This window comes from Phyllobates terribilis, unplaced genomic scaffold (assembly GCF_046119375.1).
Source record: "Phyllobates terribilis strain yellow unplaced genomic scaffold, ASM4611937v1 Scaffold_11__3_contigs__length_659146591, whole genome shotgun sequence".
Lineage (NCBI taxonomy): Eukaryota > Metazoa > Chordata > Amphibia > Anura > Dendrobatidae > Phyllobates > Phyllobates terribilis.
The window spans coordinates 361272658-361416836 of record NW_027362771.1 but is presented as its reverse complement, the minus strand read 5'-3'; positions in this window follow the sequence as shown (position 1 = coordinate 361416836).

Here is a 144179-nt window from a genome sequence, read left to right as displayed (position 1 = left end):
GGATGTATTGGTTCCAGCTGGCTTTGACCTTGGCTTTTCTCGGGCCCTACTGGTTGCCTCGGGCCCTGCTGGCTTTGGCCTTCACCTGTTTCGGGCCCTTCTGGCTTTGGCTGTCTCGGGCCCTACTGGTTGTCTCGGGCCCTGCTGGCTTTTCCCATGGCCAGCCTTGGGCAGTTCTGATTGTCTCGGGTCTTTGGCCTCGGCCTTGTTTTTGGCCCTACTGGTTGTCTCGGGCCCTGCTGGCTTTGATCTTGGCCTGTCTTGTGCCCTTCTGGCATTGGACTTGTTGTGTCTCGGGCAACAATGGTCATCACAGGCCCTGCTGGCTTTGACCTTGGCTTGTCTAGGGCCCTACTGGTTGTCTCGCGCCCTGCTGGCTTTCGCCTTGGCCTTTCTCGGGCCTTACTGGTTGAGTAGGCCATTTTTACCTTGGCCTGTTTTTGGCCCTACTGGTTGTCTCAGGCCCCGCTAGCTGTGGCTTCGGATTGTCTCAGGTCCTACTGGTAGTCTCGGGCCATGCTGGCTTTGCCCTTGGCCTATCTTGTGCCCTTCTGGCTTTGGCCTTGGCTTGTCTTGGGCACTACTGGTTGTCTCATGCCCTGCTGGCTTTGGCCTTCGCCTGAAACATGCCCTGCTAGCTTTGGCCTTGGCCTGTCATGGGCCCTGCTGGCTTTTCCCATGGCCTATCTCAGGCCCTTCTGGTTGTCTCGGGCCTTTGGACTTGTCCTGTTTATGGCCCTACTGATTGTCTCGGGCCCTGTTGGCTTTGGCCTTGGGCTGTCTCGTGCCCTACTGCCTGTGGCCTTGGCTTGTCTCGGGTCCTACTGGTTGTCTCTGGTCCTGCTGCCTTTGGTCTTGGCATGACTCGGGCCCTACTGGCTCTTGCCTTGGCTTCTCTTGGGCCCTGCTGATTTGCCGTTGGCTTGTCTCAGGCAGTACATGAAGTCTCTGGCCCGGCTGGCTTTGACCTTGGCTTGTGTCTGGCCCTACTGGTTGTCTCAGGACCTGCTGGCTTTGATCTTGGCTTGTCTCAGGCCCTTCTGGCTTTGGCCTTGGCCTGATTCTGGCCCAACTGGTTGTCTTGGGCCCTGCTGACTCTAGCTTTGGCCTGTCTCAGGTGCTACTGGCTGTTTCGGGCCCTGCTGGCTTTGGCCTGTCTCAGGCCCTACTCGTTGTTTCGGGCCTTTGGCCTTGGCCTGTTTTGGGCCCTACTGGTTGTCTCGAGCCCTGTTGACTGTGGCCTTGGCTTGTCTCGGGTCCTACTGGTTGTGGCGGGCCCTGCTGGCTTTAGCTTTAGCCAGTCTCGTGCCCTGCTGGCATTAGTCTTAGCCTGTCTCAGGCCCTACTACTTGTCTCAGGCACTGTTGGCTTTAGCCTTGGCCTGTATCGGGCCCTATTGGTTGTCTCGGGCACTGTTGGCTTTGGCTTGTCTCAAGCGCTACTGATTGTCTGGGGCCCTGCTGGCTTTGGCTTGTCTACGGCCCTACTGGTTGTCTTGGGCCTTGCTGGCTTGGACTAGACCTGTCTCGGGCCCTTCTGGTTGTCTCGGGCCCTGCTGACTTTGGCCTTGGTTTGTCTCAGGCCCTACTCATTGTCTTGAGCACTGCTGGCTTAGACGTTGGATTTTCTTGGGCCCAACTGATTGTCTCGGGCCCTCCTGTCTTTGGCCTGTCTCGGGCCCTGCTAGATTTGGCTTTGGCTTGTCTCAGGCCCTACTGGTTGTCTCGGGCTCTTCTGGCATTGGCCTTGGCTCGTCTCTGGTCCTATTGGTTGTCTCGGGCTCTACTGGCTTTAACCTTGGCTTGTCTCAGGTCCTACTGGTTGTCTCGGGCCCTTCTGGCTTTGGCCTTGGCTTTTATTGGGCCCTACTTGTTGTCTCGGGTCCTGCTGGCTCTGGCCTTGGCATGTCTCAAGCCCTATTGGTTGTCTCGGGCCCTGCTGGCTTTAGCCTTGGCTTGTCTCGAACCCTGCTGGCTTTGGCCTTGGCCTGTCTGTGGCCATACTGACTTTGACCTTGGCCTGTCTCGTGCCCTACTGGTCTCATCAGGCCCTGCTAGCTTTGGCCTGTTTTGGGCCCCATTGGGTGTCTCGAGGCCCTGCTGGCTTTGGCCTGTCTGTGGCCCTACTGGCATTGACCTTGGCTTGTCTCCGGACCTACTAGTTGTCTTGGGCACTGCTGACTTTGACCTTGACGTGTCTCGGGCCTTACTGGATGTCCCTGTCCTGCTGGCTTTGGCCTTGGTTTTTCTCGGGCCCTACTTGTTGTCTCGGGAGCTGCTGGCTTTGGCCTTGGCTTGTCTCGAGCCCTACCGGTTGGCTCGGGCCCCGCTGGCTTTGGACTTGGCCTTTCTTGGGTCCTACTGGTTGTCTCGGGCCCTGCTGGCTTTAGCCTTGGCTTGTCTCGTACTCTGCTGGCTTTGGCCTTGGCCTGTCTGTGGCCATACTGACTTTGATCTTGGCCTGCCTCAGGCCCTACTGGTTGCATCGGTCCCTGCTGGTTTTGGCCTGTTTTGGGACCCATTGGTTGTCAGAGGCCCTGCTGGCTTTGGCCTGTCTGTGGCCCTACTGGCATTAACCTTGGCTTGTCTCGGGACCTACTAGTTGTCTCGGGCCCTGCTGACTTTGACCTTGGCTTGTCTCGGGCCCTACTGGATGTCCCTGCCCTGCTGTCTTAGGCCTTGGCTTTTCTCGGGTCCTACTTTTTGTCTTGGGTCCTGCTGGCTTTGGCCTTGGCTTATCTCGAGCCCTACTGGTTGTCTCGGGCCCTTCTGGCATTGGCTTCGGCTTGTCTTGGGTCCTACTGGTTGTCTCGGACCCTGCTGGCTTTAACCTTGGCTAGTCTCAGGCCCTACTGGTAGTCTCGGGCCCTTCTGGCTTTGGCCTTGGCTTGTCTCGGGTCCTACTGGTTGTCTCAGGTCCTGCTAGCTTTGGCCTTGGCCTGTTTTGGGCCCTACTGGTTGTCTCGGGCCCTCCTGATTGTGGCCTTGGCTTGTTTCGGGTCCTACTGGTTGTCGCGGGCCCTGCCGGCTTTAGCTTTAGCCAGTCTCCTGCCCTGTTGGCATTGACCTTTGCCTATCTCAAGCCCTACTACTTGTCTTGGGCCCTGTTGGCTTTAGCCTTGGCCTGTCTCGGGCCCTATTGGTTGTCTCGGGCACTGTAGGCTTTGGCCTTCGCTTGTCTAGGGCCCTCCTGGTTGTCTTGGGCCTAGCTGGCTTTGACTAGACCTGTCTCGGACCCTACTGGTTGTCTCGGGCCTTGCTGGCTTGGCCTAGACCTCTCTCGAGCCGTACTGGTTGTCTCGGGCTTTGCTGACTTTTGCCTTGTCCTGTCTCGTTCCTTACTGGTTGTCTCGGGCCCTGCTTGCTTTGGCCTTGGCCTGTCTCGGGCTCTACTGGTTGTCTCGGACTCTGCTGGCTTTGGCCTTCTTCTATCTTGGGCCCTACTGGTTGTCACGGGCCCTGCTGGATTTTGGCATGGCTTGTCTCGCACCCTACTGGTTGCATTGGGCCCTACTGGCTTTGGCCTTGGCTTTTCTCGGGCCCTACTTGTTGTCTCGGGCCGGGCTGGCTTTGGCCTTGGCTTGTCTCGGGTCCTACTAGTTGTCTCGGACCCTGCTGGCTTTGACCTTGGCTTGTCTCAGGCCCTACTCGTTGTCTCGAGCCCTTCTGGCTTTGGCCTTGGCTTATCTCGGGCCCTACTGGATGTATTGGTTCCAGCTGGCTTTGACCTTGGCTTTTCTCGGGCCCTACTGATTGCCTCGGGCCCTGCTGGCTTTGGCCTTCGCCTGTTTTGGGCCCTTCTGGCTTTGGCTGTTTCGGGCCCTTATGGTTGTCTCGGGCCCTGCTGGCTTTTCCCATGGCCTGCCTTGGGCAGTTCTGGTTGTCTCGGGTCTTTGGCCTCGGCCTTGTTTTTGGCCCTACTGGTTGTCTCGGGCCCTGCTGGCTTTGATCTTGGCCTGTCTTGTGCCCTTCTGGCATTGGACTTGTCGTGTCTCGGGCAACAATGGTCATCACAGGCCCTGTTGGCTTTGACCTTGGCTTTTCTAGGGCCCTACTGGTTGTCTCGCGCCCTGCTGGCTTTCGCCTTGGCCTTTCTCGGGCCTTACTGGTCCTTGGCCTGTTTTTGGCCCTACTGGTTGTCTCAGGCCCCGCTAGCTGTGGCTTCGGATTGTCTCAGGTCCTACTGGTAGTCTCGGGGCATGCTGGCTTTGCCCTTGGCCTATCTCGTTCCCTTCTGGCTTTGGCCTTGGCTTGTCTTGGGCCCTACTGGTTGTCTCATGCCCTGCTGGCTTTGGCCTTGGCCTGAAACATGCCCTGCTAGCTTTGGCCTTGGCCTGTCATGGGCCCTGCTGGCTTTTCCCATGGCCTATCTCAGGCCCTTCTGGTTGTCTCGGGCCTTTGTACTTGTCCTGTTTTTGGCCCTACTGATTGTCTCGGGCCCTGTTGGCTGTGGCCTTGGCCTGACTCTGGCCCAACTGGTTGTCTTGGGCCCTGCTGACTCTAGTTTTGGCCTGTCTCAGGTGCTACTGGTTGTCTCGGGCCCTGCAGGCTATGGCCTTGGCCTATCTCGGGCCCTACTGGTTGTCTCAGGCCATGTTGGCTTTGGCCTTGGCTTCTCTCAGGTCTAACTGGTTGTCTCGGGCCCGGCTGGTTTTGGTATTGGATATTCTCTTACCCTACTGGTTGTATCGGTCCTGCTTGCTTTGGCCTTGGCCTGTCTCGGTTCCTACTGGTTGTCTCTGGCCCTGCTGCCTTTGGTCTTAGCTTGTCTCGGGGCCCTACTGGCTCTGGCCTTGTCTAAGGCACTGCTGGTTGTCTTGGGCCCTGCTAGTTTTGACCTTGGCTTGTCTCAAGACCTTGTCCTGACTTTGGCCCAACTGTTTGTCTCGGGCTCTGCTGGCTTTATCGTTGGCCTGTCTTTGGCCCAACTGACTTTAGCCTCGGATTTTCTCGGGCTCTACTAGTTCTCACCTGCCCCACTTGCTTTGGCCTTGGCCTGTCTCCAGCCCAACTGGTTGTCTCCGGCCCTGCTGGCTTTGGCCTTGGCTTGTCTCAGGACCCACTGGTAGTCTCAGGCGCTGCTGGCTTTGGCCTTGGCCTGTCTCAGGCCCTGCTGACTTTGGCCTGACTATGGCCCTAATGGTTTTGACCTTTGCCTGTTTCGGGCCCTACAAGTTGTCTCGGGCCCTGCTGGCTTTGGCCTTGACTTGTCTCGGGCCCTACTGGTTGTCTCGGGCCCTACTGACATTGACCATGGCTTAGCTTGGGCCTTACTGGATGTCTCGGGCCCTACTGGATTTTGGCATGGCTTGTCTCGCACCCTACTGGTTGCCTCGGGCCCTGCTGGATTTGGCCTTGGCTTGTCTCGAGCCCTACCGGTTGGCTCAGGCCCTTCTGGCATTGGCTTTGGCTTGTCTCGGGTCCTACTGGTTGTCTCGGACCCTGCTGGCTTTGACCTTGGCTTGTCTCGGGCCCTACTGGTTGTCTCGGGCCCTTCTGGTTTTGGTCTTGGCTTGTCTCGGGCCCTACTGGTTGTCTTGGGTCCAGCTGGCTTTGACCTTGGCTTTTCTCGGGCCCTACTGGTTGTCTTGGGTCCAGCTGGCTTTGACCTTGGCTTTTCTCAGGCCCTACTGGTTGTCTTGGGTCCAGCTGGCTTTGACCTTGGCTTTTCTCGGGCCCTACTGGTTATCTTGGGTCCAGCTGGCTTTGACCTTGACTTTTCTCGGGCCCTGCTGGCTTTGGCCTTCGCCTGTTTCGGACCCTACCGGTTGTGTCGGGCCTTTGGCCTAGGCCTGTTTTGGGCCCCACTGGTTGTTTCGGGTCCTACTGGTTGCCTTGGGCTCTGTTGGCTTTTGTCTTGGCCTGTCTCCTGCCCTGCTGGCTTTGGCCTGTCTCGGGCGCTACTGGTTGTCTCGGGCCCTGTTGTCTTTAGCCTTGGCCTGTGTCAGTTGTTTTGGGCCTTGCTGGCATGGGCTTTGGCTTGTCCCGGGCCTTGCTAGCTTTGGCCTTGGCATGTCTCGTGTCATGCAGACTTTGGCCTTGGTCTGTCCCGGGCCCTGCTGGCTTTGGCCTTCGCCTGTGTCGGGCCCTTTTGGCTTTGGCTGTCTCGGGCCCTACTGGTTTTCTTGGGCCCTGCTAGCTTTGGCCTTCTTCTGTCTCGGGCCCTACTGGTTGTCACGGGCCCTGATGGCTTTTGGCATGGCTTGTCTTGCACCCTAATGGTTGTCTCGGGCCCTGTTGGCTTTGGACTTGGCTTGTCCCGAGCCCTTCTGGCATTGGCTTTGGCTTGTCTTGGGTCCTACTGGTTGTCTCGGACCCTGCTGGATTTAACCTTGGCTTGTCTCAGGCCCTACTGGTTGTCTCGGGCACTTCTGGCTTTGGCCTTGGCTTGTCTCGGGTCCTACTGGTTGTCGCGGGCCCTGCTGGCTTTAGCTTTAGCCAGTCTCGTGATCTGCTGGCATTGGACTTGGCCTGTCTCAGGTCCTAATACTTGTCTCGGGCACTGCTGGCTTTAGCCTTGGCCTGTCTCGGGCCATATTGTTTGTCTCGGGGACTGTTGGCTTTATCTTGTCTCAAACCGTACTGATTGTCTGGGGACCTGCTGGCTTTGGACTTGGCTTGTCTAGGGCCCTACTGGTTGTCTTGGGCCTTGCTGGCTTGGACTAGACTTGTCTCGGGCCCTACTGGTTGTCTCGGGCATTGCTGGCTTGGCCTAGACTTGTCTCGAGCCCTACTGGTTGTCTCGGGCTTTCCTGACTTTTGCCTTATTCTGTCTCGGGCCCTGCTGGCTTTGGCCTTGGCCTGTTTCAGGCTCTACTGGTTGTCTCGGGCCCTGCTGACTTTGGCCTTGGCCTTTCTTGGACCCTATCTACTGGTTGTCTCGGGCCCAGCTGACTTTAGCCGTGGCGTGTTTCAGGCCCTACTGGTTGTCTCAGGCCCTGCTGGCTTTGGCCTTGCCCTGTGTCGGGCCCTTCGGGTTGTCTCGGGCCCTGCTGGCTTTGGCTGTGCCCTGTCTCGGGCCCTACAGGTAGCCTTGGGCCCTGTTGGTCTTGTCCTGTCTCGGGCCCTATTGGTTGTCTCGGGTGCTGTTGGCTTTGGCCTTAGCCTGTCTTGCGCCCTGCTGGTTTTGGTCTTGGCCCCTGCTAGTTGTCTCGGGCCCCGCTGGCTTTGGCCTTTTTTGGCCCTACTGGTTGTCTCAGGCCCTGCCGGCTTTAGCCTTGGCTTGTCTCTGGCCCTACTGGTTGACTCCGGCTCAGCTGGCTTTAGCCTTGGCCTGTCCAGGCCCTGATGGCTTTAGCCTTGGCCTGTCTCAGGCCCTGCTGGTTTGGCCTTGGCCTGTCTGTGGCCCTACTGGCTTTGACCTTGGCCTGTCTCGGGCCCTACTGGTTGTCTCTGGCCCTACTGGTTGTTTCGGTCCCTGCTGGCATTGACCTTGGCTTGTCTCGGGCCATGCTGGCTTTGGCCCTGGCCTGTCTCGGGCCCTACTGGTTGTTTCAGGCCCTGCTGGCTTTGGCATTTCTCGGGCCAGACTGGTTGCCTCAAGCCTTGCTGGCTTTGGTCTAGGCTAGTCTTGGGCCCTACAGATTGTTTCAAGCCCTGATGGCTTTGATTTTGGCCTGTCTTGGGTCTGACTGGTTGTCTAGGGCCTTGCTGGCTTTATCCTTGGCCAGTCTCGGGCCCTACTGGTTGTATCGGGTCCTGCTGGCTTTAGCATTGGCCTAGCTCGGGCCCTGCTGGCTTTGGCCTTCGCCTGTCTGTGCCCCTACTGGTTGTCTCGGTCCATACTGGTTTTGGCCTTCAACTGTTTCGGGCCCTAGTGTTTGTCTTGGGACCTGCTGGCTTTGTCTGGCCTGTCTCGGGCCCTACTGGTTGTTTTGGGCCCTGCTGGCTTTGGCCTTTTGGCCTTACCCTGTCTCGGGCCCCACTGATTGTCTTGGGCGCTGTCGGCTATGACCTTGGACTGACTCGGGCCCTACTGGTTGTCTAAGGCGCTGTTGGCTTTGGCTTTTCTTAGGCCCTACTAGTTGTCTCGGGCCCTGCTGCCATTACCCTTGACTTGTCTCCCGCCCCTATTGGTTGTCTTGGGCCCTGCTGGCTTTGGCCTATCTTGGTCAACACTGGTTGTCTGTGGCCCTGCTGGCTTTGGCCTTGGCCTGTCATAGGCCCTCCTGGCTTTGGCCTCTCTGTGGCCCTACTGGTAATGACCTTTGCCTGTCTCGTGCACTGCTGGCTTCAACCTTGGCTTGTCTCGGGCCATGGTGGCTTTGGCCGTGGCCTGTCTTGGGTCCTACTGGTTGTGTCGGGCTCTGCTGGCTTTGGCCTTAGCCTTTCTTGGGCCCTACTGGTTGTCTCGGGCCATGCTGGCTTTAGCCTTGGCTTGTCTCGGGCCCCACTGGATGTATCAGGCTCTGCTGGCTTAAAACTTGGCTTATCTCGGGCCCTGCTGGCTTTGGCAGTGGCCTGTCTTGGGTCCTACTGGTTGTCTTGGGCTCTGCTGGCTTTGGCCTTTCTTGGGCCCTATTGGTTGTCTCGGGCCATGCTGGCTTTAGCCTTGGCTTGTCTCGGGCCCTATTGGTTGTCTCGGGCTCTGCTGGCTTTGGCCTTGGTGAGTCTCGGGCCCTCCAGGCTTTGGCCTTGGCCTGTCTTGGGCCCTACTGGTAGTCTCGGGCGCTGCTGGCTTTGGGCTTTGCTTGTCTCACGTCCTACTGGTTGTTTTGGGCCCTGCTGGCTTTGGCCTTGCCCTGTCTCGGGCCCTACTGGTTGTCTTGGGCCCTGCTGGTTTTGGCCGCGCCCTGTCTCGGACCCTACAGGTTGTCTTGGGCCCTGTTGGCCTTGTCCTGTCTCGGGCCTTACTGGTTGTTTGGGTCCCTGCTAGCTTTGACCTTGGCCTGTTCCGGGCCCTACAGTTTGTCTTGGACGCTGTTGGCTTTGGCATTGGCCTGTCTCAGGCCCTTCTGGCTATCTCAGGCACTGTTGGCTTTGGCCTTGGCCTGTCTCGGGCCCTATTGGTTGTCTTGGGCCCTGTTGGCTTTGGCCTGTCTCGGGCCCTACTGGTTGTCTCGAGCCCTGCTGGCTTTAGTCTTGGCTTGTTTCGGGCCCCACTGGATGTATCAGGCTCTGCTGGCTTAAACCTTGGCTTATCTCGGGCCCTGCTGGCTTTGGCCTTGGCCTGTCTCGGGCCCTACTGGTTGTCTCGGGCACTCCTAGCTTTGGCCTTGGCATTTCTTGGGCCCTACTGGTTGTCTCGGGCCCCGTTGGCTTAAGTCTTGGCTTGTCTCGGGCCCCACTGGATGTCTCAGGCTCTGCTGGCTTTAACCTTGGCTAATCTCGGGCCCTGCTGGCTTTTGCCTTGGCTTGTCTTGGGCCCTACAGATTGTTTCAGGCCCTGCTGGCTTTGATCTTGGCCTGTCTCGGGTCTTACTGGTTGTCTGGGGCCTTGCTGACTTTACCGTTGGTCTGTCTAAGGCCCTACTGGTTGTCTCGGGTCCTGCTGGCTTTAGCATTGGCCTACCTCGGGCCCTGCTGGCTTTGGCCTTTCTTGGGCCCTACTGGTTGTCTGGGGCCTACTGGCTGATGCCTTGGTTTGTCTCGGGTCCTACTGGTTTTCTCGGTCTCTGCTGGCTTTGGCCAGTCTCGGGCCCTCCTGGCTTTGGCCTTGGCCTGTCTCTGGCCCTACTGGTAGTCTCAGGCGCTGCTGGCTTTGGCCTTTGCTTGTCTCATGCCCTACTGGTTGTTTTGGCCCCTGCTGGCTTTGGCCCTGCCGTGTCTCAGGCCTTACTGGTTGTCTCGAGCCCTGCTGGCTTTGGCTTTGTTGTGTCTCAGACACTACTGGTTGTTTCGGTCCCTGCAAGCTTTGACCTTGGCCTGTTTAGGCCCTTACTGGTTGTCTCGGGCACTATTGGCTTTGGGTTTGGCCTGTCTCGGGCCCTACTGGTTTGTCTCGGGCCCTGCTGGCTTTGGCTTTTCTTGGGCCCTACTGGTTGTCTCGGGCCCTGCTGGCTTTACCCTTGGCTTGTCTCCGGCCCTATGGTCTCGGGCCCTGCTGGCTTTGCCGTTGGCCTTTCTCAGGCATCACTAGTTGTCTCTGGCCCTGCAGGCTTTGGCCTCTCTGTGGCCCTACTGGCTTTGACCTTGGCCTGTCTCGGGCCCTGCTCGCTTTCGCATTGGCTTGTCTTGGGCCCTACTGGTTGTCTCGGGCCCAGCTGGCTTTAACCTTGGCTTGTATCGGACCCTGCTGGCTTTGGCCGTGGCCTGTCTCGGGCCTTACTGGTTGTCTCGGGCCCTGATGGCTTTATGCTTGTCTTGTCTCGGGCCCTACTTGTTGTCTCAGGCCCTGCTGGCTTTGACCTTGGCATGTCTCGGGCCCTACTGGTTGTCTAAGGCCCTGCTGGCTTTCGTCTTTCTCGGACCGTATGTGTTTTTTCGGGCCGTGTTGGCCTTGGACTGTCTGAGGCCCTGCTGGCTTTGACCTTGGCCTGTCTCGGGCCCTATTGGCTTTGGCCTTGGCTTGTCTCGGGCCCTAATGATTGTCTCAGGTCCTGCTGGCTTTAACCTTGGCATGTCTCGGGCCCTACTAGTTGTCTAAGGCCCTGCTGGCTTTCGTCTTTCTCGGACCGTATGTGTTTTTTCGGGCCATGCTGGCCTTGGACTGTCTGAGGCCATGCTGGCTTTTGCCTTGGCCTGTCTCGGGCCCTAAAGGTTGTCTCAGGCCCTGCTGGCTTTGGTATTTCTCGGGCAGTACTGTTTATCTCGGGCCTTACAGGTTGTCTAGGGCCTTGCTGGCTTTGGCTTTCCTTAGGCCCTACTGGTTGTCTCGGGCCCTGCTGGCTTTAGGCTTGGCCTGTCTCGGGCATCACTGGTTGTCTCTAGCCCTGCTGGCTTTAGCCTTGGCCTGTCTCAGGCCCTGCTGTCCTTGGCCTTAGCCTGTCTCGAGCCCTACTGGTTATCTCTGGCCCTGCTGGCTTCGGCCTTGGCTTGTCTCGTGCCCTACTGGTTGTCTCGGTCCCTGCTGGCTTTAACCCTGGCTTGTCTCGGGCCCTGCTGGCTTTGGCCGTGGCCTGTCTCGGGCTCTGCTGGTTGTCTCGGGCTCTGCTGGCTTTGGCCTTTCTTGGGCCCTACTGGTTGTCTCAGGCCCTGCTGTCTTTAGCCTTGGCCTGTCTCGGGCCATACTGGTTGCCTCGGGCGCTGTTGGCTTTGGGCTTGGCCTGTCTCGGGCCCTACTGGTTGTCTCGGGCGCTGCTGGCTTTGGCCTGTTTCGGGCCCTACTGGTTGTAATGGGTCCTCCTGGCTTTGGCCTTGGCTTTTCTTGGGCCCTACTGGTTGTCTCGGGCTCTGCTAGCTTTACCCTTGGTTTGTCTCGGGCCTTGCTGGCTTTGGTGTTAGCCTGTCTCGGGCCCCACTGGATGTCTCAGGCTCTGCTGGCTTTAACCTTGGCTTGTCTCAGGCACTGCTGGCTGTGGACGTGGCCTGTCTTGGGCCCTACTGGTTGTCTCGGGTCCTGCTGGCTTTATCATTGGCCTACCTCGGACCCTGCTGGCTTTGGCCTTTCTTGGGCCCTACTGGTTGTCTCGGGCCCTGCTGGCTGTTGCCTTGGATTGTCTCGGGCACTACTGGTTGTCTCGGGCTCTGCTGGCATTGGCCTGACTCAGGCCCTCCTGGCTTTGGCCTGTCTCAGACCCTGCTGGTGTTGTCCTTGCCTGTCTCGGGCCCTACTGGTCGTCTAGGGCCTTGCTGGCTCTGGCCTCCGCCTCTCTCAGGTGTTAGTGGTCATCTCGAGCCCTCCTGGCTTTGGCCTCGGCCTCTCTCGGGCCCTACTGGTCGTCTCGGGCCCTGCTGTTGTTGGCCTTGGCCTTTCTCGGGCCCTTCTGGTTGTCTCGGGCTCTGCTGGCTGTTGCGTTGGCTTGGCTCGGGCCCTACTGGATGTCTCGGGCCCTGCTAGTTTTGGCCTGTCTCGGGCTGTACGTGTTTTTTCGGGCCATGCTGTCTTTGGCCTTGGCCTGTCTCGGGCCCTACTGGTTGTCTCAGGCCCTTCTGGCTTAGGCCTTTCTCAGGCCGTTCTGTTTGTCTCGGGCCCTGCTGGCTTTGACCTTGTCCTGTCTCGGGTCTTACTGGTTGTCTAGGGCTTGCTGGCTTTGGCCTTTCTCGGGCCGTACTGGTTGTCTCGAGCCCTGCTGGCTTTGGCCTTGGCTTGTCTCAGGCCCTGCAGATTGTTTCAGGCCCTGCTGGCGGTGGTCGTAGCCTGTCTTGGGCCCTACTGGTTGTCTCAGGCCCAGCTGGCTTTAGCATTGGCCTACCTCGGACCCTGCTGGATTTGGCCTTTCTTGGGCCCTAGTGGTTGTCTCGAGCCCTGCTGGCTGTTGGCCTTGCCAGTCTCGGGCCCTACTGGTCATCTCGGGCCCTGCTGGCTTTGACCTTGGCCTGTCTTGGGTCTTACTGGTTGTGTAGGGCTTGCTGGCTTTGGCTTTTCTTGGGCCCTACTGGTTGTCTCGGGCCCTGCTGGCTTTAGCTTTGGCTTGTCTTCGGCCTTACTGGTTGTCTCGGGCCCTGCTAGCTTTGGCGTTGGCCTGTCTCGGGCATCACTGGTTGTCTCTAGCCCTGCTGGCTTTAGCCTTGGCCTGTCTGTGGCCCTACTGGCTTTGACCTTGGCCTGTCTCGGGACCTACTGGTTGTCTCGGGCCCTGCTGGCTTTAATCTTGGCTTGTCTTGGGCCCTGCTGGCTTTGGCCGTGGCCTGTCTTGGGCCCTACTTGTTGTCTCAGGCTCTGCTGGCTTTGGCCTTTCTCGGGTCGTACTGGTTGTCTCGAGCCCTGCTGGCTTTGGCCTTGGCTTGTCTCAGGCCCTGCAGATTGTTTCAGGCCCTGCTGGCTGTGGTCGTAGCCTGTCTTGGGCCCTACTGGTTGTCTCAGGCCCTGCTGGCTTTAGCATTGGCCTACCTCGGACCCTGCTGGATTTGGCCTTTCTTGGGCCCTACTGGTTGTCTCGGGCCCTGCTGGCTGTTTCCTTGGTTTGTCTCGGGTCCTACTGGTTGTCTCGGGCTCTGCTGGCTTCGGCCTTGGTCTGTCTCGGGCCCTACTTGTTATCTCAGGCGCTGTTGGATTTGGCCTTGGCCTGTCTCGGGCCCTATTGGTTATCTTGGGCCATGCTGGCTTTGGCATTGGCCTGTTTCGGGCCCTACTGGTTGTCTCGGGCACTGCTGGCTTTGGCCTGTTTTGGGCCCTACTGGTTGTCTCGGGCCCTGCTGGCTTTGGCTTTTCTTGGTCCCTACTGGTTGTCTCGGGCCCTGCTGGCTTTAGCCTTGGCTTGTCTCGGGCCCTACTGGTTGCCTCGGGCTCTGCTGGCTTTGGCTTGTCTCGGGCCCTGCAGATTGTTTTAGGCCCTGCTGGCTTTGACCTTTCTTGGGCCCTACTGGTTGTCTCGGGCCCTGCTGGCTGTTGCTTTGGTTTGTCTCGGGTCCTACTGGTTGTCTCGGGCTCTGCAGGATTTGGCCTTGCCCGTCTCGGGCCCTACTGGTCGTCTTGGGCCTTTCTGATTTTGACCTCGACCTCTCTTTGGTCCTACGGGTCATCTTGGGCCATGCTGGTTTTGGTCTCGGCCTCTCTCAGGCCCTACTGGTCATCTCGAGCCCTGCTGGTTTTGGCCTCCGCCTCTCATGCCCTAGTGGTCATCTCGGACCCTGCTGTTGTTGGCCTTGGCCTTTATCGGACCTTTCTGGTTGTCTCGGGCCCTGATGGCTGTTTCCTTGGCTTGTCTCGGGCCCTACTGGCATCACGGGGCCCTGCTGGTCTTGGCCTCGGCCTCTCTTGGGCCCTACTGCTCATCTTGGGCCCTGCTGGTTTTTTCTTGGTTTTTGTCTCGGGTCCTACTACTTATCTTGGGTCCTGCTGGTTTTGGCCTTGGCATGTGTCGATCCCTGCTGGTTCTGGCTTTTCCTGTGTCAGGCCCTACTGGTCTTCTCGGGCCCTGCTGGTTTTGGCCTCAGCCTCTCTCTGGCACTACTAGTCATCTCAGGCCCTGCTGGCTTTGGCCTCGGCCTCTCTATGACGTTTACAGCTATTTTGACCTCGTCCTCTCTCGGCCCTACTGGTCGTCTCGGGTCCTGCTGATTTTGGCCTAGGCCTCTCTCGAGTTCTGCTAGTTTTGGCCTCGGCCTCTATCGGGTGCTGCTGGCCATCTCAGGCCCTGTGGTTTTGGCCTCGGCCTCTCTCAGACCCTACTGGTTGCCTCAGGCGCTGCTGGTTTTGGCCTCGGCCTCTCTCAGGCCCAGCATGTTTTGGCCTCGGCTTCTCTCGGGCTCTACTGGTCGTTTCCGGTCCTGCTGGTTTTGGCCTTGGCCTCTCTCGGGCCCTACTGGTTGCCTCGGGCCCTGCTGGCTTTGATCTTGGCTTGTCTCGGGCCCTACTGGTTGTCTCAGGCCCTGCTGGCTTTGGCCTTGGCTTGTCTCGGGCCCTGCTAACTTTGACATTGGAGTGTCTCAGGCCCTACTGGTTGTCTCGAGCCCTGCTAGCTTTGGCCTTGACCTTTCTCGGGTCCTATTGGTTGTCTCGGGACCTGTCGCTTTGGTCTTGGCCTGTCTCAGGCCATACTGGTTGCCCTGCTGGCTTTAACCTTGGCTTCACTCGGGCTCTACTGTTTGTCTCCACCCAATCCAGATGGTTTGGGGTGAGCTGGACCGCAGAGTGAAGGCAAAAGGGCCAACAAGTGCCAAGTAGTGTTGAGCGAGTATGTTCTATTAACCCTTTCGCCGAGTATGCTCGGGCTGAGCTCCGAGTATTTACAGCTGCTCGGTGATATGTTTGAATCGCTCCCGTCTGCATGATTTGCGACTGTTTGACAGTTTTAACACATGGGAGGAATGTCTATTTCTTACACATTCCTCACATGTAATAAGGCTGTCAAACAGTTGCAAATCATGCACACGGGAGCGATTCAACCATATCACCAAGCAGCTGTAAATACTCGTAGCTCGGCCCGAGCATACTCGGAACAGAACATTTTTGCTCAACACTAGTGCTAAGCATCTCTGGGAAAGCCTTCAAGATTGTTGGAAAACCATTTCCGGTGACTACCTCTTGAAGCTCATCAAGAGAATGCCAAGAGTGCAAAGCAGTCATCAAAGCAAAAGGTGGCTACTTTGAACAACCTAGAATATAAGACATATTTTCAGTTGTTTCACACTTTTTTGTTAAGTATATAATTCCACATGTGTTAATTCATAGTTTTGATGCCTTCAGTGTGAATGTACAATTTTCATAGTCATGAAAATACAGAAAAATCTTTAAATGAGGTGCGTCCAAACGTTTGGTCTGTACTAATATATATATATATATATATACACACACACACACATATATATATTTACATATATACACTGCATATGTTTACATACAGTTCAAAAACTCACCATACACACTCATGCACTATTAACATATATGCAGCCATTTCACACATGTATACACACAATTACACAATTATACATACACTAACCATATGAAATAAATAACGCCCCTCTTTCCTGGCACATACTTGTAGCTTATTCAGCGTTTAGTTTCTCTGTCATGTTGTGGTGACATGGGGGAGGGGCACAATCACTACTCCAGCAGGCATCAGCGCTTAATAGTGTGAGCAAGGGAAACGGGGAGGAGGAGGAGGAGGATGTGAAGGAGGAAGCACAGGAGAAGCCTCCAGCTCACTGACTTATGGAGCACAGTCAGCACATACCCAGAGCCGCACGCTGGACTGAACACATCCAGTCCAGTCACAGTGCCTGGGCTCAGACCGGCAGACTGCCGTTCACTTTCCTTGATGCACTGCATCATGGGAGAGTGACGTCAGCACAGCAGAGAAGCCGGGGAATCCCCATCCCTGCCTGGAGGAGACTTCAGCTGAAGTCGCTCAGTTGGATCAGAGGCTCGTGCAAGAAAGGGAGTTTTTCTCCTACCTACTTAATTTAAATACCCCCCCCCCCTCCACTGCCCTTCCCGCACGTCACCGCGCCCTGTGACGTGCAGTCTAGGTCTGGAGATCCAGCGCATGTGCAATGCGCCTATAACGTAAGGAGCATTTTTTTCTCTCTGGCATATTTTACACTGCTGGGCTCTGGTGCGCAGGCGCCGGGGAGTCACTGCGACCTCCGGCGTGCTCAACAATAAGGTTTGGTCCCCGCTTCCTCCCGACATCCTGATAGTTAGGAACTATGTTGTATATACTCGTGTATAAATATATACAATATAGTTCCTAACTATCAGGATGTCAGGAGGAAGCGGGCACCAAACCTTATTGTTGAGCACGCCGGAGGTCACTGGAGTGGAAGTCGCGGTGACTCCCCGGCGCCTGCGCACTAGAGCCCAGCAGTGTAAAACCGGGCAGGGAGAAAAAAGAACGCGCCTTGCGTTATAGGCGCATTGCGCATGCGCGGGTTCTGCAGACATGGCAGGGGAAGGAGGGAATATTTAAATTAAGTAGGTAGGCAGGAATTTCTTGGCGTCACCCAGACCCCAAGAATAGGGATTTTATAAAAAGATATTTCAAAGCAAGCAGACCTCTACTGTGGGCCATACAGGTAAGTATAGATTTACATGTCTATCACCTGTATGCCCATAGTAGAGGTCTGATAAGTCCTAGGGGGTGACACATTCCCTTTAAAGCTTGTGTCCTGGTTGGCCCCTGGCCCAGTGTCTCCTGGGTTGGATTTGCCCACCCCGGGTCCTCCTGAAGGAGGGAGTAGGAGTGGTCTTTATATTTTGTGCTTTTGGCTTCTTGTCCAGTGATAGGGGCAGATCTCATTCTCTCAGGCGCTTCCAAAGTTTCAGGAAAATCATATTACTGGTACGTTATTAGCATTTTTTTGCATAAAAGAAAAAAACATTTCCATATTGATGGTAGAAATAGAGACATGGACCAGGTTGAAAATTGCTCTGTCTGATTTTTTTCTTGGACACAAAAGCGCAAACCTGGTTGTCTGAATGAGGTCCAAGAGACATTTTCTTGGAAATGTATTTCTGTAAAGGGATCACTGTGCAAAGGCAAGTGATGTAATGGACTGTTGATGATGTCACGTGCCCTGTGATGTCATCATTACTATCACTGTTTTTTATGGATCCATATTTCAAGATTAACAAGAAATTAATTTAATAAAAAGACAAAAAACCCTGTCCCCTTCTATAATTATAATACACATTTAAAGAGGCCTTTTTATTTTATGTATATTACCTACTGCTCTATGTACTAAAAGAAAACACAGGACTTCTTACTGCCATTCTGACCGCATTAACCTTTTAAAGACTATGGGATTTTTTTTGACATTTGTTTTTTATCCCCCCCTTCTTCCCAGAGCCATAACTTTTTTGATTTTTCCATCAATATGGCCATGTCAGGCCTTGTTTTTTGTGGGACGAGTTGTACTTTTGAACTACACCATTGCTTTTACCATATTTTGTACTGGAAAACAGGAAAAAAATTCCAAATGCGGTGAAATTGCAAAAAAAGTGCAATTCCACAATTTTTTTTTTTTTTACCATATGCATTAATTGCTGAAACTGACCTGCCATTATGATTCCCAGGTCATTCTGAGTTCTTAGATAGCAAACATGTATAGGTTATTATTAAAGTATGTAAAAAAAAATGGCGCCATTTTCCGAGATCCGTAGCTTCTCCATTTTTTGTGATCTGGTGTTTGGGGAGAGTTTATTTTTTGCGCGCAAAGCTGACGTTTTTATTGATACCAATTTAGGGTAGATACAATGTTTTGATCGCCCGTTATTATATTTTATTGCAATGTTGCGAAGACCAAAGAAACGTAATTCTGACGTGTTGACTTTTTCCCCCGTTATGCTGTTTACAGACCGGATTAATTCTTTTTATATTTTGTTAGATCGGGTGATTCTAAACACGGCGATACCAAATATGTGTATTTATTTTTTTAAATTGTATTTATTTTGAATAGGGCAAAAAGGGGTGATTTGAAATTTTTATATTTTTAAACATATTTTTTTTTTTTACTTTTTACCTCCTCCAATAGTCTTCATGGGAGACTAGAAGCTGCGATCTTCTGATCGCTTGTGTTACCATTTGTGTAACAAAAATGCTCCTCTGCTATGAGCACCAACCACCGGGCAGTTTGGCAATGAGAACCATAGGGGTCATGCCAACCCATCAGTGCCCCGTGATCATGTGACAGGGACGCACATCCAGTTTGCTCAAGTTAAATGCCGCTGTCAGAGATTGACAGCGGCATTTAACTAGCTAACAGCTGCGGTTGGATCGCGAATCCAACCGTGGCTGTTAGAGGCCCATGACAGCTGATCAGATTAGTGATCAGCTGTAATGTGCCGGAAGAGGTGCGGGTTCATCGACGGAGCCCGCACCAAAGAGAGGGAGGCGACCTATGACATGTATACGCGTCACTGGTCGTTAAGGGGTTAAACTACAACTCCAATGTCAGCCCCTAATTCAATAGGAACAAAAGAGCTGAAAACAGAGAATGATAATAATATAATTTGTCCACGTAAATGGCAAAACTACCCAAAAATGGAGCCACATAAAGATGTCCCAACTTGATCACCCCCTTTCTACATGCCTTACTAGAGCATAGGGATTGCATAGAGGGTGAGCTACATTGAAGACTTCCATAGTGGGGAGCCAGTGCACAGAGCTGAAAGACTCCTTACAAACATGTTTTATTACATTGTCATCCTCCTACTATAGGTGTCCTGTAGGGGTTGTTACTTCCTCAGCAATATAGCAGCTAATTGCTAGGGGATTTAGCTGCCATACCTTTTAATATCAACTGATCATCAGCAACTCCTCATTTAGGCAAGGAGTTATTCTGAAAATGTGTTATGACAGTGTTCCCGGCAATCCATGATAAATCCGGTGGATACGCTATAAGTATACCAAAACTTAAAAGTAAAGAGCGGCCTACCTGGAATTGTCCCCTTCCAACTGTCAGGTTCTAGTGACACAAGATGGCTCCCGTGCAGAACTTTATACAACTTACTCCAATTGTGATGTCTACGATGTCCTGCTCCTTTTGTCTAAAGACACAAAATAATTCAGGTTTATAAATTTGTACATTCTATTCCTGTAATGTCATAGAATGTCAATGATGTTACATGACCTGTGATAGTGCAAAAAAACACTGCACTACTGGACCAAGGTGCACGAGTAGGGTCCAATACCGTGATTGTATAGAGAAAATCTCGGCATTCAAAGGCTTATGTTCATCAGAAAATATAATTTAATAGCAGTCCACAGCAAAGAAAAGTGTTTCGGTCAACATGACCGTCATCAGTGACTGCAATATGAGAAAAAACAAAACAAAACATGACAAAAAGAAAGAAAAACAAAAAAAGAAAACAATTTATCGGAGGAAATGCAGAGTGATAAAGTAAACCCTACACTAAATATCACCCACCTAACCCAGGAGGAAGTTCAGAAACGCCTAAATAATATAAAAATAGACAAGTCACCAGGGCCAGATGGCATACACCCCCGGGTACTAAAAGAATTAACTAATGTGATAGACCGCTGTATCTTATATTCAAGCACTCTTTATGGACAGGGACTGTCCCACTAGACTGGCGCCAAGCAAATGTGGTACCAATATTCAAAAAGGGGTCTAAAAGTGACCCTGGGAACTATAGACCAGTAAGCTTAACGTCTGTTGTGGGTAAATTGTTTGAAGGATTTCTTAGAGATGCTATTGTAGAATATCTTAATGATAATAACTGTCTAACTCCATATCAACATGGATTCATGAGGGATCGCTCCTGCCAAACAAACCTGATCGCCTTCTACGAGGAGGCGAGCTCACAGCTGGACCGGGGAGAGTCAGTGGATGTTGTATACCTTGACTTCTCCAAAGCGTTTGATACCATGCCACACAAAGGTTGGTATGTAAAATGAGAATGCTTGGTCTGGGGGATAATGTGTGCAAGTGGGTAAATAGCTGGCTGAGTGATAGCAGAGGGTGGTTATCAATGGAGTAAGCTCAGGGTGTGTCAGGGTTACTAGCGGGGTGCCTCAACGGTCTGTCTTGGGCCATATATTATTTAATATATTTATTAATGATCTAGTGGAAGGGTTGCATAGTAAAATAGCAATATTTGCAGATGATACTAAACTTTGTAAAGTAGTTAATACAGATGAGGATAGGGCACAGCTACAGGAGGATTTAGATAAATTGGGGAGTTGAGCCAAAAAATGGCAAATGCGGTTCAATGCCGATAAATGTAAGGTCATGCACATGGGAAAGAAAAACAGCAGTCACCCATACATATTAAATGGGAAACCGTTGGGGAAATCTGACATGGAGAAGGACCTGGGCATCTTGGTTAACAGCAAATTAAATTGGAGTGCCCAGTGTCAGGCAGCAGCTGCGAAGGCAAATAGAGTCATGGCATGCATCAGAAGAGGAATAGGGGCATATGATGAGAACATTGTTCTTCCTCTGTATAAAGCGCTGGTAAGGCGGCACTTAGAATATTGTGCACAGTTCTGGGCTCCGGTGCTCAGGAAAGACATATTGGAGCTAGAGAGGGTACAAAGGAGGGCAAATAAGGTAATAAAGGGAATGGAGGGACTAGAATACCCAGAGAGGTTGTCAAAATTAGGCCTATTTACGCTGGAAAAGAGAAGGCTTAGGGGAGACCTCATAAACATGTATAAATACATCAGGGGGCAGTACAGAGATCTCTCCCATGACCTGTTTATACCAAGGATGGTGACAAAGACGAGGGGGCACACTATGCGTCTGGAGGAAAGGAGGTTCCTGCACCAGCATAGAAGGGGATTCTTTACAGTCAGAGCCATGAGACTCTGGAACTCTCTGGGAGAGGAAGTGGTGATGTCCAACTCACTTAATGAGTTCAAGAGAGGCCTGGACGCCTTTCTTGAGAACAATAAAATTACATCTTATGCTTAGTGATAGTTAATTAATCCAGGGATTTAATCTGACTGCCAGATTGGAGTCGGGAAGTGAATTTTTCCTCAATGATGTAAATTGGCCTATACCGCATGTTTTTTTTTTGCCTTCCCCTGGATCAACGCTGCGGAATAGCTGCAGTGCACAAGAAATAGGCTGAACTGGATGGACGCTTGTCTTTTTTCGGCCTTATAAACTATGTAACTATATAGATAAATAAAAATTGGTCACAGTATCGAGTTCACGGGTAAAAAAACCATATGCAGGCAAAGATAATAGGATGTACAGAAGTAACACCTACCCAATACCTGGGAGTAGTATGGGCGAGACATTGCGTCCTCACTCTCTTTTGCCCATACTACTCCCAGCTATCGGGTAGGTGCTATTTCTGTACATCCTATTATCTTTGCCTACATATGTTTTTTTGACCCGTGAACTTGACATTGTGACCAATTTTTATTTAGCTATTATGTATATTGCGAATTGTTTGTGTCATGTTTTGTTCTTTCTCATATTACAGTCACTGATGAAGGTCTACTGTGGACTACTATTAAATTATATTTTCTAATGAACATAAGCCTTTGAGTCCCGAGGTTTTCTCTATACATGTCCTGTGATATCATCAAAACGGTCACTGTTTTTTTTTATGGATCCAATTTTCAACATTAACAAGAAATGAATAAAAAGACAAAACCCCCTACCTCGTTTTATAATTGTAAGACACACATTTAAAGAAACTCTTTTATTTTATCTATATTATCTACTGCTCTATGTACTAAAAGAAAATACAGGTCTCCTTACTGCCATTCCTGATCGTAGTGAACTACAACTCCAATGTCAGCCCATAATTCAATAGGAACCAAAGATCTGACAACAGAGAATGAAAATAAAAAAATTGTCCACATAAATGGCAAAACTACCCAAAAATGGAGCCACATAACGATGCCCCAACTTGACCACCCCCACCCACCTAATATCAACTGATCGTCAGCAATTTCTCATTTAGGCAAGGGGTTGTCCTGAAAATGTCTTATTACAGAGTGTTCCCGGCAATCCATGATAAATCCGGTGGATGCGCTATAAGTATACCAAAGCTGAAAAGTAAAGAGCTACTTAGCTGGACTCGTCCCCTTCCAGCTGTCAGGTCCTAGTGACACAAGATGGCTCCCGTGCAGAACGTTCTACATTCTATGTTCTATCTGATGTCATCATAGCTATCACTGTCATTTCAAATTTACAACTGCAAGAAAAAGTTGATTTCATTGTTTAACAAAAACCCCTGGTGGGTAATTGCAGCCTGTGATTATTTTACATACTGTTATTAATATTTATTGTGTCCTTCACTGCCGCCTCCTGCACTGCGCTTTATATACTGTTTATTTTAATAATGGACAATTCACAAGCCCTGCATGTAGAATATATAGTTAATGGCCTCTGATGAATGACTAGATGCCTATTAGAGCAATAAGATATATTTTAGCAACACCATCTCTATTTCTACAATCTTTTGGTTGAGTCTAAGGCTGTGTGCCCACTATGCGTTTTTCAAGTGTTTTTGATGCGGAATTTCCGCAGCAGAAACGTTTTAAAAACGCTTGGTAATCCGTGCCCCATGATCCCCAATGAAAATCTGCATGTTCTGTGCCCATGCTGTGGAATTTTCCGCAGCGGATTTTCCTTGCGGAAAAATCCGCAGCATGTCCATTATTTGTGCGTTTCTGCATGCGGATTTGAGGTCCCAATGCATTTGAAAAAAGCAAGTCAAATCCTCATGTAAAAATGCTGCAAAAACGCCTCAAAAACACGTGTAAAATCCGCAAGCGTTTTTGACTGCCAGGAACATGCAGAAACGCTGCAGAAATTTTCTGCTTCATTTCTGCACCGTGGGCATATACCCTAAGGGCTCATACTCATCTGTGTTTGAATCACACGAGTGCAATCCGATAAAAAAAAAAATCAGATTGCACCTTGACTCTTGTTATTGAATGATTGTGTTCATCTGTGATTTTTTTTTTTCCCAGCTCGGATCGGACTGAGGAAAAAAAAAATCGCAGCATGCTGTAAGTGGCCGCATATATCAGACGAGACTCACCAATGCAAGTCAATATGTGCGAGAAAAAAAACGCACAGCTCACGGACCATGCTTATGCCATCCGTATAGCGTCTGTATAATACGCATCTATGTAACACCTTTCAGTGGCTGTGGCAGCATCTCGGCACACAAATCCTGTGTCTCAGATCTTTGTCTGGCCTTGTCTTCTGTGTTTTGGCCATCATGCCAACAAGACAAGGGTGATTGAGGCAAGAGACATGCTGGTGAGAAGGTTGTTGGCTGCCATGATGCTGGCACTGGAGGTGGCTGCCGTGATGGTGTCACTGTAGGTGGTGGTGGCTGCTGTGATGCTGTGACTGGAGGTAGTGGTGATGACTGCTGTGATGCTGGTACTGGAGGTGGTGGTGACTGCCGTGATGGTGTCACTGTAGGTGGTGGTGGCTGCTGTGATGCTGTGACTGGAGGTAGTGGTGATGACTGCTGTGATGCTGATACTGGAGGTGGTGGTGGTGACTGCTGTGATGCTGGTACTGGAAGTGGTGGTGGTGACTGCCGTGATGGTGGGTCTGCTGAGTGCCCTTCTTGGGGATCTAATGACCGTTTTTTGTTGTCCTCAGAAAGCTGCTACCTTTCGAGGAATTAAAAAACGGCCATTGGTGAATTTGGTGGCATGGCTTAAGACAAAACAATTTGGAGGGCAGCCCTGGTCTGCAGCCTCAATGAAAAGGAACATGCCTGAAATAACGGGCCAAGCTCAGACAAAAACTCTCCTCATCATCATCACTCACAGGCATTCCCATGTCACGTACGCCAGTGATGGTGGGGTAAACCTCCTTCGGCGGTAGCAATGCTGGCTTATTAGTGCATGAGGGGAGGTGTCGAGGGGCTGTGGTATACTGGTGCTCTCCGCAGGCTCTTCTTCTTTCTGGCCCCCAGCTCCGGCCTCCACTTCAGATTCCTCTCTGGCCTCCAGCACCTCCGAGCTAGAGGTATTTCCCTTTTTGGCCCAGTCAGATCTGTAAGGTCAGCGATGACAGAGAAAAAAGCACTTTTAGTATGCAAAATCCTAATAAAACCATTACAACAAATAAAACTGAAAAGGATAGCAACTTGCGGGTGAAAATCTAGGACTAGGGTCAAAAACTGGAGCCGGTCATAATATAGGTATGGCCTTTCTTTTTAAGAGCGACATCATCACTCTTCCTACCCTGTTGTCGCTCGCGGCGGCACTGGTCCCGGCAACTGCTCCATAATCTTGTCACTACACCCACTGGAAAGAAAAGTGGAAGAGATTATATAAAATTTTTATAGGTAAAGGATGCTATATGTAATAACATGTATAGTGTGTATTCTAATATCACTGCTAGCAGGGGCTAGCTGGCAAATTTTAGCCTTGGGGGCAAGCACACAGCAGCGGTCCATGAGTAGCGGCCCATCCTTAAAGGGGTTTTCCCACGAACAAAAGTATATTTTAATCAATAGATCTTGGAGTAATAATAATTTCCACAATTGGATGTGATATAATAATGTTCCTGTGCTGAGATAATCTATAAATGTGCTCCTACTGTGTACTGTGTAGTGGCTGTGTCTGACCATGCTATGCTGGAACAGGGTCTGATCATACCACATCTCCTGGGCAGGGCGGGAGAAAAAGAGAGGATACAGGCAAGACAGTAGGGGATTATAGCTGATTCTTTTTGTGAGTAAAACATTTCACTGCCTGTTTTTAAACAATATTTTAGCTCAAAGAAAGACTCAGCTGTGATCCCCTGATGTAATATCTATATACTCTCTTTATATATAGAAGATTAGCGTGCACACAGTCTATAGGTCAAGGTGCAAGTACACGGGATGTGGAATCCCCAGAATCGGCGTAGATTAAATCACTGCACATTCTAGTTTCAAGATGCAAACTAAGGTCTATTTGAAGACGTGCAATAAGACACATTTAGGGTGCAGGGAATAATGCAACAGTAAATGAACGTTTCGACCCTTCGTTTGCATCTTGAAACTAGAGTGTGCAGTGATTTAATCTACGCTATATACTCTTTTACTTCCTCTCCTGCCCAGGAGCTGTGGTATGATCAGACCATGTCCCTGTATGGTAAGACACAATCATTACACAGTACACAGCAGGGACACATTTATAAGATTATCTCAGTACAGGGACATTTTATTTAAACACATCCAATTGTGGAACGTATTATTATTCCAAGATCTATTGATTAAAATATACTTTTGTTCTCGGAAAACCTCTTTAACAAGTTTATTACCAGCTGCTTCATAGGCTGGGTGGCACGGTGGCGCAGTGGTTAGCACTGCAGCCTTGCAGCGCTGGGGTCCTGGGTTCAAATCCCACCAAGGACAACATCTGCAAGGAGTTTGTATGTTCTCCACGTGTTTGTGTGGGTTTCCTCCGGGTTCTCCGGTTTCCTCTCACACTCCAAAGACATACTGATAGGGAATCTAGATTGTGATCCCCGATGGGGACAGCGACGATAATGTATGTAAAGCGCTGCGAAATATGTTAGCGCTATATAAAAAAAAAAAATAAAGAATATTATTATTATTCTTATAGGCTATATTCACAAAAACGTATTGTCTAAGTGCTGCCCGTGGAAAAAAATGACAGCACTTGGTCCAGTTCAGGTGAGTATTTAAAAATGGTAATACATAAGCATAATATGTACAATGTCTGACCACTACAAAGCAGATTTAGGTTGTTAGAGGTGTAATGCAAGTAATCCAAGGTACGCTGTGCTTTTCTACACTCCTAAACACAGAGTAAAGGTGGCCACTAGTGTTGAGCGAGCATGCTCGACACTGCTCGGTACTCGCCCGAGCATCACGCTACTCGGGATGTTCGGCGAGCACTGAGCATTTCCAGGTTACTCGGGCGGGAGCTCGGGTCTCCGCCCTGCATGTTTGGCGCTCTTTACAGAGCCAATGAACATGCAGGGATTGCCAGCCAGTCACTGTAATGCCGCAGCCATGTTGTTTGTGGGCATTACAGTGAATGGCTGGACGCACAGCGTCACCTCGAGTATTTAAAACCGGGCGCCGCCATCTTGGACACAGTCGCTCCGGATCAGACAGTGTATGGACAGCGCTGCTGATTTAGGGAGAGATATATCCTGCGAAATAGTTAGTGTAGGGTCTGTAAAGGCTGCCAGATCAAACAAACAGTCCTTCTCAGGACTAATATCCATCCCAGATATCAGGCAGGCAGGCTGTATAGGAGACGCAGTGGTTATACCAGCAAACCCTGCATTACAGTACTGTGTGCTCCTGTTGCTGAAATTGCTGGACTTAGCTCCAGGTCTCGAGGGCCAGGAAAAATCCTTTTTTTTCTTCATCTAAATCCTCTTTTTTTTTTTTTCCTCCTTCACACTGTACAAATACTCGTCTTATTAACCTTTTGGTGTCCCCCCCCCAAAAAGAAAAGTGTGTCTCTGATTTTTCAGACACAAATATATCTGTTGAAAATAGTCTGGTGTAGGCTAGAGAAATAGAAGTGTGGTTTTGCAGTTCCACGGTTCAAACTTCTGTATTATCCAGTTTTGGGCCATTTGTATCTAAAAAAAACAGTTTGAGTGTGTCGCTCACTGTTCAGCCGCAAATATATATATTTGAAAAAGTCTGGTATACACCAGTAAATTATAACTGTGGTTTTGCTGTTCCATGGTAAAAAATCTCTATTATCCTGCTTTTGGCATTTTTTGCCGTAAAAAAAAAACTAATAGTGTCTCCCTGATTTTTCAGACACAAATATATCTGTTGAAAATAGTCTGGTGTAGGCCCGAGAAATACAAGTGTGATTTTGCAGTTCCATGGGTCAAATCTCTGTATTATCCACTTTTGGGCCATTTTTACCTAAAAAAAAACAGTTTGAGTGTGTCGCTCACTGTTCAGCCGCAAATATATCTATTTAAAATTTTCTGGTATACCCCAGTAAACAATAACTGTGGTTTTGCCATTCCACTGTAAAAAATTTCTATTATTCAGCTTTTGGTATTTTTTCCATAAAGAAAAACAGTAATAGTTTCTCCCTGATTGTTCAGATTGTTTAAAAGAGTCGGGTGTAGGCCAGAGAAATAGAACTGTGGTTTTCCTCTTCCACGGTTCTAATCTACTTTTTATTACCCCTTTTCCATTGATAGTGCGAGTGTAAGCTATTTTACTTCCTTTACAATGGGCAAGGGACGTGGAACTGGACGTTCTGGTGATGGTGCGTGCAGTGGACGGGGCCGTGGCCAAGGTGAAAATGTGCCACAACCAACAGCCACATCTTCTCGCTTCCACTTCTTGACCGAATTACTAGGGAAGCACAGAACAACACCAGTATTGCGAACTGATCAGTGTGAACAGGTTATTAATTGGATAGCAGATAATACTTCCAGTTACCTGGGCACCACCACCTCCGTTCAGTCTTCCACACGGTCAACTCTTAGTAGCCGTGAGTCTCGACCGCATACTCCTCCTCACCCTGATGCTCCTTCCTCCCACCATGCCGAGTGTCGTCAGACAGCAACTGATCCCACACTTGGACACTCTGAAGAGCTGTTCACTGGTCCATTTCCAGATTCGTGCCCCTCGCCTGCTCCTCTTGAAGTGGTGGAAGAGGAGATCCCATGTAGCGATGCCCAAATATTTGAACAGCCACGGCCACAAGAAGTCGGCACTGGCAATTTGTCACAAGAGGTGGACGATGACGAGACACAATTGCCAGGAAGTGAGGAGGAGGATCGTGGTGCGCAAGTGGAAGAGGAGGAGGTGGTGGATGATCTAGTAACTGACCCAACGTGGCAGGAGGACATGCAGAGCGAGGCCAGCAGCACACAGGGTGAGGGAGGCCGAGTACCCCAACAGGCAGGAAGAAGCAGTGTGGTGGCTGCACACAGAAGGCGGGCAACAGTTCCCCGTAACACCAACACGAGGGACGTTGCCAGTACAACCTGTAGGTCTTCCAGAGTCTGGAATTTTTTTAAAGACTCTGCTGATAACCCCAAAAAGGCCATTTGTACCATCTGCCATGCCAACATCAGCAGTGGTGACAAAACTACCAGCCTGACCACCATCAGCATGATCAGGCACATGGCAGCAAAGCACCCGACTTTGTGGGGCGAACCCCAGGGTCCACGACCAGTGTCAGCGGGTGTCACTACTGCTTTTTCCGCTGTTGTGCGTGCAATAGAACCCCCTGTTGTGTGTGCAAGGCAATCCCCTGTCCATACTGCATGCAAAGATGCCCCCTCCTCTCAGTCTTCACTTGTTATGGCAGTTTCTCAAGAAACAGCATCAACGTCCACGTCCCACCGCAGCGTTCAATTGTCCATATACCAGACCTTTGAATGAGAGCGGAAATTCGCAGCTAACGCCCCACAGGCCACAGTCCTAAATTCGCACATTTCATGACTGCTTGCGTTGGAAATGCTGCCTTTTAGGCTGGTGGAGACGGAATCCGTCCACAACCTTATGGCGGTGGCCGTCCCTCGGTACTCGGTCCCCAGCCGACACTATTTTGCCCGGTGTGCCATCCCCGCACTACACAAGCACGTGTCCCAAAGCATCTGCCGTGCCCTCAACAACGCAGTTACTGGGAGAGTCCACCTGACAACAAACACGTGGACAAGTGCTTGTGGCCAGGGACGGTACATTTCCCTGGCGGCACACTGGGTAAACATAGTGGAAGCCGGGACCCAGTCGGACCTTGGGACGGAACACATCCTCCCCACACCGAGGATTGCGGGCCCTATGTCAGTCAGAGTGCATCATCCTCCTCCTCATGTTCAGCCTCCATCTCAGATATCACCACATCAGTTACAAGCTGGAAGCACTGCAGTACTGCCTCCGCCAAGCGGCAACAGGCTGTGCTGAAACTCATAAGCTTAGGGGAGAGACCTCACACTGCTTGTGAGTTGTGGACAGCTGTGAAAGAGCAGGCAGATCTGTGGCTGAGACCGCTGAACCTACATCCAGGCATGGTCGTGTGTGACAATGGCCGTAACCTGGTGGCGGCTCTGAGGCGAGGCGAGATCACACACGTACCATGCCTGGCTCATGTGCTTAACCTCGTGGTTCAGCGGTTTCTTAAATCGTACCCCGAGTTGCCAGATCTGCTCGTCAAAGTACGCCGCCTGTCAGCTCATTTTCGCAAGTCGGCTACAGCTTCCACCGCCCTTGCTGTGTTGCAGCAGCGTTTGCAGCTTCCGTCACACCGACATGTTGCAAAGGATTTGTGAGCAGAAGAGAGCAGTTGTGGAGTACCAGCTGCAACAAGGCCGTCGATATTCAGGTCAGACTCCACACATAAGACCTCAGGAGTGGACCTGGATGTCTGACATATGTACCATCTTGACAAACTATGAGGAGTCCACCAAGATGGTGAGTGGCGATGACGCCATCATTAGCGTCAGCATTCCACTTGACTGTCTTTTGCAACGCTCTCTGCAGAGAATTAAAGAGGAGGCATTGCAGCCAGAATATGATGAGATGGATCAAGAAGCTGTAGCGGTCGATTACACACAGCCCAGCCTCATCTCATCCCAACGTGCATTGGGGGACAATGAGGGAGAGGAGGAAGAGGAAGAACAGGAGCTTGTATCATGCGCTGTAGACGGTAGTACCTGTACAACTGTCATACCGTCGGTTCAGCATGGGTGGCCTGAGGACAAGGGGGAGGAGGAGGAGACCATGGTCAGTCGTCATCTTGGTGAGGACACGGAAGTCTTGCCCGTTACCAGTCTGGCACGCATGGCTGACTTTATGTTACGCTGCCTTAACCGTGACCCTCGCGTTGTCAAAGTGTTGGGTGACAGTCATTACTGGTTGGTGACACTTTTAGACCCCCACTACAAGGAGAACTTTCACTCTCTTATTCCTGAGGTGGAGAGGTCTACAAAAATGGGGCAGTACCAGAAGGCCCTTGCTGCAGAACTGTTAAAAAAATTCCCATCTGAACACTCTAGCGGCAGAGGTCACAGTTCATTGACCAACCAAGGCGTACAAGCGAGAGAGAGGCAACTCTAATCCAGCAGAGGCAGGGGAACACTGTCAACGTTCTGGGACAGTTTTCTCAGACCCTCCCTTCGGACAGACCCTGAGGTGCGAGGTACTCTCACAATGAGTGGAAAGTTTCAAAAGATGATGAGGGATTTACCTTGCCGACTGTACCAGTGTCCTCTGTGATTCCTCTGTGCCTTTTAATTATTGGGTATCCAAGCTGGACACTTGGAATGAACTCTCGCTGTACGCCTTGGAGGTCTTGGCCTGCCCTGCCGCTAGCGTGTTATCAGAGCGTGTTTTTAGTGCTGCTGGGGGAATTATAACTGATAAGCGCACTCGCCTGTCAACTGACAATGCTGACAAGCTGACCCTTATCAAAATGAACAAGGGCTGGACTGGGCCAGACTTCTCATCACCACCAAATGACAGGAGAGTAACATAAATTCAAATCAACTGTGTTATTTCGGGAGGTATATTCACATGCACCGCTTCACACCCACACATGGGTATACACTTCCTCATTTCGGTTGTTTTATGTTTTTCTCCTTATCCTCAGCCTCCACCTCCACTATACCACCAGGGTGACCGTGGTCCGTGTTGCCATTTTTGAAAGTTCCTCTGTCCTTATTTTTGTCAGCTTTTGCTTGGAAGGCTTAAGCAAAGACTATAGGAGACCCACTCCCCAATAATGGGAATAATATTTTTAAGATGCTGTACTGTATGGCTCTCGGAAGGGGCATTAAAAGCGTCTTGTTAAGCTACTGCGACCTCCACCACTTTTCCGAGGGGCATTCAAACCATCTTGTTAAGCTACTGCGACCTCCACCACTTTTCCAAGGGGCATTAAAAGCGTCTTGTTAAACCACTCTGAACTCCACAGCTCTTCCAAGGGGCATTGAAATGTTGTTTTTAATTAACTCTAACCTCCACGACTCTTCGAACGGGCATTGCATTTCCTCCTAATTTTTGGCAGCTTTTGCTTGGAAGGCATAAGCAAAGACTATGAGAGACACACTCCCCAATAATGGGAATAATGTTTGTAATATGCTGTACTGCATGGCTCTTGTAAGGGGCATTGCAAGTTCCTCCGTCCGAATTTTTGGCAGCTTTTGCTTGGAAGGCATAAGCAAAGACTATGGGAGACACATTCCCCAATAATGGGAATAATGTTTGTAATATGCTGTACTGCATGTCTCTTGTAAGGGGCATTGCAAGTTCCTCCGTCCTAATTTTCTGCAGCTTTTGCTTGGAAGGCATAAGCAAAGACTATGGGAGACACACTCCCCAATAATGGGAATAATGTTTGTAATATGCTGTACTGCATGGCTCTTGTAAGGGGCATTGCAAGTTCCTCCGTCCTAATTTTTGGCAGCTTTTGCTTGGAAGGCATAAGCAAAGACTATGGGAGACACACTCCCCAAGATGCTGTACTGTATTGCTCTTGTAAGGGGCATTAAAACCGTCTTGTTAAGCTACTGCGACCTCCACGTCTCTTCCAAGGGGCATTAAAACCGTCTTGTTAAGCTACTGTGACCTCCACGTCTCTTCAAAGGGGCATTAAAAGCGTCTTCTTAAGCCATTCTGAACTCCACAGCTCTTCCAAGGAGCATTGAAATGTTGTTTTTAATTTCCTCTAACCTCCACGACTCTTCCAACGGGCATTGCATTGCCTCCTAATTTTAGTCAGCTTTTGCTTTTCAATGCAAAGGCGAAAACTAAGGGAGACCCACTCCCCAATAATGGGTAGAAGGTTTTTAGTACGCTGTAATCCACTTCTGTTTCAAGGGGCATTGCAGTTCCTCATCATTTTTGGAAAGCCTTCCATTCACTCCTTAGGCCAACAGTGTACAGGAGACCCAGTTGCTATAAAATGGAAAAAACTGTTTAGTTAAGGCCCTCTGACCTCCATGTCATTTTCAAGGGGCATTGAAGTGGCTCAAAATTTTTGGTAGGCATTGCACTCACTGTATGCCCTATAACTGTGTAGCCGAACCGCTCCTTTTGGTACAGAAACATATCCTACAAGACATATGTGGTTGACTGGCCTGATATTGATGTGAATGGTCCCTGTTCCTTCTGCTCTTTCTCCTTTGCCACCACCTCATCCATCATTTATCACCTGAAGCTTTGTTTTAACGGGAGTCATAGAACTGGGATAGTAGCAGAAAAACATCCAGCAATCCTCGGAGGAGGTAGGATATGCGCCAAAACGCTGACCACCTCAGGCCTAGCCGCTACTACATACATGCGCTTGCATTCCAAGAAAACAAAGCGGATGCTAACTTCTATCACCATCATCATGCTCCTCACCTTGGCACTCTCAACTCCCCTGATGGAGAAGCCAGGGCCCACCGGAGGAGTCTGGTTTTCTGGTGGGCTCGTCCAATGCTGCCCTAAAGCAGGCCGGGCTAAGAAAAGTGTGGGGGGATGTTCCAAGGAGAAATAGGGGCGGCTGGGGACCGTGTGTGGACACCCGGCTGCCGGGCGGCTGGGGACTGAGTATGGATACCAGGCCGCCAACGCAGCCATGACTTGGTGGCCACATTCCGCCTCCACATACCTAAACGGCCCAATTTCAAGTGCAAGCAAGCAGTATGGTATTGCAGCCTGGGGGTGGGTGGGTGGTTGGCTGCATATTTGCGCTTGCATTGCAAGGAATGGGGGAGGTACAATTGAACACTGCCCTGCGACAAGAACTTGCACGGAGATAGTGGCAAGTCTGCATCTTCTGATGCTGCAAGGATGACTTCTGATGGGCACATTTTTAGGCAGTGACCTGGGTGTCAGAGATGCTTCCAGGGGTCTTGCCCATGCTGTTCCCATGTCTTTTCAGCACTGTATGCATGTGTCACACAGCACATGGCCAGATAAGGTTGTAAAATGTTAAAATGACATTTCCCGGTGAATGCATTTGTCACGGTTGAAAGCAATACAAAAGTGCAAAAACGCATAAAAGATGCTACTTGTGAACATAGCCCAAGGTGTGGAGGAGTATTTTTTGGGGGGGTTATTTATTTTACCTTATACACAAGTCTTTACCCTGGAAAGGAACTTCCTTAACATATTTCACAGGAAAGCAGTTTCAGTTTTGTTTTTGAACGTTTTATTGTGAGCCCTTAAAAGTGGCTTAATACCTCTGACCACGTTGTTGTGAGCAGTGACCTGGGGGTCAAAAATGCTTCCTGGGGCGATCCCCATGCTGTCCCCATGTCATTTGAGCACTGTCCCTATCGTTTTTGGCACTTGTTAGGCTTTTAAAAGACTGCCGGGGGTGCCGCCGCAAAAATGCTCGGATCTCCCATAGACTAACATTGGGCTCGTTGCTCGGGTCGAGCACCCGAGTATCACGGCGAGCTCGGCCCAAGCTTCGAGCACCCGAGCATTTTAGTGCTCGCTCAACACTAGTGGCCACACATAAGCACAGGTCTGCCAGATAGATACCTATGAATTATTATTTTGTGTATTTTTTCCTACAGACTTGTTCGAGCAAGTCATCAATGTAGACGTCAACTCCACATTTAATATATGATGTACGAGTCACTAATTGTCATGTGTGTCCCATCTGATGTCTGTGCACACAGTGAATATATTATACCACATACAGTACAATATACATAGGAGAATATATGACTGGTATATAGAGACTAGATGGTGGCCCAATTCTAACGCATCGGGTATTCTAGAATATGTATCCGGCCGACCGGGCGCAATCAGCAGAGCGGTGTTTAAATTTGGCGCCAAAATCGCTGATTGGTCGAGGCCGGCAACCGTGAACAATCAGCAAAGCGGTGTTAAAATTTGGCGGCTATATCGCAGATTGGTCACGGTCGGCGGTCGCGACTAATCAGCAGAGCGTGGTTTAAATTGGGTGCCAATAATGCTGATTGGTCGCGGCCAGCGAACGCAACCAATCAGCAGAGCGTGGTTTAAATTTGGCGCCAATAATGCTGATTGGTCGCGGCCAGCGAACGCGACCAATCAGCAGAGCGGTGTTTAAATTTTGCGCCAATAATGCTGATTATTCGCGACCAGTAACCGCGACCAATCAGCATAGCGGTGTTAAAATTTGGCGCCAATATCGCTGATTGTTTGCGGATGGATTCACGGCTCTCCAGTCCAGCGTCCAGATCAGTGTTACCTGGCGGCTGGACTGGAGGCGGCGAATCTCCTATTTTCCGGTGCAGTGCGGTGTCATCTGTGCGTCCTGCTCATCTCTCGTTGGGACCTGAGGATTATTTTTTGTTCCCTCATTCACAGTTGGAGCCGCCAGAACTTTCTCATCTTTATGTAGCTTCATTATATCTGGCTTTTTTGTGGGGGCTCATACTGTATATTGGGGGCTATGCAAGGGCTCATACTGTAGGTAGGGGTGGTGTGTGCTAATACTGTATGTATGGGGATGTGTGGGGGCTCATACTGTATATAGGGGGATGTCAGCATACTTAAATCTGCTTAATATTAAGTGATAATATAAATATACAAAAAATATATAGTTAATATTAATATTGAGCAGATTTTATTTGAACCTATTGGTTCGGCCTCCACAACAGTCACGGTCGCTCATGTGGTCCCTTGGGAAAATTAATCTCCCACCACTGCTCTATTTTATATAGCGCTATGCTATACATCACACGGACATCATACACACTGTGGGCACAATCATCACACAGACATCATACACGCAGCGGGCACAATCATCACACAGACATCATACACACAGCGGGCACAATCATCACACGGACATTATACACACAGCGGGCACAATCATCACACAGACATCATACACGCAGCGGGCACAATCATCACACAGACATCATACACACAGCGGGCACAATCATCAGACGGACATCATACACACTGTGGGCACAATCATCACACAGACATCATACACGCAGCGGGCACAATCATCACACGGACATCATACACACTGTGGGCACAATCATCACACAGACATCATACACGCAGCGGGCACAATCATCACACAGACATCATACACGCAGCGGGCACAATCATCACACGGACATCATACACACAGCGGGCACAATCATCACACAGACATCATACACACAACGGGCACAATCATCACACGGACATCATACACACAGCGGGCACAATCATCACACGGACATTATACACACCGTGGGCACAATCATCACACAGACATTATACACACAGCGGGCACAATCATCACACGGACATCATACACACAGCGGTCACAACCACCATCACACGGACATTATACACACCGTGGGCACAATCATCACACAGACATCATACACACAGCGGGCACAATCATCACACGGACATCATACACACAGCGGGCACAATCATCACACGGACATTATACACACTGTGGGCACAATCATCACACAGACATTATACACACAGCGGGCACAATCATCACACGGACATCATACACACAGCGGTCACAACCACCATCACACGGACATTATACACACCATGGGCACAATCATCACATGGACATTATACACACTGTGGGCACAATCATCACACAGACATTATACACACAGCGGGCACAATCATCACACGGACATCATACACACAGCGGGCACAGACATCATACATACAGAGGGCACAATCATCACACGACATCATACACACAGCGGGCACAACCATCACACGGACATCATACACACAGCGGGCACAATCATCACACAGACATCATACATACAGAGGGCAAAATCATCACACAACATCATACACACAGCGGGCACAACCATCACACGACATCATACACACAGCGGGCTCAATCATCACATGGACATCATACACACAGCGGGCGCAATCATCACACGGACATCATACACACAGCGGGCACAACCACCATCACACGGACATTATACACACAGCGGGCACAATCATCACACAGACATCATACACACAGCGGGCACAATCATCAAACAGACATCATACACAGTGGGCAGAATCATCACACAGACATTATACACACAGCGGGCACAATCATCACATGACATCATACACACAGCGGGCACAACCGTCACACGGACATCATACACACAGCGGGCACAATCATCACACAGACATCACACATACAGAGGGCACATTCATCACACGACATCATACACACAGCGGGCATAACCACCATGACACGGACATTATACACACAGTGGGCTCAATCATCACACAGACATCCTACATACAGCGGGCTCAATCATCAAACAGACATCATACACAGCGGGCACAATCATCACACAGACATTATACACACAGCGGGCACAATCATCACACGGACATCATACACACAGCGGTCACAACCACCATCACACGAACATTATACACACCGTGGGCACAATCATCACACAGACATCATACACAGCGGGCACAATCATCACACAGACATTATACACACAGCGGGCACAATCATCACACGGACATCATACACACAGCGGGCACAACCACCATCACACGGACATTATACACACAGTGGGCACAATCATCACACAGACATCATACACACAGCAGGCACAATCATCAAACAGACATCATACACAGCGGGCACAATCCTCACACAGACATTATACACACAGCGGGCACAATCATCACACGGACATCATACACACAGCGGGCACAATCATCACACAGACATCATACATACAGAGGGCACAATCATCACACGACATCATACAGCGGGCACAACCATCACACGGACATCATACACACAGCGGCACAATCATCACACAGACATCATACATACAGAGGGCACAATCATCACACGACATCATACACACAGCGGGCACAACCATCACACGACATCATGCACACAGCGGGCTCAATCATCACATGGACATCATACACACAGCGGGCGCAATCATCACACGGACATCATACACACAGCGGGCACAATCATCAAACAGACATCATACACAGCGGGCAGAATCATCACACAGACATACACACAGCGGGCACAATCATCACACATACATCATACACACAGTGGGCACAATCTTCACACAGACATCAAATATACAGAGGGCACAATCATCACACGACATCATACACACAGCGGGCACAACCATCACACTGACATCATACACACAGCGGGCACAATCATCACACAGACATCATACGTACAGAGGGCACAATCATCACACGACATCATACAGTGGGCACAACCATCACATGGACATCATACACACAGCGGGCACAACCATCATACGGACATCATACACACAGCGGGCACAACCATCACACGGACATCATACCCACAGCGGGCACAACCATCACACAGACATCATACACACAGCGGGCACAACCATCACACAGACATCATACACACAGCGGGCACAACCATCACATGGACATCATACACAGCGGACACAATCATCACACAGACATCATACATACAGCGGGCTCAATCATCACACAGACATCATACACACAGTGGGCACAATCATCACACGACATCATCCACATAGCTTCCTATATACAGTGTGAGCTCTCACATAGCCTCCTATATACAGTGTGAGCCCTCACATAGCCTCCTATATACAATAGGAGTCCTCACATAGCCCCCTATATGCAGGCACACATTCCATGCACATACGAAAAAAAAAAAAAAAAAAAGAAGACATACTCCCCTCACTCTCGTTCCCCCACAGTCTGTTCTGGTCTCTGGTGCTCTGACTCTCCGCACAGCAGATGTGATGTAGTGATGTCGTCATGTTTGCTGTGTCAGTCGCACGAGCTGATCTGTGGAAGTAGGAACCGGTGGCTCCGTCTTCCACCAACGTATTCAGCACAGTCTGCATCCTGAGGATGCAGATACCAGTGATATCGGGATAGGGGAGAGTATGGTGTGGCCCGTGCGACACAGTTTTGCTTGCCAAATTTTCCCTTTTGGTGGCGATATTTTTTGGACAAAAAATTAGACACATAATGTTCTGGCTTCAATAGTTATTCGTGTTAAAGCTCACCTACAAAATAACACATATTCAGACAATCCTAATATACCGTCTGTATTTGCCATACTTATATCATCTTGAACCTGCTGTGAGCTGACTTCCAAATTAGGATATAGTTGGCAGCAAATATAGTTCCACAGTGCTTTCCGTCGACTCTGGTCCCCATAGCCATCATCTTTTCTGTCTCACAATTCTGGCCTTTGCTGAACCAGAACCAGCATCATTTCGACATCAATGGTATGAGCCATGTTGTTTGTTTCCATGGAGGCGTGTTTTTTTGATCACTTTATAACAACTCTTGTCCCAAAAGATGAGCTTCCTGGGCTGGGATAATGAACCACAGCAGTAGGGTGGTATCTATGGCCAGGACCAGCCATACCTACCAAACCCTCCGGACCATGGTGTATTTCAACCCTTTAGTCCACTTCCCTCACTTACCCTCTACGTCTCCACTCATGTTGCTGATCCCCCAAATTTTTCAACACCCAATCCTGGCCCTGATTCCAGTTCCACACCTTATTATAATTTGTAATGTTTATTTGTTTTATTTTGCATGTTTTGGCGCATGACAGAAATATCCCTTTTTCATTGTTTTTTTTAATAAATTCAGTTTGTTTTTTCCTATCTGCTTGTTTTATTCTTTGCCACCTTATAAAAAAGGTTAAATGTAATGTTCAAGGGTATATGATTTTCACAATAATCTTGGGTAAATTAAATTTATTATAAAGATTTTGAGAAAGGGGGACTTCAGATACATAAGTAGGGCTATAGCAGTGATGACTTAGGATCTTATATTGTCTTTTCATATATAGTTTAGTCTACAACGTTTTGGCGTTGTTTTACATCCTTACAAATTTAGGTATTTATTTTGGAAAAAATGGGGTGGGGTCCATTTAATTTTCTTAACAAAAATACTCCTCCACACCTTGGGCTATGTTCACACTTAGCGTTTTTGATGCGTTTTTGCACTTTTGCATTGCTTTCAACCGTGACAAATGCATTCACCAGGAAATGTCATTTTAACATTTTACAACCTTATCTGGCCATGTGGTGGGTGAGATATCATCAGACACATCGTGTTTCATTTATGAAGGAGGGACTCTGAAAGTCACAAAGCCTATTTTATAGGGCGGTCTTTACTATTCTTAAAGGGTCAGCAGTCGGCCCTCACTATTCTTAGAGAGCCATCAGCCGGCTATGTTTTATTGTTCCCATTACTAAACAGTGGGTCTCCTATACTGTTATTGCATATGCAGTGAATGGCAGGGCTGCCCAAAATTTGGACACACCCCAATACCCCTTTGAAGAGACTTAGAGGAGGGCCTCCTGAAAACAATGTTCCCATTATTAGGAAGTGGGTCTCCCATTGTGTTTGCCTATGCAGTAAATGTAAGGGTTGCCAAAAAATTGGGAGGCACTCAAATGCCCCTTGGAAGAGACATGGAGGAGGGCCTCATAAAAAATGTTCCCATTAGAAAAGAGCAGGTCTCCTATACTTGTAATGCCCATGCACTAAGTGTATGGGCTGACAAACATTTACCCCTGGGGGTATACATGAACATACTGTATAAAAAATTTTTTTACGGGCATCATAAACAGCCTTTAAAAAAATTATGTGGGTGTTGCATCACGGACCACGGTCACCCTGGTAATATGATGGTGGAGGATCAGGATGTGGAGAAGCAGGAGGACAAGAGCAAATAGCCAAAATAAGGAAGCGTATACCCATGTGTGGGTGTGAAGAGGTGCATGGGAATATACCTCCCAAAAAAAGACACTGGATTTGAGTTTATGTTACGCTGCTATCATTCGGTGGTGTTGAGAAGTCTGGCCCAATCCAGCGCTTGTTCATTTTTATAAGAGTCAGCCTGTCAGCATTTTCAGTTGACAGGCGGATGCGCTTATCAGTTATAATTCCACCAGCGGCACTAAAAACCCGCTCTGATAAAACACTAGCGGCAGGGCAGCCCAGGACTTCCAAGGCGTTGAGAACCAGTTCATTCCACGTATCCAGCTTGGATACCCAATAATTATAAGGCACAGAGGAATCACGGAGGACGTTGGTACGGTCAGGATCTTCCCAAACTTTGCACTCCTTGTGAGAGTACCCCGTGCCTCAGGGCCTGTGCGATGGGAGGGGCTGAGAAAATTCTCCCAGAACTTTGACGGTGTTCCCCTGCCTCTGCTGGATTGAAGTTGTGCCTCTCTTGCCTGTACTCCTTGGTTATCCAAAGACCTGTGACCTCTGCCCCCAGTACTTTCAGATGAGAATTTTTTTAATAGTTCCGCAACAAGGGCCTTCTGGTACTGCCCCATTTTTGTAGACCTGTCTTCCTCAGGAATAAGAGATATAAAGTTCACCTTATAGCGTGGGTCTAGAAGTGTCACCAACCAGTAATGACTGTCACCTAAAATTTTGAGAACGCGAGGGTCATGGGAAAGGTAGCCTAACATAAACTCAGCCATGTGTGCCAGACTGCTAACAGGCAAGACCTCCGTGTCCTCACCAAGAGGATGACTGACCATGCTCTCCTCTTCCTCCTCCTCTCTGTCCTCTGGCCATCCACGCTGAACAGATGGTATGACAGTTGTGCAGGTAGTACCGTCTATAGCGCATGAAACTAGCTCCTGTTCTTCCTCCTCCTCTTCCTCATTGTCACCCAATCCATGTTGGGATGAGATGAGGCTGGGCTGTGTGTAATCACCCTTTATGGTTCCTTGCTCCATCTCATCGTGCTCCGCCTGCAATGCATCCTCTTTGATTGTGAGCAGAGAGCATTTCAGAAGACAGAGAAGCGGGCTGGTGACTCTAATTATGGCGTCATCGCCGCTCACCATCTTGGTGGAGTCCTCAAAGTTTTGGAGGATGGTACATATGTCTGACATCCATGTCCACTCCTGAGGTCTTATGTGTGGAGTCTGAACTGAATACCGATGGCCTTGTTAATGCTGGTACTCAACAACTGCCCTCTTCTGCTCACAAATCCTTCCCAACATCTGCAGTATAGAGTTCCAACGCGTGGGGACATCACATACCTGTCTGTGAGCCGGAAGCTGCAAACGCTGCTGAAACACGGCAAGGGCGGCGGAAGCTGTAGGTGACTTTCTAAAATGGGCACACAGGCGGCATACTTTAACAAGCAGATCCGGCAGCTCTGTGTAGGATTTGAGAAACCGCTGAACCATGTGGTTAAGCACATGGGCCAGGCATGGTACGTGTGTGAGCTCGCCTCGCCTCAGAGCCGCCACAAGGTTCTGGCCATTGTCACACACGACCATGCCTGGCTGTAGGTTCGGCGGTGTGAGCCACAGATCTGCCTGCTCTTTCAGAGCTGTCCACAACTCTTCAGCATTGTGCGGTCTGTCACCTAATCATATTAGCTTCAGCACAGCCTGTTGCCACTTGGCCGAGGCAGTGCTGCAGTGCTTCCAGCTTGTGACTGATGTGGTCATTTCGGAGATGGAGGCTGAAAAGGAGGAGGAGGCTGAGGAGGATGAGGTGCAGGAGCTGTAGACTCTGGGGGCAACCTGATTGACCTAGGGCTTGCAATCCTTGGCGTCGGGAGGACGTGTTCCGTCCCAAGGTCTGACTGGGTCCCGGCTTCCACTATGTTAACCCAGTGTGCCGTCAGCGAGATGTACCATCCTTGCCCACAAGCACTTGTCCATGTGTCCGTGGTTAGGTGGACTTTCCATGTAACTACGTTGTTGAGGGCATGGCTAATGTTTTGGGACACCTGCTTGTGTAATGCGGGGACGGCACACCGGGAGAAATAGTGGCGTCCGAGGGATGGTCGCCGCCATCAGGTTGCGGAATGCTTCCATCTCCACGAGCCTAAAAGGCAACATATCGAGCGCAAGCAGTCGTGAAATGTGGGAATTTAGTAGTGTGGCCTGTGGGGCGTTGGCTGCGTATTTGCGCTTGCGTTCCAACGACTGGAGTATGGACAACTGAATACTGCGCTGGGACAAGGATGTGGACGTGCTTCTTGATGCTGCTAATCTTGAGAGCGTGCAACGACAGGTGCAGGGCAGGAGGCAGGTGGCATCTTCGCATGCACCATGGACAGGGGATTGGCTTGCATGCACAACAGCGGAAGAAGCAATTGTGCCACCCGCAGACACTGTTCCTGGACCCTGGGGTTCGGCCCACAAAGTCGGGTGCTTTACTGCCATGTGCCTGATCATGCTGATGGTGGTCAGGCTTCTAGTTTTGCCACCCTTACTGATGCTGGCCTGGCAGGTGGTGCAAAATGGCCTTTTTGGGGTTATCAGCAGAGTCTTTAAAAAACAACCAGACTCGGGAAGATCTAACAGTTGTACTGACAACTTCCTTCGTGTTGGTGTTACGGGGAACGGTTGCCTACCATTTGTCTGTGGCCACTACGCTGCTTCTTCCTGCCTGTTGGGGTGCTCTACCTCCCCCCCCCCCTGTGTGCTGCTGTCCTCACTCTGCATGTTCTCCTGACAGGTTGGGTCAGTTACTATATCATCCACCACCTCGTCTTCCACTTCCACACCCTGGTCCTCCTCCTGACTTTCTGGCAATTGTGTCTCATCATTGTTCACCTCTTGTGACACTTTCCCATCGTCACCTTCGTGTGACCGTGGCTGCTCAAATATTTGGTCATCGCTACATGCGATCTCCTCTTCCCCCTCTTCAAGTGGACCGGGTGAGAGGCCGAATCTATAAATGGCAAAGTGAACAGCTATTCAGAGTGTCCAAGTGTGGGATCAGTTGTCTCCAGGCACTTGGAATGGTGGGAGGAAGGAGGATCAGGGTGAGGAATATGCTGTCCATACTCATGGCTACTGAGACTTAACGGTGTTGTGTGGAAGGTGGTGGTGGTGGTGGCTGAGTGACTGGAAGCATTATCCGCTATCCAACCAACAACCTTTTGACACTGCTCTGAGTTCATTAGTGGTGTGCTGCGGTCCCCTAGGAATTGGGACAGGAAGGTCGGGTGAGAAGATGTGGGTGTTTGTTGTGGCACAATTTTAGCTTGCCCACGGCCTCGGCCTCTGCATGCACCATCACCATCAACATCACATCCAGTTCCCCGTCCCTTGCCAAGCTCCTTGCCCATTTTAAATGGAGGACAATATCTTCCACGCTCACTACAAATGGCTGAATTTGGAGCGAAGTTATATGTAATCCGTGTGATGGAGAAACCACAGTTTTAAATACCTGGCCTTTAGGTAACTATTTTGAACAGCAAACCGGTGTTGAAAACTTTGCTGACACACTGAAAAAAAATTAGAATGGAGGCCAGAAATGGCAGAATTTTCAGAAAACGTATATGTGATCCGTGTGACAGACAAACCACAGTTTTAAATACCTGGCCTGTAGGTAACTATTTTGAACAGCAAACCGGTGTCAAAAACTTTGCTGACACACTGAAAAAAAATTGGAATGGAGGCCAAAAATGGCAGTATTTTCAGCGCAATTATATGTGATCCGTGTGATGGACAAACCACAGTTTTAAATAGCTGGATTTTTAGCGCTGTAATATGGAAAGGACCTGGCTGAATTCTGCAGTGCCAACAAGCAAATGGCGTGTTCTTTGGATTGCTTTTCAAGCAAATAATGAGGATTAAGATCCAAAAAAAATTATTTCTGGCCCCTGAGACCTAGGCCTTTGTCTAGAAATGTCTAACAGCAGCAGAACATGCTCTTGGACAAACGGTGGATACCGCGTCCTGCGTCCTTTAAAATACAGCATACAACTTCCTACCGGGCTACTGCCTCTGGTTATTTATTTTCTTCTACGGCTTACGGCACCGACCAGGCCATTACCTTTAAGTACCTACCGCAAGCAACGGTTTACAAATTTCTACAGACAGTGGCCCAAATGCATCACGCCTTTAATAAATCCGTACACCGATGAAGGTCTATTGTGACCGAAACGTCTGTTTATTTGTTATTTACTACATTACTCTATTAAAAATCACTAAAAGAACCCATGAGTCTTCTGAGTGCCAGGTTGTTTTTCTGTAACAGCAGCAGAAGGCAGAACTGGAATGGAGCCTCTTGTGCTATATGCACTGCAGTCTGCTATATACACTGCCTGCCTGATATCTCTGCAGATGGATTAGTCCTCAGAAGGTCTGTTGGTTGAGATGTGTAATGTACTTGTTTTCTCCCTACACTACCTAATACACAACCAAATCTCTCCCTAGCTCATCAGCACCTGCCTACACTGCCTGATTGCAGAGTAGACTGTCGAGCACCGCGGCGCCAGGTCTTATATAGACCCGATGACGCTGTGCAGCCAGCCAATCACTGTAATGCCATAACCAACATGGCTGTGGCATTACAGTGAGTGGCAGGCAATCCCTACCTGTTGATTGGCGCTCTAAAGAGCATCTGCCCGAGCATCTCGCAAGTACTCGGCGAGCTCCGAGCATCTCGAGTACTGAGATGCTCGAGTGAGTACTGAGTACTTGCAAGTATGCTCGCTCATCACTAAATAACAGTAATTTTTAACCAGGGGTGCCTAAAGTTTTACATGTCACTGTAAGAGACGCACATCGCTATTTACATTACTCATAAAACCGCATGGCACTGTACACATAACATGATGGTTGCCTTCAAGGGTAGAAATGCAGCAGAACAGTCCATCACTCTTATATTCCCTCTTTGGACATGGTCATCCTTGACCATTCTGGAACCTGGAAGACCACACACAGCTTTTACAGTAGGGGCCCTGGAAAACGCACACTGCAGCTGCAGCGCTCGCTGCAACGGTCAGGCCTGAGGCTGTGGTACTGCCCGTGGAGGAGTCATTGCTGGATATGGTCTTCCCACTGAGGGCTGAAATATTGGATGTGACATTTGGTCAATGACTTCACCACCTCCTGTGTGCTCGAGTTGGGCCCTCACCCATTTCTCCCACTCCTTCTTTCCCTCAATGACCTTCACCACCCATCTGGCCTTAGCGGCGTCCAGGGCTGGTGTCTCTTCCATGTACTCCGTGGCCAGGGGATGAGGGCTGTTTCCCAGGCTGATACCTCTCCAGGATGCTTAGGTGTACTCACGGCCAGGGCTGCCACCATAACTTTCAGTCGCACTGCCTAGTCACAGGACCTCAGCCACGCTGACACTGCTGCCTCCGCCTTGGAATCGGGTTCCGGTTTTGGGACCTGCGGGCGATCCTTTGTCTTGAGGTCAGGCATTGGATTCTAGGCCTTCCCCGGACCTTGGTTGGTGCCTCTACTGATGTCAGTCCACCTGGCTGTACCTCTTGCTCCAGCTGAGTCATCTTTCTTTTCCACTCGACCTTTCCTATGCCCACTGCGGAGCACAATGCCGTAGCACCGACCATCGCTTTCCATAGGTAAGCCGTAGCACTACATCTTCTCTTGCCGCTTCACCTCCTCACCAACAATGGTCCCACCCCACTCTGCTGTGGGTGTGCTCTTACGTTGCTCTGCCCATTCTTGGGGGAGGCCGCTTCTGGCTCACCTGCGCGTTTCCTGGGAGTCTCTACCCGTTCTCCCTTGGCTCGCTGCTATGGGCATGATTTATTTTTCTTCCACCGTGCCCATTGGGGGCGGGCATCACTCACTAGAGGCCATCCTCTCAAAACAAGCCATTTCCCAGGCTTTTTCACTTCTCTTACACACACGATGGGAAGGGTCCGTCTCACCCTTTCGCTCCACTCACCGACATCTTGCAGTCTCTATCCATTAACTATATCCTATCCTAAAGACTAAAGCTTTTATCCTTATCTTATGCCCTGTACTGTTGCTAAGCCACTTAACTATATGAACAGTTCTTATACGCTGTTATAAGTTTTGTCCTAATAGTGTATATACGAGTACTTATATATCAGTTTATCATAGTGTAAAGCGTTAGATGTTTTGCACTCCTAATTAGAAGATGTAGTGCACAGAAGGAATATCAATAAGATCCAGTAAGAAAACCTTTGACACTATAGATATGACACTTGAGATGCAGAGTAAATTCACTAGTACATTTACTCACAACCGACATATAGCTTATCCTATACTTCTCTTTTTTTAAATCTTTAGATATTATTAATAAAGTGTTTAATTGAAAATATAATGAATAAGGTTAATGTCAGATGAAACACATTGATCAAATGATATGTAAAATGACTAAAAACGGAGTGGTAATGGTGGAGATTAGGTCCTGCTCTCTCATGAGCAGCATAGCTGAGCTCAACATGTCTTCCTGACACTGGTGGACTAAACATGCACAGATACCCTATTACGGAGATCTCCCCTCCTTTATCACTGGCACCAGGAATTTTATGTGAAAATAACTGGAGGTGGCTATGACCACTACACATGTATCCTTACAAGGTTGGTTTTATCTCGTCACATCTTGCATTCAGTGACACACTCCTTCCTGCTTTATTGCTGATGTTTAGGAGTACGGGGGCGACTTGCATAGTGACATGCTTCTGTACATCACACGGATGAGATGGTGTTTTGTTCCTACAGATGGCTGTGATCTCGTACTATAGTGATGGAATACATCAGCCGCCCATCAGATGACAGCTGCAGTGATGCAGAATGAGAGGATAGCACTTATGTTATCAGGCATCAGCCACAACATGTGAGAACCGCTCATATGTTTAAAGGGAACAGACAAGTCCACCATGTACGAGGGTGTGTCTTCAATAACCAATCACAGACCCCTCGTCGCAGGCAGTAGTAAAGGGCGCAATGTCCCGCATAGCAGCATTGGTGGTGCCAGACTGCTGTCATTCAGGTGATGCACACTGAAGCCCTGATTCCTGATCTACAAGCTGCAGGGATATAGCAGAGCACATCCCATTCATAGCATGATGCGATCTGCTGATGAACAATAGAAGACAGCTACAGCACATCTACTGTAGCATCTCTGCTCAGCCGCGGGGGTGAGCTCCTGTGTTCTCTCCCTTCTTTAGTACTGGTTCAGTACCACAGTGGTGGGCAGCTCTTCTCTGGGCACTACAGTCCTAGATTCAGCACCACAACGGTGGGCAGCTCTGATCTGGGCAATACTGTCTAGATTCAGCACCACAGAAGTGGACAGCTTTTATATGGGAAGAACTGTCTAGATTCAGCACCACAGCAATGGACGGCTTGTCACCAGGACATTATAGTAGCATTTTCGTTCAACAGCACAACGTTGGAGGGCAGTGCCATCCAGATTCAGCACCACGCTCGTGGCCAGCTCTGGTGCTTCTGGATACAACAGTTTCAGCACTTCTGCCTAGGACAGCTCCAGCATCTTCACCTCTACCTTGAAGAACCTGTCCTTCTCCTCTCCCCCCTCTCTGATATCATCAATTATAAACCAATGCACTGGTTATTGGCCCAATAATAAGTCAGGGACCGAATCCAAGTACACAGCAGGATTGGAGAAGGATATTCGTATTGGAGGGAAATGGCTCTTAAGCCTGTCCTTTCCTTCTGTGCACTTATCGGAGTGATATGTTTTGTTCATGGATTTCCTAAACCAGAAAGTAGACAAGGTAAATCTACTTCTAAATATGCAATTATTGCTATCATTTAGCATCGCTTACATAGTGTTTATGGGCCAGATGCTCAATAGTAACTATGAACCAGATCCTGTGTGCTAAAATGTGTATTGCCCTCTAGAAAGAGGTAAGACAGAATGTATGGGGAGAATGCAGCTGACATGTTCTCTGTAATCCAGCTAAATCCATGTTCACGAATCAACTCTTAAAGGAATAAAGCACTTTTTCTGTAGAAAGCAGTCTTAGCAATGTGTATTTGTGTATTTAGAATCCTTCTGCTATAATTTATATTCAGTAATTATTTCAGAATTTATGCATATTTAATTTACATATATGAACTCGGTGATGAGTTAATTGAATTTTTTTTGCCTCTTTATCCCTTCTAGACAAGGCTCTGCATAACAGAGAATTAAGTGTAGAGAGACCACTGGAAGAACAGGCAAGTTTCCAGACTTTTGCATGGTTTACTGCATTTTGTGCAGAGAATTTATACAAAACATTTCCAAACAGATGTATTGTTTATTAATAATATCATATATATAACGTATACTGTAACTGTTAGCCAAATTACCATAATTATTATACAACCTAGATTGTTTCTAAAACAGATGCACTAATGTCATGCAACAGATGTACAGACTAGACCAGTGTCGGACTGGGGTGCCAAGGGCCCACCAGTAACCAACTCCAGGGCCTCACTTTTCAGCTACATGCAAATGTGACATTATCCTCAATCACAAATTTATATAACAATGAACTGGGTAGATTGTTACATGAATAAGATGCTGCCTTTGTCTGTACATAGTGATTCATGTATATAGTGCCAAGTACTGCTCATATAAGAGGGTGCTGGCTCACTCCTGCACAGGGGCCCACCGGAGGATTCTCCTGTTCTCCTGTGGGCCAGTCCAAGCCTGGACTAGACTACTATTGCCCTACTGTCGGATACAACAATATTCTTGGAAACAAATGTGACACCCCAGGGGTCTGGTTGCCACAGTGATAGAGATATTATGTCTGAGAGCAGGTGGGAGGTCCTTTGGTCAGGGATCCTGTGCATGCCACACCTCCTGCCCAGTCTTGGGAGGGGAAGAACTTCCCCTGTATAAACCCGGGGCTGAGGCAGGGTGAGTCAGACAAGGAGAGTGGAGAAGAGAAGCAGCATAGGAAACAGCAGAGTTACAAGGAGTCAGGGGCTGGCAGCTGCAGAGCTCGCCCTGACTAAGAAGATTCTTTACCGGACCCGGAGTCCGAGGCTGTGGGGACTAACTCCTACCCAGCAGCAGAATCCGTCAGGCAGGGGATTTCAGGTCCTCTGGCCCAGAAGCCCGAAGGCACGGTCACACGCGTGGGACCAGCACCGCCATCGTGGAGCGGAAGCCATTAGAAGGCCCCGAGTCACCGGCCAAACGGGTGAGCACCACACGGTACACTCAGGGACGTGGGCTACTTACATCAGCTTCTAGCAAGGTAGCCAGAAGAGTACAGTCAGTTTGGGAGGCCTACAACTACGCCTGGCCAGGGGAGATCCCATCTGCTCAAAGACTGACCAGGCCCCGTTTGCTAGCAAGTACTCCGGGAGGGTCTGTCGTTGTTACCAGTAAAGACCCTGAACTACACCGTACCGTCTCTGAGTGGTTCCTGCTACCCCCATCATCCACGTCGGCTGCCCTGAGGCCATACCCCTCCCGTTGGGGGTTATACTATCACGCTGCACAATCCTACCACCGGCCTCAGCGGTCTGCCCTGCAGCAGCAGCTTCCTGGCTGCACTCAACGGGTGGCGTAGTCATCAACTATTTACTACTAATAGACTGCCGTCTAGTTTGACTCCCTGGGCACGGACCGGGTCACCGCCACGAGACTACAACCCTCCACTGATCCGGCTCCGGGTAGGCTCCCGCGTGCGCAACGCAGCGCGACACAGGCCCAGGGGCGCGTCAACTTTGGCGTAGTCGGCAGGATTTCGTGCCCGCAACCACCGGGTACTGCGTGCCTGAAAAGCAAAGACTGTTCAAACTTACCAGTGGTGAAGATTCCCGCTATCCGTGGAGGTTTCCCGCCATCCGGCGCCATCTTCTACCTTCTTCCCGCCATCCGCGAAGTTTTCCCGCCATCCGGCGCCATCTTCGACCTTCTTCCCGCCATCCGTGGAGTTTTCCCGCCATTGGACGCCATCTTGAGGACGCCGCGCGGGAAGAAGAGGGGCGTGGACTCCGAAAGCGCGCGAGAACTGAAGCCCCGCCTCACGTCCGGACGTTGCGTAAGGTCCTGGAAGGAGCCCAGCAGACGCCGACGTCACAGGAGCGCGACGGAAGGTCCTCAACCCTGACGATCCACTGCGGAGCCGCGGCCTACGGAAGAGGATCATCGCAAGGTAGGCCACGGTCCACTAGGGGGGAGGAAGATGTCGGATACGGAGGAGAGCTTCACTGCCTCAACCCCCGCCAGCGCTACCGCTGCTGCAGTTATGCCCTTCACCATGCCCTATATCCCGGGAGCAGCTTGGCTACCCCAGTACTCAGGGGAGTCACATACCCTGCATGACTTTAGAGAAAAGCTGGATAGCCTCTTCCAGGTGTACCCCCTCACAGAAGAGCAAAAAGTGAGCATCCTGGTGGCCCAACTAACCGGGGCAGCCAAAAGGGAAGTAAAATCCTGGCCACCTGGGAGGAAGACTGTCGCAGGGATACTAACCCGGCTGAAGGACACCTTTGATACCCGCACCTCAGCCGAGATTAAGCTTAGATTCTACGGGTGCAAGCAGCGAGCGCATGAGAGTATAAGGGACTATGCACTAAACCTACAAGAGGCCCTGAGGGCCATAAAGCAGACCGACCCTGATGGGGTGGGAAACGAGGACAGGCTATTGACTGAACAATTTATAGAGGGTTTATATTGCAATGCCCACCGAACCCAGTTGTGGGCAATGGCCTTACAGGATCCCCATCTGGACTTTGCACAGTTCAAGGATAGAGCTATCCGGGTGCTCCGAGAACCAGCACCGGGTGGCGTTGTTACCCACAGGCGCCCAGCTATCACTTACCACCAGGAGGCGGCGCCCTTGTCGGCAGGGCCTGTGGGAGCTGATGCGCAGGCTTTGGACAATGACCCGGCTCCAGACCTACACCATCAGGTCCAAGAGCTAGCTAAGAGCGTTGCTGCGCTAACCCGAACTGTGCAGTCTTTACAGGTTTCCACCCCAGGGAAGATCCAGCTGGCATCCGGACCGGAGGACATCCCGTGGCGTCGACCAAGGAGGACCCCACCGGCCAGAGGAAGACCCAGTGACCGATACAGCGAGGACGGACGACCCATCTGCCGCCGCTGCAATCAACCCGGACATATGGAAAGGTACTGTTCTTTAAACGGGCACAACCTGGGGTAGAGGGCCAACCCCCAGGAAAAAGATCACCAGGCCCATCGAACTGGCGCGACAGATATGTGGGAGGACGTCCAGTCTTGCCTGTGGTACTGGATGGCATTCCCATGAGTGCCCTACTGGATACCGGGTCACAGGTCACCACCATCCCGTACGTGCTCTTCAAGCAGTACTGGAATGACTCGGATATTACCCGCTACCCCGACGACGACTTGAGTATCATCGCCAGCAATGGTCAGCCCGTGCCACAGATCGGATTTAAAGAGGTGACCATCAAAATTGGTAGAGTCGAACTGGCCGCACAGGGACTGATCATTGTAGATATCGATAAACATGAGAGTCACCCAAAAATAACTCTAGGAACTAATGTAATTGAAAATTGTCTTGCAGAGGTGATTTTCCTTTTACAGCAGGTTGCCAAGAATGCCAGCTCCGGCGAGCAGCGGGTGCTCCAGAAAGAGATCCGGGCACTGATGCAACGGCAACAAGTGGAACTCTCCGGCGGTGAGATTGGTAGCGTAAGAATGTGTGACCCTTTTCCTATTGCCATGCCCCCAAAAAGTGAAATGATGATTTGGTGCCGGGCAGCTATTGGTCTGAGAGGTAGAGATTACCAGGCAATGGTAGAACCAGTTTACTCAGACAGTAGGCCCACCATTTTGACAGCACGGGGGGTCGTCAATGTACGCCATGGGAGGGTGCCCGTTCGCATAATAAATATCGGGGAGAGGGAAGTGTACCTGCCCCGGTATGCCACGCTAGCCAAATTATATATCACTAATCAAAATTCTATACAATCTGTGGAACCCTTGCCTCCATCTCACCCGGAGGAAGGTAACGGCTCTAAGAAAGACATGGAGGACTGGTGTCAGCAACTACATCTGGGTACTGACTCCACTCCCTCACATCAGAAACAAGGAGTCTATCGGGTGGTTCAAGAGTATGAGAGAGTGTTTAGTAAACACCCGTTAGACTTCGGGTGAGTCAAGGGGGTAGAACATCGCATCCCCACGGGAGATCATCCTCCCATAAAAGAGAGGTATCGACCCGTACCCCCTGCACATTACCAACACGCCAAGGGGATGCTTAGAGACATGAAGGAGGCTGGGGTAATCCGGGATAGTTGTAGCCCCTGGGCAGCCCCATTAGTTTTAGTCAAAAAGAAAGACAACACCATGAGGATGTGTGTAGATTACCGGAAAATCAACCGTATCACACACAAGGATGCGTACCCCTTACCAAGGATAGAGGAGTCATTGGCTGCTTTAAGATCTGCTAACTTCTTCTCTACCTTGGATCTCACTAGCGGGTACTGGCAGGTTCCTGTAGCAGAGGCGGACCGGGAGAAGACCGCATTCACCACCCCGATGGGACTTAGCGAGTTCACCTGCATGCCGTTCGGACTCTGCAACGCACCAGGAACCTTCCAACGCCTAATGGAGTGTTGTCTGGGCCACAGAAACTTCGAGACGGTCCTGTTGTACCTGGACGATGTCATCGTATATTCCAAGACGTATGAGGACCACCTGAAACACCTGGCGGAAGTGTTCGAGGCTCTGGCGAGTTACGGCCTAAAGGTGAAACCCTCCAAGTGTCACCTCCTGAAACCAAAGGTGCAGTACCTGGGACACGTAGTGAGCGCTGACGGAGTGGCTCCCGACCCTGATAAAATCACCGCAATTAAGGAATGGCCAAGCCCCTCCAGCGTAAAAGAAGTGCGGCAGTTCCTCGGGTTGGTAGGCTACTACCGAAGGTTTATTCCCGGTTTCACCAAAAAGGCAGCACCTATGCAGGACCTCCTGATAGGCCAGTCCCGGAAGGCCAAGAACCAGAAGCCGCCCTTCAAATGGGAAGAGCTGGAAGAAGAGTCCTTCCGCCAGCTGAAGATGGCCCTCACGGGGGACGAAATCCTGGCGTACCCGGATTATAGCCAGCCCTTTATCCTCTACACCGACGCCAGTAACATCGGGCTAGGAGCCGTACTGTCCCAGATCCAGCAGGGGAAGGAACGAGTAATCGCCTACGCCAGCCGAAAACTGCGACCCACCGAAAGGAACCCCGAGAATTACAGCTCATTTAAGTTAGAGTTCCTGGCCGTAGTATGGGCAATCACTGAGCGCTTTAAGCATTACCTCGCTTCTTCCCGGTTCACCGTGTACACGGATAACAACCCGCTGACACACCTGGACACGGCAAGACTCGGTGCCCTGGAGCAGAGGTGGATGGCCCGTCTGTCCAACTACGAGTTCACAATTAAATACCGGGCAGGACGCTCCAATACCAACGCGGACGCCCTGTCCAGGATGCCCAACCTGCCGGACGGAGGAGAAGATCCGGAGGGACTGGAAGAAGTTGAACTCCCTGCATTCCACCGTCATGGGACTATTCAGTATTCCCACCGGGTAAGGAGTAAGCAGGCTGCTACGTTGAACCCCTTACCCCACTACAACTGGGCGGAAACGCAAGACAGCGACCCTGCCGTCCGACTGGTGAAGGAGATGCTGACTCAGCCGGAGGCTCGCCTTGAACCAGACGCTCCGGAGGAAGCCAAACAACTATGGGCAGAGAAGAGTCGACTGTTCCTTTACAAAGGGAAGTTGTGCCGCAGAATGGTTAACTCCCGGACGCATGAATTACTCTGGCAAGTAGTGGTGCCACGAAGAGACGCAGCCATGGTGATGGAGGCATACCACGACGGAGCTGGACACTTTGGGTGGAAAAAGCTGGAGTTCCTGCTGCGCGAGCGGTTCCACTGGGTAGGCATGAGGGGAACCATCGAGAAGTGGTGCAGAGACTGTGGCCCGTGCAATCTGAGAAGGAAGGACCGGGCCAGCCAGAAGACTCCCCTGCAGTCCATCGTCACCCGGCAACCGTTGGAACTGGTAGCCTTGGATCATGTAAAACTGACCCCAAGCAGAAGTGGCTACGTCTACGCGTTAACCATCGTGGATCATTACTCCCGGTTCTTGGTTGTCGTCCCCGTCAAGGACTTAACGGCTCAAACAGCAGCTAGAGCCTTCCAGCAGCACTTCTGCCGTCCACACGGGTACCCGGACCAAGTGCTGACGGACCAGGGACCTGCCTTTGAAGCGGAGGTCTTCCAGGAATTCTGCAATCTGTATGGCTGCCGGAAGATAAGGACAACACCCTACCATCCGCAAACTAATGGACTTTGTGAAAAAATGAACCAGGTGGTAATGGATCTTCTAAAAACATTGCCCCTGGAAGAACGCAGTCTGTGGCCTGAGAAGTTGCCCGATCTGGTGGACCTATACAACCACATCCCGGTAGGTTCCACCAACTGTACCCCGGCTTACCTAATGAGGGCGAGGCCTGGTAAGTTACCTGTTGACCTGGAAATGGGAGTCCTGACACCTGAGGACACTTCACCAGAAACAGACTGGGACACAGAGAGGCAGCAGCAGTACCGGAGAGTACAGGAGAGCGTGGAGCGAAGTCTCTGTCAGGCTAGGGAAAGACAAGAGAAAACTTACAACCAGTATGCTCCCGCTGTTCCCCTGGTACCCGGAGAGCAGGTCTTGAAGAGGAAGAGACGGCTCCACAAGTTGGACGACCAGTGGGAGAAGGACCCGTACACCGTACTGCCCTCAAGCCACGAGAACCCGAAGGTCTGTACCATCAGTAAAGACGGAGGGGAAACCACAGCCATTGTATCCCGGGACCACCTGAAGAAGTGTCCCGAACAACTGAGGAACCCTGAAGAGGAACAAGAAGACCATCGACCCGTGGAAGAAAGGGAAGATATGGTTAGTACCGTGCTCGGGGACTTCCCTCAGTCTTGGACTCAAGTCAATGGTGCAGTTGTGGTACCCGTACTCACCTTCCTCCAACCATCATCCCAAGAACCTACGGAGCAACGGGTAGAGCTGGAAGAACAGCCGGTCCAGGAGGCAGAAGACTCCACACAAGCAGAACAGGAGAATCAACCCTCTGCTTATAGTGAGCCTGCCGTACCCCTAGTGAGACAAAGAGCCGGTAGACAGCTGCCCAGTTTACCCTTGACAGCTCCTACACCCTGTAGTTCAGGGCCAGACAGTCAGCTCCGTAGGTCCACTCGGGCCACTAGAGGCCAGTTACCCGCACGCTGGAGAATTTAAAGTGTATAAATTGTTTTATTTATGTTTTTCTGTGTCTTGTTGCTTGTGTATAATTTTGTGTTTCTAGTTATTTTTAGGAAACCTTGGTGGATTTACCGGGAATCCTTGTATATAGTTGGAGCGTAACCCAGGATGGACTAGAGACTGTTAAGGACTCGGGGTAGGACAGACCCCTACCTGGTTACGTCTCCCTGTGTTGGTGAAATGGACACCTTTGCTTTTCTTCAAAGACTGCATCCGGTTGCGGACACGCCGTAACCATCTTATGTGTTTTTCTTATAGTATTGTTATTGTTATACTTTGTTATGTTTTTCTAAATGTGTTTAGTCCCGGAGTACTAAATTTCACTAGGGGGGAATGTGACACCCCAGGGGTCTGGTTGCCACAGTGATAGAGATATTATGTCTGAGAGCAGGTGGGAGGTCCTTTGGTCAGGGATCCTGTGCATGCCACACCTCCTGCCCAGTCTTGGGAGGGGAAGAACTTCCCCTGTATAAACCCGGGGCTGAGGCAGGGTGAGTCAGACAAGGAGAGTGGAGAAGAGAAGCAGCATAGGAAACAGCAGAGTTACAAGGAGTCAGGGGCTGGCAGCTGCAGAGCTCGCCCTGACTAAGAAGATTCTTTACCGGACCCGGAGTCCGAGGCTGTGGGGACTAACTCCTACCCAGCAGCAGAATCCGTCAGGCAGGGGATTTCAGGTCCTCTGGCCCAGAAGCCCGAAGGCACGGTCACACGCGTGGGACCAGCACCGCCATCGTGGAGCGGAAGCCATTAGAAGGCCCCGAGTCACCGGCCAAACGGGTGAGCACCACACGGTACACTCAGGGACGTGGGCTACTTACATCAGCTTCTAGCAAGGTAGCCAGAAGAGTACAGTCAGTTTGGGAGGCCTACAACTACGCCTGGCCAGGGGAGATCCCATCTGCTCAAAGACTGACCAGGCCCCGTTTGCTAGCAAGTACTCCGGGAGGGTCTGTCGTTGTTACCAGTAAAGACCCTGAACTACACCGTACCGTCTCTGAGTGGTTCCTGCTACCCCCATCATCCACGTCGGCTGCCCTGAGGCCATACCCCTCCCGTTGGGGGTTATACTATCACGCTGCACAATCCTACCACCGGCCTCAGCGGTCTGCCCTGCAGCAGCAGCTTCCTGGCTGCACTCAACGGGTGGCGTAGTCATCAACTATTTACTACTAATAGACTGCCGTCTAGTTTGACTCCCTGGGCACGGACCGGGTCACCGCCACGAGACTACAACCCTCCACTGATCCGGCTCCGGGTAGGCTCCCGCGTGCGCAACGCAGCGCGACACAGGCCCAGGGGCGCGTCACAAACATTTGCATTTAGGAGCATATATACTTTGGGTAGTGGGATCTATTATAATTTGGCAGTGCGTCAGCTCCATGCAGCTGTGTTGTGGAGGATGGAGCTATGAACTCTGGAGACTGTGCTAATGTTTGTCTGTTTTTCATTATTTCTCCTTAGATTGCTGAAGCGGATACAGTAAGCAGAGGAGCAAGTAAAGGTAAAATATATTAACTACAGCCATTCATTGCTACTAAAAGTGAGCAGCAACAGTAAGAGCTACAGTTTTTCCTGTTTTTCCATCCTGTAGATAAAGTAAAAAATGATTCCTTGTGGATGACTTAAGCTTCTTGATGTCAGTAGCGGAGAAAGAAAAAAATGTCAAAAGAAGAGGTGGGATAAAGACCACAGGCAGTGACCACAAGACCCCAATGGATGAGGCAGACTCAACAAAAAGCTTAAAGCCAGTGGAGTATTGTGATTCCACTAAAAGTGGATTGGATGATAAATATGAAGGTATTTGATAATCATCACAGCCATGTCATATTATTTCCAGTGATAAAATACTCTTCCAAACGTTATATATTGCTGTACATCTTTTGAATTTGGTTTAGGACTTCAATTTCTCAAAAAACAGACATAACAACATAAAAGTAGAACGCTTGACAGGCCGCAGATCACACCATAACTGGGTGGCCAGACATATAGCATATACATCTCATGACAGAGCATCACAAAATCATGTTTTGTTTTCGTTTTTTATTAAAAGATGGTAACCTTGCTCAACACTGTAGTTGATGATTAATCCATCTACTTCATTAGTGGAATCAGGTATCATGTACATGAGAAAGCCAACAAAAATTATCTTCTCATAGGACGCAGATGGGACGACAACATTAGTGCGGGCTGTGATTCAGAATGGTATTGATTTTATGAATAAAGTGGCTCTAAGTAATGATTAATCCACTTTATCTGCTCTGATATTTCAGTTACTGGAAATCTCATCATTCGTGAGACTAGCCATGTGTTTAGAGTGTTCCAGTGATAAAAGAAATCTCTCAGTGATGCTCGAAGGGTTTATTGCACTAAACAATTGGAAACTGATCAAGCTCTTTTTTTAATAATACTGATATTATGTAGTAATAATAAAAATTAAAGGAGTTGTCCACTACTTTTTATTATCCCCTCAATGTATCCCCCCAGGGCCCATAAGGGTTTCTGTAAATACCTTCTGTTGCAGTTACTGCCTGTGAGTGGCGCTATCGCTGGACGCTCACAGGCATCACGTGACCCCCGGCTGCAGCCGGCGCTGACATCCGCTGATGTCACGTCATGGTTCCGGATGTAGCCGGGGGTGACTTACTTCTGCGTTCCACGGTGGATGCTGGGTGTGACACACGGGGAAACCTCGCCCACAACCCAGCATCCACCACGGGGACCGCATCACTGATGTCACGCCTCAGTTGACGTGACATCAGTGGTGGGTCACGTGATGCCTGTGAGCGGCAGTAACTGCAACAGAAGGTAATTACAAAGACACTTATGGGACCCGGGAGAATACATTGGGGGCATAATAAAAAGTTGTGGCCATCTTCTTTAAACTACCATATCAAAAAAAAAAGTCACCACCATAGTCAAAGACTAAATACAGTAGCGGTACACATAAAATATATGATCACTTATGGGTGGATTTCCCCTTAAGGATTCATTCCTGTAAATTAAATATAATGCATGTCTGTTTTGCGCTTTTTTTGTTCTTTGAACCCAATTCATTATTCTATTTTGCCTTTTTTGTAGTGTATTATATACTGTATGTGCTCGCTTGTTTGTTTTTTTCTACTTTGTGGGCCGAGTTTGGCAATTACAGATGTAAAAGTCACAAAATTTGGCACAACTCAACTCCAGTCCCTCCTGGTGTATTTTTGTTGCATTTTTTAAGTCATGTTGCTGAACGTGTGACTTTTGGCATCAAAAAGTATTAAAAACAGTTCAAAAAGATAATTTTTAACTCATCAAATGCCAAATTCATGAATCCTGTGCGCCATTTTGAACAATTTAGCAACAATAACGAGTACTAATATCACAAAACAAAAAAGGAAAGTGGCAACAAAAGCAGCAAATGATGAATTTGGGACCAAAGATTCATAGACATGTACTTTTTAACCCCTTCACTCCCGGGCCTTTTCCCATTTTTGTGCTTTAAATTTTTGCTCTCCTTCTTCCCAGTACTATACCATTTTTATTTTTTGGTAAATATGGCCGTGTGAGGGCTTATTGTTTGCGGGACAAGTTGTAGTTTTGAACGGCACCATTGGTTTTACCATATCGTGTACTGGAAAACGGGAAATAATTCCAAGTGCGGTGAAATTGCAACAAGAGTGCAATTCCACAGTTGTTTTTTTGTTGTTGTTTTTAACCATGTTCACTAAATGCTAAAACTGACCTGCCATTATGATTCTCCAGGTCATTACGAGTTTGTAGATATCAAACATGTATAGGTTCTTTTTTTATTTAAGTGGTGAAAAAAAAATCCAGAGTATGTTAAAAAAAAAATGGCTCGTCACATTGCCTAAGCCTGGAAAGAACCCTGATTCTCCAGGTAATTTTAGACCAATAGCACTTTTGAATAGTGATGTAAAGATCTTTACCAAGCTCTTGGCTGTTAGACTAGATCGTGTCGTTCCTTCCCTGATATCCTCGGACCAAGTTGGTTTTGTAGCTGGTAGGGAAACTAAAGATGGTACCAGGAGGATGTTGGATCTGATTAAAGTGGCAGAGTTGAGCGGCCTCCCCAGTGCACTCCTGTCGCTAGATGCTGAGAAAGCGTTTGATAGGGTGCACTAGGGATACCTTAAAAGTGTTTTGCTTAAATTTGGACTAAAAGGACCTATTCTGTCTGCGATTAACGCATTGTACTCCACTCCTTCCGCTAAGATTTTGACGTCTGGTTTCCTCTCTGAATCCTTCCCCATAACAAACGGGACACGGCAGGGCTGCCCCTTATCTCCAGTCATATTTGCTTTATGTATGGAGCCCTTGGCTGAAAAGATTAGAAATAACTCAGAGATTTTCTGGCATCTCGGTGGGGGGGTCCTCCCACAAAATCGGTCTATATGCAGACGATGTGGTTATCCCGTGCACTGATCTGGACTGGTCCTTCTCTGCCATTATGTCCGATCTCAAAACGTTTACAAACATCTCGTATTGTAAACTGAATGCAGCTAAGACAGTTGTCCTGCCGATTCTTGTTCCGTTGTCACTTAGGCAAAGACTGGAAGGGGCATACCCTTTTCAGTGGGCGCAGGAAGGAATGATGTATTTGGGTATCACCTTAACCCTTTCAAAACAATTGGTGGAAGTAAATTTTACTAGACTGATAAATACGGTGCGGGAGGAACTGGCGCTATTACAAAACGTTGTTGCATCGTGGATAGCCAGGATAAATATTTTTAAAATAAAGGTCCTTCCAAAAATTTTATACTATTTACCAATTAAAATCCATTCTAAAATCATAAATACCCTTCAAAGACTGGCTAATAATTACGTTTGGGACAATAGGAGACCGAGGGTGTCTAGTAGACTTCTGTATTATCCATATGACATGGGAGGGATGGGCATGCCCAATCACATAGCCTACTATAGAGCGGCCGTCTTGACGGGAATCAGGGACTGGTGGAACATGGACAGCGGCCACAAATGGTTGCAAATAGAGTCCTTACTTGCCCGAAACCATTCTACCAGATTGATATTGGAGATAGAAGTAGTTAAGCGAAGCACTATGGTCGCCGAGTTACCAACATCGGAGGCTACTATGCATTGTTGGAGGAATTTGGCACCCAAACTGCTGTTACTCCCCAGGACTGAGATCTCTTTACGAGCTCTAGAATATCATATTCCATATATTAACCTTCAACGTTGGGTGACAGCTGGAGTTCAATCGCTAGCAGACCTGTTGGAGGACAATGTAATAATTCCTTTTGATAAACTAGTTATGAGATTCCAGGACCTACGGCCCTTGTTTTACCAGTATTTGCAAATAAGGCATTTACTCCACTCTACACAGACATCCCCCTTTTTTATTCTACCTAAGGATAAAAAAGCTATGGGTTACTTTCTCCACTCTAAGACCGGTTCTAAGGGGGTTTCTATACTTTATAGGGCTCTAAACGACCCAGATCTGGACGATAAATTGACGTATATGACTCGTTGGGAACGGGATCTAAGAATTTCGACGGACCCTCAGGACTGGCGGGATGGTTTGGATGAGGTCCAGCGAGTTTCGTCGTGTTTAAACCACCTAGAGCAGCTTAAAAAGACGCACATGAGATGGTACTACTACCCGGCACAGATGGTACACTTCGGGTCAGAATCATCATCTTTATGTTGGAGAGGATGCAATGGGGAAGGCTCGTTGGGCCACATGTGGTGGTTTTGTCCAAAACTTCAATCACTATGGGGTGCATTGGATAGTTTGATATGGGATGTACTGGGGACTCACCTAGAGATAACACCTAGTATGGGAATACTTCATATAGGATTAATGGATGTCCCCTGGGAAATTAGAGGAATTTTGTAACATATTCTGATCTCAGTTAGATCAGCTATCGCGGCTAAATGGAAAGGAGTGGGCATCCCTACGGTGGGGGAGATAGTGACCAGACTGAACACGAACTGTCAATATGAAAGGGCTCTGGCTCACACACTCAAGGCAAAGAAGAAAACTGATAAAATATGGGAACCTTGGTTAAACAGCCCATTGTCTATACATGGGGAACATTGAGGAAGTGGGATATTTTGTATGCCATTCTGAGTTTGGGTGACGCGCGGGACGATTCTGGGCCCCTCTCCCTACCTTGCACCTCCGATCTTGCAATAGTGTAAATATGAGCCATGCGACATTCACAGCACTTACGGATATAAATTATTTCTCACAACCATCTAATATATGGGGAAATTAATGTAATTAATCCATTCTTTTTTCTTTTGTTTTCTTTTATGAATATGTATTTTCCTTTTATTTTATCTCTATACTGTTCACTTTGTACATTTTGTAAGCCCAGAGGTTGGGATACAGTTTTGGGCATCTGTTGGCCCTATAGATTGTATGTTCTGATTTTTGTGCAAAATTCAATAAACACATTGTTTAAAAAAAAAAAAAAAAATGGCACAATTTTCTGAGACCCGTAGCGTCTCCATTTTTCGGGATCTGGGGCCAGGTGAGGGCTTATTTTTTGCGCACCCAGCTGACGTTTTCACTGATACCATTTTGGGGTAGATAACATGTTTTGATCGCCCAGTATTGTATTTTTATTGCAATGTTACAGCGACCAAAAAACTTAATTCTGGTGTTTTGATTTTTCTTCTCATTACGCCGTTTCCCAATCAGATTAATTGTTTTTTATATTGATAGATCGGGCGATTCTGAACGCGGCTATACTAAATGTGGGTATTTGATTTTTTTTATTGTTTTATTTTGAATGGGGCGAAAGGGGGTAATTTAAACTTTTATATATTTTTTTATTTTTTTAAACTTTTTAAAAACATTTTTTACTGCCTTCTATAGTCTCCATGGGAGACTAGAAGCTATGACGTTCTGATTGCTTGTTCTGATTGCATCAGATCGCCTGTGTGTAGCAGAAATGCTCACTGGCTATGAGCGCTGACTCCTGGGCAGCGCTCATAGCATCCTGGCAATGACTACAGCAGGAGTCTCCTGCAGACCCTGGGTTGTCATGCCAACCCATCGGCGACCCGCGATCATGTGATACGGACGCTAATGGGTGGGACCAGTGACGTCCTTCCGCCGCGGCCATGTTAAATGCCACTGTCAGGGATTAACAGCTGCATTTAACATGGTAACAGCCTGGGTGGATGGCGATTCCACCCGTGGCTGCTAGGGGCACATGACAGCTGATCAGTTCAGCTGTCATTTCCCCGGAAAGGTGCGGGCTCAGTTCCGGAGCCCGCGCCAAAGGGAAAGACACGCCATGTGCCGTACATGTATGGCACATGTCGTTAAGAGGTTAAATAAGATTAATTTTAGTTGGAAAGATAGAATAAGCTAATGAAACTTCTCTTATTATAAATCATACTGTAGATTAATTTCTTTTCATGGCTATCCCTAATAACCAATTTAATAGCACATAGATTTTTCTCTATTTAGGTTACTATTTTATGAATGGAAATGAATGCCTGATTGAGTCAATGGGGGCTTTAAGTTTAAGCACTCAGCATCAATGAAGGAGACATTAAGTGCAGCTCTCCAGAAATGACATCCAGTTAGATGGAACTCCTCTCACCGCAGAAGATATTGTTCTGAAGATTGCTATGAGAATATACAGTATGAAGAGAATGACAAAGGAGTCTTTGACAAGATTGTTTCCAAGCTTCTAAACCTTGGTTTGGTAAGTGAAGATTTTCCATACTTACAGATTATCAATTAACCAGTTATTCCCTGGAGGAAATATTGGAACATTTCCTTGTAATTTATTCAGGGGTCACCCAAATTCATTTTATCTTGGTCAGGGATGTTTGGCTTGGAGGCAGTAACCAATTTTGGCCTTGTGTTGGATGATGTAAAGTTTGCATGCGGCTGCTCAGCTATTAAAACTCATTTCATTAAGCTCCTGATGCACAATTTTTGTTCTGACATTAAAGGGAACCAGTCATCAAGTTTTCCCAATATAAATTATGGCCTGCACCTTTAAGCCCTCTTTTACAGCATTCTAGTATGCTGTAAGTATGTCTCCAATCCCCTATGCAAGGCACAAGACAGACCTTTTATTATACTTAGACAGCTCGATCCAGTTTAATGGGTGTCACTGGTCTTGATCCGGTGCCTCCTCTCTTCCTTCAGTCTCCGTCCTAACTGCTTCATGTGGATGACGTGTCCTATGTCATCCACACAGTGTCATCCATTGCGCTCCTGCACAGGCGCCCTTCTCTCTTCCCTGCCGAGGGAAGAGCAAAGCACTGTAGTGCGCATATGCCGGCTTTACCTAGAGGTTATCTGTGCTCTTTGGCCTTTTCCAGTGCATGTGCACTACAGTACTTTGCTCTGCACTCGACAGGGCAGAGAGACGTGCACCTACGCTGGAGCACAGTGGGGGACACCATGTGGATGAAGTAGGACACGTCATCCTTATGAAGCAGGGAAGGAAGACTGTGATTGTAAGAGAGGAGACGTCGGATCAAGACCAGAGATGCCCATCGGTCCGGACCTGTGAGCATAATAAAAGGACTTAAATAAATAAATAAATAAATAAAAAGCATAGAATATCTAATGGGGCGATTAATCATTTGCGATTTTTTTGAAAAGGCACTTTCTTTTTTTGGCTTGTGGTATTAGTTGCATTGAAATGGAGAATGTGATTCATTAATTTGGTGCAAAGTTAAAAATAGGCTTTGTTGCTGTCTTGAGCTGTATTTACGATTTTCGGCACCAAAAGTTGCAAAGATTGCACCAAACTGAAGTGAAGATGCACCTAATTTTTCAACTTTTTAAAAAGTCGCAATTGATGAATCAGGCTAAAACATCTGGAATTGCTAGACTCTAGCTACAAAAACAAAACAGGTGAGCACATATAAAATGAGATCAAAGAAAAAAAAAGGCACAAAACTAGAACAAAAAACAGGCAGACAGGCATTGATGAATTGTGGGCTATGTCTGGCAGAAGTAAGACTGACCTTATTTTAATAGCATTTAACACAGCAGTGTACCAATCCATTAATTTCCAAATGTGATTATGCCTGTGTACATTAGATGAGATTTACAGTACAGACCAAAAGTTTGGACACACCTTCTCATTTAAAGATTTTTCTGTATTTTCATGAATTTGAAAATTGTACATTCACACTGAAGGCATCAAAACTATGAATTAACACATGTGAAATTATATACTGAACAAAAAAGTGTGAAACAACTGAAAATATGTCTTATATTCTAGGTTCTTCAAAGTAGTCACCTTTTGCTTTGATGACTGCTTTGCACACTCTTGGCATTCTCTTGATGAGCTTCAAGAAATGGTCTTCCAACAATCTTGAAGGGGTTCCCAGAGATGCTTAGCACTTGTTGGCCCTTTTGACTTCACTCTGTGGTCCAGCTCACCCCAAACCATCTTGATTGGGTTCAGGTCTGGTGACTGTGGAGGCCAGGTCATCTGGTGTAGCACCCCATCACTCTCCCTGGTCAAATAGCCCTTACACTGCCTAGAGGTGTGTTTGGGGTTATTGTCCTGTTGAAAAATAAATGATGGTCCAACTAAACGCAAACCGGATGGAATAGCATGCCGCTGCAAGATGCTGTGGTAGCCATGCTGGTTCAGTATGCCTTCAATTTTGAATAAATCCCCAACAGTGTCACCAGCAAAGCACCCCCACACCATCACACCTCCTCCTCCTTGCTTGTCGGTGGGAACCAGGCATGTAGAGTCTATCCGTTCACCTTTTCTGCGTCGCACAAAGACACGGTGGTTGGATCCAAAGATCTCAAATTTGGACTCATCAGACCAAAGCACAGATTTTCACTGGTCTAATGTCCATTCCTTGTGTTTTTTTAGCCCAAACTAGTCTCTTCAAAAGTTTGGACACACCTTCTCATTTAAAGATTTTTCTGTATTTTCATGACTATGAAAATTGTACATTCACACTGAAGGCATCAAAACTATGAATTAACACATGTGAAATTATATACTTAACAAAAAAGTGTGAAACAACTGAATATATGTCTGATATTGCTTTGATGACTGCTTTGCACACTCTTGGCATTCTCTTGATGAGCTCCAAGAGGTAGTCACCGATAATGGTTTTCACTTCACAGGTGTGCCCTGTCAGGTTTAACAAGTGGGATTTCTTGCCTTATAAATGGGGTTGGGACCATCAGTTGTGTTGTGCAGAAGTCAGGTGGATACACAGCTGATAGTCCTACTGAATAGACTGTTAGAACTTGTATTTTGGCAAGAAAAAACAGCTAAGTTAAGAAAAACGAGTGGCCATCATTACTTTAAGAAATGAAGGACAGTCAGTCCGAAAAATTGGGAAAACTTTGAAAGTGTCCCCAAGTGCAGTTGCAAAAACCATCAAGTGCTACAAAGAAACTGGCTCACATGAAGACCGCCCCAGGAAAGGAAGACCAAGAGTCACCTCTGCCTCTGATAAGTTTATCCGAGTCACCAGCCTCAGAAATCGCAGGCTGACAGCAGCTCAGATTAGAGACCAGGTCAATGCCACACAGAGTTCTAGCAGCAGACACATCTCTACAACAACTGTTAAGAGGAGACTTTGTGCAGCAGGCCTTCATGGTAAAATAGCTGCTAGGAAACCACTGCTAAGGACAGGCAACAAGCAGAAGAGACTTGTTTGGGCTAAAGAACACAAGGAATGGACATTAGACCAGTGGAAATCTGTGCTTTGGTCTGATGAGTCCAAATTTGAGATCTTTGGTTCCAACCACCGTGTCTTTGTGCGACGCTGAAAAGGTGAACGGATGGACTCTACATGCCTGGTTCCCACCGTGAAGCATGGAGGAGGAGGTTTGATGGTGTGGGGGTGCTTTACTGGTGACACTGTTGGGGATTTATTCAAAATTGAAGGCATACTGAACCAGCATAGCTACCACAGCATCTTGCAGCGGCATGCTATTCCATCCGGTTTGCGTTTCGTTGGACCATCATTTATTTTTCAACATGACAATGACCCCAAACACAACTCCAGGCTGTGTAAGGGCTATTTGACCAAGAAGGAGAGTGATGGGGTGCTACGCCAGATGATCTGGCCTCCACAGTCACCAGACCTGAACCCAATCGAGATGATTTGGGGTGAGCTGGACCGCAGAGTGAAGTCAAAAGGGCCAACAAATGCTAAGCATCTCTGGGAACTCCTTCAAGATTGTTGGAAGACCATTTCCGGCGACTGCCTCTTGAAGCTCATCAAGAGAATGCCAAGAGTGTGCAAAGCCATATTTTCAGTTGTTTCACACTTTTTTGTTAAGTATACAATTCCACATGTGTTAATTCATAGTTTTGATGCCTTCAGTGTGAATGTACAATTTTCATAGTTGTGAAAATACAGAAAAATTTTTAAATGAGTTGTGTCCAAACTTTTGGTCTGTACTGTATGTGTATGTGCATTGCTTCTACATGTGGACATATATGTGCAATGTTTATTCACTTTCTTATCATATATTTTTATATACATGTGTATTATTATTATTATTTATTGTATTATTATCGTCCAGGGATGGGGGTATCCGATCACGTGACCAGGCCTGTGCTCACGTGCTGGCGTGAGCGGGGCCTGGGTCCCGTGGTAGTGCCGCTGGCCTTGACGCATTCGTGGGATGCGCCCCTTTTCCGTGCGGCAGCGCAACATGCACATTACCTGATGGTGATCCGTTAAAAGCCTCTGAACTTCTCCTTGATGTGCAAATACGGAGGAATGATCATCAATGTGTGCTCATTTTGAAACACGCCCCTTCTCTTTGCTGATTGGCCACCTAGATGTTTATATACTCCCATTAGTAAGCCTGTTGTCTGAAGATCCTCCCCAAACCAAGTAGTCACCATTTTAAAGATTTACATATGTAGTTCCGGCCATGTTTACACATCGTGGATTGCACTGAGCGATTTGACTGGTCTGATTTTATGCTTACTATGTGTTCCTTGTGATGATTGGTCATCTAAGAGTTTAAATACCTGATCTTACTGGTGTGATACCACCCCCAGAAGAAGGCTTATTCCGAAACGTGTATAGGGGCTAGTAACACTGCCCAGTAATAGGTAATGTATGTGTAGCACCCTGAGGATTCGGCTGCTACAGGAGTATTGCACCTCAACCCAGAGGTGTGATATTCCACTCCCGGGTAAGGAAGGAGTGTGGAACTGAGCTCGGTAGGCTGCATGCACTACACACATCCCATTTCCGAGGAGCAGACCGACGGTACTCCCACTTAGAAATGTGCAGGTACGACCTAGTCTGTTCCTGGCTGGAGTGGGAGGGGGGTGGTACATCCCAAGTAGTGTAGGGGCAGATAGGGGGAGCAGCCTGGGTAAAGTTAGGAGCTCATTGGGTGCTGGTCACCTGAGCTCACACATAGAGGGAGTATATAAGGTAGGCACCAACTAAGAACAGGGTCAGTTGCAGAGAGGAAGTCAGCGAGCAGAGGAGAAGAAAGACCCAGAGTGAGAGAGGAGAAGAGAGAGAGAGACCCAGAGGGGGAAACAGCAGAAAAGGACTCCAAGAACCCAACTTAAATCCCCGGGTGAAGAGTCGGCACAGGGTACCGGAACCCAAGCTGGTGGGGGCAAAAACACACCCCAGCCAGAGACCGGAGACCGTGGGCAGCGTTTGTCACGGTCACCCACCACATCCACCACGAAGGCATACCACGTGGAGGGTCAGGGAACCCGAGGCCAAGGGTCTCCCAACAGAAGGCCCGAGGGAGCTGGACCTGGGTGGATCAATAGTGGGGACGGCCAGAGAACGGACAGAAGGAGAGCTCAGGGTCACGCTCCGGACTTATTTGGGGGTTGGCTGGATCCAGAACCTGGTGGACGCAGCACGGCTCGGGAGGTCCCTCGAAGCTGGAGTGACCAGAACATCAGCAGTGAGTAAACATCCTAAACTGCATAACCCGACTCTGTCTCTGATTGCCGTCTACACTGCATCACCACAACCCCCATCCTCTGCACCTGATCCCCCTGAGGCTATACCCCACCCGTTGGGGGTTATATCATCAAAGCTGCACCTACACCATCAGCCTCAGCGGACCCTGCTGCAGCGGCGGCCACAGTGACCGCAACACAACGGGTGGCGTAGTCGACATTAAGAACTTAGCAACATCTGTAGGACTGCCACATACAACTCAGTTTGACACCCTGGGCACGGACCGGGTCACAGCCACTCGGAAGACTACAACTCCCATCTGATCCGGCTCCGGATATTCCCCCTAAAGAATATGGCCCAGGGGGCGCGTCAACTTTGGCGTAGTCGGCGGGATTACGTGCCCACAACAACCGGGTACTGCGTGCCTGAAAGAAAGAACGAGTTTACCTCAAAAAGAAGTCTCCTGCCGGTTCCGGAGGGTCCCCGCCATCGGACCCCATCACCAGTCGATTCCCGCCGGGTGTCCGCCATTAACAACTTTTTCCCGCCATCTGCAGAGTTTCCCGCCACTGGGAAGCGATTCCCGCCATTTCCAAAGGTTTCCCGCCTTGGAAGAGCGGACGCCATTATGGGCGTGCCAGAGGGTGGCGAGAGGCCACCTCCCATCGTGGGCCAGGACCGAAAATGGCGCCAAAAGTGGAAACCGCCCCCACCAACAGAGACTGTGATGCTAGAGGTGTCTGTCGGCGTGAAAGAACCGCCCCTGGAGCTGACAGTCACCCAGTGGCCCCGGGACCGCCCTCGAAGTGGGAGGAGACGAAAGAAAAGAACGAAGATGGGTGCCGCCTGGAGCAGTCTGGAGCGAGCGCACCCGGAGGCAGGAAGCCTGGAAAGGAGTAGCAGAGAAGCTCACCCGGAGATGGCGAGAGAGCAGAGCAGCACCGGCCCGCTGGCCAGGAGCCTGCTGGAAGAAGAGCAGAGCAGCACCGACCCGTTGGTCAGGAGCCTGCTAGAAACCACGACCCCACTAGGCCTAGTGGAGGTCCTTGCACAGCTCCCCCAAGACCGGGAGTGTGCACAGACTGCCCTGGAGGGCCTCGCACGGAGGATGGCCCGGGTACAGCGAGAGACATTGGCGGAGTGGAGCCGAGAGATGGCCCAGCAAACCAAGACCCGGAGCACGCCAGCCAAGATGAGGAGGCAGACCGCCTCTGAGGACGGCGCGGGAGGACCCAAGGCCGGAGACGGCGCCGAGAAGGGAGCCGAACGCATGGAGGCAGGTAAAGGGGACGTCTATACCCCAAATCAGGACACCGCTTGCCTGCCCCAGCTCCCCGTCGCAGAGCCCGAAAGTCCCCCTGCTGTGCCCGAAAACGCCATGTCACCGACGCAGACTAGGCCCCAACCGGAAGCCGCCGCCGCGACCCCTGTGACGCCATGCGCAACGACCCCGAGCGTGGCAAAACAGGAAGTAACACCAGCCTGGTCGCAGGGCCTAGAATTCCCGGGCGTCGCATCACCAACAGCGCCCCCTACCTCCGCGGAGCCTCCGGCCTGGCCGCAAGGCCAGGTAGCCCAGGGCGCCGCCGTCCTAACGGTGCCCTTCACCTTCCAGGTGCCCCAGGCCTGGCCGCAAGGCCTGGGCAACCCGGGCGCCACCACCACCGCGCCCGCACCCGCAAAACCAAGGGTGCCGCGTCTGGGAGAGGACTTGTTTGCCCAGCACACGTGGCCGGACGGGCAGCCTTTCATCTGGCCTCAGAGGTATTATGAACTGGAGCACCAGAGGAGAGTTGGGGCCATGTGTGCACCCCTGATTCCGGCTCCGAAGCCCGTGATAAGGATCTCGCCCCCGCTTGAAGAGGCCCAATTTGAGTGGGACCCCACCGGAGAAGACCTAATGGGGTTCACTCGGGAAACCAGGGCAGCTGCAGCGGAGCGTGCTGAGTGTTGCCGACAGCAGCTCGAGGAGTTTGCGAGGGAGCGGAGAGAGAGGCGGGTCCGGGAACAACAGGCCCAAATAAGGAGCGCCGAGCAGAAGAGCCGAACCAGGAGGGACCCCCGTGCAGCGCACAGTCCCCGCACCACCGGGACTGTAATAAAGTTTAACCTGCAGCATGGGTGGGGCTTCATCAGAGACAACAACACCCCCGGCGACGTCTTTGTCACGCGCAGAGACGTGGAGTCCCATCTGCCGGAGGGGCACAGAGGTCGTGACCTTTACATCGGGGACGAGGTCACCTTTACCCGGCACAAGTGTGCCAAAGGACCTTACGCCCTCCATGTGCATCGCCTGACAGAGGAGGAGCTGCGATGTGAGGAGGAAGAGCAAGAGGATCCGGACGGGTCTGAAGCTGAGATCCCCAAAGAAGGAGCAGGAGGAAGACGTTGTTGGGTACAGCGGAGCAGGTGCTGTAAATAGTTACCCGATCGGGGTATAAAGAAACTGTTACTGCAAATATAGTCCCCGTTGGGACCAGCTGAGTGAACTGTTTACCCGTTTACCCTTAATTCCACAGGCTGAGGACTGTGAGCAGCCATTCCCTTTCCCTCCTTAACTGGCCGAGGACTGAGAGCGGCCATACCCTTGTACATAGTTGCGCTTCCTAAAGCGCCCCCTACCGGTTTTATAGGAAAACCATGTTTTCTAGAAAGACTGTCGCACTGTACCCGGTCACACGTTGCACAGTGACCGGAGGAGGAGCCAGAGGCGACGAGAAAGTTTTATATATATAATGTTTTATATATTTTATATGTTTATGAAAATTTTGTATGTTTTTGGTGTTATGTCTTACAGCCCGAGGACGTGCTGTGATTTACCAGGGGGGAATGTAGCACCCTGAGGATTCGGCTACTACAGGGGTATTGCACCTCAACCCAGAGGTGTGATATTCCACTCCCGGGTAAGGAAGGAGTGTGGAACTGAGCTCGGTAGGCTGCATGCACTACACACATCCCATTTCCGAGGAGCAGACCGACGGTACTCCCACTTAGAAATGTGCAGGTACGACCGAGTCTGTTCCTGGCTGGAGTGGGAGGGGGGTGGTACATCCAAGTAGTGTAGGGGCAGATAGGGGGAGCAGCCTGGGTAAAGTTAGGAGCTCATTGGGTGCTGGTCACCTGAGCTCACACATAGAGGGAGTATATAAGGTAGGCACCAACTAAGAACAGGGTCAGTTGCAGAGAGGAAGTCAGCGAGCAGAGGAGAAGAAAGACCCAGAGTGAGAGAGGAGAAGAGAGAGAGAGACCCAGAGGGGGAAACAGCAGAAAAGGACTCCAAGAACCCAACTTAAATCCCCGGGTGAAGAGTCGGCACAGGGTACCGGAACCCAAGCTGGTGGGGGCAAAAACACACCCCAGCCAGAGACCGGAGACCGTGGGCAGCGTTTGTCACGGTCACCCACCACATCCACCACGAAGGCATACCACGTGGAGGGTCAGGGAACCCGAGGCCAAGGGTCTCCCAACAGAAGGCCCGAGGGAGCTGGACCTGGGTGGATCAATAGTGGGGACGGCCAGAGAACGGACAGAAGGAGAGCTCAGGGTCACGCTCCGGACTTATTTGGGGGTTGGCTGGATCCAGAACCTGGTGGACGCAGCACGGCTCGGGAGGTCCCTCGAAGCTGGAGTGACCAGAACATCAGCAGTGAGTAAACATCCTAAACTGCATAACCCGACTCTGTCTCTGATTGCCGTCTACACTGCATCACCACAACCCCCATCCTCTGCACCTGATCCCCCTGAGGCTATACCCCACCCGTTGGGGGTTATATCATCAAAGCTGCACCTACACCATCAGCCTCAGCGGACCCTGCTGCAGCGGCGGCCACAGTGACCGCAACACAACGGGTGGCGTAGTCGACATTAAGAACTTAGCAACATCTGTAGGACTGCCACATACAACTCAGTTTGACACCCTGGGCACGGACCGGGTCACAGCCACTCGGAAGACTACAACTCCCATCTGATCCGGCTCCGGATATTCCCCCTAAAGAATATGGCCCAGGGGGCGCGTCATATGATCCTTTTTTGATTGTTTAGTTTATACTTTTGTGCAAGGACAACGGATTGTCCTGTATGTCTATATTAGAAACTAGGTTTCTTCCCTTGACTTATGTTCCCTTCTACACTACAAACTTTACTTCCCTTCTCTTGCTTTCACTATTATAGGCTTTTGCTGCCATCTTGTGGTTTCCCTCTGTAACTTTTAATGTTATGTGTTTTAGTTGGTTGATTCTTTGTATTTAATAAAATATTCTACATTTTATATATTGGTTCTTGAGTACTTTATTTTTATATGAATTGAGTTTCTCTGGTACTGAACCCTTTTCCATGGTGGTTTGGGATACCCGGTGATAGTTGCAGATAATCTGCACTGCACATTTCATGTAGGGGTATAACACACCAATTGATTCAACTCTTTTGCACTAACTTTTCAATAATATGACTCAAAGTTTATTGTGAAATATATTTTAGGGAAGAAATTTCATGAAATGACTTGTTAAAATGGTGTCATCCTATTACAGGACCATGCTTGAATTCAGTGAGCTCTTTATTATAACCCATTCTTTCACAAATGTCTGTAGCGGCAGACTGCATGACTTAATGTTTAGAAATACTAAGGGGTGTTTCTAAATTCTTCTGTTCATATACTGTATCTAAAGTCTGTCAGAAACTGTCTGCCAAAAAGGCTACCTCGCACAGACTTGGCTCAAGCCATTCCAGTTAACAGAGCCCAGAGGAACCCCAGCCTTCACACTTTAACCACCATAAAGGGATCTGCACTTACTACAGGGTCCAATTTAGTCAGGGTTACAGCCAAGGTCAGCTAGGTGTTCAGTGAAATCAGAAGTCAGGCTAGCTGGGGTCAGAGTCAGGAGGATTTCAGAGCAAAAAAAGTGTCACAAAAGTCAGTGTCACAAGTTCAGTCAAGATTAGAACTAGAGATGTGCGAGCACTAAAATGCTCATTATTCGGACTGAGCAATTCCTAATACATTCATGCTCGTTTCAAGTAACGAGTATAATGGAAGTGAATAGAAAATTTGAGCATTTTTCCAGCAGACCCTACAAGGAGGTCTGAGGGGCAGTGAAAAAGTGCTGAATGGAAGGAAGACCCCTGGAAACATGTCTGACTCCCAGATTGCTGCCGAGAACAATAATGTCACACTTTTAGGCTGTGTGCCCACGATGCAGATTTAACTCATTAAAATCGCTTGTTAAGATGTCTGCCATGTTTCCCAAATTATCATTGCGGAAAAATCCGAAGCACAACCAATTTCGGCACGATTTCGTGTGACCGTCAGCTGACTAAATGACGTTACCGCATGTCCTGCCAGTACACCGCGGGCCGCCGAGGAGAGAGGATCGCCACCGGGAGGAGACCGGGGGCCGCCAGAGAGGTGAGAATAAGGGTTTTTTTTTCTTTTTACTTTTTAATTCTTTTTATTTACACTAGATGCACCATTTGAAGCAGAAATCTCCTCATAAGTTGGTCGCACAATATAAATCCATGCCAGTTGCATGGATTTATATTGTGTGACCAACTTGTCAAGCCCTTTTCCAAGTGATGCTTAAAAAAACGCAATCATAAACGCATGTAAAAACGCTTGAAAACGCTGAAAAAACGCATGTAAAATCCGCATGCTTTTTTTCTGCCAAGGAGATGCAGAAATGCTCAGGAAATTTCTGCTTCAAATCTGCATCATGGGCACATAACCTTACTCCACTTTAAGGACTGACAATTAAACATTCCAAATCGACGGGAAATTGCAGTTTACATGAAAAAATGTCAAGAAACACCTTTTCTTGTATAATGACTTGTATATAAGGCTAAATTTAAAAAGGATTAAAAAAATATTATTTAAGGTTCCAAAATGGAATTTAAAAAAAATAAATAGAAAATTTCAGTGTAATTTCTAAAGGAAGCAAGAAATTAGGCACTTAGAGGGACTCAGATACACCCTGTATTTGACATAAAGGAGGGCCTCATACATATTCTGTTCAAATTGTCATGTAGTGGTACTCCTAGACTCATAAAGGCTATGCACTAAGTGCACATGCTGCCAAAAATTACATGCAGGGTCATCCATACACCATTGAAGGCACCAACTGTAGAGCCTTATTGAAATTTTGTGAACAAAGTGTAGTTGTGGTACTCCTATACTCATAAAGGCTTTGCACAAAGTGCAAAGCAAGGAAAAAAATATAAGTAGGGTCCTCCATAGACCCTAGAAGACAACAACTGGCGGGCCTTATTCATATAAAACATTAAAACACTTCATGTGCTGCTATAATCTGGTGGTGTGTAAAAGTCGGGTCTAAGCCATGCTTTGTTCATTGTTATCAGAGTGAGCCTGTCAGAACTTTCTGTTGACATGCAAAAGCGCCTGTCTGTTATGACTTCCCCCCCCGGCAGCACTATAAATCCGCCAGACTAGACGCTAGCGGCAAGGCAGCACAGCACCTCCAAAGACATAGAGGGACAGCTCATGCCAAGTATCCAGCTTTGAGACCGAATAGCTGAATGTCGCAGAGCAATTACGGAGTACTTTGTTTTGGTCAGCCAGGTATTGCTTGACCATCTTTTAAAACTTTTCCCTCATTGTCAAAAATACCCGGTCACAAGGGCAAGAACGCTGGGAGGGTGTCATGAAATTGGCCCAGCCCTTTTGACAGTGTACCCCTGCCTCTGCTGTACTTGGTGGGTGTCTCTCTCACTTCTCCTCAATGGTTGTGCAATGAAGCTTGCTCCCTGCTCCTAGCATTGTCTGATGGGAATTTTTTCAACAAATTTTCCACAATGGCCTTCTGGTATAGCACAATTTTAGAAAACCTCTCAGGAAGAAGAGATGCAAAGTTCTTCTCGTAGCTTGTGTCTAGCTTTATGAACAACCAGTTCTCTTTTTTTGGACAAGATGAATGTAACGCTAGGGTCTAGGGAAAGGCAGCAGTACATAAAGTCGGCCATAAGTGCCAAGCTCCCAACAACCAACAATTCCCAGTCTCCTCTATGATGACGACTCTCCATCTCCCTGTCTGCCTCTTCATTCACATCCTCAGGCTATCCACGTCGGAGAGACGGGATGAAGCTTGTGTGGGTACTACCGTCTTTTGCGCCAGCTCCTGTTCCTCCTCCTCAGCCTCCACCTCCTCATTGTTAGCCAATCCGTGCCCAGCAGATGAGATGAGGCTGAGTATTATCTCTCGGTCTCATGTCTTTCTCCATCTCCACCTGGTCCGCATGCAAAGCTTCATGTTTGTCACCAGCCACTGTTTAAATAGTCACAGAAGCGGGATCATTGCACAGATGATGGCGTCATCGTCGCTCATCATCTTTGTGGAGTCTTCAAAGTCTTGGAGAACTGCACAAATGTCAGACATCTGTGGCACCCCAGGGGTCTGGTTACCACAGTAATAGGAATATCACGTCTGAGAGCAAGTGGGAGGTTTCCTGGTCAGGAGCCCTTAAACATGCAACACCTCCTGTCCCAGGCCAGATAGGGGAGGAACCTGCCCTATATAAACTGGATCTGGGGCGGGGTTAGTCAGTGAAAGCCTGGAGACAGTTCCAGACACAGGGATTTACAGCTAGGAGCTCTGTAGGAGCAGAAGCTGAGTGCCAGGGGCTGGAGCTAAGCAGAGCTCGCCCTGGCAGAAGAATCTAAGAACCGGACAACGGAGTCCGAGGCTGTGGGAACCTCTAAGTTCAACAGCAGAAACCACCCGGCAGGGGATTCCAGGTCCTCTGGCCATAGAAGCCCGGAGGCTCAGTCACGAGCAAGGGACCAGCACTGCCATCGAGGAGCGGACGCTATCAGGAGGCCCCAAGTCACCAGCCATACGGGTGAGCACCACACGGTACACTCAGGGACGTGGGCTACTTCCACTCGCTTACAGCAAGGTAGCCAGGAAGAGTGCAGACAGACGGGGAGGCCTACAACTCCACCTGGCCAGGGGAGCTCCTGCTTGCTCACAGACTGACCAGGCCCTTATGCTAGCCAGTACTCCCGGAAAGGGTCTGCCTTAATATCATCAGTAAAGACCCTGAACTGCACTGCAAAGACTCCGAGTCGTTCCTGCTTTCTCACCGCATACAGCACTACAGCATACGTGCACCATCACTCCCATCATCCACATTCCCTGCCCTGAGGCTATACTCTTCCCGTCGGGAGTTATCCCATCTTTTGCTGCGCACACCACACCAGCCTCAGCGGACTGCCTCGCAGCGGCGGTACACCCTGACCGCAATCCACGGGTGGCGTAGTCGGACAATTAACCTAAAACCTATAAAAGACTGCCACTGGTTTGACCACCCTGAGCCACGGGACTGGGTCGCCGCCACGGAGACTACAACCCCCAGAGACCCGGCTCCGGGTATCCCACACACGTGCACACTCGGCCCAGGGGGCGCGTCACATCCATGCCCACTCTTAAGCTATTATGTGCGGAGGCTGACCAGAATACCGACAGGCATGTTGGAGCTGATATTCCACAACTGGTCTCTGATGCTCACAAAGCCTACCCAGCATGTGCAGTGTGGAGTTCCAGTGTGTTGCCATGTCGCACACCAGTCAGTGAGCTGGCACTTGAGTGCACTGCTGCAGCACTGCCAGAGCAGCAGCAGCTGTAGCTGACTTGTGTGAATGGGCGCTGATGCGGCATATCTTGAGCAGAAGCTTTAGCACATCTGGGCAGGTTTTCAGAAAATGCTGAACTACCAAGTTGAGCACATGTGTCAAGCATGGTATGTGTATGAGCTTGCCAAGCTTCACAGCCGCCACCAAGTTACCCACATTATCACACATGACCATGCCTGGTTGGAGGTTCAGCGGCAAAAACAGAAAACCAAAACAGATAAATTAAGGGGTCCTTAGTCAGTGCCTGAAGCCAGAAAAAAAACACCTCTCTAAAATTATTCTTTATTATATTAAAAATTTATACAAAGACACAGCACACAAAGGCATGAAACTGTTAGGTAACTAAAATACCAGGGGACTCAAAAACACTGAAAGGACCCTAGCAGGAAACCTATTCTTGCCCCTGCCTGCTAGCTGAGGTTGGCACCCTAACGTGTGGTCGAAATTGCGCCCCCGCTCCACGTAGGCTGACCCTATAGGTCCCTGAAAGTAAGTCCCTATATCCTCAATTAGATATGAGCAAAGGGATATGTATACATGTATCTCGTGGTGTCACCTCACACAATCTCACCCAAACACTTGTTGAATTGGTATCAGGTAACAAGGTCAGACAGGTGATTTAGAAAAAGGAAAGAAAACTATCTGAGGCCTAAATCCAACCTTATATTTGCCCCTATCTGTCTGCAGAGGTTGGCACCCTAATTTTTATTGGTGCCCCAGCTCCTCGTCGGCTAGTCCTATAGTTCCCTATAAGGCCCTTAATAGAAAGGAAAAGGGAACCAGACAGGACAGAAAAAGGTTGGGGGCAGTGTTATTAATGGTCCCACATTTATCATTGACAGCTCAGATATCAACAAAGACATGAGAATACAAGATACGCAAGTCATGCTACATTGAGGTATCTAAATATTCGGGACTCCCTTCAGTCCTCCATTTACCGATAAATACATAATGATTATTGCAGCTCCAAAAGGACAAAAGGGATCAAATGTCCCCTCTAATATATGTGCATGCAATGACACTTCAATGTCTCCAACCGCGGTGAATCTCTGTCCGCAGTGAATGCAATGGTGGAGGTGGGGCCGCCCCCCCTCTTCCACCAATCAGCATGAGAAACAGGTGACGCGATGACGTAATTTCAGTGCGTCCCAGACAGGAGCAGAGGAAGAGCACTGGGCTAATAGGAACGAGGTGAGTATGTGGTGGTCTTTATGTGTTTGGAATATTTGGCTGGACATAAGGGGAGGCGTTCATGCTGGACATTGGGGGAGGCTGTCATGCTGGACATTGGGGGAAACTTTCATGCTGGACATTGGGGGAGGCTCTCATGCTGGACATTGGGGGAGGCTGTCATGCTGGACATTGGGGGAGACTCTCATGCTGAACATTGGGGGAGGCTCTCATGCTGGACATTGGGGGAGACTCTCATGCTGGACATTGGGGGAGACTCTCATGCTGGACATTGGGGGAGGCTCTTTTGCTGAACATAGGGGAGGCTGTGTGGCACTCAAACTGTATATAGCGGGATGTCAGCATACTTAATTCTACTCAATATTAAGTGACACAATTAATATGAATATAATCATTAATAATATAATAATTAAAATTAATATGTTAATATTAATTTTGAGCAGAATTAATTTCAGCCTATTTGTTTGGCCCTCCACAACAGTCATGGTCTCTCATGTGGCCCCTCGGGAAAATTAATTGCCCAACCCTGCCTTAGGAGATACTGTGTCAAGAAAGTAAGTCCATCTGGCCTCCCGCTGTAGGATTGTTTTCCATCCCAGTGGCCCAACGCACAGAGGGGGGGGACAACCTCTAGTACCATAAACGAGATAGAACTAGCATCACCATCGTGTATTTGCGTGACATGGCGAGCCAGATGCGTGTCCCTGCAGTTTCTGATATCGCCCAAATGCTCGCTTATTCAGATCCTTAATTGTCTCTTTGTTTTCCCTACATAGTTGAGGGGACATGAGCATGTGCACAAATAGACAACCCCAGCAGTTCTACAATTAGCAAACATCCTCATGTTGTAGGTCCTCCCTGTGAAAGCGCTTGTAAAGGTTTTCGCTGTTCCAATATATCAGCAGAAGCTGCAGGAACAGCATCTATAGGTGCCAACCAAGCCTCTGTCAAGCCACGTCCCCGTTGGCCTCAGGGCGACATAGCGGCTGTGAACAAGCTGATCTTTCAGTGATTTTCCTTGCCTAAACATGACTGATGGTGTAGTTGGAATACAGTTGCTAATATCCGGATTGGCTTTCAAGATCCCCTAATGATGTCTTAGAATATTCATCACCTGGTCCACATGGTCATCATACGTCCCTATGATTCGGGTAAGTGATTCAGTATTTTGTTTGGGTTTAGGTATTAGTAAAGTTGTCCTATTCTCTTTGTGTGCTTGATGATAAGCTGTGTCTATGACCGTCTGCGGGTATCCCCCTTCTCTAAATCTCCTTTTGAGATCATCTTCTCTCACCACAGATGTCCCTCAAACTTGAACTATTTCTGAGTAATCTACAGAACTGATCCTTCTGGATGCCTCGTTTCAAATTAGTCGAGTGGTGGCTCTCCCAATGCAACAAGATATTTGTTGCTGTTGGTTTCCTATATATTGATGTACCAAGGGAACCATCCTCGCCCTTTGTCACAAGACATCCAAGAAGGGAAGTTTATCCCTCCCGATCTCGAATGTGAAGGAGAGGCCAATGTCATTAGAATTAAGATGTGATACAAAGGATTCGAACGATGTCTCTCTACCTGTCCAAATCTCAAAGACATAGTCGATGTATCTGCCCCAAGAGATGATTTCTTGGGGACCCAAGACCGTCTCTTTTTTTAGGTAATGAAAAGAATAAACCCCATCAAAGGGCGCCCAATAGTGTCCTGGATTGATGCCCTTTGTCACAATTCCACTGTTTGTTTGGACCAGATACTGCTTCCCTATGTTACAGCTTCGCCCTCACATTTATGGGATACTATGGACCTAATCAACAAATTGGAGGGTATGGTTGTAGACAAGGAAGCTATACTTGTCTACAAGGTGCTGTACAGCAGCATACCACATAGGTCGGGGATAAAAGCTGTGGAATACTACCTCAACACCAGAGGTCTGCATTTAAAACCACATAATAGATTCATCCTTGAACTACTGGAATTTCATGGCAAATATTACCACCAGTTCAGGGGCATGGCTATGAGGAGCCCCAGCGCCCCCACATATGCCAATCTATTTCTGGGCTGGTGGGAGGACACAGTAGTGTTCAGGGATGAAGAGACAGTCTGAGGTCCCCAAATCATCTATTGGGGCAGATACATCGACAATGTCTTTGTGATTTGGGCAGCTACAAAGACATCATTCGAATCCTTCGTGTCACATCTTAATTCTAATGACATTAGCCTCTCCTTCACATTCGAGATCAAGAAGGATAAACTTCCCTTCTTGGATGTCTTTGTGACAAAGGGCGAGGATAGCTCCCTTGGTACATCAATATACAGGAAACCAACAGCAAAAAACAGCTTGTTGCATTGGGAGAGCCACCACCCAACTAACTTGAAATGAGGCATCCCGAAGGGTCAGTTCTGTAAATTATGCAGAAATTGTTCTAGTTTGAGGGACTTCTGTTCTGAGAGTAGAGATCTCAAAAGGAGATTTAGAGAAAAGGAAACCCGCAGATGGTCATAGACACAGTTTTTCATCAAGCACGCAAAGAGGATAGGACAACTCTACTGATACCTAAACCAAAACAAAGTACTGAATCACTTACCCTGATCATAGGGATGTATGATGACCATGTGGACCAGGTGATAAATATTCTAAGACGCCATTAGGGGATCTTGAAAGCCAATCCGGATATTAGCAACTGTATTCCATCTACACCATCAGTCACGTTTAGGTGAGGAAAATCACTCAAGGATCACCTTGTTCACAGCCACTAGGACGCCTTGAGGTCGATGGGGGCGTGACTTGACAGAGGTGTGGTTGGCACATATAGATGTGGTTTCTGCAGCTTCTGTCAATATATAACATAGTAACGTAGGTTGAATAAAGACCTATGTCCATCCAGTTCAACCTTTCTCTCCCAATTGTACTCCCTACACTAACATACTAACTTACTGGGACTAGGCCTCACAAATGTATTATTACCATTTTTATTATTGCTGCATTATTACAATTAAAAATTAACCTGTTTATAATGTTTTAATTAGGTTTATATTTTGTATTACTCTTGTGATTCTAATAATGGTATTACTAAAATTACTAGGCCTAAAGCTGTTGATCCAGAAGAAGGCCAAAACCCCAGGACACATTCAGCCAATTTGCATCACAGGGAAAATTTCCTTCTTGACCCTGAGAAAAGGCGATCAGTAATAGAACCTTGGATCAAACCTAATTATGATACTAGTTATGTAATTACTATTATCGTATTAAATGTACTATTAGGCTGTGTGCCCACGATGCGTTCTTTAAGCGCTTCCGCAGCAGCAAAAACGCTGCAGAAACGCTTAAAAAACGCATGGTAGAAGGCCTGCCATGTTCCCCAATGATAATCCGCATGTCCTGTGCACATGCTGCGGAAATTTTCGCTGCAGATTATCATTGCGGAAAAAAACGCAGCACTACCAATTATTTTGCGGAAGTGCTGCGTTTTCGCCGCCATTAACTTGCATTAGAACGCATGGATTACGCATCACTGTATATGTAGATGCGCAATCCACGCGTTCCAATGTGCGGATGGTTCCCAGGTCTAGAGGAGAGGAGACTCTCCTCCAGACCCGGGTACCATAGAAACTGTGAAAAAAAGAATGAAATAAAAAATATATATGATACTTACCTTCTGACGGCCCCCGCTGCGCTCCTCCTCCCATGCCGGCAGATCACGATGGACTGAAGGACCTGCGCTGACGTCATAGTCATGTGACGGGTCACGCGACGCTGACTTCGTCAGGTCCTTCAGTGCAGTGTACCGCGAGCTGCTGGCAGTGAGCACCGAGTGAAGCAAGACTGCGGGGGCCATCGGAGGGTAAGTATAGATTTATTTTTAATTTTTATACATTCTCTCGGGTAACACTATATAAATCCATGCCTTTTGCATGGATTTATATAGTGTGACCAAGTTGTCAAGCACTTTCCAAGTGATGCTAAAATCGCTTGGAAAGCGCTGGTCAACCCGCATGCGGAAATGCATGTGAAGAATGCTTCACATCCGCATGTCCCTGGCAGGAAAAACGCATGTACAATCCGCATGTACAATCCGCATGCGTTTTTTCTGCCAAGGAGATGCAGAAACGCTCAGGAAAAATCCAGAGCATTTCAGCATCGTGAGCACATAGCCTTATAGGTGTAATATTTTGTCTAATTTAACCGTAACCCACATTGTTATGTGTATCAAGGAAATCGTCCAGCCCTTTTTTGAAAGCTGTTATAGTGTCTGCCATTCTTCCACCTGTAATGAGTGCCCCCTGGTCCTTAGTATAGTCTTTGGAAGGAATGAGTCATGTGCTAGTCCTTTCTACTGACCACACATATATTTATACATGGTCATAAAGGAGGAACGAAAGACCTTAAATGGTAGAAAACAATGAACAATTTTATTACATCAAATAATTTAACACCACATAATAGTGTAACCATTGCATAGACACATAGAATGATAGAATCATAGAATGTAGAGTTGGAAGGGACCTCCTGGGTCATCTGGTCCAACCCCCTGCTCAAAGCAGGATTCACTAAATCATCTCAAACAGATGTCTGTCCAGCCTCTGTTTGAAGACGTCCATTGAAGGGGAACTCACCACCTCTCGTGGCAGCCTGTTCCACTCATTGATCACCCTCACATAGGCGGATTATAATGAGGGCAATCTGGGCGACCGCCCGGGGCCCCGAACCTGAAGGGGCCCGCGGCTCCGGGCGGGGTGTCTAATGCCAGATTGCCCGCATTATATGTGCGGGCCGCCGCGGCACATACTGGTAGCAGTGGTGGGAGGGGGGGCCCCGGACCGCTCCCCCAGCAGCGGCCGCCGCTACTTCTTCATCGGCCGGGCCAGCACTGCAGCAGTTAACTTCCCTGTGCTGGCCCGGCCGCATCACTGCTAGGAGACACGGCCCTGTGCGCGGCCGTGTCTCCTAGCTCTGACGTCACGCAGTGCGCCCCGGCCTGCACTGCTGCAACGGAGAAGAGAGAGAGCAGGCAGGAGGAATGGAGCCGGTTAGTGTGTATGTATGTGTGTGTGTGTGTGTGGGCAGGTGTGTGTGTGTGTGTGGGCAGGTGTGTGTGTGTGTGTCTGTGTGGGCAGGCGTGTGTGTGTGTGGGCAGGTGTGTGTGTGGGCAGGTGTGTGTGTGTGTGTGGGCAGGTGTGTGTGTGTGTGGGCAGGTGTGTGTGTGTGGGCAGGTGTGTGTGTGTCTGTGTGGGCAGGTGTGTGTGTGTGGGCAGGTGTGTGTGTGTGGGCAGGTGTGTGTGTGTGTGTGTGGGCAGGTGTGTGTGTGTGTGTGGGCAGGTGTGTGTGTGTGTGGGCAGGTGTGTGTGTGTGTGGGCAGGTGTGTGTGTGTGTGGGCAGGTGTGTGTGGGCAGGTGTGTGTGTGTGTGTGTGGGCAGGTGTGTGTGTGTGTCTGTGTGTGTGTGGGCAGGTGTGTGTGTGTGGGCAGGTGTGTGTGTGTGGGCAGGTGTGTGTGTGTGTGGGCAGGTGTGTGTGTGGGCAGGTGTGTGTGTGGGCAGGTGTGTGGGCAGGTGTGTGGGGGCAGGTGTGTGTGTGTGGGCAGGTGTGTGGGTGTGGGCAGATGTGTGTGTGGGCAGGTTAGAAAGTCTTGCCCTGTTGAACACTACACCTGACTTGAGGCCACCACCTCTTGGTTGTCCAATGTTCTTGCTTCTCTAGGGCTCTTCTCAGATATTTATTATACCAGCTCCCCAAAGCTAGGGTGGGTGACCGCGAGCCCTGGTGGTGGTCATAACTGCGGCCACCCAGGGGCAATACTCCATAACAACAATCCCCTGAGGTGGTGTAGGATGTAAGGACCTATTCACACTACATTCAGCGCTGCATTCAGGTCTTTACACAAGGCTTACAACTGAATCCCTGAAATTCAGGATTGTGCTGTCTGAAATGAGACATCTGAAAGCAGAGCAAATGGAGCCTAAAGATTCAGACTTTAGCCTCGGTTTGCCTTTGTTCAAATCAATGGCTATGTCAAGGCACATCTGAATGCCATTTTTCAAGGATTTAGATAGAAGCCTGGAAAGAGGAGATGAATGCATTGCAAAATTCAGTGTGAATAGGCCCTTATATCTGGAGTCTTGATATTGATGCCACATGCATTTTACTTGTTTTTAACTTAAAAAAAAAATACACACACACAAATTATGCACACACTCACACACTATACATACACACACATTATACACAGACACACTATACATACACACACACACAGATGTGTGTGTGGGCGTGTGTGTGGGCAGGTGTGTGTGTGTGTGTGTGCGCATGTGTGTGTGTGGGCAGGTGTGTGTGTGTGTGGACAGGTGTGTGTGTGTGGGCAGGTGTGTGTGTGTGATGTCTGTCTGTGTGTGTGTGTGTGTGTGTGTGGGCAGGTGTGTGTGTGTGGGCAGGTGTGTGTGTGTGTGTGATGTCTGTTTGTGTGTGTGTGTGTGTGTGTGTGTGGGCAGATGTCATTGTGTGATGTCTGTTTGTATGTATTTTTGTGTTTCAAATGTGTTTATGCGTGTCTGTATATGTTTGTGTGTGCATGACTGCATGCGGCCTCCTGCTGAGTATAGTTGGTGCCGTGCGGCCTCCTGATGTCTCTGGGGGGGGCGCCGTGTTGCCTCCCGCTGTGTATAGATGGCTACGTGCGCCCCCCCGCTGTGTATAGATGGCTACGTGCGGCCCCCCACTGTGTATAGACGGTGCCGTGCGGCCCCCCGCTGTTTATAGATGGCTACGTGCGGCCTCCCGCTGAGTATAGATGGCGCTGTACGGCCTCCTGCTGTCTCTGGGGGGAGCGCCGTGCGGCATCTATACTCAGCAGGAGGCCGCACGTAGCCATCTATACACGAATACTCAGCAGGAGGCCGCACGTAGCCATCTATACACATATACTCAGCAGGAGGCCACACATAGCCATCTATACACGTATACTCAGCAGGAGGCCGCACGTAGCCATCTATACGGTGCCATCTATACACAGCGGGAGGCCGCATGGCGCCATCTATACACAGCGGGAGGCCGCACGGCGCCATCTATACACAGCTGGAGTCTCAGTGCTTTGCAAGAGCAGTCAATAAATTCTGCTTGATTAATTCTGAGCACCATAAAGTCTGGTTCGCTTCTAACCTGCTGTCTTCATTTTCAGCTTGCTGAATTCTAATTCATTTACTGTCATTCGAGACGATGCCTTTGCTGGTCTCTTTCACCTTGAATACCTGTAAGTGCGTATTTTTGATTCTGTTCTTCATCTTTTGGCATGTGCAATTGTATGAGCAAGTATTCATATGAATTTATGACCTACTTAAACCTTCGAGGACCTTAAATTTTATTCAATCAAATTTTTTTCCAGTTTAAAACTATGGGACATATATGTGCCTTGGTCCTCAAAGGGTTTTTAAAGGGGCTGCAAACATAAATACGAAAAAAATAATTCAATTAGTGCTTTTTGTGTTCATTTCATTTTTATTTGAAGTCCATTTTTTTTATATATCTTGAAATTAAGCCCTACCCCATGGAATGAAGCCCTACCTACATGACATCTGAGAGCTACATGGATCCCGCTTGTGAGGTGCCTGTCCGTCACTACTATTCAGTTTTAGGGTTCACTCACTAAGCCATATATTCTCTCATGCAAGAGAATAGGGCCAATTATGCTAATGACACTCGGCTCAAACTCTGTCAGAGCTTCAACTGAGTGTGATCCGATTCTCTCGCAGCACAGATATGGAGAATTTAATTTCTCCATCTTCTCCATAGTCTCTGTGAGTGTTCATTGGACTGCACTTGGATGACATCCGAGTGCAGTCCAATGTTTTACGTGCACCCATAGACTTGTATGGGTGCACATGGTCCGAATATCGAATGAGATTATTTTCTCATGCCAATAATCGCAGATCTGCACTGTCCAATAGTATAACATAGGGCCGAGTACTATCCGATAAAACATCACATAGCATTCGGCCGTGTTATACGACAGTGTGAGCGAGCCCTTAGAGTCAAGGAATATTTACATGCAGATGATGATATTACTCTCCAAGTGTATATTTTTTTAGGCGAGTTCATAGTAAATGCTTTGCCTTTTTGACATGTGATCAACTAAAGAACAAGAAAGATTTAGTACCTCCCCTATACAGAAATGGAAAATAGTTTGGAGGACTTGCATGTCCTTTTTTATTTATTATGAGAAAATCATAAAAGATCCGGTTTTTTAACCATGCTGTGACTTTCTGCTGAGGAAGAGGGAGAGAGCTGCCCTATTCAGAGTCTGTAATAAGACCTGCTGACAAAAGTGTTGAAGATACAGTCTAATGTGAATTAACAATGAAAAAAAGTTAATTTCACAAATGGCTTGTATTTTTTTTGATACAAACTTTTTTGTGTTTACAGCTCCTTTAAAGGGAATCTGTCATCAGGTTTTTGCCACCTAATCTGAGAGCAGCATAATGTAGAGTTAGAGGCACTGATTCCAGTAATGTGTCACTTACTGGGCTGCTTAGTGTTGTTTTGATAAAATCATTGATTTGTCAGAAGGTAATTATCACTAGATGACTAGTAAGTTCTGTAGGACCCCACCCCCATCACTGATCAGTGGATTTGTGTACACTGAGCATGGGCAGAAAGCTGCCAATCAGTGGTGTGGGTGGGGCTATACAGAGCGCAGCATTCAGAGAGCTGCTAGATCTGCAGCAGATAAAACGGTGATTTTCTCAAAATGACAACAAGCAGCTGAAAAAGTGACACATCGCTGGAATCAGGGTATCTGCCCCTATATTGTGCTGCTCTCAGATGAGGCAGCACAATTAATATTGTGCCAAATTAATTTCCCGTGAACTATCACATGATCTATCATAGGGGATCATGTGACATGTCACGCGATAAATCAGGTGTGGGGGGGGGGGGCCCGCGCCTTCTAAACTGCCAGGGGCCCTTGCTACTCTTAATCCACCCCTGCATAGACAAAATAATGTTGTAGCAGATTGATGCCCAGAAATGTATACTGATATTGCCCACAGCCACCTCTTATCCACTTAGCTTGCCTTGCCCTGCTTTCCCTAAACTCACTAATTACATTCCCATGCAGTGGGTACGGGTCTGTGGGCTATAGGGTGCTGTGTTTCCTGACATCATGCACCCCTTTTTGTCTATGCAATGATTACACTATTTATTATATGGTGTTAAATTATTTGATGTAATAAAATTGTTCATTGTTTTCTACCATTTAAGCTCCCTCGTTCCTCCTTTTTGACCATGTTCCTGGAGTTGGTATACTTATGCTGATTCTGGCACTGTCCAGTTTGTCAGTAATGTTCCTCTCTTTTTGAGTATGTATAAGGCCGATTTGTGTATACTAATATATTTATACATGTAAATGAGATCTCTGAGGCGTCGTTTTTCTAAGCTAAACAGACTCAACTTTTTCAACCTCTCATCATATGAGAGGCCTTCCACCCCTAGTAATAATCTAGTTGCCCGCCTTTGAACTGACTAACGTTTGAATATCCTTTTGAAAATGTGGAGTCCAAAACTGGATCCCATATTCCCGATTTGACCTCACCAGTGATTTATAAAGGGGTAAAAGTACATTGGGATTGCCAGATTTTATTTCTGTTGTTATACATCCTAAAATCTTGTTTGCTTTTGCGGCTGCTGCTTGACATTGAGTACTGCTGCTCAGCTTACTTGTAACCAGAATACCCAAGTCTTTCTCCTGTTCTGTAGTCCCAAGTATACTCCTATTTAATCTGTATGCAGCAACAGGATTACTCTGTCCTAGGTGCATTACTCTACATTTATCTACATTAAACCTCATCTGCCAAGTGTTTGCCCAGTCATCTTACCCAGATCGTTCTGCAATATTGTAATGTCAAGATCAGATTTTAATATCCTACATAGTTTGGTGTCATCAGCAAAAACCGACACTTTACTCTCAATCCCATCCCCAAGGTCATTAATAAAGAGGTTAAGAAGAATCGGTCCTAGCTCAGATCCCTGCGGCACCCCACTGCTGACTATATCCCATTTAGAGAACGTACCATTTATGACGACTCTTTGTTTCTTATCATTTAGCCAATTCCTTACCCATCTGCACATAGTTCCCCCAAGTCCTTGCTTCTGTAGCTTCAGTATAAGGCTGATATGTGGTACAGTATCAAATGCTTTTGCAAAGTCCTGATAAATCACATCACCCACATTACCAACATCCAGATTTGCACTTACCTCCTCATGGAACCCCAAGATGTTGTTTAGATACAACCTGTTTTTCAGGAATCTATTCTGATTATAATTTATTATATTATGATCTGCGATATAACTCTGCAGGTCATCTCTTACGATGCCCTCAAAAAATTTGCACACTACTGATGTCAGACTTATCGGACAGTAGTTACCTGTATCCACCTTTTTATCTTTCTTAAATATCTGTACCACATCGGCTATCCTCCAATCCTACGGCACTACCCCTGTTACCAGATAGTCTAAGAATATGAGATACAGCGGTTTGTCAATTCCCTCAGTATCCGTGGATGAATACCATCTGGACTGGGGATTTATCAATGTTTAATTTTCTCAGACGCAGGCATACTTCTTTATGAGTTAATCTATATTTATTATTTGGTGAACTTTGATTTTAGCCCTTTTGAAAGATCCATGGAATGGACGGTTTGTTGGTGAACATGGATGAAAAGTGCCTGTTTAAAATCTCAGCCTTTTCTTTGTCCTCTATAATTATCTTGTTGTTACCGTTTTTTAAGGGGCCGATACCATCTGATTTTTTGGGGGCATTATTGGAACATCAAAAACCTTTACAAGCGCTTCCACGGGGAGGACCTACAACATGAGCAGCTTTGCTAGTTGTAGAACTACTGGGGTCATCTATTTGTACACATGCTCATGTCCCATCAACTATGTAGGGAAAACAAAGAGACAATTAAGGATCCAAATAAGCGAGCATTTGGGCAACATCAGAAACTTCAGGGACATGCCTCTGGCTCGCCATGTCACGCAAATACACAACGGTGATCTTAGGTCTATCTCCTTTGCGGTACTAGAGGTTGTTCCCCGCTCTGTGCGTTTTGGCGACTGGGATAGAAAAATCCTACAGCAGGAGGCCAGATGGACTTATTGGCTTGACACAGTGTCTCCTAAGAAATTATACAAACATCTAAGTTTTATTAGTTTCATTTAATCACCAACCCTTCGATCATTTTTTACTTGTATATTACTCTGAGCATATAAAAATCTAGCCAATATAAAATATAAAAATAGGATGGCTTGAAACCCTAAAGAAACTATCTGGTTTATGTCCCAATGATTATTATGGAAAAACATAGATTGACAATAAGAAAGATAGGATTGCTAATAATGATCCTATAGGATCCTTCATTTTATATGTTAAAGGTGTGTTATATACCCCTGTATCTACACTTTAATGCTTCCTGTACACTATGGACTACATCACCTCTGGATGGGGAGACATGTAACGCCCACAGTGTCAAGCCAGGAAGACTGAGGTGGAACTCAATCAGTGCTCCAGTACGCAGAGGATCGCATCACTTCCGGGCAAGGTACATAGGTCATTTCTGCTGACGCAAACAGCAAGACAGGGGTGGAACGCATTTTGCGTTCTAACATTCACGATGCTCCGGTAGGAAGTGATGTCACTTCCTCCCTTCTATTTATGATCCACGTGCCACAGGCGGAGTGCACGCAGCGTTCCACTGAGTCACTTGCTGTGCACTTGGGTGCACATTGGAGCAACTAGGTGACTTTCTCTGCCACCCCTGATGAACCTCTACAATGAGGAAGGGGGAAAACGCATTGGGTTTTGGTGTTTCTGCTAACTAAGATAAGTGTCACCTTTTCTATATTATACACTTATTGAAGTGTCATTGCATGCACATATATTAGAGGGGACATTTGATACCCTTTGTCCTTTTTGAGCTGCAATAATCATTATGTATTTATCTGTAAATGGAGGACAGAAAGGAGTCCCGAATATTTAGATACCTCAATGTAGTGCGACTTGTGTATCTTGTATTTTCGTGTCTTTGTTGATATCTGAGCTGTCAATGATAATGTGGGGCCATTAATAACATTCACCCCCTTTTTTCTGTCCTGTCTGACTGGTTCCCTTTCCTTTCTATTAAGGGCCTTATAAGGAATTATAGGACTAGTCGACGAGGAGCAGGGGCGCCAACCTCCGCTGACAGGTAGGGGCAACTATAGGGTTGGACTTAGGCCTCAGATAGTTTTTTTTCCTTTTTCTAAATCACCTGTCTGACCTTGTTACCTGACACCAATTCAACAAGTGTCTGGGTGAGATTGGGTGAGGAGACACCACGAGTTACACACATATCCCTCTGCTCATAACTAATTGAGGATATAGGGACTTTCAAGGACCTATAGGGTCAGCCTACGTGGATCGGGGGCACCATTTTGACCCACATTAGGGTTCCAACCTCAGCTGGCAGGCATGGGCAAGAATAGGTCTCCTACTAGGGACCTTTCAGTATTTTTGAGTCCCCTAGTATTTTAGCTACCTAACAGTTTAATGTATTTGTGTGTTGTGACTTTGTATAAACTTTTAATACAATATATAATAAAGAATAATTTTAGAAAGGTTTTTTTTTCTGGTTATGTCAGCGGCAAAAAACACAGATCTGCCTGGTCTGTTATTCCTTTAAGTAACTCTGCCACGGTGTGTGGTTTGTCTCCTAGACAAATTAGCTTCAGCAGAGTCTGTTGTCGCTTTCCTGAGGTACTGTTGCAGAGCTTCCGGCTGATGTGGACGATGTGCTCTTAAATAGTACATCAGAGATTGAGGATGAGGAGGAGCCAAAGGGGGTGCTGGAACTGATGTAGGACGTGGAGAAAACTCCGATAGAAATAGGGCCAGCAATTCTCAGCATCGGGAGCACATGCCAGGGTGTGACTCGGCACCAGCCTCCACAATGTTCACTCAGTGTGCCATCAGGGAAATGTAGCATTCCTGGCCATAAGCGCTTGTTCACTTGTAAGTCATTAAGTAAACAATACTAGTAAGTGCGTTGGTAAGGGCATGGGTGATGTTTCTGGACACATGCTGGTACAAGGCAGAGATGCCACAGCAGGAGAAAAAGTGGTGGCTGGGGACAGAGTACCAACTCACGGCTGCCGCCAAGAGTCAGTGGAAATCCTCCATGTCTACCAGCCTAAATGGCAACATTTCCATGGCAAGTAGCCTGGAAATATGCCCATTTAGCGTTTGGGTGGGTGGCTGGGAACTTTTTTTTTCATTCCAAGGCCTGGGGTAGGGACAGCTGAACCCTGTGCTGGGACAAGGATTTGGAAGTGACTGAAGGTGCCTCAGAATGTTCAAGGACAGGTGCAGGGTGGAAGGCTTCTGCACCAATGTCATGGACTGGGGATTGGCAAGCACCTAGCACAGGGAAAAAAGCAGTGATGTCACCCACTGGCACTAATCATGGACCCAGGCATTCGGCCCACCAAGTCGGGTGCTTAGATTATGTGCCTTATCATGCTGGTGGTGGTTAGGTTCTTAGTGGTCAAGCCCCTGCTGATCTTGGCATGACAGAGGGTGCAAATGACTATTTTGTTACTCTCCGAACTCTCTTTAAAAAGTCCCAGACTGGGGAACACCTAACTCTTTGACGGAGAAATTCCCAAGTGTCTGTGCTTTGTGGAACAGTTTCCCGCCTCCTCCAACTGGTCACCCCTCTGCCTCTTTTTGTCTGTTTTGGTGCTGCCGATATCTCGCCCTCAGCGCTGCTGGCCTTGCTCTGCATGCCAGTGACGCGCCCCCTGGGCCGTGGGGTATTCGGTAGCCGGACCGGACCTGTATTGGGGTAGTCACGGTGGCAGTGACCCGGTCCGTGGCCCAGGGTGGTCAATATAATAAAGTGAATTGGGAAAGTCAATTTGGGAATAAAGAAAAGGGGAATAAAGTTTGTGACGCCACCCGTGGTATGTGGCTATAGGGGGCCACCGCTGCGGTGCAGATCCACTGGGGCTGTTGGTGACACAGCAGAGATAGTGCAGCTCTCCACGGGCAGAGCTAAGCCCCAGGGCAGTACATAGGACTTGATGAGGTAGATGTTGTTGGCAGGGACATTGTAGTGCAGGGCCGGTGACGCAGCAATAAATCAAGGACACTGGGGTGCAGTCTTCAGGCTTTACTCACAGTTCTTAGGCAGTTCCAGGTTACCGCTGCAGCTGGTTATAACCCCCCACGTCATCCTGTGTTCTCCAAGGAAGGGATGCAGCCAACTCCCAGGCAGTTCAGGTACACTTAGTCAGGATCCCCTTCTTCTGTGCCTCTCTGGCCGTCTCCCTGCTCTGGTTCTCGCCCTCCTGCCCTGCACCTCACAATCAGTGTCCCAAGCCGAGTGGCCTCGGGCCTTGTCGGGCGACTTACTCTCAGTCCCCTGGACCCTATGTGGCCACCTTTTTGGGGGTTGTAATTGTGGATTTCGACTGAAACACCTTCAAAATGCTGTGGCCTCTGGTTGGCTAGCTGAGCCTGGTTGTTCTCCACTAGTCTGGGGCCGGTCCCCTTCTGCGGCCTGGTCCCTCCACTCAACGGCGGTCAGGTGGATGCGGGTCCCACGGAGAGAGTCCGCGCTCCCGTGCCCCTGAGACCCCCTCTGTCTCTTCTTCCTTCTTCTGGGCCCCTTACTCTGGGCCCCCTCCTGTCTGGAATTGTCACTAGCAGGACCTCCCTCCTGGGCTTACAGCCCTGACTGAACTGAACTCCTTCTAGAAGGTTCCCCTTCTTCTTATACCCTCTTCTAGGGTGCTCCTCTTTGCTGCTTCCTCCATCCACACCCATTACATGGTTCCCTCTCCTTTGGTCCCCCCCCCTCCAGCCAGGGACAGGACTCAGCCATGACCAAGTGCATCTTGCACCGTCTGCTGGTCTGGAGTGGTGTAGAGCTGGATGCAGGTGTGTCCGTCCCGGGTAGTGTTCCTTCCTTACCTGGGAGTGGGGTACCACACCTCTGGGTGAGGTGCAGTACCTCTGTGGCAACTGGACCCGCAGGGGCGCCACATACCCCCCTTTGTTAAACACAGCACGTCCGCGGGCTGGAACAGAGTAAAAACTTTTGTAACACATGTAAAAATGTTTAGGATGCATCCACATAGAAGACAGTAAAACTTTTTCTTCCCTTTATGGGAGGCACTTTCTCTTAAGCGTTACACATAACTACTTAGTATATAATTCAATATAAGATCATTTTAAATAACATTTTATTAAACAAGTTCAGTAAGCCGTAGTGAGATCCTTATCAGGGTGTCCATCTCACTGGTGTAAGTGCAAAGTGGGGGGACCCGTCCACAACAAACCCCCAACGTAGGCCCTGGGTGTGGCTGCAGGGCTTATCTGATCCACTCATTGGACCACGTCTTTGGCCACGGGTTTTTGTTCAGTGGTCTATAAAACCAACAAGAAGCACCTTAAGAAGTGCTAACTTTTTACAATTAAAGTTTGCTGGTTAATCATTGTCCTTAACCACAATGTCCTTTCTTTAACCGGGTACACACAAAATGAACAAAAACTTTTCACACATGAATTATACTGATACCCTTCCAGGTAACTATATACAGTTTCATATTTTTCAACTCAGTTTAGTTCAGTAGTGGTTCTCCCTCCGGGGAAACACCAGTCCACCACTGGATGGCCCAGCCAGGTCATCAGCCTCCGATAGCAGGGGTGCACTCTCCTCCTCTCTACACACATGTATGGCGTACCACCCATGTTCTCCATGGTGACGGGTGTAGGTGACCCTGTCTCCAGGGTACTTAGCTGCAGTCAGCGCAGAAGCTGCTTGTGGGCGGCCAGGGTCAGCGACACCAGTTAACTGACCAATTAGAATGCTGACCTTCTGCCCTTCGGCCAAGGGATAAGCGTCAAACAGGCTACGCAGTCTCTCTTTGAAATCGCTAAGGGTATGCGACTCCCCTGAGTATTGTGGTAACCAGGCCGCTCCTGGGATATATGGCATAGACAGTGGCATTATGGGGGCCTCGGCAGCCCCTGCTGTTGGAGCTTCACCTAAGTTGGGCATCTTTCTTCCCCCTTAGTTCACCCTTGCCGGAGTAGGACTCACCACTCCGGATGCTTATGTCGTCACTCCTTGCACAGCCGGTCAATGAGACTGCTCTGCTGGTCACTGTACAGCCGCACTCTTGCTGCACAGCTTCTCACACTTGTGTTGTATTCACAGAGCTGCAGCAGCTGGGATCATACAGCACAGGGCTGCAGCAGCTGGATGGATGGGATTACACAGCCCTCTGCAGGGGGAGGCGACAATCTCCCCCCTCAGTCTGATGCAAAGGGGAAGGCTGGTACCTTTCAGCCTGAGTGACAGACAACTCTGTTACAGTCTATGCAAGTGGGAGGGGCCTATTTTGGCACCGTTTTTGAGGTTCCGCCCATGATGGGACACCCAACATATCATTAACTCCACATGTGCTACAGTAATGGCTGCGGTTTATACAGTTGTACACAGTCTTTGTGACACACAAGACCTGGTTAACAGGTTGGTTCATCCGGTTCGTGACGCCAAGTATGACGCGCCCCCTGGGCCGTGGGGTACTCGGTAGCCGGGTCGGTCCTGTATTGGGGTAGTCACAGTGGCAGGGACCCGGTCCGTGGCCCAGGGCAGTCAATATAATAAAGTGAATTGGGAAAGTCAATTTGGGAATAAAGAAAAGGGGAATAAAGTTTGTGACGCCACCCGTGGAATGCGGCTATAGGGGGCCGCCGCTGCGGTGCAGATCCACTGGGGCTGTTAGTGACGCAGCAGAGATAGAGATAGTGCAGGTCTCCACGGGCAGAGCTAAGCCCCAGGGCAGTATATAGGACTTAACCATAAGAAAGAAAAATGAGCTGCACTCACCAGTCTTTAAAAGCAGTATCTTTATTCCATGAGGATAAAAAGTCCGGCAAGCAGGGAGAGCGGGGAAGAAAGAAGCAGACAACAGCTGTTTCGCGTGAAGACGCTTCTACAGGTCTGTGTTACACACAAAACATGACATCACATCCTTTATATGCAAATTTAACAAAAACACATGATCACAAAAATAAAAAAACACAAATCAGAACAGAATCATAAAAACATAGAAAAATCCAGACGATCATTTAAGCCCAATGGACCATTAGCATTCAAGCGAATGATCCATTTAGTTTCGATTTGAAGCAGCAGCTTATTCAGATTGCCGCCTCTACTGGGAAAATGAAGCTGTTCTAAGCCAACAAATCTCAATGATTTAGGGTTAGCATTATGAAATTCAGTAACATGCTTAATAAATCTTTTGGAGCCCTTTTGGGTTTCTAGGGAATGTAAATGCTCCCTCACCCTAATAAATAAAGAACGTATAGTCTTCCCTATGTAAAAAAAAATTACAAGGACAAAAAATTACATAAACAATATTCTTTGGACCTACAGGTAATGAAATCCTTAACAAAATGTGTAATCGGGCCAATACGCAAGGGATTAGTCGTGAGGTGCAGATTACAAAAAGAACAAGAACCGCATCTAAAATTCCCAGAGGAAATGTTTTTCTGCAACCAATTTTTAGATTCCACTGGAAGTCTGTGTTTACTGACTAAGTCTCCTATATTCTGACTACGCATGTAGGATACTATAGGTTTGTTTTTGGCCACTGATAATAAATCTGGATCAGACTCCAAAAGATGCCAATTGTTCAAAATGGCTTTTTTAATCGTGTCATTAATGGGACTATGTTTGAAATGAAAAACAAACCTTTTAGTAACCGTTTGTGCATGATGGGAGGGTGACTTATAGCGTTTTAATAAAAGACTATCTCGTGTAAATTTTTGTGCTTTCTCAAGTGCGGTATTTAGTTCATGTCTAGGATAACCACGAGCAAGAAAGTTGTTATTCAACTCTGAAGCCCGATCAAGAAAGGTTTGGTCAGAAGTATTCAATTCGCGCAGACGGAGAAATTGGCTGTATGGAACACCAGATTTAGTATGTGTGACGCCCAGCTGCGCTTGGTATCACAGATCCTAGAAGAGTGCATTGATGGATTCCTCCACAAGAGGCCCCCATAAACATTCACACATCTCCACCTTCCACCTCAGACCAGCAGAGGGAACCTGTTAGAGATATAAATAGGGAAGGTGGAGCCAGGCAGTTCAGTCTAGCCAGAACAGAGTTCCTGCTCACAGTCAGAGAGGGACAGAGTTCTCAGTTCGGTTCCTACAGAAGTCTGTCTGCAGAGGTAAGGCCAGTCTAGACTCAGTTGTAGCTCAGAATAGTGAGCTTTAGGTGTGCCGGCGCCATAAGATCGGTGAAGCGCGGCAAGCTGCCGTTAGTGTGAGTAGCCTAGTGAGGGCCCGAGTAGGCCGAAGGCGAGTGGAGAGTTAGTACATAGGGGGCAGAGGAGCTTAACTAGCTCACCCCGAAATATACACCGGACACCGGGTCCGAAGCTTACCGGGGTCTCTATGACCCAGTAAGGCATAATCGGAATCCCTGGAGAACTAGAAGTACCAGGATCGCTAAAGCGCTGATACGTAACAGAGCCAGGAGACACATAGGCCCCGCAAGCAGGGAGTGTGTACTCCAAGGAAAGGCCCTACCACAAGGTCAGCCAGCGCCGGACAGAGACAAAGTTAGCCCTAGCTCCAGACAGGTCAGAAACTTACTACGCAGAGGCAAGAAACAGGAGGCCCTACACCTGCTCTTTGGGGAGGATCCTGATGCGCACCCTTCACCCTACAGTGCTCCGGGATCTGCCTGAATTTCCATCAGTAAAAGGTACTGAAGTGACTATGGTGTCCGTCCCCGTTCTTTCTGTGAACCGGCTGGGTCTCGTCTGTCCTGCATCCCCCTCTCCATATGCTGCCCTGAGGCATAGCTCCACCTGTGGGGAGCTATACCATTGAGCTGCCTTATCACCGGCCTCAGTGGACTGCAGCAGCGCTGGTGATTCTCACCAGAAACCACAGGTGGCGTCACGAACTTTCATAAAATTTACAAACTATCACCCTTTTAAAGAGTGACCCCAGGGTACGGGCCCGGGAGCCGACCACCGCGACATCCCCAAGGCCAGGCAAAGGCCCGGGTACCGAGTCATCCCCATCCCCTGGGCTAGTCATATGCACTGGATGAGCACTATTATAATGTAACAAAGTGTTACCAGCTGAAGGTTTTTTAAATAATTCTGTGTGAATGGTATTATTTTCAATTGAAATGGAAACGTCCAGAAAATCAAGAAAAAGTCCTCCAAAATTCACAGTAAAATTCATATTAGCTGTATTTGTGGTGTTCAAAAACTGAACAAAAGCCGTAAAATCTTCTGCGGTACCCGACCAAACGATGAAAATATCATCAATATATCTTAAAAAAGATATAATATACTTAACAAACGGATTTTTGCAGGAAGTGATAAATTGTGTTTCAAAAAAAGCTAAAAAAATATTTGCATAGACACACGCTGCGGGTGTGCCCATCGCAGTCCCAATATTCTGTTGGTACTATTGGTTCTGGAACTGAAAATAGTTATTTGAGAGCACAAAATCAAGGCTTTCTAAAATAAAGGAGGAAAATTCCTCACTTTTATTAGACTGCATCAGGAATTTTTTTACTGCCTCCAACCCTAGTGCTTTGGGGATGCGAGTGTATAAACTGGTAACATCTATAGAACATAGAGAAAAATCAGGTTGCCAGTTTACCTCCTTTAGAGCAACCAGAAAACTATCAGTGTCCTTTATGAATGAAGGTATTTTTTGTAGAAATGGTTTTAAAAGCCAATCTATATATCTCGAGAGAGGCTCCAAAGGGGAGCCCACCCCCGAGACAATAGGGCGGCCTGGGGGCATTTTGGTACACTTATGAATTTTTGGTATAGTATACCAATAAGGTCTCATTGGGAATTCTGGCAGAAGCTTTTCAGCAGTAGATTTAGATAGAACGCCTTTCTCTACGTATTTTCTTAATAAAGATCTCAATAAATTTTTATTTTTAAATGTGTGGTCACTAGGTAAAGGTGTATAAGTATTGGAATCTGTCAATTGCGACAATCACTCTGCCACATAGAAATCTCTATTAAGTAATACTATTTTACCACCTTTATCTGGTTTACGTACAGCAACATCCTTCCAAGATTTAATTTCATTCAAAGCCGATTTCTCACGATCCTGAAAGGTGTCAATAATATTACCAGGTCTAATGGGAGGTAGAAAAGAAGACAAGATGCCACCAGTGAAGGCTGCATTCTCATTACCGGCAGGTAAGTCAGACAAAACCTCATAATCAGCATTAAAATCAGCAGGTGGAATGGTATTCAAATTAGCCAAAACAAGCTCATCATCCATAATATGCTGGTCTGTAGGATCATCGACATAAAAGCCAAGGATGTCAGAACTGCAAGGAGGCTCACACTCAAGAGGTGCATAAACACGGGTATCACTTTTTTTGTTAGAAAAAAATTTGTGCAGATGTCTCTTTCTGACGGCTTTAAACAAATTGACTCTGAAATCCACTGGATCAAAAGCTTCAGGTAAACAAAAATTTAGTCCCTTGGACAGCACAGACAGATGCAACTGAGATAGCGCATGATCTGTAAGATTAAGGACACAGTCAGTTGGAACTAGTTCTTCCAGGAAACTTGCTTTCTCTTGCGGTTTGGATATCTTTTCTTTTTCTTTCCACCTCTCCTGATCTTTCTTCTAAAGGGAGGGAGCACAAAGCAGTTGGAGAAGCCGCAATTTCAGATTCAGAAAGATCATTAGATTCATTGTTGATACTAGAGTCTGAATCCGTGGTCCAGAACTCTTGTGGTGTTCTTTTGTTGTTATAAAACCGATTCCTCTTATTGGCAGCGTGTCTGTTATTGGAACGGGACTGTTTATGACCCGAATTTTTATTTTTATTCCATGAAAACACATTGCCTGTTTCAAAGTCGACTTTGTCTCGGATAAATTTGTCTTTCTTTCTGGACTTAATATCCGCTTGGATCGGCAACAATTTCTTATTCAGTCGACTAAAAAAAGAAGACACCTGTGTTGTTGAGAGCCTGGAACAAATTTCTGTTTTGGCAGCTTCCAACTCATTTTTATTTTCGCTCCGTTTAAGAACTATATGCATCAAGTCCATGGAGCATTTCAAATGGATGACTTCCCATTCCTTCTGGAAGTCAGGGTCCTCTCGAAATTAAGATATTTCTTTAAACACTCTTAGACCTCTTGGTACCCGACCACAGTCACTGTACGATTTCAGAGAGTGAATGGTCCAAAACAGCCTTATTTCTCTTTCACACAGGGAAGACACCTTCCATTCAAGTGTTTTAAGACCCAGGTCCTGAATTTCGTTTTGAGAATTACAAGCAGAAAAAAATTCCTCTGCATTTTCTCGACCTGCATTAAGACCGGTTTGTAGAGATATAGGTGCCTGCCAGGGGCGGACACAGACTGTAGTGGGCCCCTGTGCAAGAAATTTTTTGGGCCCCCCCCTGCCCTTCATAGGGCAACAAAGTTATGTAAACATAACCCCCCCATGTGCATCTCTCACCCCCCCATGTGCAGCTCTCATTCCCCCCATGTGCATCTCTCATCCCCCCATGTGCATCTCTCATCACCCCATGTGCATCTCTCATCCCCCCCATGTCCATCTCTCATCCCCCCCATGTGCATCTCTCATCCCCCCCATGTGCATCTCTCATCCCTCCATGTGCATCTCTCATCCCCCCATGAGCATCTCTCATCCCCCCCATGTGCATCTCTCACCTCCCTCATGTGCATCTCTCATCCCCCCCATGTGCATCTCTCATCCCCCCCATGTGCATCTCTCATCCCCCCATGTGCATCTCTCATCCCCCCATGTGCATCTCTCATCCCCCCCATGTGCATCTCTCACCCCCCTGTGCATCTCTCATCCACCCGTGCATCTCTCATCCCCCTGTGCATCTCTGATTCCCCCCACTCCTAGTTAATTAATTGTATTTAAAAAAAATAAAACTTGTTATACTTACCCCCATGCGATCCCTGCAGAATCCTGGCGCTCGTCCACGTCGCTGCCACCAGGTTCTCCTGACGTTCGGCCATGTGACGGCGCCACATACATAGCCAGCAGCTTTTGTTTTGGCCAAAAGATTTTTAAAGCCGCCACCACGATAAGGTAGACTCTTCTGGCCGGGCCCTACTCTAACCTATAAAAATTTTCTTAAAATATCCAATACTCTTTTTAGATATATTTTTATTTAGTTTTCTTTAAGGGAATGTGTCATATACATTTTTTTTAAAATGACCAATAATACCACATACAGGGAATACCGCCACACCATGACCAGACCACATATTACCACAACATAGTGACCAAATAATACCACACAGAAGGGAGAAAAACTGCCACACCATGACCAGACCACATATTACCATCACATTACTAATATTACCACCACATTACTAATATTACCATAAATGTCATTATACACGGGAGCTCTATACATGGTATACAGCTTATAATGTAAGTGTCCAGGTAATCTAGTGATCACCAGTGACATTATACACAGGAGCTCTGTATATAGTGTCAGTGTACAGGTAATACAGTGATCACCAGTGACATTATACACAGGAGCCCGGTACATAGTATATAGTGTAAGTGTACATGTAATACACTGACTCACTGGTGACGTCTCTAGGTGAAGTCCTTCACCTACGCTTTTCTCCTTCATCCAGCACAGACCGCCATCACGTCTTCCAGCCAGGACTCGTCTCTGCATAAAATAACACAGTTATCTAGAGCACATTCCCCAACTTCTACATTACGCAGCTGAATACAGACGTGCATCCACCATCAATATATGGTTAGTTATTATGCAATCTACCATTCCAAATATAAATTGTAATCCACCACGGTGCCCCCATTAACTGTAAATAGGCACTTAATATATAATTTAATTAGAACCTCTACTCTTTCCGCCAATTTGTTACCAGTCACACTCCTGCATCCGCAACGCCCCCTACTCTATACTTCCTGCTCCCCGGATTCATTATTTACATGCACCCCCTTCCCCAATTCATTATATCATGTCCGTGCTCTCCCCACCCCATCATCATTTATCATTTACTCTCCCCCACCCCACATTCATTATGTGCAGCTCATTATCCCCCTACTCCCAATTCCCCCATGTGCAGCTCATTTTCTCCCAATTCCCCCATGTGCAGCTCTCAAATCCCCCCATGTGCAGCTCTCAAAACCCCCCATGTGCAGCTCTCACCCCCCATGTGCATCTCTCACCACCCCCCATGTGTACATCTCTCACCATCCCCCATGTGCACATCTCTCACCCCCCCATGTGCACATCTCTCACCCCCCTCCCCCACATGTGCACATCTCTCATCCCCCTCCCCCACATGTGCACATCTCTCATCCCCCTCCCCCACATGTGCATCTCTCACCCCCCACCATAGTGCAGCTCTCACCCCCCCACCATAGTGCATCTCTCATCCCCCCCACCATAGTGCATCTCTCATCCCCCCCCATAGTGCATCTCTCATCCCCCCCCCCCACTCCTAGTTAATTGTATTTAAAAAAAATAAAACTTGTTATACTTACCCCCATACGATCCCTGCAGAATCCTGGCGCTCGTCCAAATCGCTGCCACCAGGTTCTCCTGACTTCCGGCCATGTGACGGCGCCGTCACATGACCGGAAATCAGGGGAATCATGAAGGCGCTGCCTTAGCAGCGCAGCGCAGCGTTGAGATGTCCCGGACCCGGCGCTTAGCATGGGGCCGGGGGCCCCATGAGGAGAGAGATGCACAAGAGGGGGGCCGGGCCCCATACTGGAGTCAGGGCAGTCATGCCCTGATGGCGGCCCTGCTGGAAGCTGGAGGGGCCCCTCTCCCTCGGGGCCCCCGTTCAATGAACGGGCTGCACGGGCGGTAGTTCCGTCCCTGGTGCCTGCAACTCCTGCATATCTATGTTAGGAGTGTCCATTATCAGTGGAAAGCTGCTGAACCAATCTCAGGAGCAAAAACAGGTGTGCTAGGATAATAAAGTCGATAAATCTTACAGCAAGGAAAGTGAAAAACCTGCACCACCTGCAAGCAGCTGCAATAGTCAGTGCAAAGCTGAACATGTACAATGCAGACACCTAAATAGGACTTGGTAACATTTCAGGTGCAAAAGCTCATAAAAAGTTTAAACAGTCCAAAATAACCATAAGAAAGAAAAATGAGCTGCACTCACCAGTCCTTAAAAGCAGTATCTTTATTCCATGAGGATAAAAAGTCTGGCAAGCAGGGAGAGCAGGAAAGAAAAAAGCAGACAACAGCTGTTTCACGTGAAGACGCTTCTGCTTTTTTTTTTCAGACATCGGGTCGGATGTCCGAAACTAGAACCTGTTGAGCTTGACCTGCATTTTGACCAAGAAGCTGAAGATGCAATGGACCAGTTGAAAGAATTCATCATTTCAGCACCTGCACTGGGGATTCCCAACTATGAATTTCCATTCTTTCTATTTGTCTCTGAAGCATGTGGTCATGCCTCAGGAGTTCTGGCACAAAACATGGAGGCCACATGAGACCTATCGGATATTATTCCAGCAAATTGGATTCAGTGGCGCAAACAGCTCCAACATGCCTCAAAGCAGTGCTGGCAGCTACAGAACTCCTCCATAGAACAGCAGATGTTGTACTTGGCCATCCTACAACTATACTGGCCCCTCATGATTTGAAAGCTATCCTTGCACAAACCCAGCACAACCATCTATCTATGCAACGTCGTGTCAGAATCCAATGTGAGCTCCTTTTACCAAAAAATATAGCTCTTCGACCATGTACTGTCTTGAACCCCTCCACTCTGCTTCCTCTGTCAAGGGGGGACTGCTCTGAAGACTTAGGGGGGTCCACAGAAGAGCATAAATACCCTGATTCGAGTGACCATGATTGCCTTGAGGTCTCGAAGGCAGAAACCTCTCACCTACCTACTGTCTCTGAACAGCCACTGCCTGAAGCAGATCTGATACTGTATACTGACGGGTCCAGATAAGCAGATGAATATGGAACTTACCATACCGGAGATGCGGTGGTGTCCCCACCAACGGTTGTTTCTGCTGGACCACTGCCATCTTATATGTCAGCTCAAGAGGCCGAACTGTATGCTCTGACTGAAGCCTGCAAGTGCCGAGTGGCCAATATCTACACAGACTCGAGGTACGGATTCGGGATTGCCCAGAACTTTGGCCTGATATGGGCCCTGAGGGGCTACAAGACAGCCAGTGGAGCTCCAATTCGAAATGTAACGGCAGTGAGAAGTATGCTAGAAGCTCTGAAGTTACCTAGGCAAGTGGCTATGATCAAAATTAAGGCTCATGGGAAACTTAATTCTGAGGATTAGTGGACCGGCAGAATGTGGTAACAGAAGAAGAAAAACAAGGATGGATCAGACGGGGAGGAACGTTTTGTAATGACAGAATCTGGAGAGTGGGAAGAAGAATATGTCTGCCAAGAGCACTGTATCCTGCAGTGGTTCACTGGGCTCATGGAAAGGTACATAGAGGGAAGAATCAGATGATTTCAGCTATCAATAAACTCTATATTGCACCCGAGATCTCTGTTCTTGCTATAAACTATACTAGGAGCTGTGAGATTTGTAGCACTTGTAATCCCGGAAGAACAGAACATGTGCCAAAGAAGAAGCTGGCAAAGTCACGGTATCCATTCCAGAGAATCCAAATTGATCATATGCAATTACCCTAGAGTGGAAGATATGAATATGTTCTGGTGGTGGTAGATACGTTTTCCGGATGGACAGAAGCATACCCAGTGGCCAACATGACTGCTAGAACCACAGTGAAAAGGCTTCTGGCAGAACTTATCTGCAGATTCAGAATTCCAGAGGTGATTGAAAGTGATCAAGGACCCGCCTTCACTGCAGAAGTTACCAAATCAATCTGGAAGATGATTGGGGTGGATTTGGCCTGCATACTCCTTATCATCCTCAAAGTAGCGGCAAAGTTGAAAGGATGAATGTCACTTTGAAAAACAAAATTCTTAAAGCCAGTAAAGAATTGGCACTTCCATGGCTGGAGGTGCTGCCTATTGCCCTATACTCAGTCCGAAATACCCCGAGACAACCCACAGGGCTCACACCATATGAGATCTTGTTTAGGGGGCCACCTAGAATGGGTCGATATTACCCACAGCAGCTTAGTTCAGGGAATGATAAGCTTGTGAATTTTGTTGTCGGACTTGCTAAAAAGTTAAAATTAACTCATGCCACAGTGTACTTTTCTATTCCAGACCCAGATCTTGAACCAGCTACTCACAGCATCCAGCCTGGAGATTTTGTCTGGATAAAGAGTCATGTGCGAGGCACACTAGATGCCAAATTTGAAGGGCCCTACCAAGTGCTGCTTACATCACCTACGGCTGTGAAGGTCGAAGGCCGAACATCATGGGTCCACACATCCCATTGCAAGAAGGCGGTCTCAGACCCACAAACCTGATGTTCCTTTTTCTGATGACAGTAACTGGGGGGGAAGCCCTTGTTACAGTAACACGTGCATTCCAAGCAATTAGAGTCCATAATACCCATAATAACCATCAACAAGAACGTAGATTGGATAAATTACATATATTATAACCAACAAAGATTTGTCAATTACACCAAAGATGCCTTACAAGGGATAGCTGACCAACTAGCACCCACATCTTTTCCCTGTGTCAGCGTCTTGTCCGAAGAATCTAATAAAGAGGCCTATGAACAAACAGTTTCCCTTAGAACAAAGGTGTTGTACCAGAGAGATTACCGGAAGCAAATGAGTTTGTCAAGTTAATATCCATATTTCTGTGTTAGAGGTGGCCCTCGATTACCCAGTCACTAGATCTTTTAGGGTCTCCATCCCTTTCCTGTAGGTCTTCGTATGAGTTAGATTAAGGAACGTCGGTGGGTCTGTCCAAAACGGACGGGGCGCCCGTCACATCGTAGGGTTCCAGAATAGTCTTAACATAGTGTCAATTCTTCCCCCCCTCTGATTTTTAGCATATGGATATTAAAAGCAAATAATTGATTTTAGGGGGGTCTGTCAAGGTAAAATATATATATTATAGAGAATTAATTAGTTTCTTTTAATGGATTACCTAATCAGTGTGAATTAATATAGAGATGATGGAATAATCTATGTGTATGTATGTATGCAAATGTGTATATGCACATGGATTATGTTAAGTTAATGAATATATAACTAACAGTTTCTATTCTTATTGTAGACATGAACAACTAAATGATTTCCTGAGAATGACTATGCATGTGCATGGCTGATAACAGAGAGATTTATGTCCAGTTGGCAAAGATGGCGCTGATAGACAAACTCACCCCTCCCATCAGAATTCCTAAGGCATACTGAGGCCAAGAGATACATGGATGAAGAAATTGCAGTGTGTCGAGTTATCAGAAAAAACAATGAATTTTACTAATCCCACCTAGAAGTAGAATACTATATAACCCCATGTCTACGTAATAAAGTATGCCATTTTGCGTGGTTCAGTCTCTGAGTGAAGTTTTTCAACCAGATCAGCAAATCTGGTTAATTAACTTCTTTGCATGCACTCGGACATCTTTAATTTGGAGGAGAGCAGTTACCTGGTGTATCTTAAATTGGTGAAACCTCCATAAGATCCTCAATGAATGTTACACTGTTACTCACCATAACTCTGTCTGTTTTTGGATCTAAGATTTTATATCCTTTGCAATTTTCACTATATCCAACAAATATTTCTTCCATGGACCTATTTTGAAGTTTGGAATGTTTTTCTGTTGGAATGAATACAATAACTTTACAACCAAAAACTCTTAAATGATTTACACTTGGTTTCATACTTTGCCACAGTTGATATGTTTTTTTTTTCAGTTTTCTAGAAAAAAGTTGGTACTGTAGATATGTAGCTGTCATTGCTGCTTCACCCCAATATTTCTCTGATAGTTTGGAATCTGTCAGCATATACCTTATCATTTCAGTCAGAGTTCTGTTTTTCCTTTCTGCTACTCCATTTTGTTAAAGTGTGTATTGAACAGTCTTTTGATGTGCTATTCCATTTTTTCTTAAGTAGTTTTCTATTTGGTGTCCTGTGAATTCACCTCCATTATCACTTCTAATGACAATTGACTTCCTCTGAAACTTGTTATTCGACTTTGTCACGTAGTCTACTAGTTTATTGAAAACTTTGCTTTTGTTCTTGATCAAGTATGTGACTGTGTATCTTGAGTAGTCATCTATAAAATTCACCATATATCTATTGCCTCCTGATGTAGTCACTTTCATGGGTCCAAATACATCAGTATGCACCAAATCAAGTGGTCTTGTGCTTTTTGTTTCACTTTCTTTAGGAATAGATATCCTTGTGGCTTTGGATTTTATACAACATTCACATCTTATGGTAATTGAGCAATCAGATATCAATAGATCCTTTGTCAATTCTTTCCTTTGTAGCTCCATTATACTTTCAGGATGTCTGTGTCCTAGACGTCTATGCTACATGTGAATACAATTCTTGTGATCATGTGTACACAACTTCATCTGTTTAATGTGTCTAGATGATATAATTGTTCATCTGCCTTGACATTGGTTATTAGCTTGTTTCCTGCTAGGATTGTACACTCATCATCTTTGAATTTTACAGTAAGTCCTTTAGCTGTTAGATGTTTTACAGATAACAATCCTCCTTCTAATCCTGAAACATATAATACATCCTGTACAAGTATTTTTGAATCATGCCCAAACTTGTTAGAACAGTTTAGCATTCATTGTCCAACACCTTCTGCAGTTATTTACTTCCCTCTGCAAGATAAATGGCTTCCTTCTTATTTAAATTAAGTTCAGTAAAGAAATTTTTATTACTTGTCATGGGATTTGTTGCTCCTGAGTCAGTAAACCAACCCAATGATGATTTCTTATCAGTCACTTTAAATGTGCCATTCCAATTATTTTCACATGAATCAGAAATTGTGTTTTTCACCTTCTGTGTATTCTCTTTATGATGTAATTTCTGTTGTTCTACTTTCCATATAGTACAGTCTTTCTTTAAATGTCCTTTTTTCTTACATCTGAAACATTCTCTTGTCTCTTTATTATAGGGTCTTTTTGATTCTGTAGCTTTAAGAGCATTTCCATTATCTTTTTCAGTAGAAGAATCATTTGTTTGTTCTTTCCTTCTTTGATATTCATCTATGAGTCTGGTCTTCACAAACTCTAATGTAATGCCTGTTTCAGATCTGTAGAGATTACTTCCCATAAATCATCTTTAGACAATAACATTTCTACTTTGAACTTCCATAACTGATAATTCTCATTATTCAGCTTAGCTACTGTGGGTTTTAGCTCTGTGCTAGTTGTCATCTTTAACTTGTCTTACTTGTTTGGAGAGAATTGTACTGAAGAATTCTTCTGCATTCACTAGGGTCTTACTGAGAGTTCCGGTGTCCTGGGTGCCTGGGGTCCTCGGTGCCTGAGGTCCTCGGTGACTGGGGTCCTCGGTGCCTGGGGTCCTCGGGGCCTTGGCCCATAATCTGTTGCACAGCTTCTGTATACCCACAGCTGCAGTAGAAACTTCACAGAGCAGATTACATGGAATAACAAGCTTTTACTTCTCAGAACATGAGGTAATGGAAAAAACGAACAGTCACACAGTACTGCACCAGGAAGTAAGAACAAAACACAGAAAATACAAGAGAGACCTTTTTTCTTTTAGAATGCAGTAAACAAGGAAACTTTACACAACATCACCATCTACTGTCAGATCAGCATAAAGTCCTCCTTCACACAAACAAAGAAGTCAACAACTGTTGCATATACCAACACATACTTGGTTCCCAGCTGCCACTATTTCTCCCAGTATCATCTCCGCCTTCCAGAAGCATGGGTCCCAGAGCATTACCCGTGCCCTCCCCAGTGCACTTAAGTGGGAAAGACCGCCTAACCACAAACACGTGGACAAGTGAATGTGGCCAGGGATGGTACATCTCACTGACGCATGTCACTGGGTTAATAATGTGGAAGCAGGGACCCAGTGGGACCCTGGAACGGGATATCTCCCCCCAATGCAGAGGATTGCGGGTCTTGGGTCAATCAGGGTTGCCCCCACATTCTACAGCTCCTGCACCACCTCCTCCTCCTCTTCCTCTTCAGCCTCCATCTCCATCACTTGATTAATTTTTTTCAGAAGATATTCCAGATTATGTACTTAAACTTCGTGGGTGCCAATAACAATAAGCAGGACTGTACGCTTAAACCAGAAACTGCACACCGGTGCAAAGTTGTTGAAAGCTATATCAGAGAACCTGGTGGCAGCTCTAAAGCTAGGCAAGCTCACACAATGCTTGGCCCATGTGCTCAATTTAGTGGTTCAGCGGTTTCTCAAAACCTACACAGATCTGCCAGAGCATCTTGTGAAACTACGCCGCATGTGTGCCCATTTCAGAAAGTCAACTACAGCGAATGATTTTGAGCAGCAGAGAGCAGTTGTTGAGTACCAGCTTCAACACACCCATCATCATTCAGGTCAGCCTCCGCACAAAAGAGCTGATGAGTGTGCAATGGCATGGATGTCTGACATCTGTGCCATCCTCCAAAACTTTGAGGACTCCATCAAGATGGTGAGCTGCGATGATGCCATAATTAGCGTCACCATCCTGCTTCTTTCTACTGAAAAGCTCGCTTCTCACAATTAAAGAGGAAGCATTGCAGGCGGAGCACGAGGAGATGGAGCAAGGAACCATACAGGGTGATGCCACACAGCCCTGCCTCATCTCATCACAATGTGGATTGGGTGACAATGAGGAGGAGGAGGAGGAAGAACAGGAGATTGTTTCCTGCGCTATAGACAGTACTACCCACACAACTGTCATACCGTCTATTCAGCGTGGATGGCCTGAGGAGAGAGAAGAGGAGGATGAAGAGGAGAGCATGGTCAGTCATCCTCTTGGTGAGGACACAGAAGTCTTGCCTGTTAGCAGTCTGGGATACATGGCTGAGTTTATGTTCCGCTGCCTTTCCCATGACCTTCGCTTTTTACACATTTTGGGTGACAGTCATTACTGGATTGTCACACTTCTAGACCGACGCTACAAGGAGAACTTTCTAGTAAAATGCTGCAGTACCAGAAGGCCCTTGTTGCGGAATTATTCAAAAAAATCCCATCTGAAATCGCTGGCAGCAGAGGTCACAGTTCCTTGGACAACCAAGGAGTACAGGCGAGAGAGAAAGAAATAATGCAGCAGAGGCAGGGAAACACTGTCAAAAGTCTGGGATAGGTTTTTCCAACCCTCCCAGTGCACAGGCCCTGATGCGCGGGGTACTCTCACAACAAGGGAAAATTTTTGGGAAGATGCTGAAGGACTACCGTGGTGATCGTACCAGTGTCCGCCATGATTCCTCTCTGTGTCTTACAACTGTTGGGTATCCAAGCTGGATACGTGGCATGAACTGTCTCTTGAAGGTCATAGCATGAACTGTGCCTTGGAGGTCCTGACCGCTAGAGTTTTGTCAGGGATGGTTTTAAGTTCCACTGGGGGAATTATAACTGATAGCCACATCCGCCTGTCAACTGAAAATGCTGACAGGCTGACTTATCAAAATGAACAAGGGCTGGATTGGGCCAGACTCTCAACAACACCACTAGATGATAGCATCGAACATAAACTCAAATCCAGTGGTTACTTTTTTGGGGGTCTATATTCCCATGCACCCCTTAACACTCTGAGTATACACTTAAGGAATTGTTCTATTTTATGTCCCCCTCCTCCTTCTCCGCATCCTCCACCACCATATTACCAGGGTGACCATCATGGCATGCCCACATAATTTTTGAAGGTTGTTTCTGATTAGAGTCGAGCGAATATTTCAATATTCGTTTCGAATTACGATGGCCGTTTTTGCAATATTCACCAATGTAATTGTCCAATATTCGCTGAACATTACACAACACCATTGGTTTCAATAGGGGCCAACAGGAAACACATACACAACACCTTCAAACAGGACCAAAAACTGCCAAAACACATCAATTTAGCGGCAGACACCAGGAAAGTGCCATCAATTGACCCAGAGTACAAGTAGTAAAATTATTATTATTTATTATTATAGCGCCATTTATTCCATGGCGCTTTACATGTGAAAAGAGGTCACCAAGTGGTACAAGAAGAGAGAGGACCCTGCCCGTGAGGGCGCACAAACAGTCTATAAGGGATGTGTGATGATACAGTAGGTGAGGGTACAGTTGGTCGTGCAGCGGTATGGTGGAGCGAGTGTTAATGCAGGTTGTAGGCTTGTTGGAAGAGATGGGTCTTCAACTTCCTTTTAAAGGTTTCAACAGTAGGCGAGAGTCTGATATGTTGGGGTGCTAAAGAGTTCAAGAGTAGTGGTATGCATGGGAGAAATCTTGCATGCATTTGTGGGAAGATGAGATAAGAGGGGAGTAGAGAAGGAGATCTTGTGAGGATCGGAGGTTGCGTGCAGGTATGTACCGGGCGAAGAGGTCACAGATATATGAAGGAGACTGGTTGTGGATGTCTTTGCATATCACGGTTAGGGTTTTGAACTGGAATCTCTGGGCAATGAGGAGCCAATGAAGGGATCTTATAAACTGCAATCTTATAGATTGCTGGAGCCCGTCCACAGTAAAAAATCAGCCATACAGTATCCGGGAACTTTCCCACAGACTTTTCTTAGCCAGGGCTGTTTCTCGGCAGGGTTGGACGAGCCCACCAGAGAACCGGAGACTCCTCCGGTGGGCCATGCTTTCTCCTTCAGGACAGTTCATAGTGCAAACCTTGCAGTTCGTGTTGATGATAGAGGCCACCATCTCCTTAGCTTGCTGCTGGTACTTTTCTGTGGGAATCTGCTTTGCTCCTACCAGCCTGGAATATTTCCAGTGAACTATGGCATGATGCCATGGTATTAGCAGTGCCCCCAGTACCAGTAGCGAATCAGGAATTTTATTTGGTAGACTGAGTGGCTACCAAAATACATTTGTTTCTCACAAAGGAGCTGCAAGTTTCTCCAGCATGTTAGATATCAGAGGGAGAACAGAAAGTACAGCACAGTGGCTCTGAAGCCTTGCAGTGCTGGGGTCCTGGGTTCAAATCCCACCAAGGACAATATCTGCAAGGATTTTGTATGTTCTCCCAGTGTTTGTGTGGGTGCCATAGAGCAGGGTTCCCCAACTCCAGTCCTCAAGGCCCACCAACAGGTCATGTTTTCAGGATTTCCTTAGTATTGCACAGGTGATGGAATTATTGCCTGTGCAGGTGATGGAATTATCACCTGTGTAATACTAAGGAAATCCTGAAAACATGACCTGTTGGTGGGCCTTGAGGACTGGAGTTGGGGAACCCTGCCATAGAGTGTTCACGAACCTTCACACAGACTTTTCTTAGCCAGGGTTGCTTCTCAGCAGGGTTGGACGGGTCCACTAGAGAACTTTAGAATCCTCCGATGGACCCTGGCTTCTCCTTTAGGGGAGTTCATAGTGCAAACCTTTCAGCTGCTATGGGGCTCTTGAGTAGGGGAGAAAGGTGGGTCCTCAGAATCAAATCCTCTGATGGGCCCAATGTTCTTCAGTCTGACACTGCTTCTTGTATTTCACCACAGTCATATTCTTTAGCTCGGTGAAAGGACTGGCATAGAGGGAAACCGTCTGCAGTTACCGTATGCCGTAACACAGCCTGTTGCCGCTTGGCCAAGGCAGTGCTGCCGTGCTTCAAGCTTGTGACTGATGTGGTCATTTCGGAGATGGAGACCAAACAGGAGGAGGAGGTGCAGTAGCTGAACAATGTGATTATTACATTGAGGTTACATTGGCGAGTCTGTTTTTTCTTCTAAAGATCCGACTGTTTTTATTATTATTATTTTTTTTTTTTACGTCTCTTCAATTGTGTATTGGAGTGCGTCCTAAATTTTGGCAGCCCTTGAAATTGCTGCATATGCAATAACAGTATAGGAGACCGACTCCTTAATAATGGGAAGGACAATTCAGATAGATTCTATATTCTAGAATATTAACTGTATTATCTGAAATTCATTTACGGGTGAGGTATCGCAGTATGGATAGAGTATTACACCGATCCAGCTAGATATTATTGCCTTATACTGCATGCTGCTGGTGTTGCCCCCAAAAAATTTAAATCTATTCTATTCCATATCGATAACGCTGTTAGATGCATTTACAATAGGGACAGGTGCTGCTAGGTGGTATAATCAGCTCCAGATGAGTTTATTCTGTTCATGTTCATTCTGGTCACATAAATGTCTTCCATAATCCATAACTTTTGGTTTTAGTATTTCTTTGGCCTTATATACAAGTCATTACCCTGGAAATAATGTTTCTTAACATTTTTTTCCATTTTACCTTGCTTTATGTATTTTTTTTTCACAGATATGCTATTTGTCAGTGACCAACTGTGAATAAGTTTGAAACCACAGCTGCAATACTTTAAATACAGTGTAATATTTGACACACTCACAAAAATTGCTGGATTATTACAGCAGTCATAAGGGATCAGGTCTGATCATTGAAAAAAGTTTCTCTGCTTCCACAATACAGTAATCTGAATAAAATAAAAAACAAATGGTTGTATTCTGCGAACAAGTAAATGGAGCAGTAAAATGGTGTACACTGACACACTGCTACAAACTGTAAATGGAGGACAATATTTTTTCACATTCATTACAAATGGCTGGATTTGTAACACAGTTATATGTGATAGGTCTGATGGACACCCACGGTTTTAAATAGCGGCCCTGTAGTAAACCTCTCTTCACAGCGACCTTATGTGAATATCTTCACTGACACACTGAGGCCAGAAATGGCTGAATTTGGACCACAGTTATATGTGATACGTCTGACGGACAACCACGGTTTTAAATAGCGGTCTTGTAGTTTACTATTCTTCACAGCGACCACATGTGAATAGCTTCACTGACACACTGCAACAAACTGTAAATGGAGATCAATATTTTCCAAGTTCACTACAAATTTCTGGATTTTTATCGCTGTAATATGGAAAAGATCTGGCGGTATTCTGTAGTGTTAACAAGCAAATGGAGCAGAAAAAATATATCTGTAACAGCAGCAGCAGACAGAACGTGCACTGGACCCTCTTGTGCTGTATACAATGCCACAAACCCTGCCTGGCTATCTCCTGCCATCACCACTGAATATATGTAGCTGGATTAGTCCTCAGAAGGACTGTTAGTTCAGATGGATATATAGATATGTTGTGGAATACCTACACTAACTAATAAATAAGCAAATCTCTCCCTCACGCAGCAGCAGCTCTCCCTACTCTGCCTGTTTCTGGGTTAGACTGTGACAAGCAATAGTGCCGCTCACAGGCAGTAACAGCAGCGCAAGGTATTTACAAAGACATTTATTTTCATCATAAAAATACATTGGCCTATCTTCAATAGTAATGGACAATCCCTTTAAGAAGCATCCTTTCCAAGGTAATGACTTGTATATAAGGTAAAATAAATAATCAAAAACAAAAATTCTCCTCCACACCTTGGGCTATGTTTACACGTAGCGCTTTTTATGCGTTTTTGCACTTTGCATTGGTTTCAACGGTGAAAATACATCTACCGGTAAATGTAATTTTAACATTTTACTACCTTATCTTCCCATGTGGTGTGCGGGACATAATCAGACACATCCTGTTTCATTTATGAAGGAGGGACTCTGAAAGTCACAAAGCCTATTTTTATAGGGCAATCAGGCTGCCCTTACTATTCTTAAAGGGCCAGCAGTCAGCCCTCCCTATTGTTAGAGAGCCATCGGCCGGCTATGCTTTGTTGTTCCCATTATTAAAGAGTGGGTCTCCTATACTGTTATTGCGTATGCAGTGATGGCAACGGCTGCCAAAAAATTTGGACGCACCCCAATACCCCTTTGAAGAGACATAGAGGAGGGCAGGGCATCAGTAAAAAAAAATGTTCCCATTATAAAGGAGTGGGTCTCCTATAGTGGCAATGCTGATGCAGTGAGTGCTAAGGAGCAGTTCTGCTATATAGTTATTGCTTATGCAGTCAGTACAACGGCTACCTAAATTTGGGAAAAACCCTAATACCAATTTAAAGGCACATAGACGAGGGCCTCTTTAACAACATGTTCCCATTAGAAAGGAGCAATTCTGCTATATAGTTATTGTGTATGCAGTGAGTACAATGGCTGCCTAAATTTGGGAAATACCCCAATACCAATTTAAAGACACAGAGGTGGACCTCAGTAACAAAATGTTCCCATTAGAAATGAGCGGTTCTGCTATACAGTTATTGCATATACAGTGAGTACAACGGTTGCCTAAATTTGGGAAAAAAACAAAACCAATTTAAAGACACATAGGGAGGACCTCCGTAACAATATCTTCCTATTAGAAAGGAGCTGTTCTGCTATAAAGTTTTTGCGTATGCAGTGAGTACAACGGCTTCCTTAATTAAGGAAAAACCCCAACACCAATTTAAAGACACGTAGAGGGCCTCTATAACAACATGTTCCCATTAGAAACTAGTGGTTCTGCTATACAGTTATTGTGTATGCAGTGAGTTCAACGGCTGCCTAAATGTGGGAAAAAACTCAATACCAATTTAAAGACACATAGAGGAGGGCGTCCGTGACAACATGTTCCCATTATAAAGGAGCGGTTCTGCTATACAGTTTTTGCGTATGCAGTGAGTACACTGCCTTAATTTGTGAGAAACCCCATTACCAATTTAAAGACATATAGAGGAGAGTCTCCGTAACAACATGTTCCCATTATAAAGGAACGGTTCTGCTATACAGGCATTGCATATGAGGTGAGTAGTACAATGGCTGCCTAAATTTGGGAAAAACCCCAATACCAATTTAAAGACACATTGAGGAGGGCCTCTGTAACATAATGTTCCCATTAGAAAGTAGCGATCCTGCTATACAGGAAATAGATTTTCTCAAGCGTGGATAAAATTAAAAGCAGTAGTCCTTAATTGCAGAGGCAGTAGTTGCATCGGATAGATGTCTATGGATCCATCTCTTCAACGGACCCATAGTACATCCCACATATTGAATGTTACATATACCACATTCCATTAAATAAATTACAGCCGTAGTGTTACAACTGATAAAACCCTTAACAGAATATTTTCGGCCATTTGCTATGGACGAAAATGTAGGTGAAACACATGAATGATTACAAGACTTGCAAATATTATGACCACATTTAAAAAAGCCTTAGGATGACAACCAGTTAGATGAATTATTAAAAGGTAATGATTTATCACTTAAATAACTTGGAGAAAGAATATTGCCCAAAGTACAGGCGTTTCTTGCTACAAATCTCATTGTAGTATTTTGTAGGACTTGTGCGAGTTTCGTATCTCGATTTAGAATAGGAAGACATTTTTTAATGATCATAATAATTTTTTAGTATTCCGGACTATATTGTGTAGAGAAAGTTACATGCCCATTTGATCTTTTGTTGTCATTCAGACAATCATTAGATATCCTTTTGTTTTTGTATTTAGTTTTATTTTTATTTGTGCATAAAAGATCATCTCTTCTCATGTTATCTACAATCGACTCCTCTCTAAGCAGAGTCCATTCCGGATAGCCCCGTTGTCTCAGTCTATTTTTAGTAATTTGGAGTTCACTTTCATACAAACTTCTGGTTGAACAATTCCTTTTCATTCTTACTAATTCTCCTACCGGGATGTTTTTAATTGTCTGAGTGGGATGGCAGGAAAGTGCTTGTAAGAAGGAATTAGATTCTGTCGGTTTCCTATAAGTTGTAGTAAAAATCTTATTAGAATGACTATCCCCCATAAGTGTTATATCCAAAAAATTGATTGTTGATTCAGCAGAAAAATATGTAAACGTAAGATTATACTATCATTAATATAAGCAATAAACTTATTAATTTATTTTTCTTCACCTTTCCAGATAAGGATCGTATCATCAATGTACCACCCGTAAAATACTATTTTATCAGAGAAACAATTAGTGGCATTAAAAATATATTTCTCTTCCCACAATGCTACTACTATATTAGCTAAAGAGGGGGAAAATCTCCCCCATGCTAACACCCTGTTTCTGTAACTAGAATAATTTATCAAACGAAAAATAATTATGACTTAACAAAAAAGCAACAGCCATAACGATAAATTGCTGAGTAGTAATCATGTATGTACTATATTTTTGTAAAATAATCTCCAAACTTATAATTGCTACATTATGTGGAATTGAATTGTAGACTGACAATATCTCAGCTAAGCCATCTGTATCTGTACAATTGATTTAATCTTGTTCATTGTTTTTTTTTTTTTCTAATTTACTTTTCTGTTTTTATAGAGTTTTTTCTTTTTGATTGGAATTTTATTTTCCTTTCCCCCTTTTTCCTTCCTAGAGATTTTGATATGTTTCTCCCATTAATTAGTTCAATCTGTTGCAATAGGGAGGTTTAGTACAATTATACTGTATATTTGAGATCGGCTCTATCTGAAAACAGATCATGATTAAGACTCGTAAGAGTTGAAACTATCTGATTTAACTGATGTAAACCATCACTGGAGTTAATATATGATGGCATAATTTGTCTATCTCGGATCTGTTTGTTCACTGTTTTTAATATTGCATCTAATAAAGGACTACTGCTTTTAATTTTATCCACGCTGGAGAAAATCTCTTTCCTGTGCTATACATACACACGACCTGAACCAGGGCAGCTCCCTGCGAGGATTTCTGAAAAGAGGATATGATGGACTGCATGCTGGTGAGCTGACTCTCCTTTTTTCCTTCCCTGTTTTGCACATCCTGCTATACAGTTATTGCATATGCTTTGAGTACAACGGCTGCCTAAATTTAGGAAATACACCAATACCAATTTGAAGACACATAAAGGAGGGCCTCCGTAACAACATGTTCCCATTAGAAAGGAGCGGCTCTGCTATACAGTTATTGTGGATGCAGTGAATACAACGGCTGCCTACATTTGGGATAAACCCCAAAACCAATTTAAAGACACATAGAGGAGGACCTCGGTAACAACATGTTCCCATTAGAAACTAGCGGTTCTGCTGTACAGTTATTGCGTATGCAGTGAATACAGCGGCTGCCTACATTTTGGAAATACCCCAATTCCAATTAAAAGACACAGAGGAGGCCCTCAGTAACAACATGTTCCCATTAGAAAGGAGCAATTCTGCTATACAGTTATTGCATATGCAGGGAGTACAACAGCTGCCTAAATTTGGGAACTACCCCAATAGCAATTTGAAGACACATAGAGATGAGCCTCCATAACAAACTGTTCCCATTAGAAAGGAGCGGTTCTGCTATACAGTTATTGCGTATATCATAGAATCATAGAATCATAGAATGGTAGAGTTGGAAGGGACCTCCTGGGTCATCTGGTCCAACCCCCTGCTCAAAGCAGGATTCACTAGATCATCTCAGACAGATGTCTGTCCAGCCTCTGTTTGAAGACGTCCATTGAAGGGGAACTCACCACCTCTCGTGGCAGCCTGTTCCACTCATTAATCACCCTAACTGTCAAAAAGTTTTTTCTAATATCTAATCTGTGTCTCCTCCCATTTAGTTTCATCCCATTGCTTCTAGTCTTTCCTTGTGCAAATGAGAATAAAGATGATCCTTCTACAATGTGACAGCCCTTGACATATTTGTAGACAGCTATTAAGTCTCCTCTCAGTCTTCTTTTTTGCAAGCTAAACATTCCCAAATCCTGCAACCGTTCCTCATAGGACATGGTTTGCAGACCAGTCACCATTCTGGTCGCTCTTCTCTGAACTTGCTCCAGTTTGTCGATGTCTTTTTTAAAATGTGGTGCCCAAAACTGTACACAGTATTCCAGATGAGGTCTGACCAAAGAGGAGTAAAGACCGATAATGACTTCACGTGATCTAGACTGTATGCTTCTGTTAATACATCCCAGAATTGTATTTGCCTTTTTTGCTTCTGCATCACACTGTTGACTCATGTTCAGTCTATGATCTATTAGTATACCTAAGTCTTTTTCACATGTACTGTTGCTTAGCTCTATTCCTCCCATTCTGTATATGCTTTTTTCATTTTTATTGCCCAGATGTAGTACTTTGCATTTTTCCCGGTTAAAAACCATTCTGTTGGTTGCTGCCTACTGCTCCAGTTTATTTAGGTCTTTTTGAATCCTCTCTCTCTCTTCTCTAGTATTAGCTATCCCTCCTAGCTTTGTGTCATCAGCAAATTTAATCAGTTTACCCTCAATTCCTTCATCTAAATCATTGATAAAGATGTTGAACAATACAGGTCCCAGGACGGAGCCCTGTGGTACCCCACTTGAGACATTCATCCAGCTGGATGTGAAGCCATTTACAACCACCCTTTGAGTCCGATCACTAAGCCAGTTATGAATCCACCTAACAGTTGCCTGGTCCATTGCATACTTGGTCATTTTTTCAATAAGGATGATGTGAGATACTTTGTCAAATGCTTTGCTGAAGTCAAGATATACTATATCTACAGCATTTCCCTGATCCACCCAGTCAGTGATTCTGTCATTGAAGGAAATTAAGTTAGTCTGACATGACTTGTTAGTTACAAACCCATGCTGACTCTGGTTAATCACTTCATTCTTATCCATGTACTTACATACATGTTGTTTAATAATTTGTTCAAAGATCTTTCCTGGTATAGAAGTCAGACTCACCGGCCTATAGTTCCCTGGGTCCACCTTCTTCCCCTTTTTGAAGATAGGAACAACATTTGCTCTTCTCCAGTCTTCTGGGACTTCTCCTGTTCTCCAAGAATTTTCAAAGATTATGGAGAGTGGTTCTAAAATTTCTTCTACAATCTCCTTCAGTACTCTGGGGTGTAATTCATCTGGACCTGGAGACTTGAACTCATTTATGTTAGCTAAATATTCCCTCACAATCTTTCTGTTTACTGATAACTTGGATTCCTCTATTCCTTTAAAAGGACAGTGAAGATCAGTTGATGTTACATTTTCTTTCTGAGAGAAAACAGATGCAAAATAGGAATTAAAAAGTTCGGCCTTCTCAACATCCTCTCTTACCATTTCTCCATTTTCATCCTGTAAAAATCCTATAGCATCTTTGACTTTTCTTTTACTTTTGACATACCCCCAAAATCCTTTTTTATTGCTTTTGACATCTCTTGCAAGCCTTAATTCATTGTCAGCTTTAGCTAACCTGATACGTGCCCTGCAGGATCTGCAGACTGCATTATAATCTTCTTTAGATATGCCTCCCTCTTTCCATTTAATAAACATTTCTTTCTTTCTTTTTAGCATGTGTTTAAGTTCTGTGTTCATCCATCCTGGTTTCCTTAAATGCTTCCCATTCTTCCTACTTTTCGGGATTGTTAACGATTGTGCTTTGAGAATCTCATTTTTAAAAATTTCCCATCCTTCCTGGACATTTTTGTCCTTAAGGACATCCAGCCATTGGATCCCTCCTATTCTCTTTCTGAGTCTCTTAAAATCTGCCTTTCTAAAATCTAACCTTGAAGTTTGAGTCTTCACATGTCTTCCTCCTCTAGTTATCCAAAATTCTATAATAGCATGATCGCTGCCTCCTAGGGTCCCAGCCACCTTTACCTCCTCAACCATTTCCTCCCTGTTTATAAGGATTAGATCCAAAGTAGCAGATCCCCTTGTTTTCTCCCCTACCTTTTGGAAGATAAAGTTGTCAGCAAGAGAGGATAAGAATTTGCTTGACCTGTTAGTTTTACTTGAGAGAGATTCCCAACAAATGTCTGGATAGTTGAAATCTCCCATGACCACTACGTCATATTTTTTGGAGAACTTGGTCATTTGATACATAAAGAGTTCATCCATATCTTCAGCTTGCCCAGGTGGCCTGTAGTAAATGCCTACAATGGTGTCCTTTCCGTTGTTCTCTCCTTGTATTCTTACCCAAACAGTTTCCACAGAACTCCCAGTCTCTGAAGCTTCAATCTCTGTGCAGATATACGCTTTTCTAACATACAATGCAACACCTCCTCCTCGTTTATCAAGTCTGTTTCTTGCAAATAAGTTGTATCCTTTTAGCCTTTTATTCCAATCATGTGTATCGTCCCACCAAGTTTCAGTGATTCCAATGACATCATATTCCTTTTCCTGCATTAGTAGTTCCAATTCTCCTTGTTTGTTGCCCATGCTTTGTGCATTTGTATAAAAACATTTTAGTTTGTGATTGGTTTCTCTTCCTCCCATATTTTTATTATTTAGATTTTTTTGTCTTTGTTCTTCTTTTCCACTTCCAGTAGCAGAGATCTCAATAGTATTTGTCAGCTGTATGGCTTTTTCTGGCCTTTTGCTTCCCTTCCCACATTGTTCTAGTTTAAAGCTCTTCTGATGAGTGTAGCAAGGCGACTTCCAAATACATGTTTTCCAGTCTTCGTAAGGTGCACCCCATCTCTAGCAAGTAGTCCATCGTATAGGTAATTCATTCCGTGATCCAGAAATCCAAATCCTTGTTGACGGCACCATCGACGTAGCCAGTTGTTCACCTGTAGAATCTTATTCCACCTCATTGTTCCATGGCCATCCACTGGGAGGATGGATGAGAAGACCACCTGCGCTCCCAATTCTTTCACTTTCTTGCCTAAGTCTTCAAAGTCACTGCAGATGGTTGCCAGGTCCTTTCTTGCGGTGTCATTTGTCCCCACATGTATTAGCAGGAATGGGTAGTGATCTGTAGGTCTGAAGAGTCTTGATATCCTGTCAGACACATCTTTAATTTTTGCTCCTGGAAGACAGCACATTTCTCTTGAGGTTATGTCTGGTCTGCAGATAGCGGCCTCTGTTCCTCTTAACAGGGAATCCCCCATGACCACCATGAGTATACAGTGAGTACAACGGCTGCCTAAATTTGGGAAAAACCCCAATACCATTTTAAAGACACATAGAGGAGGACCTCCGTAACAAAATTTTCCCATTATAAAGAAGTGGGTCTCTCATATTGTTCTTGCATACGCAGTGACTGCAATGGTGCCAAAAATTTGGACGCTCCCCAATGCCCCTTTGAAGAGATGTAGAGGAGGGCCTTATTTTTTTTCCCCATTATTAGAAAGTGGGTGTCTCATACTGTTCTTGCGTATGCAGTGACTGCAACGGCTGCCAAAAATTTGGACGCACTCCAATACCCCTTGCAAGGGACGTAGAGGAGGGCCTTATTAAAAATTTTGTTTCCCATTATTAGGAAATGGGTTATGTATACTATTATTGCCTATGCAGTGAATGCAAGGGCTAACAAAAATTTGGAGGCACACCAATGCCCCTTGCAAGAGACGTAGATATGGTGATATGGTAGATATGGTGGTAATTAGTGTTGAGCGAATTTGTTCGGCGAATGTTCGAAAGTTTCAAATTCGACACAAATATGACACATTCGGATTCGTGATTGCAAAGGCGAGCAAATTTTCTTAATATCGGAAAAGTCTAACGATTTAGCTTGGGACCGCGAAAACAAGGCAACCACAGTGTTTTGAACAGTTTTGTTAGCATAGTGCAAGTGTATGATGAGCGGTGACATGTGCCAGGTGAGTGTGGGGGCTGTGGAGAGCTTAGTACAGGTCAGATCAGCGGCGCACTGTTTTTTTTTTCCTGTGGGCGGTAACTTTAACTGAGGAAAGAACGGCCAGCCAATCATAGCGCAGGAAGCATCTACACTGTCCAGACATAAGGGCTTCTGCAATTGGCTGCAGAAATCACATGTTTTCTCAATATAAAAAGCGGCCAAGTTCTCTCAGCACCATTATATCCATGTCATTGCTGGAGACAGACGCAGCTCAGTGTTCTCCTGTGTAATGAGAGATATTATCTAGATAGATGGGTGCTTGTGTGGTAGTCAGATAGTGTAGATAATTCTTGGCCTGTGTACCACTGCAATCGCTGGTGCAGCACATTTTTGGTGTTATTGCGCAAGTACTGAGATTCTGACAGAAACAGAGGGCCCATGCCATAAAATAGTGCTGTGCACCGCTGGTATAGAGCTCCATGTCTCCGTATACCTTGAATCTTTTTTTGCACTTGCTAATGTGATCAAGCAAGCGCAGTGCACCTTTTCATTTAGTGGGGTTGAAATTGTGCTCTGCACATTCTGCAGAGCTTCTTATTGCAGAGCACAAAATCAGTTTTTTTTTCTGTTTCTATTGTGATATTGAAAGCTGCGTGCACTAAAGTTTTTTTTAGTAAAAAAGTAAAATACATTTTTTTCTCATACTAGGCCCAGTCCAAAATTTTTTTTTCCTGTATCAAAAGTCATACAGTGCTATAAGCCAGCTACTACGTCAGTGGCGGTCAAATTCAGCTTGTACGCACAGTCAAACCTACATATATTTTTGGTTGGCAGGCAGAGTCCACCAAAGGTTTTTTACTGTGGCAAAGTTGATCCAGGCTGCTAAAAGGCAGATTCAATTTTAGTGGCATTGAACTTGTCCTGGTTTCACAGTAAAAAAACCAAAACTTCTCTTACTAGGCCCAGTCCAAAAAATATTTTTTCCTGTGCCAAAAGTCATACAGTGCTATAAGCCACCTACTACGTCAGTGGCGGTTAAAGTCAGCTGGACGCAGAGCTTATGCAGAGCAACCCAAAAATATTTTTTGCTCTGAGTAAAGTGATACAGCTGGCTAGATCTGAGTGTGAAATATATTGGAGCATATACTCTGTGTCATACTGGCCTCATCCACATTCAAAAAAAAAATGTTTCTACTGTTTCTAAAGTAATACAGCAGGGGACTTCTCAGTTTGAAATTGTTTGGAGAATATCTCATAGGTTTTATCGGCCTCATGCACACTAACAAATTTCTTTTGTCTGTTAGTAACGTTATATGGCAGGCCATATCTTACCTTGTTTAGTGTCTCTGAAATTCAGGTGTATTATGAGCTATTGCACAGGAAAAAAACATATTTTTCTTTAGTTAATTGCGTGCTCCTACCACTGTATCTGACCAACATGAGTAGGAAAAAGAGAGGGCGTGCTGGAAAGGGTAATAGACTTTGGTGTTCAAGGTGTACGTGGGGTACGTGGTAATGTTAATGAAAGCACTAGTGAACCAAGTCCTATCCAAAGACAACTGACAAATTATGTTGTCACTGTGATACGCCTTGTTGATAAGGCCCAGAAATAGCAGGTGCTCCAGTGGATGGCAAGCTCTGCTTCCAGTGCCCTCTCCTCTTCTTCCTCCACCTCAACATCACACGCAGTACAGTCTACACAGATGACACCCCAATTACCCATGCTTCCCCCTGCGTCACAACTGCCCAACTGACTGTTGCGAACCACAGATGGACGAGTCTGTAGAACTCTTCACCCATTCTACACCATGGGCATCAGAAGTGTCCTCCAAACAGTTACAGAGAAAGGGGAGGAAAGCATCTACACCGATGGCCAAATTTTTTTTAGCTTGGATTTGAGGCAGGACGAAATAGGGTCCGAGCAGGTTCCTGAGCCTCATCACCAGGCGTTAACCGCAGGGGAGGGAGGTGATCCCAATGAGACTCAGATACCTGAGGCTCATGTGGACTGTACTGTACTGTCAGGGCAACAAGAGGAGAGGGGTCACTCTGAGGGCGATGAATGGGATAACACATTGGATGATGACGAAGTTGAAGATCCTACTTGGTGTGAACCCAGACTCATGCAGCCGAGTAGCTCATCTGATGAAGTGGAGGAGGAAGACGAGGAGGTAACATTTCACCCTACGGTGCAGACACATAGTGATCCAAGTACGAGGACCACTGCATCCTTAGTCACAACCGTGGCTGTGGCCAGCAGCGGTCAAGGGTCTGCAGCTCGCAGGGGCAGCAAGGGTTGCCTAGCATGGGCCTTTTTTGTCACTGCAAAGGATGAGCCAACTCACGTTATCTGCAAACTCTGAGATAAAAAACTCAGTAGAGGGAAAAACTGCAATTTGACTACTACATGCATGAACATTCACATGCTCAAACAACATTATTAACGCTGGGAATCTTACCGCGCTGAAATGGGGACCAGTGCACCTCTACAACCATCAGCTGCCCCATCACATGCATCCGCTGCTTCTTCCTTCTCCTCTGTTGCCATGCCAAGTTTTGTCATGCAGGTCTCCCATCGCAGAAACTCTGGTCCTTTACCCGCTCCAGTCAGGCTGAGTGACAGCCTGTCAGCTGTAACAGAAGCGGACACACCTGCTGTGTTTGTTTCACCGAGCACACCGCATGTTTCTCAATCCACCGTAACATCTGCACCTCACTCACGCTCCACCAGTTTTTCTGGTTCACTATACCCCGCCCTCTCTCAGCACCTTAGCCAGCCCTCTGTCCCGCAGTTGTAGTCACATAAAACATTGTTTCATCCTACGCATGACAAAGCTAAGAGGTTGAACTCCACCATCTCCAATCTATTGCCCACGGAAATGCTGCCCTTCCGCCTGGTAGATACAGATGGTTTCCGAAAACTGATCGCTGTTGCAGTCCCCCAGTATCAGTTGCCCAGTCACCATTACTGCTCTAAGAAATCTGTGCCTGCGCTACACCAGCATGTTGCAGACAACATCACCCATTCCTTGTCTAAATCTAAGTGTGCCAGGGTGCATTGCACCATAGACACCTGGACGAGTAAGCATGGCCAAGGGCGTTACATCTCGCTGACTGGGCACTGAGTGACTCTGATGGCTGTGGAGGCAGGCGGGGAAGGGGCTGCTCCACAAATCTTGGAATCCCCAAGGCTTGCAGAAGAAACCTCTGTATTTCCCACTTGCACTCTGCAAAGATGAGGGGGGCACACTATACTGTGATCTCTTCACCAAGGAGACGGATTGCAACAGTCTCCTACATTTTTCTAGTTTCCACCCCAAGATCCATTCCTAGATCTCAATTCCAAAGGGTAGAAAGGATTGTCACCGAGGAACAAACTAAATAGATTAGGTTGAAGGAGATGGAAGAAAAATTCCTGTCAAGGGATTACCCTTCTAGGTTGTTCTCATCAGTTAAATCCAGATTACCTGCACCCAAACAAGAGACAAAAGAATTGCATTCGTACATACTTATCACCTGTACAACTACCAGATCCATAGGATCATTCGCAAACATTGGTCGGTTCTCCGAAATAGCTACTCACACATCTCGGAACTTCAAAAAACATATCTCCCATGCTTCCGGCGCCCCTCCAACTTAAAAGACAAGCTGGTTAAAGAAAATGCAAGCTTCAAATCACTAGTCCCCAGACAGACTTTCGTCCAAACCCAAAAACTAGGGACTTTTCCATGCCTGAACTGTCTTCAGTGTAATAATATACAGAAGGGCCACCTTATCTTCCATCCCCAAATGAGGCAAGGTTTCTTTACCTGTGAGTCTGCCTATGTGGTCTATACAATCAAGTGCCCTTGTGGCCTGGTCTATGTTGGCGAAACCTCCCAGGCGGTGAAGGATAGAATTTCCCAGCACAAGTCCAACATTAGATGCAATAAGGTACAACTTCCCCTTCCGTTCCACTTCCAGAAGATGAGACACAACCTTGCACAACTGAGGTTCCAAGTGCTGGAACAGGTGGAGCCTTCAAGAAGAGGACAAAAGAGGATCAAAATCCTGAAAAAATGTGAAGCCTATTGGATTTTTACGTTACAGACATTGGAACCGAAAGGCCTCAACAGAGACTATGACAAAGCTAGCTTTCTTTAGGCTGGCAATAATAAAAAAAATAAGGAGTAGAGTTTTTTTTTGTTATCTATTATATTGTGATCAGATCAAGATTTAATGACCATGTGTACCACATTTCCAAGTATGTTTTACACTACTACTATAATGTTTGTTCTTTTTCCAGAATCGTTAATATCTCGGTCCTCCTCCTCTCCCACCTCTGTCTTCACCACCTTCTGGTATAGTATGAGCACAATACTCTCAGTAACTACCTACAATCCATAACCCGGCCCCTTCCTAACCCACTGACATAATTGTCCTTGGATACTATATTTGCTAACTTCTAGTTTCAGGCCCTTCTTTTTTATATTTTATTTTTTTTAGTAGCACTCCCTAGCATTGCTCCTAAGACAGGACAAGCCCCTCTATGATGCTCCTGGAGGAATCTTTAAATCCAGGGATCACATGTTAGTCATATGACACAGACACTTCCTGTTTGGAAGGTCCTTAAACCAACTCCCAGCTACAAGCTTCTATTCAGGTTATATGGAGTATATGGAGCCTGAATGTGTGGCCTGCCCCTTTTGTACTCCTCTATGGCATGTAGCACTCCCTAGCATTGCTCCTAAGACAGGACAAGCCCCTCTATGATGCTTCTGGAGGATACCTTACACCCAGGGATCACATGGTGGTCACATGACACAGTCACTTCCTGTTTCGAAGGTCCTTAAACGCTGCTGGCACACTCTGCATACAGCGCTCTCCTCAAGCGACATCAGTCTCAAACACAAGTGCAGTTTTCTGGAACTTCCATACCTAAAGCATTCAGGTAATGCCAGCATGTATAAATATATGATATACCTGTGTCTTAATACTCTTTCTTGATCACTGTCTCACTCTATGCAGATATAACTTGATGATTATGCTCCCATCTACACTATTGCTTTTTTGTGGTTTTACCCCAATAATTACCTCAATACGTTTTCTCAGGTACTCTCCCTTTCTTCCTCCTCCCACCACTCTGAAAATACCTCGGAGATCTCCATGAATGAAACTTGGGATGTCTCACTCCATCTAGTAATAAATCAGTGACCTATGCCTAGATCCCTCCCCACTTCTCATATGGAAGTTCCTGTATCCTTTTCTCCCACCTTGATTACATCAGCTTGTATGTCTCTACCTTTTGATTTTAATTGTCTATGTACCATGTTACATACTATATATCTTATTACTGCTATATTTCCTAGTTAACTTACTAGAGGACGTTTTTTATTAAGTTAACAATGACATCTGTACTTAGAAATTCTTCTTTAGAATGATTCTTCTATGTGTATGTATGGCACCACAGGTCTGGTCGCCATAGTGGCAGCAATGTCATGTCTGAGAGTAGGTGGGAGGTTCCCTGGTTGGGGACAATTAGCATGCAGCACCTCCTGCCTCAGTCCAGGGAGGGGAGAAACCTGCCCTTTATAAACTGGATCTGGGGCGGGGTTAGACAGTGAAGTGCCAGACAAGTTCCAGTAAGGTTGCAGATAGGGACAGGTCAGCAGCAGGCTGAGGAGTCCCTGTAGGCAGAGGAGGAACATGAGGCCAGGAGGGGAACTAGCAAAGGTCGTCCTGACCAGAGACTTACTAAGCCGGACACTGGAGTCCGAGGCTGTGAGGGTTATAAGCCCAGCAGCAGAAAACCACCATGCAGGGGACTTCAAGTCCTTTGGCCCAAGGAAGCCCGGAGGCTCAGCCACACGAGAGGGACCACTACTGCCCTGGAGGGGTGAGAAGCACGGAAGGCCCTAGTCGCCAGTCATACGGGTGAGAACAACACGGTACACTCAGAGACGTGGGCTACCACTACACTACAGCGGGATAGCCAAGAAAGAGTGAAGTTAGCACGGTAGGCCTACAAACTCCCCCTGACCAGCAGGATTTCCCAGTTGCTCTCAGACTGACCAGGCCTCCATTGTTAACTTGTATGCCGGACGGGTCCCTTAATACCATCAACAGTAAAGACCCTGAATTGCATACAGACTCCATGTGGTTACTGCTGCTCCCGCGCACCATCACCACCAACATCCCTATTTACTGCCCTGAGGATATACTCCTCCCGTGGGGAGTTATTCTATTCTCTGCTGCATTCCCAATACCAGCCTCAGCGGTCTGCCCTGCAGCGGCGGTACTCTCTGACCGCAATCCACGGGTGGGGTAGTCGGACATTTAAATATCATAAAACCACACAAATAGACTGCCATTTCAGTTGACCACCCTGAGCCACGGGACCGGGTCCCCGCCACACGAGGACTACAACCCCCAGAATCCGCAACGGGGCCGGTTCCGGGTATCCCCACACACGCGCGGCCCAGGGGGCGCGTCATATGAATCTATGCAGCAATTTGATTGCCTTTTTGTTCATACCCATTTATCCCTTTCCCCTTTCAGTTCTGATGAAGATCTGTATCAGGACCGAAAACGTTTAACACTATATGAATACAAATAAAAGGAACTTATTTTCAAAGAGTGCCAAGTTTTTCTGCTCTATATGATATGAGTTGGATACCCTCCTTGTGCATCTGAATCAGTTACTGCATGAGTGCCATATATTATCGTTTTCTACGCACTCCTGATACAGACTCTGCCTGCTGCACCATCTAGTCTGTCCTACTGGGTCCAGCTGCTGCACATTTGTTGGTCTGTCCTGGAGTGGCACCTGGAGTTCATCGGGAGCCAAGTCTAACCTCACCATCAGTCCGTGGCACATGGTTCCACAAACCACATCCATGACAGTGTGTCCTCACAGGCAGGGTCCTCTCTCCTGTTGTACCAGTCAGTGACCCCTTTTGACATGTAAAGCGCAACTGAATATATGTCACATTAATAATAATTATAGTACTAGTACTCTGGGTCAATTGATGGCACTTCCCTGGTGTCTACACCTAATTTGATGTGTTTTGGCAGCTTTTGGTCCCGTTTCTAGGTGTTGTCTATGCATTTTTGGTCCCCCCCCCCCCCCATTGACTCCTATGGAATTCAGAAAAGTTTGACGAACATTCAGTGAATGTAAATTTGTTCGGCTTACTTTTCCAAACCGAACATTGAAATGTTCGCTCATGCCTAGTGGTGATATGGTGCTGGAGGATGAGTAGAAGGAGGAGGACAACAGCAAATAGACAAAATCAGGAAGAGTATACACATGCCTTGGTGAGAAGCGGTGCATAAGAATAGACCTCACAATAAAAGACACTTCATTTGTTTGTTACGCTGCTACCATTCGGTGGTGTTGATAAGTATGGCCCAATCCAGCCCTTGTTCATTTTGATAAGAGTCAACCTGTCAGTATTATCAATTGATTCGCCTATCAGTTATAATTGCCCCGGCGCCACTAAAAACCCGCTCTGACAAAACGCTAGCGGCAGGGCAGGCCAGGACCTCCAAGGCGCAGAGAGCCAGTTAATGCCACGTGTCCAGCTTGGATACCTAATAATTATAAGGCACAGAGGAATCACGGAGGACGTTGGTACGTTCGGAAAGGTACTCCTTCTACATCTTCGTAAAATTATCCTTCCTTGTGAGACTACCCCGCGCATCGGGGCCTGTGCGATTGGAGGGTCTGAGAAAACTGTCCCAGAACCTTGACAGTGTTCCCCTGCCTCTGCTGGATTGTTTTTGTGTCTCTCTCGCCTGTACTCCTTGGTTGTCCAAGGAAGTGCAGCCACTGCCATCAGCATTTTCAGATGGGAATTTTTTTAATAATTCCGCAACAAAGGCCTTTTCGTACTGCCCCATTTAGTAGCCCTGTTCACCTCGGGAATAAGTGATAGAAAGTTCTCCTTGTAGCATGAGTCTAGAAGTGTCACCAACCAGTAATGACTGTCACCCAAAATTTGGAGAACGTGAGGGTCACGTGAAAGGCAGCGTAACATAAACTCAGCCATGTGTGCCAGACTTCTAACAGGCAAGACTTCCATGTCCTCACCAAGAAGACGACTGACCATGCTCTCCTCCTCCTCCTCCTTCTCCCTGTCCTCAGGCCATCCACGCTGAACAGACGGTATGACAGCTGTGCAGGTAGTACCGTGTATAGCACAGGAAACTAGCTCCTGTTCTTCCTCATTGTCACCCAATCCACGTTAGGATGAGATGAGGTTGGGCTGTGTGGAATCACCCTGTATAGTTTCTTGCTCTATCTCATCGTACTCTGCCTGCAATGCCTCCTCTTTAATTGTGAGCAGCGATCATTTCAGAAGACAGATAAGCGGGATGATGGCGCTAATTGTGGCGTCATCGCCTCTCACCATCTTGGTGGAGTCCTCAAAGTTTTGGAGGATGGCACAGATGTCTAACATCCATGCCCACTGCTGAGCTCTTATGTGCGGAGGCCGACCTGAATACCGACGGACCTTTTGAAGCTAATACTAAATAACTGCCCAGTGCTGCTCCCAAATCCTTCCCAACATCTGCAAGGTTAAGTTCCAAAGCGTGGGGACATCGCACACCAGTCGGTGAGCTGGAAGTTGCAAATGCTGCTGAATCACGGCAAGGGTGGGGGAAGCTTGAGCTGACTTTCTAAAATGGGCACACACATGGCGTACATTTACAAGGAGATCCAGCAGGTCTGGGTAGGTTTTGAGAAACCGCTGAACCACGAGGTTTAGCACATGGGCCAGGCATGGTACATGTGAGCACGCCTAGCTTCAGAGCCGCCACCTGGTACCGGCTATTGTCACACACAACCATGCCTGGCTGTAGGGTCAGCGGTGTCAGCCACAGATCTACCTACTCTTTCATAGCTGTCCACAACTCTTCAGCGGTGTGCGGTTTCTCACCTAAGCATATCAACTTCAGCACAGCCTGTTGCCACTTGGCCGAGGCAGTGCTTCCAGTTTGCGACTGATGTGGTCATTTTGGAGATGGAGGAGAAAGAACAGTAGAATGTGGGAGCAACATTGATTGACCCAGGGCCCGCAATCCCCAACATTGAGAGGACGTGTTCCGTCCCAAGGTCTGACTGGGTCCCGGCTTCCACTATATTAACCCAGTGTGCCATCAGCGAGATGTACCATCCCTACCCACAAGCATTTGTCCACGTGTCCATGGTTAGGTGGACCTTCCCAGTAACTGCTTTGTTGAGGGCACGGCTAATGTTGTGGGACACACTGCTTGTGTAATGTGGGGACGGCACACCGGGAGAAATAGTGGCATCTGGGGACCGACTACTGAGGGACGGCCGCCGCCATCAGGTTGCGGAAAGATTCCGTCTCCACAAGCCTTAAAATCAACATTTCGAGTGCAAGCATTCGTGAAATATGGGAATCTAGTAGTGTGACCTGTGGGGCGTTAGCTGCATGTTTGCGCTTGCGTTCCAAGGACTGGGGTAGGGACACCTGAATGCTGTGCTGGGACAAGGACATGAACGTGGTTGCTGAAGGTGCTAGTTGAGAGTGTGCAACAGGTGCAGGGCGGGAGGCATCTTGGCATATGCCATGGATAGGGGATTGGCGTGCACGCACCACAGCGGAAGAAGCAGTGGTGTCACCCGCAGACACTGTTTCTGGACCCTAGCGTTCGGCCCACTTAGTCAGGTGCTTTGTTGTCGTGTGCCTGATCATGCTGATCGTGGTCAGACTGCTAGTTTTGCTACCCCTGCTGATGCTGGCCTGGCAGATGTTGCAAATGGCCTTTTTGGTGATTTCGGCAAAGTCTTTAAAAAAGAACCAGACTCGGGAAGACCTAACAGTTGTACTGGCAACCTCCGTCATGTTGGTGTTCCGGGGCACAGTTGCCAATCTTGTGTCTGTGGCCACAACACTGCTTGTTCCTGCCTGTCGTGGTGCTACGCCCCCCCCCCCCCGTGTGCTGCTGTCCTCGCTTTGCATGTCACCTTACCATGTTGGGTCATTGATAGTGATTAGTGATGAGCGAGCACTAAAATGCTCAGGTACTAATTGTTCGAGTCGAGCAAATTGGATTGCTCGAGTGCTCGGTCCGAGTAATGAGCCAAATGTAAGTAACTCGAGCATTTTTCAGGCAGCTCCCCCAGGTGGTCTGCAGAGGGCCTAAAAATTGCCCAAATCAATGGTAGCAGTGCTCAAATGACATGGGAGCAGCATGGGGAAGACCCCCTGGAAACATTTCTGACTCCCAGGTCACTGCTGCCAACAACGTTGTCAGAGGTATTACGCCACTTTTACAGACTCACAATAAAACATACAAAAACGAAACTAAAATGGATTTTCTTGGGAAACATGTTAAGGAACATCCTTTCCAGGGTAATGACTTGTATATAAGGCAAAATAAATAACCAAAAACAAAAATGTTCCTCCACACCTTGGGCTATGTTCACACAAAGCATTTTTGATGCGTTTTTGAACTTTTGCATTGCTTTCTGTGACATGCAGAAGTAGTGCTGTTGCTTTAAATGCATTCAGCAACTATTAGAAGTAACACAAGCACATGAGACAGAAAGTGTTGTGATCCAGAAGCATCTAGCAACTAGAGGGGTTAACACAGTCACAGGAGAAGGGGAGTGTTTTAGCAGAGCCCCAGGGGGATTGTGGGGAAGCTGTTTACTGTCTGGCTGGAGCCAAAGAGATCTCACAGAAGCACCCCTGCAAGCGAAAAGGAGTCAAGTCAGGAGTGAAGCTAAGCACAGGTCAGGTAGAGTTCCTGAACTAGCTGTGCAGAGTATTGTCAAGCAGAAAGATAAGGACTGTGTTCCGGGTCCGGGTGGTGGAACCTCTGTGCTTTGGTGCAAGGAGGGACCAGAGGGGTGTAACTAAGTGCCTACTCGGACTGACCGTGAACCAGGGAGGGCCCGGGCAGGTATACCAGGTGCCACTCTGGGACCGACCTTGTGTGAGAGCAGGCGACTCCCACAGGTCAGATGATGGAGGCTGACAGGTACAGCGGATGAGCATGGCAGGTTAGGCAGGCAGGTGCTCCGGGTTGGCAAGCAGGCGGGTATGGCAGATAGCCAGACTGGTGCTCCGGGTTGGCAAGCAGGCGGGTATGGCAGATAGCCAGATGGGTGCTCCGGGTAGGCAGGCTGGTGGGCACAGCTGACTGGCAGGTACAGGGACCTGAGGGCTCAGGAGAGTGCTAGCACACAAACAACAACCTTGCACAGGCACCTCCATTTTGGAGGAGGTGCCTTATATAGGGGAAGCCCTCCGGCCATTGGCTGGGGACTTTTTAGGACGGCACGCGTGGCCCCTTTAAGATGGAGGGAGCGCGGGTGCACCCTAAGCACAGTGCCCACGAAGCTGCGCTCACCAGCAGCAGCAGGGGAGCAGGAAGACGCTGGACCGGTACCACGGCAGTAAGGGGAACGGCGTCTCTGCCTGGCACGAGGCCGAGACGCCGATGCTACAGACTGTAAGAAATGGTGTCACAGGAATATCTCCCTCAGCAAACCCCCCCTTCCTCCTCCATCTCACTGTGCTGTAAAGAATGCTGTGTTCATTAATGTGCCTTTGCATTAGAACTGTCCTGTACTACTGTGAACTACTGTACTGCTAAGGAAACTGTAGAGTTTGTCACTGGAGCCTGTTGCTCATAAGACTTAACTTTTACTGGCTGTGTGGCTTCTTATTAAATGCTACTGTTCTTCCATTTATGAAGACTCTTGTCAAGTGTTTCTGGTCAGCAAGTGAAACAACCTACGTGTCGGTGCATGAGTGTCAATACCCCTGTGTGCCTGATAGAAGCTGCCGCCTCTGGTCACCCTGAGTAACAGGTCCCCCAAGATTCCAAAGAATTCATGTAACCTGTCTCGCCTCTATCTGAACCTAGAGGTGTGCGTGTAACACTGGTGGCCCGTATGGGGAGTCCTGAGTGGGAATTAGCGTGTAGAGGGAGAAGAGGAAAAGTGTCTGGAAAAACACAGCAGCACAGCACCTCAACTCAAGTCTGCTACACCAGTTAAAGGGGACCAGCCCTAAAGAAAACTCACTAGCAGCAATGGATGTGGAATTACAAATGGCTAGAATTAGTGAGCTGCTTCTTCAGTTGACCTGTGAAGAATTGAGAACAGTTGTAGAACATATAAAGATGTCAGAAGAACAGATTTCTAAATTACACAACCGCAGGCAACTGTTAGCTGCCATTAATGCAAAAATGGATGAGCTGAGGGAGAAAGAAGCTGAAGACATCATGGGGACATTCCTTCCGGAACTAAAACAGTTTCTAACCAGGTTGAAGTTGGAGGATGGAGGGGCGGCACCAATTACCAAAAGCGGGAATCTCTGTTCACTGAACTGAACTACAGGAATTTAAAGAACAATTCAAAACCCTAACAGCTCTGCAGGAATCGACCAAAACCTCTAAACGGCTGATAGACTCAGACAGGACCTTTAACCTGCTCGGGTTAAATAAATCAGGGAGACAGTCCTCTCTAACACCACAAATCACCATAAGGAAAGAATTCAAGATCCTGGAACAGATTGGAAAGTGTGAACAGAAAGAGAAACTGTCTTATATGAACTTGTTGCACCACATCGATGCAGGCTTACAGAAAGGCTACTAGCCAGATGAAATTGTTGAGAGGGTGGTGAAAACGATCAGCCCAGGACTGAACCTCTGTAGTATGCTAGAAATAAAGAGTCAACTGACCTTGCAATAGCTGAAGATGATTTTAAAAGGGCACTATAAAGAAGAGAGTACTTCAGAATTATTCTACCGACTCATTAACCTCTCACAGAAAAATAATGAATCACCCCAAAGTTTCTTGTTCAGAGCAATTGTACTGAAGGATAGACTGTTGTTTGCATCCAAAGATGTAGAAGCTGAAGAGAAGTTTGATGCTGGACTAGTCCAGAAGAAGTTCTTGAGATCATTGGGAACGAGGTTAATCAGCAAAGATATCAAGTTGCAGCTGAAACAGTACCTAGAAGATCCTGGCATTCTGGACGAAGTCCTAATTGAAAAAATTAATGAGGCAGCTAGTTTGGAGTAAGAGAGAACAGAAGTTAAAGAAAGGCTCTGCTCCTAAAATTACCAAAATGAGTCAGCTGAAGATGGAGACCCCTAGTGGTCAGTCCGAAGATTATCATGGAGACCCTCCAGTGGCACCTCCGAGGGGGAACCTTAAATCACCAACAAAAGAGAGAACTGCCAGCGCTGACTGGGAGGAAGTTGGTAGGAGAACTGTGAACCGAGTTGATTGAGGTGAAAAAGTTGATTCGTTCCAGGCCAGAACCGGTATCCCTCAGACCCAGGAGTTGGTTCCAAAACAGAAGATAAGGTATGTATCCACTGCCTAAGATGTGGTGAGGAAGGACATTATGCCAAGGAATGCCAATGGTCATGGTCGTTTGGGTTAAAAGACATGAGGTTGCCAGTGCGAGGCGACGGGTAACTGTGACACGGAGGAAGCCCCAGAAGCAAATCAAAATCTCACCAGAACGGCGCACGAGGTAAAAGGGCTGCATCAGTACTATCCCCAAGTGTGTTCATGTCTACAACAGTTGCAAGAGAGACAGGGGCATCAGTTACTTTATGCCCAGTGCTGAGGTCAAACGATGTACTCCTAGGAGGAGGATTCCTCGGTCAGTAAAGATAGCCTCATCAGCCTAATCTGTGAAAGGTGCTTTAAACAGTGCCAGCTAGATGGACTCCTGGTAAAAGCACTGTGGGACACAGGAGCCCAAGCGAGCCTTTTAAATGAAGAATGGAGAAGGCGCTACCGGCCACATACCTGCCTTCATAGGTTGGGTGGAAGTGACTTTCCAACTGAGGGCCAAGAAGAACATCAAAACCATTGAGCTTTTGGTACCTTTTCTCGTGACCAGTGATCAGAACATGGCCGAGGATCCTATCCTGGGTTATAATGTAATCAGTGAGGTCATCACGAAACACAAGGCAGGGGCGCTGGTGGTGGATGCAATTGCCACTTCACTTGCCATACCCAACGCTGTGGCGGAAAATGTTATTCATAGAGTAAAGAGAGCACAGAATACAATGGACCTAAAAGAAGTCAAGGTAGGCTGGTGCCCAACCATCATCCCTGCAAACCAAATGGTGGGGGGGACGTGTGGAGTCCGGGTAGAACCGGGAAGAAAAGTCTAGAATAGACTGTTCATGCCAAAAGACTCCTCAGAACTTCCGGAATGCCTAGTTCAAGGTGAGACTGTGCTTACGATTCCTACTGGTGGGTTTGTTCGAGTGACAGTACCGGTGATTAATACTACGAAACACGAAATTAGACTGTATCCAAAGACTGTGTTGGGTCACATTGAAACCGTTTAAAATGTTATATCCAGCCAGTGTGAGACCCGCCCAGGAGTCTACCGTGAATTCAGTCTCCCCACCAAGGAACAGGAGTTGCCCAGGGGAGGAAATTGCATGACCCACCTCAGGGTCCTGGGATCCCCCAGTATCCCTGGAGCACTTGTGTGCTGAAGATATAGCGATCGCAAAACAGATGCTGAGAGAAGAGTGTCATGCATTCTCTAAAGATGACTCTGATCCTGTCGTTCCAATTGAAAATCAATTTGAAAGACGCGACCCAGTAACCAGAAGTTACATGTCTGTGCTGAAACCATTACACCGTGAAGTGAAAGAGTATTAACAAGATCTAATCAACAGAGGTTGGGTCCAAAAGTCAAAATCGTCTTATTCCTCTCCTATTGTTTGTGTTAGGAAGAAGGACGGTACGTTGAGACTCTGTTGTGATTACCGGGAACTAAACCGAAAGTCAGTACCTGATCGACACCCGATACCAAAGATCCAAGATAGGCTATCCAGCATATCAAGAAGTACCTGGTTCTCTGTCATCGATCAGGGTAAGGCATACCATCAAGCGCTTGTTGAAGAGTCCATTAGACCCTTGACAGCATTCATCACACCGTGGGGATTATATGAGTGGATCTGCATACCATTTGAGCTCAGTTCAGCTCCAGCAGAATTCCAGAGGAGCAAGGAGACATGTTTAGAAGGATTGAAGGATGATATCTGCCAGCCATACTTGGATGAAAATGGGGTACACAGCAAAACCTTCCAGGAGCATGTTGAGCACGTATTACAACAGTATCAACAACATGGAGTTAAGTTGACCCCAAAGAAGTGTAAACTGTTCAAAACGCAAGTCCGATTCCTAGGGAAAATTGTGTCCGTAGAAGGATATACCATTGACCCAGCAGAAATCGCTCCGGTACTGGCCTTAAAAGGCAAGCGGCCCTCTACCGTCGGGGAGTTAAGACAGATATTAGGATTAGTGATGAGCGAGCACTAAAATGCTCGGGTGCTCATTACTCGGGTCGAGCACACTGGAATACTCGGGTGCTCGACCCGAGCAACGAGACCAATGTAAATCTATGAGAAACACAAGCATTTTTCAGGTGGCTCACCCCCGCGATCTGCAGAGGGCCTAAAAATTGCCCAATTCGTTGGGAACAGTGCTCAAATGACATGGGGACAGCATGGGGAAGACCTCTGGAGGCATTTCTGTCTCCCAGGTCACTTCTGTCAACAACGTTGTCAGAGGTGTTATGCCACTTTTACGGACTCACAATAAAACATGCCAAAATGAAACCAAATGGATTTTCCTGGGAAATATGTTAAGGAACATCCTTTCCAGGGTAAAGACTTGTGTATATAAAGCAAAATAAATAACCAAAAACAAAAATGCTCCTCCACACCTTGGCCTATGTTCACAAGTAGCGTTTTTGATGTGTTTTTTCACTTTTGCATTGCTTTCAACCGTGACAAATGCATTCACCAGGAAATGTCATTTTAACATTTTACAACCTTATCTGGCCATGTGGTGTGTGAGATATCATCAGACACATCATGTTTCATTTATGAAGGAGGGACTCTGAAAGTCACAAAGCCTATTTTATAGGGCCATCAGGCGGCTTTTACTATTCTTAAAGGGCCAGCAGTCGGCCTTCACTATTCTTAGAGAGCCATCAGCGGGCTATGTTTTATTGTTCCCTTTACTAAAGAGTGGGTCTCCTATACTGTTATTGCGTATGGAGTGAGTGGCAGGGCTGCCCAAAATTTGGACGCACCCCAATACCACTTTGAAAATTTGGATGCACCCCAATACCCCTTTGAAGAGACTTAGAGGAGGGCCTCATGAAAAAATGTTCCCATTATTAGGAAGTGGGTCTCCCATAGTGTTGACCTACGCAGTGAATGCAAGGGTTGCCAAAAATTTAGAGGCACTCCAATGCCCCTTGGAAGAGACGTGGAGGAAGGCCTCATAAAAAAAATGTTCCCATTAGAAAGGAGCGGGCCTCCTATACTTGTAATGCCCATGCACTAAGTGTATGGGCTGACAAACATTTACCCCTGGAAGGTATACGTGTGTGGCACCCCAGGAGTCCGGTTGCTACATTGGCATTGCCTCCCTCACAGGGGGTGATGCCATGCCTGGAAGCAAGGAGGGGTCCCCTAATCAGGTATATCAGCATCCAACACTTTCGTGACTCCAGACCAGAAAGGGGAGCTCCTCCCCTTTAAGACTGGAATCTGGAGGCGGGGTTAGTGCAAAGGAGAGTTGAGAGGAGTTGGAGACAGGACAACGACGAGGAAGGACCTGGGGAAGGGAGCTGCTCTGTAATAACCTTGCTATTACCTATATTTTAACTTAACATGTCTTTGTATTTTAGAGGATTTTGTATGTTTTTTGTTACTACTCAGGTGCTGCATTTATTAATTAGTCTTTACTCCATACGTGCAGAAGTGTGGCTACCTAGGAAAGTTTTTATTGTTTGAGCTTCATTCACATAGCAGGTTATGAATAAGAAGTATCACTTCGAAACGCGTAAAGCAATACCCTGAATGTATCTCCCTTGAGACTATTTCCTCAGATGACACACTTTTCCATATGTTTTGTGGATTTTTTTATGAAATTATATATATTTTATGGATGAAATTTTCTGAATAAAAATATACTTTTTATTGGAAGTGCTGGTTCAACCGCCTCTGTTATATGGACTATTCCCTTTGGAACTTGGGTCCGTGCACACTTGCATCTGTGAATAGGTGAGCTTATTGCCTACTATTTCTCTAGGGCAGAGAGAGAGCGATTGCTTATGCCAGCAGGAAACTGGAGGGATGCGCCAATGGTCTTAGAGGTGTACCACGATGGAGCAGGACACTTCAGGTGGAAGAAGTTGGAAGCCCTGCTACGTGAGCAATTCTACTGGGTTGACATGAGGAATGCAATCGAGAGATGGTGTCGAATGTGGCCCAAGCAACCTGAGATGGAAAGACCGTGATAGTCAGAGGGCTCCCCTGCAGCCCATAATCACCAAACAACCACTTGAACTGGTAGCCTTGGACCACGTGAAGCTAGCCCCAAGCCGGTCAGGCTATGTCTACGCTCTCACCATAGTAGACCACTACTCCTGGTTCCTGGTAGTAGAGCCAATAAAGTATCAGACGGCTAAGATGGCAGCCAAAGTGTTCCAACAACACCCTGAACGAGTGCTTACCGAACAAGGCCCAGCCATTGAAGCAGAAGTGTTTCAGGAATTCTGTAACTTGTACTCCTGCAAGAAAATAAGGACGACGCCGTATCATCCCCAGACCAACGAGTTGTGCGAGAAAATGATCCAGATGAAAATGAACCAGACCTGTTGAAGACATTGCCCCTTGAAGAACGTAGCCTGTGGCCAGAGAAGTTACTGGAATTGGTAGATCTATATAACCACATCGCGGTGAACTCCACTAACTGTACACCCGCCTACCTGATGAAGGCAAGACCTGGAAAGTTACCCATTGACTTAGACATGGGAGTTTTAACACCTGAGACGACATCACCAGATGCAGACTGGGATATGGAGAGGCAGCAACAATACTACAAGGTGCAAGAATGTGTAGAGAGAAGTTTGTCCCAGGCGAGACAGAGGCAGGAAAGAACTTATAATCAGCACGCACCTGCAGTTCTCTTGTCAACAAGTACTCAAAAGGAAGAGACGAGTTCACAAATTAGATAATCAGTGGGAGGTTGAGCCATACACCGTCTTACCTTCAAATTTCGACAACACCAAAGTGTGCTTCATCAGTAAAGATGGAGGAGAGACTTCGGCGGCAGTCTCAAGAGACCACCTGAAGGTATGCCCTGATCAATTGAGATACCAAGCTGAAATTGTGCCACAACAAACACCCACATCTTCTCGCTTGACTTTCCTGTCCCAATTAATAGGGGAGCGCAGAACACCACTATTGAACACAGACCAGTGTGAAATGGTTATTGGTTGGATAGCAGATAACGCTTCCAGTCACTTAGCCACCACCACCACCACCACCTTGTCTTCCACACGGTCAAGTCTCAGTAGTTGTGAGTCTGGACCACATATTCTTCACCCTGAACCTTCTTCCTTTCACCATGCCGAGTGCCCAGAGAAATGCCCGAGTCCCACACTTGGACACTCCGAAGAGCTGTTCACTTTTCCATTTATAAATTTGAGCCTCTTGCCCAGTCCACTTGAAGCGGGGCAAGAGGAGATAGCATGTAGCGATGCCCAAATATTTGAGCAGGCACGGTCACATGAAGATGACGGTGAGAAAGTGTCACAAGAGGTGGACGATGATGAGACACAAGTGCCAGAAAGTCAGGAGGAGGACCAGAGTGCGGAAGTGGAAGACGAGGTAGTGGATGATATTGTAACTGACCCAACCTGGCAGGAGAACATGCAGAGCGAGGACAGCAGCACACAGGGGGAGGGAGGCAGAGCACCCCAACAGGCAGGAAGAAGCAGTGTGGTGGCCGCAGAAAGAAGGCAGGCAACCGTTCCTCGTAGCACCAACGCAAAGGAAGTTGCCAGTACAATTGTTAGGTCTTACCGAGTCCAGTTGTTTTTTAAAGACTCTGCCGATAACCCCAAAAAGGCCATTTGCACCACCTGTCAGGCCATTGTGGCGCCCCTGCGGGTTTAGTCACCACAGAGGTACTGCATCTCACCCAGAGGTGTGGTATCTCACTCTTAGGTAAGAATGGAGTGCTGCCCAGGACCCTAACACCTGCATCCAACACATTCCACTTCAGTGGGGGCAGGGCGAGATTGCACATAAGGGAGAGCACAGTCCCTGGTCCCTAGCTGAAGGGTAGAACTATATAGTGGGTGTGGGTGGAGGACGTAGTTCAGGGGAGCACAGGAAAGGAAGTGATATAAAAGAGGGAACTATCTTGACAAGAAGAGCCAGCCAGTGGAGTTGAAGGGAGCAGGAGCTCTGCAGGAGCTCTGCTCAGGAGGAGGGCCTAGCAGAGAGGCCCAAGACTGTGAAGGAGAGAGGAGCAGGAGAGAAGGCTCCAGGAGGAACGAGGGGATCCTAGGGGTACGGGCAGTGCTGGAGGCCACCCGTACGCCTGAATCTACCAGGTGTAGAAGGATCAAGCCGCAGAGTGGACCGGCCTCTAAACTAGTGGAGAACTACAAGGCTCAGCTAGAAACCGGAGGCTTCTGTACTTTTAGGGTGCAGTTGCCACAGCCACAATTATAGTACAGACCAAAAGTTTGGACACACCTGCTCATTTAAAGATTTTTCTGTATTTTCATGACTATGAAAATTGCACATTCACACTGAAGGCATCAAAACTATGAATTAACACATGTGGAATTACATACTTAACAAAAAAGTGTGAGAATGCCAAGAGTGTGCAAAGCAGTCATCAAAGCAAAAGGTGGCTACTTTGAAGAACCTAGAATATAAGACATATTTTCAGTTGTTTCACACTTTTTTGTTAGGTATATAATTCCACATGTGTTAATTCATAGTTTTGATGCCTTCAGTGTGAATGTACAATTTTCATAGTCATGAATATACAGAAAAATCTTTAAATGAGAAGGTGTGTTCAAACTTTTGGTCTGTACTGTACATCGCCGAAAAGGTGGCCAAAGAGGGTCCAGGGGACTGCAGGTTGCCCGACAAGACCCGAGGCTACCGGATTGGGACACTGATTGTGAGGCGCAGGGCGGGAGGGTTAGAGCCAGCGCAGGAAGACGAATGAGAAAGGCATACAGAAAGGAGTCCCGTTAAGTGCTCTTGAATTACCTGAGGGATCGCTGAACCCCTGCCTGGTGAACGCAGCGTGACGTGGGAGGCTGTAATCTGTACAGTGCAACCTGAGGAACTGAACAACTGTGAGTAAACTCTGAAGACTGCACCCCACTGTCCATGGTGTATGCAAAGATGCCTCCTCCATTGCACCTGTCATTGCACACTCTCAAGTAGCAGCATCAGGAAGCACGTCCGCATCCTTGTCCCAGCGCAGCGTTCAGTTGTCCATACCCCAGTCCCTGGAACGCAAGTGTAAATACGCAGCCAACGCTCCACAGGCCACACTACTAAAATCCCACATTTTGCGACTGCTTGCGCTAGAAATGTTTCCTTTTAGGCTCGTGGAGACAGAATCATTCCACAACCTAATGGCGGCGGCCGTTCCTTGGTACTTGGTCCCAAGCCGCCACTATTTCTCCCGGTGTGCCGTCCCCGCATTACACAGTCCCAAAACATTAGCTGTGCCCTCAAGAACGGGAAAGTCCACCTAACCACGGACACGTGCTTATGGGCAGGGATGGTACATCTCGCTGACGGCACACTGGCTTAACATAGTGGAAACCGGGACCTAGTCGGACCTTGGGACGGAACACGTCCTCCCGACGCCAAGGATTGCGGGCCCTAGGTCAATCAGGGTTGCCCCCACAGTCTACAGCTCCTGCACCTCATCCTCCTTAGCCTCCTCCTCCTCTTCAGCCTCCATCTCTGAAATGACCACATCAGTCACAAGCTTGAAGAACTGCAGCACTGCCTCGGCTAAGTGGCAACAGGCTGTATGGAAGCTAATATGCTTAGGTGACAAACCGCACAATGCTGAAGAGTTGTGGACAGCTCTGAAAGAGCAGGCAGATCTGTGGCTCACACCGGTGAACCTACAGCCAGGCATGGTCGTGTGTGTGACAATGGCCGGAACATGGTGGCGGCTCTGAGGCGAGGATAGCTCACACACGTACCATGCCTGGCCCATGTGCTTAACCTCGTGGTTCAGGGGTTTCTCAAATCCTACTCGGAGCTGACGGATCTGCTTATTAAAGTACGCCTCCTGTGTGCCCATTTTAGAAAGTCACCTACAGCTTCCGCCGCCCTTGCCGTGTTTCAGCAGCGTTTGCTGCTTCCGGCTCACAAACTGGTTTGTGATGTCTACACTTCAGATGTTGGGAAGCATTTGTAAGCAGAAGAGGGCAGTTGTTGAGTACCAGCATCAACAAGGCAATTAGTATTCAGTTCAGACTCCACACATAAGACCTCATGAGTGGACATGGATGTCAGACATATGTACCATCCTCCAAAACTTTGAGGACTCCACCAAGATGGTGAGCGGCGATGACGCCATAATTAGCGTCACCATCCAGCTTCTCTGTCTTATGAAATGCTCTCTGCTCACAATCAAAGAGGATGCATTGAAGGTGGAGCTCAATGAGATGGAGCAAGGAACCATACAGAGTGATTACACACAGCCCAGCCTCATCTCATCCCAATGTGGATTGGGTGACAATGAGGAAGAGGACGAGGAGCAGGAAGAACAGAAGCTAGTTTCATGCGCTATAGACGGTACTACGCGCACAACTGTCATACTGCCTGTTCAGCGTGGATGGCCAGAGGACAGAGAGGAGGAGGAGGAGGAGGAGAGCATGGTCAGTCATCCTCTTGGTGAGGACACGGAAGTCTTGCCTGTTAAACTCAGCCATGCGTTCCAGACTGCTATGTTACGCTACCTTTCCCATGACCCTCGCGTTCTCAAAATTTTGGGTGACAGTCATTACTGGTTGGTGACACTTCTAGACCCATGCTACAAGGAGAACTTTATATCTCTTATTACTGAGGCGGACAGGTCTACAAAAATGGGGCAGTACCAGAAGGCCCTTGTTGCAAAACTATTAAAAAAATTCCCATCTGAAAACGCTGGCGGCAGAGGTCACAGTTCATTGGACAACCAAGGAGTACAGGCGAGAGAGACACAACTTCAATCCAGCAGAGGCAGGGCAACACTGTCAAAGTTCTGGGAGAATTTTCTCAGCCCTTCCCATCGCACAGTCCCTGAGGCGCGGGGTACTCTCACAAGGAGTGCAAAGTTTGGGAGATGCTGAGGGAGTACCTTGCTGACCGTACCAATGTCCTCCATGATTCCTCTGTGACTTATAATTATTGGGAATCCAAGCTGGATACGTGGAATGAAGTCGCTCTCTATGCCTTGAAGTTCCTGGCCTGCCCTGCCGCTAGCGTTTTATCAGTGCGGGTTTTTAGTTCTGCTGGTGGAATTATAACTGATAGGCTCATCCGCCTGTCAATTGAAAATGCTAACAGACTGACTCTTATAAAAATGAACAAGGGCTGGATTGGGCCAGACTTCTCAAGACTACCGAATGATAGCAGAGTAACAAACTCAAATCCAGTGTCTTTTTTTGGGAGGTGTATTCCCATGCGCCTCTTCACACCCACACATGGGTATACACTTTCTGATTTTGGCTATTTGCGCTTGTCCTCCTCCTTCTCCTCATCCTCATCCTCCACCACCATATCACCAAGGTGACCGTGGACTGTGATGCAACATCCACATAATTTTTTAAAAGGTGTTTATGATGCTCGTAAAAAATTTTTTTTATACAGTATGTTCATGTAAACCCCCCAGGGGTAAATGTTTGTCAGCCCAGACACTTAGTGCATGGGCATTACAAGTATAGGAGACCCGCTCCTTTCTAATGGGAACATTTTTTTATGAGGCCCCCTAAGTCTCTTTAAAGGGGCATTGGAGTGCTTCCCAATTTTTGGCAGCCCTTGCATTCACTGCATAGGCCAACACTATGAGAGACCCTCTCCTTTCTAATGGGAATTTGTCGTTACTATGGCCCTGTCTTTAAATTCTTAGTGGGATTTT